Here is a 144,179-nt window from a genome sequence, read left to right as displayed (position 1 = left end):
GTTATGCCTAGGCATCCCATATGGCCACTGGTTCTAGCCCCGGCTGATCCTCTTCTAGTCCAGCTCTCTGTTGTGGCCCGGGAGGACAGTGGAAGATGGCCCAAGTGCTTGGGCCCCTGTACCCGCGTGGGAGACCAGGCACCCACGTGGGAAGCACCTGGCTCCTGGCTTCTGATCGGCGCAGTGCTGGCCATGGCGGCCATTTGGGGAGAGAACTGTTAATGCAGCTAGAAAAGCAGAGGAGGATGGATCAAATGCTTGGGCCCCTGCCACTCTCCTGGGAGAGACCTTCACTCAGCTGATTCCCTCCCTAGGTAGCCATAATGGGCAGAAGTGGGCCAGGTCAAAGCCAAAAGCCAAGAGCTTCATCTAGGCCTCCCAGGAGAGTGACAGGGGTCCAAGCATTTGGTACATCTTCCTCTGCTTTCCCAGCTGCATTAACAGGGTGTTGAAACAGAAGTAGAACTCCTGGGACTCAAACCAGTACTCATATGGGATGTTTGCTTTGCCTGCAGCAACTTAACCCACAGAACCACGACACCCACCCTGATGCACACATATACTGTTAAAACAAATGTAGTCTTACCAAAGTTGCAGAATGAATATATTCATCTTTACAAATTGAGATTTTTGCATATCTGTATGGTAAGAAAATCAAGAAATATTTTAATTTTAGTGAAGATTTATATATGAACAGATAAATTAAGTGCTACATACTTTAATAGCTTTTATACTAGGATAAGAATCTAGTGTTCAAACATTAAAGATCCAATGATTTAAGATGTAAGGACAATTTCTGTTATTTTATCTAAATTGTACACTTGAAAATTTGTAAAACTGTAGACAATTCACATTTTAATAATGAGTGAATTACCAGAATCTCTAGTGTGTCAACTGATTTTCATAATAGCTGGGGTCACAAAGAGCACATTTTTATTGTTGTAAGCAAACAAAGAAGTGCTAGAACATAGTGTTTGCTTTTCTCCAAGATCTCTAGCATCCCCAAAAGTGTTCACTATGGACTGGTTGTAGTAACCAGGTAAGGCTACATTTTATTCTTGTAAATGAATTGTTTTGGGGGGCATTCCTAAAGGAATTCAGTCTTGTACTGCATAACACATCCAAAGATGTGTGTTATTCCTACATAACAATACACACTGTCATGTCTAATTGCTTAATTATATTCTGACAAAACAGAATGTGGAGAAGGACAGGGCCTGCTCAGTACAACCCTGCTAATGTCAGTAATCTCATTTAGAAGTTAATATGCCCCTCAATACTGAAAGAGTGAAATGTGTTCCACTAAAAAGAATTAAAAAAATGTTATTTGCCCTTGGATATGTGTTGCTAATTTAGAGCATATTACTAATAGGAAATAAAAATTAGTTCCATATTTTAAGGAGAAAGGAGAAAATATTCTGCAAAAGTTGCAATTTTTTAAATGCAGATAAATTACATCATGTGTGAAAACTGAACTCAAGTTGCTTGAGAAATGATATGCAGAAATAAAAATTAATAAAATATATAACACTAAAACTAAAACAAATAGCTAGTTTAGAAGGTGAAAGTCAAATCATTTAAAGTACCTGCTAACGCTAACCGATGGAGTAAATAAAGGGGAGAGTGATCCAACATGGGAAGTGAGATACTCAGCAGACTCATAGAATGGCAGATGTCCTAAATAGCACTCTGGCCTCAGAATCAGCCCTAAAGGCATTCGGATCTGGCTGAAAAGCCCATGAAAGTATTTCAGGCATGGAAAGCCAAGACACTCTGGCAAAAGATCTCTGTGAGTGAGATCCCAGTGGAAAGAACAGGTCATCAAAGAAGGAGGTACCTTGCTCTGAAGGGAGGAGAGAACCTCCACTTTGACTATGACCTTGTCTAAACAAGATAAGAGTCGGAGAACTCAGAGGGCTTCCATAGCCTTGGAAACTCATGACTGGAGCATAGGGAGATTACTGATGCCATAGACAGGAGTGTCAATTGGTAAAGTCAACAACAGGAGTCACTGTGCACTTACTCCTCATGTAGGATCTCTATCCTTAATGTGCTGTACATTGAGATTTAATGCTATAACGAGTACTCAAACAATATATTTCACTTTGTGTTTCTATGGGGGTGCAAACTGTTGAAATCCTTACTTAATGCATACTAAACTGATCCTCTGTAAAAAAAAAAAAAAAAAAAAAAAAAGAAATTATCAATTCCCAACTTGACTCTCACTGGGATTAAACATGACAATAGGTCTGCTCTGATTTCATCATCATTTAAAAAAAATCATCTATTATTTTTCACTTTATGTTTCTGTGTGGGAGCAAACTGTTGAAATCCATACTTAATGTATACTAAGCTGATCTTCTGTATATTAAGATAATCGAAAATGAATCTTGATGTGAATGGAAGGGGAGAGGGAGTGGGAAAGGGGAGGGTTGTGGGTGGGAGGGACGGTATGTGGGGGAAGCCATTGTAACCCATGAGTCGTACTTTGAAATTTATATTCATTAAATAAAAGATAAAAAAAAAAAAGAAAAAAGAAAATGAATCTCGATGTGAATGGAAGGGGAGTGGGAGTGGGAAAGGGGAGGGTTGTGGGTGGGAAGGACGGTATGGGGGGGAAGCCATTGTAATCCATAAGTCGTACTTTGGAAATTTATATTCATTAAATAAAAGTTTAAAAAAAAATCCGAAAAAAAAATATTACATTTTAAAACAAGAGTCTTCATTTTTGTTGAATGTCAAATTGGCACAAATATTGGAAATACATTTTTATTCTCACTAAGATTTGAATATTTTTATCAGTTCTGAAATATATCATTTGTGGGTTGTTATATTTTCCTGACAATATCCAATGTTATTTGATGCTGACCTTTGCAATTTCAGTCAATTTCTATGTCTTTTAAGTTTCATTAAATATTGGTGTCAATAATAGCTTCAAAAAACAAATATATTTGTTTTGCTTCACTAAAAGCTTGCTTAAAGTAGGGGCAAGTGGTAGGCCTAGCAATCAAGATGCTACTTGACGTGCCTTCATTCCATAATGGGGTGCATGGTTTGAGTCCCAGCTTGGTTCTTGATTCCAGCTTCCTGTTAATATACACCCTGAAAGGCATCAGTGATGGCTCAAGCAATTTTCTCTGTGACTCATGTGCGAGAACCAGATTGAATCACTGTTTCTCCTCACTTTGACCTGGCCATACCTCAGCTATGGGCAGCATTTGAGGAGAGAGAGAGAGAGAAAGAAAGAAAGAAAGAAAGAAAGAAAGAAAGAAAGAAAGAAAGAAAGAGGGAGAGAGGGAGGGAGGGAAGGAGGGAGGGAAGGAAGGAGGAAGGGAGGGAGGGATGGAGGGAGGGAAGGAAGGAAGGAGAGAGAGAAAGAAAGAGAGAAAGAAAGAGAGAAAGAGAAAGAGAGAGAAAGAGAAAGAAGGAAGGAAGGAAGGAAGGAAGGAAGGAAGGAAGGAAAGAAAGAAAGAAAGAAAGAAAGAAAGAAAGAAAGAAAGAAAGAAAGAAAGAAAGAAAGAAAGAAAGAAAGGTTTTTTCTCTCTCTCTTCCTTTCTCATAAATAAAAATAAATAAATAGTAAAATAATTTGCCTGACTTTCTATGACTGACTTAAAAATGTCAAAACAGGTAAATATTTCTCCAGACTGAGACAGTCTCATCATTTAGCAGTTATGTTTTTGTGTTTATGTGGCTATCTTCTCTTCCCCTGGCCCCGAGGCTACCCCGAGCTACAAAAAAGGAAAAGCTACTTATAGCGTTACTAAAAGATGAACTAGCACTTTGCTAATGTTATTTATTCTCTGTACATCACTATAATGTAGGTGTTATTAGAGTTTCCATTGTACATATGCAGACACAGCTTTAAGCAGATTAAGCTAATTGCCCAAGGATGCATAGCTAGTAAATGAAAAAGCAAGTATAAAATCAAGATGTGACTGATTTCAAAATGCCTGATTTCAAAGTTCACTTTGAAATGCTTTAGTGTTTTCTCATTCGTCTTTATCTTCTAACATTCTGCTTCCCTTCTTGATAAGTTTATTATGGCCATGTCAGGTAGATATCATTTTAGGTAGGTACTCATTTCTCCTCAAGAGTCTCCCTTCTGAAGACCTTTCTCTCTGTATCTCTCGCTCTCTCACTGTCTAACTCTGCCTGTCCCAAAAAAAAAAAAAAAAGTCTTCCTGTCTTCCTTCTTGTGTTGTTCTTTCCACCTGAATTTCTCTTTGTCTGACATTCCAAATGACAAATGTCTTTCTAATGACCTATACATTTCTCTGTTGTCTTCAGTGTCACCTGTACAGAACACATTAGAAGAAAAAATTTTAAGAACACACACAAGAATATATGCATAAACTGTATATGTTCATGTTTTAATTATATTTATTTGTATATTTTATGCTTATGTGTATAGGTACAAATGCATGTATACATATTTATACATAGCACACAGAGCAGAGAGGCCTTGAGATTAAATACTTTGTAAATATGAAATCATTGTCAATAAGAAACATGTCCTGCATCCCTAAAGATACTTGATCTTTAATCTATGTTTATTCAAAGTATTATCTGTGTTAGAATTATCAGCTAAAATATTTAGCAGTTATTATTATTGTCACTAAAACTGTAATTAAGTAAATTTTTAATTACCTCCAAAGGTAATGTGAATTGGACAAAAATTTGCAAGACTCCCAAAAATCTCATTAAAATTTCTTGAATTCCAATTCCAAAACATGCTTCAGTTTATTTGAAAGTTAATATTTATCAATTAAATCAATGACATATGTTACACTTTGTAAAAGAATACATAAAGACTTCTTAGTCATAGGAAAATCCATTTAATGAGGTCCTATATATAATATTCCATTGATGTTTGGATTATAAATATACTTATAAATGTGGTGCTTGCATATTTGTCAATAAATGGAATTTTCTGGAAATGTTTAAAAATTAATTTTAAGGTTAGATATATTTTTGCCCCTTTTCCTTCACTTCTGAAGAAATTCACAAATAATATTTCCCAAAATTGAAAAGTTACAAAGTCTTGAGCCATTAACATGTTTCTTGGAAATTATGGTCAGTGTCATCTCACTTGGTCGAACTAGGACAAAGCTATTCCTACCAATCCTGTTGTTTCCATGATAGATTTAGCAGCTAATTTGGTAGAGTCAACCAACTGAAAGAAAACACATTCCACAATTTCTCAGCTTTCCAGAAACTGCTTGGAGCTACAAGGTTTATTGGCTCAAATCTTCTCTGGTATTTTAAAAAGAAATTTCATTTGAAACAAAAAGAAAAATTAAGAATTTGTACTCTTATACTTGTAAGTAATGTGATGAAAGTTTTCTACAAAATTATTGTAAAATGTTTAGAGGATTCATTAATAAGACTTGTTATCAGCAAAAGTAACAATATATTATTTATTATTGTTAAACTAATGAAATTGCAAAAAGTTTAAGTCACACTACACTTACACATTCCTTTTGAATTAGAATTATATCCAAATAGATCTGATTTATAACCAAATAGATCTGATTTTAATTCAATTAATAATTTAAAACTGACATACAGAATGGTAAGAAATGGCACTATGAGAAGTGTTCGATTCACGTAAGGACATTGACAAAGGAGGGTATACTAACGTATGTGAGCCATTCTAACCAGGGAGGGGTGAGACCTCATTGTGGTTTTGATTTGAATTTCCCTGATTGCTAGTGATCTTGAACATTTTTTCATGTGTCTGTTGGCTGTTGGGAATTCCTCTTTTGAAAAATGACTATTTAGGTCCTTGGCCCATCTCTTAAGTGGGTTGTTTGTTTTGTTGTTGTGGAGTTTCTTGATCACTTTGTAGATTCTAGTTATTAATCCTTTATTGGTTGCATAATTTGCAAATATTTTCTCTCATTCTGTCGGTTACCTCTTCACTTTCCTGACTGTTTATTTTGCAGTACAGAAACACTCAATTTGGTGTAATCCCAATAGTTAATTTTGGCTTTGACTGCCCATACCTCTGGGGTCTTTTCTAAGAAGTCTTTGCCTGTGCCTATATCATGCAGGGTTTTTCCAATGCTCTCTAATAATTTGATGGTGTCGGGTTATAGATTTAGATCTTTAATCCATGTTGAGTGGATTTTGTGTTAGGTGTAAGGTAGGGGTCTTGCTTCATGTTTCTGCATGTAGAAATCCAGTTTTCCCAGAATCATTTGTTGAATAGACTGTCCTTACTCCAGGAATTGGTTTTGGATCCTTGATCAAATATAAGTTGTCTGTAGATGTTTGGATTGATTTCTGGTGTTTCAATTCTGTTCCATTGGTCTGTCCTTCTGTTTCTGTACCAGTACCATGCTGTTTTGATTATAACTGTCCTGTAGTATGTTCTGAAATCTGGTATTGTTATGCCTCCAGCTCTGTTTTTGTTGTACAAGATAGCTTTAGCTATTCGAGGTCTCCTGTGCCTCCATATGAAGTTCCCAACTGAAAAGTGATCCCTGTTAAATATAAGAGTGGGAATAAGAGAGGGAAGAGATATACAGTTTGGCCCACGCTCCCTCAGACTTACCCCTAATGGTAAAGCTAGAAACGTTTTGTGGGACTCCAGTTCTCATTAAGTTGGCAGGTGCTAATGCTATCTTACTAGTTAAAGTGATCAGTTTAAGTTCATAATTGATCATAAAGATAGGATTAAGTGTCAAAGGGATCATATAAATAAGGTCAGTGTCTGCTAATAATAATTGATAGAATTAAAAAGGAGAGAACGATCCAACATGGGAAGCGGGATACACAGCAGACTCAAAGAATGGCAGATGCCCTAAACGGTACTCTGGCTTCAGAATCAGCCCTCAAGGCTTTCAGATCTGGCCAAAAAGCCCATGGGAGTATTTTAGGCATGGCAAGCCAAGACACTGTTGCAAAAAATGACCTAAATGAAAGATCTCTATGAGTGAGATCCCAGTGGAAAGAAGGGACCATCAAAGAAGGAGGTACCTTTCTCTGAAGGGTGGAAAGAACTTCCACTTTGTTTATGGCCTTGTTTACATAAGGTCAGAGTTTGTGAACTCAAGAGGCTTCCATGGCCTTGGCAGCTCATGACAAGAGCCTCGGGTGATTACTGACATCATAAATAAGAGTGACAATTGTTAAATCAACAACAGGAGTCACTGTGCACTAATTCCCTATATAGCATCTTTGTTCTTAATGTGTTGTGCTATGAGAATTAACAGTAAAACTAGTCTTCAAACAGTACTTTAAACTTTGTGTTTCTGTGTGGGTGCGAACTGTTAAAATCTTTACTTAGTATAAACTAGTTGATCTTCTTTAAAAATGAATCTTGATGAAGAATGGGATGAGAGAAGGAGTAGGAGAAGGGATGGTTTGTGGGTGGGAGGGTGGTTATGGGGGGAAAAACCACTATAATCCAAAAGTTTTACTTTTGAAATTTATATTTATTAAATAAAAGGTTTCTTAAAATAAATGAATGCACATCCAACAAGCTGTAGGTTTACCTACTGTGGATGAAGGTGTGTTGCCAATCCTCCAGGGTGTTCACAGCCACCAGGCTAAAGATGATAAGACAAATAAGTTAGGGGCACCAACAATGGCAAATGCCAACCATTGTGTAAGATACAAGCAAGGAATTTATCTTGAGAAAACACTACAGCTGGCAGAACAGGTTGCCCAGGCCTCTTAAACCGGACTCAGTGGAGCATACGTAGTGTTCACTGTTATTCAGAGTGAGATCTGCTGAAAATATCCCAGGACATCACAGAACACAAGTCCAGGCCCTGCCTACATTGCAGGTAAATGTTCTCTGGGTTCATTTCTGCATGAACTGGTATCATATCTACTCTCAGAAGGTTGAAAGGCATTTTTGTATGGAAAAAAATCAATCCCAGATATTTCATATGGGCATGTGCCATTGGTCCTTGAATAAACCTCAAAGTGTTAACACTGTAGTGAGAAAGTCCAGAAAAGGGCTCTTTGAGGCATGGAGCCCATGTAAGCAGGCTCTCTTGCCCAATCTAATGGAGGTAGTACATGGCAGTGGTAATTAGTCAGTTTCCTCAACTCACTGTCAAATATGACTGACACTAGTCCAAACTAAGTGGTTAGTCCAAATTTGGATGAGCTATAATTGCAACATGCCTAACCAGTTTTTATATAATGTTATAAAATATTTATTATATGTTGATATTGCCATATTTTGAGTATATGTGGATAAAAATATACTGGTAAAATTTTTTGTATCTCTTTATTTACCTTTGAATCTATGGCTATAAGAATATTTTAAATTGCTATTTGGCTTGCATTAATTGCTTGGAGTACAAAATTAATGGCTTGGTGGACCTTACTGCTCTAGAGAATGTTGCAGCAGCAATATGGGTAGAATCTGGATTTCTGCACAATATCGTGGAGCAAAACTCCCACAGTCAGATATGCCCCTTTTTCCTTTCTGCTGTTACTTGTTAGTGAAGTAAACTCCTATCTTCTTTGAGTACTATATTTTTGCAGCACTTCACACTACCAGTTTTGGCTATATACTAATATAGGGGTGAAATATGGTAAATACTTTTTAAAATAAATGCAGTAAATAAAAGAGAAGTTCAGTATTTATGAATAGAAAACAGATACATAAAAGGTATTAAAATATACTTTATTATCCATCTGAGAAAGGATTTTATTTTGGTTATTGTTATATTTAATACTTACAGGAGTTCTTATTTTTAATTTGCACTCAATAAATTTTGTTATGTGAGTAGATATGGACATAACAAATGGAGCTCCAATTATGGAACATATTAGAGTTACATGACATCACATGCAGATCTCTTAGAAGAGAAAAACATTCTCAAGGAAGTTCCTACAGGAAATGATCAAACAATAACAGGAACTATTTAACAGTAGACTGGATAAAGAAATTATGGGATATGTACTCTTTAGAATACTATACTGCAGTAAGAAACAATGAAATCCAGTCATTTGCAACAACATGGAGGAATCTGGAACACATCATGCTGAGTGAAATAAGCCAGTCCCAAAGGGACAAATACCATATGTTCTCCCTGATCAGTGACAACTGACTGAACACCAAAAAGGAAACCTGTTGAAGTGAAATGGACACTATGAGAAACGGTGACTTGATCAGCATAGCCCTGACTGTTAATGAACAACTTAATACATTATCCCTCTTAGTAGTTTTTTTGTCTGTTCTACTTAATATGACTGGTTTAATTCTGTAATTAATACACAGTTATTCTTAAGTGTTGAAGTTTAACTGAAATGTGATCCCTGTTAAACATAAGAGTAGGAATAAGAGAGGGAAGAGATGTACAATTTGGGACATGCTCAAGCTGACTTGCCCCAAATGGTAGAGTTAGACACACACCAGGGGACTCCAATTTAATCCCATCAAGGTGGCATGTACCAATGGCATCTCACCAGTCCAAGTGATCAATTTCAGTTCACAATTGATCATAATGAAAGGACTAAGAGTCAAAGGAAGCACATAAACAAGTCTAGTACCTGCTAATACTAACTGATAGAATAAATAAAGGGGAGAGTGATCCAACATGGGAAGCGAGATACTCAGCAGACCCATAGAATGGCGGATGTCCTAAACAGCACTCTGGCCTCAGAATCAGCCCTAAAGGCATTCGGATCTGGCTGAAAAGCCCATGAGAGTATTTCAGGCATGGAAAGCCAAGACACTCTGGCAAAAAAAAAAAAAAAAAAAAAAAAAAAAAAACAAAAAAAAAACAAACAACCCTAAATGAAAGATCTCTGTGAGATCCCAGTGGAAAGAACAGGTCTTCAAAGAAGGAGGTACCTTGCTCTGAAGGGAGGAGAGAACCTCCACTTTGAATATGACCTTGTCTAAACAAGATAAGAGTCGGTGAACTCAAAAGGCTTCCATAGCCTTGGAAACTCATGACTGGTGCATAGGGAGATTACTGATACCATAAACAGGAGTGTCAATTTGTAAAGTCAACAACAGGAGTCACTGTGCACTTACTCCTCATGTAGGATCTCTGTCCTTAATGTGCTGTACATTGAGACTTAATGCTATAATGAGTACTCAAACAGTATATTTCGCTTTGTGTTTCTATGGGGGTGCAAACTGTTGAAATCTTTACTTAATGTATACTAAACTGATCTTCTGTAAAAAAAAAAAAAAAAAAAAAAGAAGAAGAAATTATCAATTCCCAACTTGACTCTCACTGGGATTAAACATGACAATAGGTCTGCTCTGATTTCATCATCATTTAAAAAAATCATCTATTATTTTTCACTTTATGTTTCTGTGTGGGAGCAAACTGTTGAAATCTTTACTTAATGTATGCTAAACTGATCTTCTGTATATAAAGAGAATCGAAAATGAATCCTCATGTGAATGGAAGGGGAGAGGGAGTGGGAAAGGGGAGGGTTGCGGGTGGGAGGGACGTTATGGGGGGGAAGCCATTGTAATCCATAAGCCGTACTTTGGAAATTTATATTCATTAAATAAAAGTTAAAAAAAAAGAATTAGTGCAAATTTGAACACTTTTAATATACCAAGAAAATTATTTGCCCTAAAACAAAGGGCAAATATGAATATGTACTTAGGAAATGTAGCACAACATTGAGGTTTTATGAAAAGAATGATAATTGAAAATATGTTTAAAAGAGAAGTAATTGGTTTCAGTTCTTTTCAAAACATGAGACATTCATAATTTCCTTAAAATTCTTAAGTGATTTCTTTCTAGAATGTTTTGTTTCCATAAAAGAACATTTTTATATCTTCATTGATATAAATTTTTATTTTTGTTACCATGCTTCAGGTACATACTAATTCTACTTGGATCACTTTTATTTTTGATAAAAATAATTTGATTGTCTTTAATCCTACTGAAAAAAAAATTTCATTCAAGTTCTTTCTCCCCGGATGTCACTGTACCATTTTGTCTTCTTTTGTAGAAGACTGTGCTAGTCATCATGTGTACAAGTAAGAAACTGTTGAGTAGAAGTTCCATGGAAGAGTAATAACTGTGGATACCTAAAATGCTGTTGTAAATTTTCCTAATTCTAATTAGAAGATGCTCTTTTAATTTCACAAACTCTTGGGAAATTATTTTTATGGGAACTGTATATGAGCTTGTTACCTAAATCTGAATCAAAAACTCTTCCTAAAATCAAATGTCTATTCAGAAGCCAAAAATATTCACATACCAAGAAGAAAATAAATAAAAATTAAATCGAAGGTGACTTCAAAGTGACCCAAATGGCATAATGAACGTACAAAATGCTTAGTGAAATGCAGTCAAGCTTGTAGATTTGTTTATGAAAAAGTTATTCTCTGCTTTCATATTTATAATGATCTTTCACTGACAAAACTGCTATATACTGACATTCAGTGAACATCTTTAATTTACATAAACCTCATCATACAAAAACTAATACAAGAGTGAATTTCAAAAGCAGAGGTTTATTATGACAGTCTCAACAATTAGAAAAGAGAAAGATGTTATTGAGTGTAAAGGATATTTAATAAAGAATACTGTCAATAAGCATACTTCCTTAAGAGTTAATACTGTGGTGAGATTCATAAATGCCATATACTTTTGTTTGTTGAAAAATCAATGAACTCTATCTGCAGAGTAAAATTTCAATAACCTATGGAAGAGGCAAATCAGCACCACTTTAACTTATAAGTTGAAAAGGCGGGTTTAGTTTACTCATAAGGAGTTTGTTCTTAAGTGAGTTTTTACTTTTCAGACTGTTGGGCTAATGATTAACGTCACAAACACTGCATCGTAGTCTAGAAGCTGTGGTGTCTATTAAATGTAATTACCTTTCCCCATGGCTTTAAATTGACGGCAGATTCAAAATGAAGGTGGCTTCTATTAAATTTAATTACTTCCCCTGAAGCTTACTTGGCAAAACTGTGACTAGTAATGAAAGTGGATTCCAAAAAAAAAAAAAAAAAAAAAAAACCACAGCATGGTCAAGGTGGTGTGGCTATTAAATTAGCAGTATTGTTGATGAAAAGGAATATGAAAACATAATATTTGAAAAGTAGAATTTTCATGTCTATTCATTCATACCTATTTTTGCAATAATAAAATGATAATGTTAAGTTCTCAGGTTTTTACAAATTGGTTTCAATTTTCAAGCAATAGTTTATATGGTTTGATTATAATAATTAAGAGAGGATGCAATTTCCAAAAGGATTCGTTTAGTGTTTTCATGTACACAAAAGAGTGACCTTTCTTTTACTTAATTCAATTGACATTTTAAATCAGCATGATGTAATAAAGGAGGAAAAAGCAAATCTGTTCTTACTATCTAACAGTTAGCTCTTTCTTTTTCATGTGCTTACCTAATCTGAAAGGCAGATTGCACAATGTCTTATCTATTCAAGATAAATATTAAGAATATTTAAAAAGTACAACTTATTATTGCTTTGCTGGATCTTTGTTCACTTTTCATAAATCATTGCACAATTTATTGTGTGCTTACAATGTGCCAGTCATGTGTTACAGTTATAAAGATAATAGACCCCCAGGATCCTATTGTGAATTGGGAGAAATCAGTAAAGATAAAAGACAATAAAATTTTGCTAATATGGAGAAGAATTTGTAAAGACTCCAGAGCAGTTCTCTTGAACCATGGGAAGTATTCTCATCTCTTGCTTCCTTATTTTATAAGAATATACTTGAGCCTAGCATCCACATACTCATTCAACCATATTACAGGCCATGAAGGCCTGCTGAGGCATGAGTCAGCAGCCAGTTTGCACAGTGCCTCAGCTTCACCACATACATAGCAGGAGTGATTCCCTTAAAGAAAATTTTAAATTCTCTTGGGTTAGGATGATAGCAATCTCATCCTTCTCTCTGGGAGTAAGGTATGCTCTCAGCATCAGAAGATGTTAACAGGGGCCGGTGCTGTGGCGTAGCGGATGGAGCCACCGCCTGCAGTGCCAGCATCCCATACGGGTGCCGGTTTGAATCCTGGTTGCTCCACTTCCAATCCACTTCTCTGCTATGGCCTGGGGAAGTAATAGAGGTGGCCCAAGCACTTGAGCCCCTGCACCCACATGGGAGACCTGGAAAAAGCTCCTGGCTCCTGCCTTCGGATTGGCCCAGCTCTGGTCCTTGCAGCCAATTGGGGAGTGAACCAGCAGATGGAAGACCTCTCTTTCTCTCACTCTCTCTGCCTCTCTTCTCTCTGTGTAATTCCAACTTTCAAATAAATAAATAAATCTTTAAAAAATGATGTTAACTTCCTCAAGAAAATTCCATCATCTAATAATCATCTCTTTGCTCTCTCTGTTACGTAGCAATATTCTCTATCTGAATTAGTTATTAACTAATTTTCCCAATATACCTATGTACTTCCGAGTGTGACAAGTATATATATTATTATTAGATGTTAACAGTAGAGGAATCTCAGGATGTGACACGTGAAAACTCTTTGCACTATTTAACAATTTCTGTTTTGTACATTTAAAACTATTCTGTGGCAGTTTTTTAAAGGATTCATTTTTTTTATTTGAAAATCAGGGGCTGGCGCTGAGGCATAATGGGTAGAGTCACCACCTGCAGTGCCAAAATCTCATTTGGGCACTGGTTCTAGTCCCAGCTGCTCCTCTTCCCATCCTGCTCTCTGCTGTAGCCTGGGAAAGCAGTGGAAGATGGCCCAAGTCCTTGGGCTGCTGCACCCGCATATGAGACCTGGAGGAAGCTCCTGACTCCTGGCTTCAGATCGGTGAAGCTCCAGCTACTGTGGCCATCTGAGGAGTGAACCAGCAGATGGAACACTTCTCTCCCTCTCTGCCTCTGCCTCTCTGTACCTCTGCCTTTCAAATAAATCAATTAATTAATCTTATTTAAAAAAAAAGAAAATCAGAGTTATAGAGAGTGGAGGACAGACTCAGAGAGAGAGATCTTCTCTCTGCTGGTTTACTCCCCAGATGACTGCAACATGCCAGGAGCAAAGAGCTTCACCTGGGTCTTCTACATGGGTGGCAGGAGCCTTAGTATTTGGTCCATCATCTGCTTTTCTGAGGCCATTAGCAGGGAGCTTGATTGGAAGTGAAGCAGCAGCCGGGACTCGAACTGGTGGCTGTATGGGATACCAGCATTGCAGGTGGCAGCTTTATGTGGTATGCCACAGCACCAGTCCCTGTAATAGATTTTTTTTTAAGAACTCTATAAAATTTGTAGAAATGATGAAATCAAAGATGCATATTTGGACTTAAAATTCATACATAGTTTTCTATAATATACACTTCCCATTAAATTTTTGAAGATTCTGGGATACCTATTTGTGTCACCCAATTTTATTTGTACTGGTTTTCTAGAATAGATCACATAAGAATGTTCTGTTTTATCCTTACTTAATGTATACTAAGCTGATCTTCTGTATATTAAGATAATCGAAAATGAATCTTGATGTGAATGGAAGGGGAGAGGGAGTGGGAAAGGGGAGGGTTGTGGGTGGGAGGGACGGTATGGGGGGAAAGCCATAGAATCCATTATTCGTACTTTGGAAACGTATATTCATTAAATAAAAGTTAAAAAAAAAAAGAATGTTCTGTTTTAATACTATTTAAAAATATTATAGATGTGAGAATTGAAAACGTAAGGATAAACATGGAGAGATAACCTAAGCTAGTAAGAGGTAAAGTAAGCTAAAGCTGTTAGAAGAAGTTAAATCAGGGCCAGCACCGTGGTTTAGCAGGTAAAGGAACCCCCGGCAGTGCCGGCATTCCATGTAGGCGCTGGTTCAAGTCCCAGCTGCTCCACTTCCGATCCAGCTCTCTGCTATGGTCTGGGAAAGCAGTAGAAGATGGCCCAAGTTCTTGGGCCCCTGCACCCACGTGAGAGATCTGCAGGAGGCTCCTGGCTCCTGGCTTCAGATTGGCCCAGCTCCAGCCATTTCGGCTGTCTGGGGGAGTGAATCAGCGGATGGAAGACCTCTTTCTCTTTCTCTCCTTCTTTCACTGTGTAACTCTGACTTTCAAATAAATAGATAAATAAACCTTTTAAAAAAAGGAAGAAGAAGCTAAATCTAAGGAGAAATAAGAAGGAAGAATGCATAAACAGAGAAAGACAAATACTTCAGGTTCTCACTCATACATTGAAGCTAAAAAAATTTAAATTTTGAATACAAAATAGTGATTCCCCTTAGAGCCCAGGAGAAGTAGAAGGGTAGGAAGGAAAGGTTAGGTAACACAGGTACCAAAACAGAATTACATTGAAGGAACAAGTTCCTTCTGTTATACACTGCAATAGAGTGACTATACTTCACAATAACCTGTTATATATTTTCTAAGCAAATAGAAGAGAGGAGTTACAAGGCTGTAATCGCAAAGTGATGAAAAGCTCATTACCTTGATTGGAGCAGTATGCAGTGTATGTATGTACTGAAATACTGCATTGTACCCCATAAATATGAACAAAATCATTAATACAACTTTTAAAAGAATGAGTAAATGTTTTCCAGTGAAAAGCACAGGAAAGAGCATATTGAACAACAGGAAAAGGACTTAGAAAGAACTAGAGGCATAAACAAGCACTGTGTGTTTTGGGAATCTTGCTAGAATCTAGAATGAAATATAATGTGATGAAATATATGCAAATAAACCAATTTTGAAATTGAACTTCAGTGTGGCTGATTCCTTGCTCCTTTTAAAATGCATTTATTTGAAAGGCAAAGAGACAGAAGGACATAGAGAGATATCCCATCTGCTAATTCACTCTCAAAGTGCCCGCAACAGCAGGATCTGGGCCAGGTTGAAGCCAGGAGCCTGGAACTCAATCCAGTCTTTCATTTGTGTGACAGGACTCACCTAGTTGAGCCACCAGCTGCTGCCTTCTAAAGTGCACATTAATAGGAAGTTCAATCAGAAGCAGAGGGACCAGAATTCCAACCAGGCGCTCCAAAATGAGATGCAAGTATCCCCAACCATGAGTGAACATCTGCCAAAAGCCCACACTTGATATTTGTGTCTAACCATCCTCAGGTTTACTCCAGTAAATCTTCTGTATCAACAAAATTATTGAAAATTCAATGGCTTATTTTGCATTCACATTGAGCATTATTTTTAGTAAACTTGCTTTTAATAATAAAATTAATATGTTGGAAATCCTAGATTATATATCTTCTATTCATATAAAGATTATGTCTCCCTTATTAAACATTATACGTTTAATTTTCAGCAAACTGAATCTAATATCATATTAATTTTGTTCAATTTTTGCATGGTGCTGATGAAATATATATAATATTAAAATTATAAATTTCTTTCCAAACACTGACAAATACTTCTGCATTTTTTTTTTTGCTGCTGCACAACAAACTACCAAAAATACAATGGCTTAAAACAACATCAATTTAAATTTATTTTACAGTTCTGGGGGTCAATAGTCCATTCCAAGCATCACTGGCATAAAATGAAAGAGTGCACAGCGCTGCTTTTCTTTTTGGAGGCTCTGTGCCAAGTTTACTTTTTCTTGACTTGTATTTGTTGAATTTTTTATTTATTTGAAAGGCAGAGAGAGAGAGATAGATAGATAGAGAGAGAGAGAGAGAGAGAGAGAGATCTCACAGCCACTAGTTCACTCTCCCAGATGATTCACATCAGGACTGGGAAAGCCCAAGCCAGGAGCCAGGAACTCCATGCAGATATTCTATGTGGGTGGCAGGACTCAACCACATGAGGCATCACTTGCTCCTTCCAGGATGTGCATTAGCACAAAGGTGGAATCAGGAGGAGCGTAACTGGGACTCGAGCCCAGACACTCTGATATGGGATGCAGGTGTCCTAAGTGGCATCATAGCCACTGTGCCAAATGGCTGCCCACGTTTCCTTGCCCTTTGCAGCTTCCAGCAGCCACCTGCATTCCTTGGATTGTGGCCCCCTTAACTCTCTGTTCAAAGCCAACATTGCATGTCCATGACCACTCTTCTGTTATCATGATTACCTCTGATTCTCTTCTTTTGACAGCCTATTCCTCTTCTAAGGACACTGGTGTTTAAACACTCCCTGCCGGAAATTCAGCTGATCAGCATAATTAATCACATCTGTTACCTTAATACTTCTTTGCTATAGGCTCCAGGGAATAGGAATTGGATACTTTGAGGTGAGATCAGGAGATGTTATTCTGCTTACTTCAATAAAAATGCTAGAAACACTGGTTTGACCTGCAATCTGATATCAGAGTTCGTGATGAACTGTTCGCAGGGTTATGCTGCCAGACCAAAGAAATTTCAAAAATACGAGTCCATTTCATTCTAATGCTCCATCATTCTGTGATTCAGACAGAGCGGTTATTACCTCAGTGATTGCTTGTTGCTGTGGGAGAATAAAACAGTACGTGGGGTTAGGGATTTCTCACACCAGAAAATGATATCTGTGCCCCAGAAGTGACACATCCTATTTTAGCTCAAAATTTATACACCAAGCTATTCAAAAGTCTCCACCCATGGAAGAGGATGAGGAAACACAATCTGAAACAGGTGCCCAGGTTGTAGGCAGTCAAAAATATTGTATGTGTATTATTAATGATTAACATTCCTCTTTTGATTCCTTTAATTAGCAATTTGGTGGTACATTATTTTGGATATGTGATAAAATTGTAATGTTTACAGTTTATTCTCTATTTTTAAAATGTCTTATAAACCATATCTATCAATGAGTGGAGACAATTATTTTTATTAAGTAGTGAAATACCCTCATATACCACAAACTGAAGAGAACTAGGAAATAAAATTTAGATACTAGGGGCCAGCATCATTGGGCAGTGTGTTAAACCACCTCTTGTGATGCTGGCATGTAGTCTTAGCTGCTCCACTTCTGATCCAGCTCCCTGCTAACACCCCTGGGAAGGCAGCAGAAGATGGCCCAAGTACTTGGGCCTCTGCATCCACATGGGAGTCTCATATGGAGTTTCTGGATCCTGCCTTTGTCCTGACCTAGCCATGGCTGTTATGGGCATTTGGAAAATGAACCAGTGGATGGAAGATCTCTTTCTCTTTCTACCCTTCTCCACCCCCAACATTACCCCTGTGTCTCTCTCTCTGTCTCTTTGCCTGTCAAATACATAAAACATTTTTAAATGCTTCAGCTAACAGTAATAAATCAGCTTCAGAAATTATTTTGATGTAATCATTATAGCCTAAATTCAGTTATCTGTGCCTTTCATAAGGGTTTGACCATCTTGTTACATTGTATAAATGGAAAAACCTTTGTGTGTATAAAAAAATTGAAGTGTGTTGGGTCAATTTAATTAAGCAAATTGTGTCTCATTTAGCAATCTGATAATCTGCCAAGTTTGAATTATTATGAGGATGTCGAAAATGGTCCTTAAAAAAGGATTAAGTGATAAAACTTTAAGATGTGTTGATTGAGTTTAAAACTATAAATTTTTCTCTCTGTGTTGATATATTCGACTCAATTTGTATATTCTTCTTAGGAGTTTTAGTAGCCACATTCTTGGATTCATGGGCATTTAAAAATTGAGACTGAGACTATGAGTCAGAGAGAGCCCTCATCCATTGGTTCACTCCCCAGATTCCAGCAATGGTCAGGGCTGGAGTGGAATATCAGCAGGCAGAAACACAGTCCAGGTTTCCCACAAGGATGACAAGAACCCAACTACTGGAACCATCACTGCTATCACCCAGGTACTGCATTGGCAGGAAGCTGGAGTCAGGAGATAGGACCAATATCAAATCCTGGTACTCCGATGTAGGATGTGGTTGTCTCAACTAGAATTTCAAACGCTGAGTCAAATGCCCACCCCATGGATTTAGGTTGTGATATTTGGCCTGATAGACTGAATATCTAATGTAACTTTGCATATTGAAAAAAATCCTGAAGAACATTCAAAATTAATTAAGGTAGATAAAATTCATTGATACATTCACCAAAAAAAAAAAAAAAAGAAAAAAAGTGAAGACTTGTGCTGAAAGAAGGGAAGCCAAAAGAGAACCAAATCAACATTTTAGCATGAAGACTCACTGTGAGGGGATCTAATGAATGCATAGAGACCCGAGTCTCCTATTTTGAAGATTATTTTAAAGACTACAGAGAACAGCAAAAAAAAAAAAAATCCCCAAACCTATGGAAAATGTATTATGGGCAGGAGGCATCTGTGTTAAACTGGGTACATCAAAGGACTATGTTCTGTGAAAAATGATTGATGGGAGATAAAAGAAAAAACTGTTTTCTAAAAAGAATAACTAGAAATAGTATCATTTTAAAAATTAAAAAAAGGTGGAAATGAATGAATCTCTGGAAAATCTGGAAACTCCAAACCAGTATTTTTTTTAAGATTTATTTAATTATTAGAAAGGCAGAGTTACAGAGAGGCAGAGAGAGAGAGAGAGAGAGGTCTTCCGTCCATTGGTTCTCTCTCTAAATGGCTGCAATGGCTGGAGCTGAGCTTATCTGAAGTCAGGAGCTTAGAGCTTCTTTCTCATGGGTACTGTGCCCCATGGTCTTGGGCCCTCTTCCAGTGCTTTCCCAGGCACATCAGCAGAGTGCTGGATCAGAAGTGGAACAGCCAGGACTTGAGCCAGCACCCATATTGGATGTTGGCTTTTCAGGCTGTGGCTTTACCTTCTTTGCCACAGTGCTGTCCTCAACAAACTAGTCTTTATGGAGATTTGTTTTACAATATTATAGTAGTTCTAGAGTCTAAAACCATGGGAAATATGTAAAATGGAATTGGTATTGTGCAAATGCATATCCACTTTGAAGAATTTAATTTCACTGAAGAGCCATCAAAAGTAATATTTCCAGGGAAATAATGTTAATAGTAAAATCTTTGTAAGATGATAACAAACAAAGATGAGGTGGACATTTGAAATACTTGTTAAGATTTTTATTAAGATATTTGCATTCCTTATCAGAGTGACTGCATTTGATACCTTCTGGTTCCTGCTAATGCAAACCACAGGACCCAGCAACGATTCTTCAGGTAACTGTGTCTCTACTATCTATGTGGGAGATCTGGATTGGGTTTACTGTTCCCAGTTTCAGCCCTACTCAGGGGCCATTGCCAACATTTTGAGGAGTGAAACACTGTATGTGATTTCTCTTTCTCACTGACTCTCTTTGTCAAATTCATTAATTAATTTTAAAAATATTTGTAAAAAAAGAAAGGAAGATAAAATATAAGTCAATCTAAGTCAAAATCGTTTAAGCAAACCTATCTTGTTACAAGATTTATTACAGAATGACATTACGTGTGCATGTATATGTGTGTATGTGTATATATATATATAAACTTATATATGACTACTTCAAATATTCTTGAAAAATAGATTTATAGCAGTTTTATTTCAGTAGAAAATTATTGAAATACATTCAAAGCTTTTCTGTGACATTCAGTTTCCATGAAAAATTTGAAGTTCTCTTCTATGCATGGATTCCAACATTTTTAAATTTATTTTTTATTTATTCAAAAGGCAGAGTTACAGAGAGAGAGAGAGAGAGAGAGAGAGAAAGAGAGAGAGAGAACAGAGATATCTTCCATCTGCTGTTTCACTCTCTAAATGGGCACAATGGCCTGGACTGTGCCAGGCCATAGCCAGGAGCCAGGAGCCAGGAGATTCTTCCAGGTCTCCCACATGGCTGCAGTGTCCCAAGCTGTTGAGCCATCTTATTCTGCCCTTCCAGGTGCATTAAGCAGGAAGCTGGATTGGAAGGAAAGCAGCTGTTTCGAACAGGAACCCACATGGTATGCTGGCATCCACAGAAGGTGGCATCACCTGCTATGCTACAACTCTGGCCCCAGATTTAATTTTTTTTTGCACTGAAATAGATCTAACTTTTGATTCCATTTTCCATAAACTTTTTTTTAATTTCTTCATTTGTATACATGCATATATGTCAATTATATGTAACACACAAGCATTTGTTGAATTAAGTTAAAAGATTTGATAAATAAAAATTAAAAATCAAAATATTAAAAAAGGACAATTTTAAATAAATGAAGAATTTGGGTGGCGCCATGGTTCACTAGGCTAATCTTCTGCCTGCAGCACCAGTATCCAGGGTTCTAGTCCCGGTTGGGGTGCTGGTTCTGTCCCAGTTGCTCCTCTTCCAGTCCAGCTCTCTGCTGTGGCCCAGGAAGGCAGTGGAGGATGGCCCAAGTGCTTGGGCCCTGCACCCGCAAGGGAGACCAGGAGGAGGCACCTGGCTCCTGGCTTCGGATTGGCGCAGCACGCCGGCCGTAGAGGCCATTCGGGGGGTGAACCAACGACCAACGGTAGGAAGACCTTTCTCTCTGTCTCTCTCTCACACTGTCCACTCTGCCTGTCAAATAAAAAAAAAAAAAAAAAGATGCCATCTGGAACCTCTGCATCCCATATCAGAATGTCTATGTTTGATTCTCAGCTCTGCTTTATCCTAAAGTGCGCAGTGAGAAACAGCAGATGATGGCTCAAGTAGGTGAGTCCCTGAAACCCACATAGGATACCCAGATTGAATTCCTAGTGCCTGATTTTGGGATGGACCAGCCACAGCTATTACAAACATTTGAGGAATGAATTAGAACACCCAGGTCATCTTCCACTGTGTTAGCAAGGAGTTGGATCAGAAGCAGAACAGATGGAACACAAACCAGTGTTCTGACATGGGATGTTGGAGTCACAAAGAGCAGCTTGCCCATTGTACCACAATACCAGATCCCAGCTTAAGATTTCTTTTAATCTAACCTGATATCCTGAATCTACTCGAAGATTTCTATGAGTTGGGACTGATTGTTGCTGTTGGTCCATCATTAGTGTATCCTCGTTCCTAGAGCATGTCTGATCTCCTTCCCAGTCTTGAAAGGCAGTAAGAAACTCTGTTATGTCTTTCAGAAGATGCCTGGTTAGATATTTAGCATCCAGAATCACACAGCTTCACAATTTGACAAAATATTGATTGATAAATATGCCATGTTTCTAGGGCATTCAGTTACCAATTTTGTTGCTGTAACCCAAAGAAAACGCAAAACTCTACATTGATTTCCTGGTTCTTTAATGACAGGCTTCTATTAGAGACCAAGTCTAGGTTCTTATTCTCTATACTTGGAATCAGGAAGTGTCCCTCGGCAAGAGTTATTTTAATTCCTCAAAGTAAATACATCTGTCTTTAATGGCTTCTTTGTATAAGATACTTTTTTTTCTCCATCATTATCATTATTTTTAAAGCATCAATCTCTTAAGGACTTTGGTCTGCTTTTGCCAAGCATTTTACCCAGCATTTTTACTCTATGAAGAGTCTTAGAATAAAGAAATGTCTTAAGGATGAAAGGATCATACATGTATGACTCGCAGGTTCTCTAGGTTGTCACTGGAGCCCAGTGTGACTTAAAAAAATAAACCCAAATACACAAAACACCTGTTTTGATTTATCTTTCTCCCTCAGGCATCCTTCCAGAAAGCACATTTCCACCTGCTTATTGGGGATGTGCTACAGTACAATTGCAGACTTGCTGAGGGCTTGTTCCCTCAGGGAGGACATGGTAAAGAACGTCTTGGGATGACCAATGACCCTCCTGCCTGCTTCACATACAGGTTGACATGTTGGAATCATTTACAAGCTCCTCGCTGGAACAGTAACAACAAAACACACAAACAAGAAGGCGAACAAAAGAATGTAACTGGGAGTAGATATTGTGGTTCAGCAGTTAAGCTGATGCTAAGGATTCCAATATCCCGTACTGGAGTACTAGCTTCAAGCTCTGCCTCCACCCTTGATCCAGCTTCCTGATAATACACATCCAAAGAGCCAGCAGATGATGATTCTACTGCTACTCATGTCAGAACTCAGATGGAATTCTTGCCTCCTGACTCCTGGGTAACCGCCTGTCCCATCCTAGGCTACTTGCGGGCTTTTAGTGAGCAAACCAGAGGCTAGAGAATCTTTCTCCTTCTCTCTCTGTCACTCTAGCTTTCAAATAATTGAATACATGCATACATTATACTACACAAAAAAGAATCAAGGATTACGAGGTTTTATAATTTAGTGAGTCCGCCTTTGTTCCTAAAAATGGATAGAACTTAAGAGTAGAGACTTTCAGTCTTCCCATTTTCTTAGAGTTGAGTATGATTCACAAAGAGAGAAAGAAGGAAGTCTGCTGAGGTTTCAAACGTGTAGCAGTTTTGATTCAATACTTTCTTAGTTACAAGCTTCCCTGGAAGACAATTGCAATGAGATTGGAAAGAATTGAACCCAAAGATCTGCAACCCCACCGAGACTCTTAATCAAATTTAACAGTGAGTGAGGGTGAACATTATCCCTGAAAGAATTCATGTAATGTGTGCTACTATCTTAACCAAGAAAACAGAACCACAGCATTTGAATAGTAGCATCTGAAGTTTTATTTCCAATGCAGAATTATAACTTTCCAGATGCTGTACAAGGCAAATTACATGCACTCACAATTATAAAGAGTTAAATTTTTTAATTTATTTTTATTTTTTAAATTATGAACTCATCAAGCAATTTACGATTTTAATTCACAAATTGACATGGCAACCTTTCTCAGGTCTTACTTCATGCCAGTCATGGCATGTCTAATGAAAGACAAGTGAGAAGGGCAGAATTTCCACAACGTAGAAGAGCTGAAGAAACTATCCTCGCGGGTTAGGTGCAGTGAGAAATAGGCCATGCCCAGCTCCTTAATTAAATACACTTATGACTTAATCATCCAGTTGTAACTAAACTAACCTATACAAAATGGACAAGTAAGGTTAAACATGGTTTCTACAAAATGTGGGTTGACAGGCAGAAAACAAGATTATACTCAAAACAGAATTGAAAACTTACAGATCAAAATTTTCTTCATGTGCTTCATTTGAGGTCAAACATTTGTAAATACACTTAACTAGAATATTAGAATTTCTTCTAAGAATTGAAAATAATCAGAAATATTATTTGAAAAGTGGATTTATGCACACTGGCATTGATAGCTTTATCTCAGGTGTATAATTTTTCTACTAATAGTTCATAATATTAAGCAACTATTATTAAGAAGAGTTTATTAACTTATATATTTAATAATGCTTTACTAAATATGCAATATATTAGGATAGAAATTCATATGTATACTTTTTACACACAATATATTGAATATATGAAATCTAAAAGTGTAGAGACCAAGCCAGAATGTTTTTAGATTCAATCTAGAAAATCATTTCCAGGTAAACATTGCAGGATGCAACTGGATATTAAAATTGTTTATATAAGAAAGATTTATGGATGTTAATTCTCACAATACTTTCTGACAAAGTTACCAAAATGATTAAAACATGTAACAACATTATTTTGAAATTTAATTTATTTTCAAATTTTCTGCTGGACTATCCATGTTCATCTTTATGTAACATTTTACAGCAATGAAGAAAAGGCATACTATCGAATTCAAGATCACTTAGTTGTGAAACCTAATTCCTGTTGGCATACACAGCCATGACATTCCAAGATGCTATGTGCTCTAGGGTTGTAACACAGACTGGGTAAGGAGATCAGAGGCACACCTTGAAGTATTTTTCTTTGATGAGGGTGCTCTTGAATTCCAAACAGTTTAAACTAGGCCTCTTAAAATAATTGATATTGTTTCCAAAATTTCACTACCACCAACAATAACAACTAAAAGGTAGTGTTTGCAAAGAAATGCAAATACATGACATATATAGGATTTTACTCTAGAATTCTCTAGATTCTCTAGTTCTCAAGATTTTCAACAAATCCTGTACTGCTCAAACTATTCTGTCAGGACCCAAGCATTCTCAAGAAATCTTTCAAGCATGGTCATGAAAGTGAAATACAATAAATTCATTTTATCTAATATCATTTTGCTCTCTGGGCAGTTTTATAAGCACAATCCTCTTTGATGTTATCTTTTTTTGCATTACAAAAGTTGTAATCACGGGTTCTACCTGTTTCCAATAGTGTATGGTAACCAATTTTATATTCCTATAAATGCTGGGGATTATCTCAGAAAAATTAAATGAATGAATAAAAAAGTATTCATTAACCACAGATTTCTCAATATTTAGAAATAAATTGAAAAATTAGAGACATTGAAATGAAAGTGAATAATACATGAATATATAAAATTTTCTAAGCCACATAGAGATAATCTCAGAGATATTTCAATTGCTTGTTTTTATTATAAAATAGAACAGTTCTTACAAAATGATTAGGCAAATATACCCTACACTTTTTTATAAAGTCTTCTTGTAAAAATCTAATCACTACTCATAAAGATATGAATATTTGCTCTTTTGTTCTTTAGTTGACAGTTTTCTTTTTTAATTTGGCTGGACAACAAAGCTTTAAGAAATTGAGAAATATCTGAAAATATCCTCTAACACCATTCAATTTAGAAAAACATTAAAACTTGTTCCCACACAAATATTTTCATGCTGCAAGTGGATATTAAAGCTACTTATTTCAGAAATATTCAAAACAGAAGATACAAAAATACTGATGGTTTTCAAAGGCAAGAAATGGATGTAAATCTTTGAAGCATGTTCTTACAAAGTCATTAAAACTCACAAAACAGGTGACTGCATCATTTTGAATTTCGGTTCATTTGCAATTTCAATAAAATGTTTTGTTAAAAAAAATCTTTACGTTCTCTTTAAAATTAATATCAAAGAAACTCTCTGCTTTCACTATATTATCTTTCAAAATGAGAGACACAGAAAATCAGTAAATGAGGTTATATTACTAATTAGCGTACTGTCTCCATTACCTATAGTACACTACAAAAAAATGTGGCTTCCATTTTATCACATAGATGAAACAGTTATCTTTCAGGGTTTGAAATTTCTGTGATCTTTATGCTTAATAAGCTCAGTAAAAGGCATTCAAATTACATCACTTTTGTCTTGGAAGTTAAATTGGGAAATATTGCATTCTCGGAGATGATAAACTCTGCTGAAGATAAATTATCATGAGAAATAGTTTTAATTGATTTACCATAATAAAAGTTATGTGACTTTGAAGTGCAAATGACACATTAAAATGAATCTACAGTATGTTGATAATAAAGTGGCTTCTTTGTTAATGGAATTACTGACACTGCAGATGCTTTCAGGAGCTATGTCTTCTACGGTTAATCAAGAGACATCAATGTAAAGTGAATACGCCAATTGTTGAGATCCCAGCACAACTTTACACTTCTTGCTTCTAAGTAGATAAATTTTAAGGTCAGAATACAGGAGATTTGGGATGATAAAGAGTCAGTACGAAACTGTTGTGCTTCTGCTTTTTCCTGAACATCTTGCCTTCTTGCTCAAGTTCTGCCTGAGAATATAAATCAGAAAAACTGCCAGAGCGAAGTCAGCTGACAAAGTCCACACTGAAGTTCAAGTCCAGATGTTTATATACAAGTAGACAGTATATTTTTTAGAATGTATACTACTACCTGAAATTAAGTCAAAGGAAATCGGTTATTATTGTAGATGTTGGGATTTTTCTGTTTCATTTTTAAGAAGTAATGATTTCAAATTTACATGGAAGTTCAGTGCAATCATTTTTTGCTAATATAACCACATCTCATAATCTGTGACTCTTCTTTAATTATCTTCTACAAAAAAATCTAGTTGAGCCAAACCATGGAAATAATTTGAATATACATATTAGCATTAAGTTTATTTACAAATTACTATATTAATCCTATAACTTGTGAGTTTTCAGTATGCGATTATTCTTAGCAGCAGTGCGACCAAGAAAGATTTAGTGTTATTGATCCCTGTTATGTAACTCAAAAGTAAATTAAAATCTTTTTCCATTCTCGTATTTCAGGAAATGTGGAGCAGGGCTGACATTTGGCCTAGCAGTTAAAATACTGATTAAGTCCTTGTCTCACATTGGAGGGCCTGGGTTCAAAAGCTACCTCCTGCTCCTGACCCTGGCTTCGTGCTAATGCAGACCGTGGAAGGCAAGGGTGATGGCTCAGCAATGGGGTTTCTACTATGCACATCGGAGACCTGGACTGAGTTCCTGTCTCCTGCCTTGGGTCTTGTCCCATCCCAGGCCATAGCAGACATTAGAGAGTGCTCAGCAGATGGGAGCTCATTCTCTCTGTGTATTTCTCTGTCTCTTCTTCTCTTTTGCCTCAAATAAATACATGAAAATTAAAAAGAAAAAGAAATGCAACATGTTGTATGGGGAGGTATGGAATTTGAAGAGGAAAAAAACACAGAGCTACATTGTGGTTATTTCAGTGACAAGCTCAGTGGGTGTTACAGGGACAGCACAGAATGTCTAGCGTTAAATACCGGTGCCTTTGCTCCAGAATATTCTGAAGAATAATCACACAGAGATGCAAAGAAGGTTAACATCACCAGGAGCTATGAGTTAGGAAATCAAATACTATATATTTAATACATACTTCTTACTGATAGTAATGTGAACTCCTGTCTCATTTTAATTGAATTCTTTATACTAAATTTAATATGAAGTATTCACTCATTCTGTGTTACAAAAGTTAAAAATATATGTTTTAGTGTGATATATTTGTTACAATTAATAAACCACACCTAGCTTATCCTATTAACATCTTATATTAGTTTATTGGTCACGATTAATGAACCACCTGCAGCTCACTCTATTTTTGTAATCCAAACCTCCCAGTTCTAATATATGATATTCGCCATAGGGGGAGCTTGGGTGAGGCATATATGGGAAATTTGCGTTACCTCACAATTTTCGCAGAAATTTAAAACTAGTCTGAATAACAGTTCATCATGTGTCTTAAATTCCTCATTATAAACAGGAGAAACAATGCAAGTGTCATAAGAAATACTGCTGCCTTGGGAATGGAATTGTGGCACAGAGCGTTAAGACACTGTTTGCAACACCGGCATTCCGTATCAGAGCTCTGGTTGGATGCCAGGTTGATCTGCTTCCAATCCAGCTCCCTGCTTATGTGCCTGGGAAAGCAGTGAAGGATGGCCCAGCTACCCATGTGGGAGACCTGGATGGAGTTCCAGGCTCCTGGTTTTGATTGGTAACATCCCTTTGGGGTGAGAACTAGCAGATGGAAGATCTCTCTCTCTCTTTCTCTCTCTCTCTCTCTCTCTCTCTCTCCCTCTGTTTCTCTCCCTTCTCTGTCATTATGCTTTTCAAATAGTTAAATGAATAAATAAGCAAATCTGTAAAGAAAAGAAATACTACTTTCTCAGGTAATCATTTCATATACCATGCGGACAGATTCTTAGATAAATAACTCTAGATGAAAAGGAGAATGCTTATGTAGTAAAATATTCACAAGGGAAAAATATTTCCAAAATATATTATTTCAAAAATCTTCTGTGTGGAAAAGGTATTAACAATTTTAGAATCATTTTTAAGTGAATTAAGTTTTAGGAATATAAAATTTGGCTAAAACCCGACCAAACTTCACAACAGAAACATGTAAATATTTGATATTTTAATATAGAAGACATTATTTGTAAGGATATTAATGGTTGACTTTTTAAAATACTGTTAATCTAGTTTGCTGATGATTCTATCATCTTCTATGATTTATGCTTTGAAGATCTATTATTTAATCCCAGAAAACACTAAGCCATGGTTAAAATCTCAGAGGCAAACATGAGAAATTTTCTTGCGTGCATTCATTTACCAATTTGCACCACTCATGCATTCTTTATCCTTTCAACCTGGAAAGCTTCTATCTGATTTTTTTAGTGGCTGTTTAAACAAAAATAGATGTTTATCTCTTTAAAATTTTGCCAGGAAGCTGTCACTTTCCCATTTACTCAAGCTATGTTGTGACAGAATGTGTCAGCTTCTCACACAAATGAAAAGAGATATAGACCCGTATTTACTTTAGCTGAAAAATAAGTAGTCATCAATTCAGAGAAAAGTGTTTTCCCATCTGAAAAGATGAAGTAAATAGGAGTGGTTGAGAGGAGCAAGTATTTCCTAATACTTAAAAGGGAGATGTAAACCAAACATACAGCAATGATTGATTTTTGGTTATGATCCTGAAGTGGATAATCTCCTATGTAGACGTTGCTACTTTACTCTATGCCTATTGTGGTGTGAGATTTTGTTTTAAAAATGATAAGTGGTTATGCAGTTAATCTCACATTTTCTCCTACGCAAGCTTCAAGCATCTGAAATTTACATGGAGGTAAAAATGCTCCTTTACGCATAGTTTTTGCCATTGTGTTTAACTCAAAACAAATATAATTGATAAGGATTGACTCAAAATTTTATAATTTCTGAAGCATTTGAATTAATAGTAATGATTTCAACACAAGTTTAGTATGGAATACACATTTCATTATTATTTTTCCTTAAAATGTCTCATTTTCCATACAATTTCCTAGGAAAATATTTTATTAAAATATTACTGAATGTACTGAAATTAACCATATGGACACTGAAATAAAGAAGATATTTAATGATAGAATTTGTTCAAAATGCGTTATGCAGTTAGATTGAAACCAGCCATCCTCAGTACACCAGCAGGACAACCTAGCTTAAGTGAGGAGATTTTGAAGCCTAGCACTTGCCTGTAACTATCTGTCTGATGACTTCAGTACAAGATGCATTCTTTTTTTCCTCATGTGATAAAGGGTCAAGATTAAATCTACATAATAGGACTGGTGTGAGAATTCGATAAGTCTAAAAGGTTTTTTTTTCTTTTTAAGTCTTTCAAATGTATTTTTTATTTCAATTGACATTGCAGTGAGACATAGAGCCTCAATATCTTAATTTGTCTTTCTACAAAAGAAAGAAAGAAAAGGAAGCAAGGGAGGAAGAGGGGGAAGCAAAGTGAGGTGAAGGGGAAGAAAGGCAAGGGAAGCTGGACGGAGGAAGGCAAGGAGGCAAGTCTTATTTTCTGTTCTTTATTCGTTTTTGTTTATTGAAAAGGCAGTGCAACAAAGATAGAGATGGTGAGAAGTCTTCCACTTACTGGTTTACTTTCCAAGTGCGTTACCTGCAAGACTTGAGCCAGGCTGAAGCCCAGAAACAAGAACTTCATTTGGGTCTCCCACATGGGGAGCAGGGATCCAAGTACTTTAGCCATCATTTGCTGCCTCCCAAAGGCATTAATAGCAAGCTAAATCAGAAGGAAAGGCAGGACTCAATCCCAGGCAATCTGATGGGGGTGTAGGTGTCCCAAGCAGCAGCTTAACCCGCTGTGCCTTAATATCCACTTCAGTTATTTTGTTGTGTTTTGTTTTGCCTTTCTTTGTTCTTAACTCAGTGCATTTCTGATCTGTACACAGCTTAGGCAACAGGAAGATAAAGCTCCTCTGAGATACAAAAATACAGAAATTAAGAAAGGCAGAGAAACAAGAAACTTACAAGTCATTCCATAGAAACAAAGAGAGGGCAAACTGCAAAATCTAAGCAATTTGGATGATCACCAAAACTACGTAGCAGGCAGCAGGCACAGAGCATAAATACAGTTGACTGAAACAGGCAGCAGACAAAACATGAGTGGAGGTATCAACTAATATGCACTGTGAAGGAAAACAGGTCAATAGTTTGAGTCCATGAAGTCAAACACCTACCATAACAAGAAACTAAATCTTCAGTAAAGGGTAACAGAATCTAGCGCCAGTACTAAATCTTATCCACAACTCCTAGTTTTTAACGAGTATTATATAGGTGTTCAAAAAAATGTTTTTGATGTGTACTCAGAGTAAAAGCAAATCTACAAAACCTGATTTTAAGTGGTCCCAGACACTGGATGTAGCAGGCCAAAACATAACGGAGCTTTTAGAATAACATCCAACCATACCACTGCTGTGGTACAGTGGGATACACTGCTGCTTGGGATGCAGCATTGTGGCATAGTGAGTAAAGCTGCTGTAGGTGTTTCTGACATCCCATATGGACTGTGATTTCAGCTGCTCCACTTCCAATCCAGCTCTCTGTTAATGTGCCTGGGAAAGCAGTGGAAGATGGCCTAAATGTTTGGGCCCTTTCTGCCCACATAGGAGGTCTGCATAAAGCTTCTGGCCGCTGGCTTCTGCCTGCCCCAGACCTGGATGATGTGTCCATTTTGGAAGTGAACCAGCAGATGGAAGATCTCTGTCTTTTCTTCTCTCTCTCTAGCTCTTTCAAATAACTAAACAGATCTTTAAAAAAAAAAAGTTCATAGAAAATGTAGATTATGAAAAAATTACATAGGTGTCAAAAATTTTTGAATCAAAATAAACGTATCATTTAATTCTATTTCCACAGGCTTTTTTTGTAGAACTCTTATATCGGATAATAAAACTTAAATACACCGGCGCCGCGGCTCACTAGGCTAATCCTCCGCCTTGCGGCACCGACACACGGGGTTCTAGTCCCCGTCGGGGTGCCGGATTCTGTCCCGGTTGCCCCTCTTCCAGGCCAGCTCTCTGCTGTGGCCAGGGAGTGCAGTGGAGGATGGCCCAAGTGCTTGGGCCCTGCACCCCATGGGAGACCAGGAGAAGCCCCTGGCTCCTGCGTTCGGATCAGCACGGTGCGCCGGCCGCAGCGCGCCAGCCGTGGCGGCCATTGGAGGGTGAACCAACGGCAAAAGGAAGACCTTTCTCTCTGTCTCTCTCTCTCACTGTCCACTCTGCCTGTCAAAAACAAACAAACAAACAAACAAACTTAAATATAAGAGTGTTAGTAGATTTAATAATCCAGGATCACTAAATCATAATAGAATGTTCATATATCCTAAAGATAAAAATTGTAAATATATCTTATAACTGACTTTTCAAATATGTGAAATAAAAAGAGATGGAAATAAGGCATATATATATATCTATATAATCATAGTTATCAATTTAATATATTTGTTTCAGTAATTAATAAAAAAAGAACTCAGACAAAAAATCAACAAGAATATACAATCCACCTTCACTTAATCACCACATAAATTGCATGATATACATTATTTTTACTTGCACATGAATATTCACCAAGTTAGACCATATGTTGATCCATAAATAAGCTTCAATATATTTGAAAGATTAGAAGTCATACAGATTTTGTTCCTGAACAAAACAGAATTAATTTCAAAACCAACAAAAAGTTTCTAAAACCCTAACTACTTGGAAATTAACCATAACATTTCTAAATGATTCATGCATAATAGAAAAAAAAATCACATAGAAAATAGACATCTGACAGATAATAAAACCACAGAATCTGTTAAAATGTGTGATATGTAGCTGAGAACAATTTCTTTTCTTTTTGACAGGCAGAGTTAGACAGTGAGAGAGAAAGAGACAGAGAGAAAAGTCTTCCTTCCTTTGGTTCACCCCCCAAAATGGCCGCTAAGATTGGCGCAGAGGGCAAAGGATTAACCAAGTGAGCCACGGCGCCGGCCCCAGCTGAGAACAATTCTTAGAGGCTAAGTTTTAGATTTAAATGTCTTTGTTTGCAAAAGAAAGTTTCCATTTTAGTAGGAAATAGTAGAGAAGTAATTTAAACCAAAGTAAGTATGAGGAACACAAAACAAAGAACAAAATCAGTTAAACATGAATGGGATGAATAATACAGCAAATCAATAAAACCTACAACTATTTTAAAATGTCCATAAAACCAATATACTGCTGCCTTTATGAACCAAGAAATGAGGAACAGAAAAAAAAGTGAAAAAGAAACTGCTAATATCCAGATTGGAGAAGGGGCTAATGTTGGAGACACTCCCAGAGACGCTGAGGGAAATGGAGGTTCAGTGGATGACATATTATAGAATTCCATTCACTTAATATCCAATAAAATGCAAAAAAAAATCTATAGTCCTGAAAGCAAATCAGCACTGGACTGGAACTTGGAGCAGGGTTGGGAGCAGATTCCATACCTGTTCAAGGTGTCTGGCGCATAACAAATCTTCCCAGGGAGACGAATCAATTAATTCACAAGTTTTTATTGGGATTCCGCTCCCAGGCGAGGTTCCCAAAGCTACCAATCTGGACAGTGTTATGGGTGTTACAGGCATTTCAATTTGTCAAAATCATCAAACAATACATTTAAAATGCGGTTTACAATAAAGAAGTAGACAGAGAAAGTAGTTTATAATCCATTATCTGTTATGGGCTCTATCATGCCACACAAAAACTTCACGTGTTGAAGTTCTAACTCCCAGCATCTCAGAGAATGACTGTATTCAGAAACAGGGTCTTTGCAGAAGTAATTACGTGAGAATAGACCTTACTAAAGTATCACTAAAATCCTTATAAAAAAGGAAATATGGACACAGATAACTACAGAAAAAGAGAGTAATAAGACATAACAAGAGAAAGGCCATCTACAAACCAGGACAAGAGACTTGGAGCAGGTCTTTTCCTCATGGCTCTTGAAAGGAGCCAAATCTGTTGACACTTTGGTAGAAGATTCTGGCCTACAGAACTGTTAGAAAATACATTTCTATTGGTCAAACATTTCCATCTGTATTATTTCTTTATGTCAGGCCTTGTAAACCAATATCTTATAATATATACAATTACAATAAATAGCAATTTAATTTAACAATGAAAATTCATATTTATTAATTTTGATTGCCAAATATGAAAAACAATGAAGTAGAATGATGCATCCTAACCAGTTTTAGGATTGACCCTAGAGGGTTGATCACATTTTCATTACAGTCACAAAAACTCTCCGCTTAGTTTCGGCCAGCTGTTTAATGAGGACAGCTATAAACTTCAGACTACATAAATGTGGTGCATTAGTCTTCTTCAGTATATTCGTATATTCATATCCTCCATAAATCTTCTATTCCAAGCTGTTCAAATTACCTTCGAAAAAGAAAATATGAGTTGCCCAACTTAAAATAGTTCATAGATAATGATGACTCTTGTAAAATGAGTGTTTGAAAGTGTCTTGAAAGTATAACAGAGATTTTAAGAAACAAAATGCAAAACAAAGCAGTGGAGAATAAAAGTTCCTAATGATATCCCAGTGTCATGTTGAAAACAAACTCAGTTTTGGAAATGATGGTAACTGAATCTTTTTTTTTTTTTTTTCTGCTTTGTTTCAGCAAATTTCCTCAGGAGTTCTGAACTGACACCAGTCAATGTCCTGAAAATTTCTCAGTTTGGGGACTGAAGAAAACAAGGGGAAGTCAAACAGAGGAGCCCTAGAACACCAAAGAGCTGCAGACACTGGAAACCTGTTTTTTAATCTATTTATATGCTTTATATATGGTTCATTATAGAATTACATCTCAGTATGGATTCTGGGTTATTTACACTTGTTCTCATATTAATGTCTACCAATTTGTCTACAATACATAATCTTATTATATGCTAGTTTTGTTTATACTTTCTACAAAAAAACATGATTACTGGACTTTTCTTGATATATTTCAAGTTTTTACATCTTTAAAGTTTGATATAGTATAAAACAGGGCTTTCAAAGATGGCTTTATAAACTCTTTTTGTCTGGCATTTTATTATTCAAACTTATGCCCTATTGAGTAGTCTTCTTAATTTAAATACTTCACTATAATTTAAAAATTTCTATTTATTTGAATTTAATGAATATATTTATAATACCTTATATGATTGAAGAATAGATATATTGATTAATTTCAAACCAGGCAGCCAAAAGAGAGAAATAATCATATGCAAATATGAAAATAAATATATGCAAATGAAGAAATTGTAAGTTATTTTAGCAAGATGTGGCGATAAAAATGTTTGAGAGGTAGAATGTTCACATCCATTACTTACAAATTTTAAATTGTCCTGCGTTACTCTTAGAATGTTTGTGTTAAGGATACCTAAAGCATGAGTTTGAAATTTGTACAAAAATCTGCAATCTTAAATTACCAAGAACATTAGAAAGACCAAACTTCACATATTTTTTTTTTTTTGACAGGCAGAGTTAGACAGTGAGAGAGAGAGACAGAGAGAAAGGTCTTCCTTTTTCCGTTGGTTCACCCCCCAAGTGGCTGCTATGGCCGGCGTGTTGCGCTGATCCGAAGCCAGGAGCCAGGTGCTTCCTCTGGTCTCCCATGCGGCTGCAGGGCCCAAGGACCTGGGCCATCCTCCACTGCACATGGACACTGACCTTATTTTGAGTGTGATATTTTAATGTTTTATTTTTTCCCTATATATTTACATATATACATTCATGATAACTTGATGCTAACTTATCTAAGTAAAATCATTATCAATGTTTATCATAATGCTATTTTCCACTGCATTAAAATTTTTCAGAAAGCCATTGAATAATCAATATGGTTATTACACTTTCAAACAATAGGAAAAGAGGTCTAATACACTAAATTATTTTTTAAAAAGCAAATGTTTAAGTAAATAGGAAAAATGTTGCATTGGTATTTTGTTTACTAACTAAGACTAGGATTATAAGATCAAGCTAGTTCAAAGATCTAAATGGCTATGTCATATTAATGGTTTGTACTGTGTCAAGGCCACAGGATTTAAGATACAGTTCATTCTTTCTACCACAAATAGACATGCTCTTAATCCACCAACCTATCCATTATACTCTTTCCTTTTAAGCAAAACCACTTCAGCAGTGTACTTAGTATAAACAGATCTTGGTTAGAAAGAACCGATGACCTGGCCTCACAATTCACAGGGCTCAGGATAATTTATAAATCTAAGCCCTTGAAAGAGGGTGTATTTCAGATTAGGAGTAATATACTAAAGATAGACAGATTATCTACTTGTTTAAGAATACATGTGGTTGTTCACTATACTCATAAAGGTTCCAATTTGCTCTGTAGGTCACCCCAAAGAAATTCTCCCTATGGGATTTTGCCTTTGGAGAAACAAAGTGAATTGATTCTGTTGAAATATTCATTAAATTAAAAGGCTTCATTTACTATTCTAAAAGCAATTAATCAGTTTTTCCCACTCTGCATGGTACAGTACTAGCCACCACTTCACAAAAGGGCATTGCTGCTCTAGGGAGAAGGGAATGTATTGCAACAAAATTGATAGGATCTGTTAAGGAAATTAGTTACAGACGCTAAGAAAGTTAAATTTTTATTAGAATATAGAAAACTTTGAAACAGCCAATTTAAGAAAATTGCTTACAGATAGCAACTGAAATTTAAAAACAATAAAGAAAAAGAGAAAAGCATCTCATGAATCCTTTTGAAGGACTTAACATTTTCCCATATAATTTGAGTAAGGATGAAGTTTTTATGGAAATAGTAATGTTGAGTTTTAGTTTCATTAATAAAGTCCTCCAAAATATTTATTATAACAATGATATTAGCAAGTACTTCTGATCATGAGGAAAATGCCAATATCTGCAAAAGCTCTGCAAGCTCACATATTCTTGATTAATTATTCTAGTAGCAATGTGTATAGCACATCAATCCTGGGTCGCTACTGAACATAGCCAGGTCAATAGTTACAGGATGTTGTAAACCAAAGACATATTCCTCTGACAGTAATTCAGTGCAATATGTAAATCAGTGTATGGTTTCAACATGTTGAAAAATTGAGAATTTTTGCTAGTTTAAGCAGATATTCTAATTAAATATAAATTGTCCTTAAAATATTTTTAGTAAAGAAAATATCTACAGAAGTTTGACTGCATTTATATCAATAAAAGTTAGTAAAAGGAAAATCAGGATGATTCAAAATTTTAAAAGTTAAAATTAGTTGTCTTAAATGTGAGGCATCTAAAACAATCAATTATTTTTGATAGCATAATAATGAAAGGCCAGCCTGAAACCAGGAGTTAGAAACTTAATTCAGGGTTCTCGTTGGGTGGCAGGAACCCAACGAGCTGAGTCATTGATTGTTGCTTTACAGAGTGTTCATTTGCAGAAGCTGGAGTTGGAAGAGACTTAGAATTTGAACCAAGTCATTCTGATTTGGAATATCAGAATCCCAAGCAGGGTCCTTCCTAAACATAATGCTAAAAGCCCACATATAATTTAAAACAAACAAACAAATAAACAAACAAAAACAAAACCCTGAAGATCCTGATTTTAATCTAAGCTGGCCTTGCCCTGGATATTTTTGACATTTAGGGAGTGAACCAGTGAATAGGAGATCTCTGTCTCTCTGTCTTTCTCTTTTCTTTCTCTCTCTCTGTTTCTCAACTAAATAAACTTTACGAAATATATCATATGAGATACTAAAATGAAAATAAGCTACAAGATAGCTTTATGATATTGTCTGTGTAGACAAAAATATATAGACCATGGTGAGAAATTCATTTAGAACAAAAGAAACAAACTGTTCTCTAACACAAAGATTTTGTTCTTAGTTCTCAGTTATGGTAGCCAAACAGACAAACAAACAAAAAATCATGCAAACAGTGAACAAATGGATTACCATTAATGAGATACTGGCCTATCTCTAATAAACTGGGAAGCATAATATTTATTATTCTACTAGATCTTTACAACAACCAGTGATATAGGCATTATGGCTTTCACATTACAGAAAACTGAAACTCAAAGAGCTTAAATGATTTGTCAAAGACCATAAATTTAGAAATAGCAAACCTAGAATTTATATAGAAATTTCTTTTATCTACTACATCACAATAATTCCAACTATTCTCCAAGGGAATGGGTGTTGCCAGTACAGAGGCAATCTTTTGAAGCATGTGATCATAAATTCTTTATAAAAAACACTGCAAACTCCATATTCTCTTTTGCTTCTCAGTTTTTGAACATGCACTTTTCAGTGTCTGAAGTGCTAGTGTACTCCTCAGAACTAAGACTGGATTAATGCCACTTAGGAATGTCCAAAAAAGTAACAAAGTTAGTGTTTTAATAAAATAATTTAAAAATTGAATTAAATGTCAAAATCCATGGTGAAGATCATATCAAAATTTTAAATAGGGATAGGATTAGATGGGCATTTAGGAGCCCAAAGCAAAAGCAAAAAAATCAGTAACACTATATAACTTCTGTGCTTTCAGAATTGTCTCCAGGTGAATACTATCAAAGAGACGCCTTGGCAGACTGTTTTAAGAGTTGAACTTTCAGGGCCGGCGCCGCGGCTCACTAGGCTAATCCTCCGCCTTGCGGCGCCGGCACACCGGGTTCTAGTCCCGGTTGGGGCGCCGGATTCTGTCCCGGTTGCCCCTCTTCCAAGCCAGCTCTCTGCTGTGGCCAGGGAGTGCAGTGGAGGATGGCCCAGGTGCTTGGGCCCTGCACCCCATGGGGAGACCAGGAAAAGCACCTGGCTCCTGGCTCCTGCCATCGGATCAGCGCGGTGCGCCGGCCGCAGCGCGCCGGCCGCGGCGGCCATTGGAGGGTGAAACAACGGCAAAGGAAGACCTTTCTCTCTGTCTCTCTCTCTCTCTCTCTCTGTCCACTCTGCCTGTCAAAAAAAAAAAAAAAAAAACATATACATAAAACAAAAAAGAGTTGAACTTTCAGCCGGCGCCGCGGCTCACTATCTAATCCTCCGCCTTGCGGCACCGGCACAACGGGTTCTAGTCCCGGTCGGGGCGCCGGATTCTGTCCCGGTTGCCCCTCTTTCAGGCCAGCTCTCTGCTGTGGTCAGGGAGTGCAGTGGAGGATGGCCCAGGTGCTTGGGCCCTGCACCCCATGGGAGACCAGGAGAAGCACCTGGCTCCTGCCATCGGATCAGCACGGTGCGCTGGCCACAGCGTACCTGCCACGGTGGCCATTGGAGGGTGAACCAACGGCAAAGGAAGACCTTTCTCTCTCTCTCTCACTGTCCACTCTGCCTGTCAAAAAAAAAAAAAAAAAAAGAGTTGAACTTTCAGGCTCACATTGTGTCTTATGCTTACCTCTCAAATAAGAAATAGCCATTTGACAGTAGTGTATTTACTATTTATCACTATATAACAAAAACATAAATATTTTTGGTATAAAACAGCAAAAATTTATTAACTCATGGTTTCTATGTATCAAGCCTTCTAGAATGCTTTAGGTGAGTTTGTGCTGTGAGATCCTTAGAAAGTTTCAGCAATAAGCCATCTAGGGCTGTAGATATCTGAAACATTGCCTGAGGTTGAGAATCTGCTTCAAGATACAACAGATTATTGGCAGAAGGCATCCATCCTTGCTACATTAGCTTCTTCACAGAGTTGTGTCTGGGTTCTCTTGCTATGGTTGTTCGTTTGTCCAGGGTGAGTGATTCCAGAAAGGAAGAAGGAAGCTGCTGGATCTTTTATCACTTACTCTGCAGAGGCGTAGCATTATTTTTACTTTATTCTGTTCTTTAGAGATAATTGCTAAGTGTAGCCATGCTCACGGAAGAACCTAGGATCACTACATCTTCAAGAGAGGAGTATCAAATAATTCTTGAAAATAATTTATAAAAGTATCACAAAGAGTTACCTGCTACTTGGCTATCTCTGCTTGAACACTCTAATCTCTTAAAAGAGCAGATGCCATCACTGAACTGATTGCCATTTACACTCTTAGTCCCTAGGATTGTGCCTGATACTGCAGAAAAGATGCAACAAGAGGCCCCATCTCTGAAGGAGAGAGCAAGCTTTTATCAGACAGAGAATCTATTGGCACCTTGACCTGTTACTTCCCAGAATCAAGAACTTAGGGATGTTCCTTTTACTTTTCTATTTTTTTAAAAAAAAGATTTATTTATTTATTTGGAAGGTAGAGTTACAGAGAGGAAGAGAGAGACAGACAGACAGAGACAGACAGAGAGAGAGATATCTTCCATACTTCCATATGCTGGTTCATTCCCTAAATGGCCCCAAAGGCCAAGGATGGGTCAGGTGAAACCAAGAGCCAGGAACATCTTCTTGATCTCCCACATGAGTGCAAGGGCCCGAGTATCTGGACCATCATCTGCTGTTTTCCCAGGAACATTAGCAGGGAGTTGGACCAGAAGTGGAGCAACCAGGACTCGAACCAGAGCCCATAGGGGATGCCAGCCCTGCAGGCAGCAGCTTAACCCTCTGTGCCATGACACCACCCCCAAGATTATTTCTTTTATTTAAAAATTAATCAGTACAAGCTATTTTGTTATTGCAGCCCATACTGTCTCAGACACTGTAACATCAGATTATTTAAGTTTAGAATACACTTTATTGCAAATTAAAATTACTTCCATTGTTTCTGCTCACTCACCCAAATTATCTCTGTTAAGTCTTGACCTGTTTTATATTACCCTGACAAAATACCTATGACTGGTTATGTATAAAGAATAGAGTTTCATTTAGGTCCACGGTTCTGGAGATTGGGAAGTCCAAGAACCTGGTGGTGTCAGCAGCTTCCTGTGGACAGCCTCTTATTGCTCAGTTAAAGGCAGAAAAGCACCTGGCAGGCAGATACCTTCAGAAGAGAGAAAATGGGACCAGACTCCAGTGATAACACATTCTCAAGCAAAATGGTGTTGTAAGTAAAAGAGGTACATAGAGAAACAAGCTCCCACTAATTTTAGATATTGACAGGCCAGATCAGTTCATATTATTTCTTCTCCGTAGTAAGGTTCTCCATTCCCTTGTAATTTGTTCATATTATGGCTCTTTTATCAAATCACTGTGCCTGCTATCACATGGGATAGAATGTCCCCATGAATTCCATTCATGACTTAAACACTGTTTATTGAGTTATTGAGAGAGTGAACCCTCACCAGACATGGTATCTGCTGACACTTTAATTTTGGACTCCCAACATCCAGAACTACAAGCAATGAATTTCTGTTGTTTGTAGATTCTCTAATATATGGCATTTTGTTATTAAAAAATTTGTTATATATGAATTGACTAAGACATTTTTCCCTTTTTCTCTTAAGTTTTTTATCAATAATTTTTGCATATTCAGAATTTGCAACATTGTGGACATTTTTAGAATGATTTTAATGCTTGGTCATTTTATTATTTTGATTTATACACTATATTTTCACAACCTAGATGATTAAAAAATTGCAAAGGAAATTGTTGATTCATACATACTTCATATTTGAAAATCTTAATATGCAAGCAATATGAATTTTAAGTAATACTTATATAACAACTCAATCTGTGCTCACAAGGAAATGCTTTAGAATTAATAGATAGGCTGGCGCCATGGCTCAATAGGCTAATCCTCCGCCTGTGGTGCCAGCACACTGGGTTCTAGTCCTGGTCGGGGCGCCGGCTTCTGTCCCGGTTGCCCCTCTTCCAGTCCAGCTCTCCACTGTGGCCAGGGAGTACCGTGGAGGATGGCCCAAGTCCTTGGGCCCTACACCAGCATGGGAGACCAGGAGGAAGCACCTGGCTCATGCCTTCGGATCAGCGCGGTGTGCCGGCCGCAGGGCGCTGGCCACAGCGGCCATTGGAGGGTGAACCAACTGTGAAGGAAGACCTTTCTCTCTGTCTCTCTCTCTCATTATCCACTCTGCCTGTCAAAAAAAAAAAAATAGAATTAATAGACAAACATTTCTCAAAATATGATCTGTGGCCTTTGCTATGCTTGAGGATGGGGACTTTAGGTCGTAAATACTTTTACACTGATATTATGATATTGTATTTTATTTCACTGCATTGATATTTGCACAGTTGCTGCAAAGACAATGGTGGATAAAACTTGTGGCTCCTTAGTATGAATCAAGACAGTGGCACCAAATTAATAGTTGTCACTGTACAAACTCATAGGGAAAATCAGTTTCACTGAAAAATTCCTAAATGAAGTAGTAGATGTTATTAATCTGATCAAATCTTCTTGAATCAAAAAATTTTAATATTGTGTACAATCATTATATTCTTAGAATTGTATGTATGAACTACATTGAATCTGTTCTTTTGGTTTTAATATCACATCAACATGAAAAATTGTAAAAAATATTGTATGAAAGTAAGAATTTCACTTAATGTGCTTTTGCTTCATAATGGAATATAAAGATCATTATAAGGGAAAGCACCTCTTAATTATCTGAGATATAAGCTGAACATTTTTACTTGGAAAAGCAACAGAGAAAAATACTATAGCTTCTCAATCTTGGGCATTTGGAAAATAGTTTTTCAAAAGTAGACAAAGGAAATTTATTATTTAAGGCAAACAAATAATGGTATTTGTTACTAATGATAAAATTCATTTTTCAGGTAAACATAGAATGTGCTATGGGAAGTTGAGAAAGCTGTATCTCATTTTCTGAGCTAAATAGATAATGAACAGTGACGAGGTTACTGCTGCTATTACTGAATATTATTTTTCTGTATTGTGTCATAAAACTTTTCTACTTTTAGAATATTCCCGTATCTTTAAAAATCAATGTTTTATAAGACACCACAGCATTGTTGATAATTGACGCTTGCCTTAAAAATCCATGCAAAATGCAAAATACACTGAGAGATTTCCATGTAAGTACAAGGACTTAATATTGTTTCAGATTCTTCATTATAACCAATCTCCAATAAATTAACTTTGGTTTGGTTTGGTGTGGAATCAAATAAGAATATCCAAAACTGCCTGAAAAGGCAATTAAAATTAAATCTTCAATCTCCAAATGCTCATATACCTAAGAGGCTAAATTTTCTTCATATACTTTGGCCAAAAAATTAGATCCCAATAGATTGAATGCAAAAGGAGGTATATAAATCCAGCTGTCTCCTATTAAACCAGAATTTATATTGATTTGCCAAAGAACATTATCTTTAATGCTAGCTTTTGAAATTTTTCAACAGAATATACTACTTATATTAGTATTTATGAAATTTATTTTTAAAAATAATAAATATGTAAATTATATAATTTTTCTATATTGAAAAATTAATAAATATAAACTATATATAGCAGAGCTTCTCATAATTCCTAAGACATTTTAAGTGTGTGAACAGGTATCTAAGATTAAAAGTTTAAGAGCTGCTGCTGGAGATTATTTTAAATAAGTACCAATCAATTTTAGAAAAGGAATAGAACCGCAGGAGAAAAATATTTTGCAAAGGCTTTGATTAATTAACTTTATAATGATACTGTTAGCTTTGGTAAACGGGTTTGAGCCACAAATTCAAGCAAAATTAAGAATCTGTGTAGAGTCAAGGTCAGTGTACGTGAAGTAATTTGAGAATAAACACTTGGGGTTTAATGGAATTTATACACTGACCCTGAAATGTCAGCTTAACATAGATACTAATGTTACATGCCTCTTCCAGTGTCCCATGTTATATAAGACTATATTTAGGATGCTCTAAGTGCACAAAAAATTATGCCTATGCTATTTTAGGTAGATCTAATAAATTGGTTTAAAGAAAAAAGAATTCTATATTTCAGAATGAAGTTCATCTTAATGATTCACATTGGCATCAAGGATGTGGTACATGCCATTGAATCTGATTATTGCATAGTTTTGAGCCTGATTATCCAAAATCTTAAATTGCTTCCTTTATGCCCTGGAGCACTGACCTAATAAAAATGTGATCACTGTATAGGTAAAAATTAGTACTTTACCAGTGACTCTTTATGTGAACACAGAGCACAGGAGAAACTAATTTGTGTATTAGGAAGAGAAATTAATTAACATAGAACAAAGACTAAATGAAATTTACTATTAGCAGTTAAATATTACAACATTTAGGTTTGTCAGTCTGAGAGAATGGGATTGATAGTGTACTGCAAATAAACCCTGAATCTTTAGATGGCTTTAATTACATCAGATTCCACTTAGAAGTAACTTTTATAAATTCTATACTTGCAGGGAAGACAATGTTGGAAACAAATATACATTGATCATTTTGAATAATTCTCTCTCACTTTCTCTCTTTCTCCCTCTCTGTGTCTCTACCTCTATCTCCCTCTTTGTCTTTCTTGTTCCAGTAGACAGCAATTACCTGGAAGAGTGACAAGAAAGTACCTCTCAACAAAAACGTGCCAATCCCATGGGATTTCTGAAAAAATACATGAATGTCTGCTAAAATATACACCAGATTAGATTAAAATTTTGAACCAAATTATTATTAGACTATCTAATCTTGTGTCTAAAATTTTAAAATAATCAAAGTAAAGGCCCAGACATCACGTGTCTTAAATGTATTTTATGTTGGGTATTTAACTTAGAAATAAATCTTTAGCTGATTTATCCTGATTCTGATACCACAAATGCTCCATATAAACTCTTCAGTATATTATGAAATGTAGAGTCTAGGAATGCTTAGCATTTCAATATCTTATTTTAGATTTTATAAAAGTAGCTTTATTATTCCAATTTTTTAAATTTTCTCAAAGTTTCATTTGCGTATTATAAATAATGTGATATATCCATTCTAGGAATTATTTTTGTTTATTTTCTTAACTTTCAACAAGTATCCTACTCTTCATGCTTGGATATGGTTTTTGTACCTAATTATATTTACCTGGAAAGGGAAAGACATAGTGCGTGTTCTCCTATAAGGACAATTTCAAGGTTCTGATTGCAAGCACAACCATCAATCAGTATTTCTTTCTTTCTTTCTTTATTTCTTTCTTTCTTTCAAGGCATAGAGGGTAGAAAGAAAGAGACAATGATAGGGGTTGGGGATTGGGAACTGTTCCATCCACTGGCTAACCATCCAAAGCAGGGCATCAGGAACATAAGCCAGGTATCCCACTTCAGTGACAGAAACCCAACCATTTGAACCATCACCTCTGTTTCCTATGGTGTGTATTAGGAATAAGCTGGAGTCAGGAGTCAGAACTGGGTATCAAACTAAAGGCACTGTGATGTGGGATGCTAATGTCTTTACCAAAAGGCTATACATCTGCTTCTGATAAATCAGATATTCATGACAGAGTTTTATAGTCCCTTATTCTAGCATATAGACACATAGAAATTCTGTTCCCGCCACTTGTTTCTGGTGATGTATCAGTCTGCCTCCAACCATAGCCACAATGAATACACAAAGTTTTTAGCAAATTCTATTATTAAAATCAAGGTCATGTTTATATTCCTATGTTCCTATTCATTCTGTCACCAATCTGAGATGATGTTGTTTGATGCTATTTTATTCTCAAACTCCTGGTTTCTACCTAGGTCATATCATTTTTTATTTTAATTTTGCATGCATAATTACACGTAACTATATATAATCTCTCTTTAGAGTCTGTTAATAGTTTCTTGTGAACTAGTAAATAATAAAGTCTGAGCACCTTGTGTTGGCCTTATTAGATTACCACAATTACTACTACTTTTCATGAACTCAGACTCAAACCTGTTTATCAGGGCTTTCAATTTGTTCCTCTAAATATCACACTTGTTCTTGCTTCATTCTTTTGTTCCTGTATTCTTTTCCTCTAATGAGGGACTGTTCCCTTCTTCCATTTTCCATCTCAGGCTGTGATTCTTATGGAAATGTTTCCACAATAACTTCTAAGTGAAACAATTATTATTTTCTTCCTCACACTTTATAATTCTTTTTGTTTTAGTTGTCTATACAGATGTTTTCTGTGTTAAGAATACTTGAATTCCTGAAGCTAAGATACAAAATCTTTTTTTTAACTTTTATTTAATAAATATAAATTTCCAAAGTACAACTTTTGAATTATAGCAACTTTTCCCCCCAAAACCTCCCTCCTACCCGCAACCATGCCATCTCTCACTCCCTCTCCCATCCCATTCTGCATTGAGATTCATTTTCAATTATCTTCATATATAGAAGATCAATTTAATATATTAAATAAAGATTTCAACAGTTTGAACCCACACAGAAACACAAAGTATAAAGTACTGTTTGAAGACTAGTTATACTGTTAATTGATATAGTACAGCACATTAAAGACAGAGATCTTACATGAGGAGCAGGTGCACAGTGACCCCTGTTGTTGATTTAACAATTAACATTTTGTTTATGACGTCAGTAATCACCCTAGGCTCTTGTCATGAGCTGCCAAGGCTATGGAAGCCTCTTGAGTTCGCCACCTCCAAACTTATTTAGACAAGGCCATAGTCAAAGGGGAAGTTCTCTCCTCCCTTCAGAGAAAGGTACCACCTTCTTTGATGCCCCGTTCTTTCTACTGGGATCTCACTCAAGATCTTTCGTTTAGGTCATTTTTTTTTTTTTTTTTTTTTGCCATGATGTCTTGGCTTTCCATGCCTGAATTACTCTCATGGGCTTTTTAGCCTGATCAGAATGCCTTAAGAGCTGATTCTGAGGCCATAGTGCTGTTTAGGACATCTGCCATTCTTTGAGTCTGCCGTGAATCCCACTTCCCATGTTGGATCGTTCTCTCCTTTTTAATTCTATCAATTATTATTAGCAGACACTGACCTTATTTATGTGATCCTTTTGACACTTAATCCTATTATTATGATCAATTATGAACTGAAACTTATCATTTTGACTAGTGATATGACATTGGTACATGCCACCTTGATGGGATTGAATTGGAATCCCCTGGCATGTTTCTAACTCTACCATTAGGGTTAAGTCTGATTGACCATGTACCGTACTGTACATTTCCTCCCTCTCTTATTCCTACTCATATTTAATGGTGATCACTTTTCAGTTAAATTTAAACACCTAAGAATTATTGTGTTAATTAAAGAGTTCAACCAATGATATTAAGTAGAAAAAATCTTTTTTTTTCAATGATGCTTTTGGTATATTTATAGTATTAACCCATTAAATTTTAACTTGTGAATTCTTCAAATATTTTAAGAATGTATTATTTCATTAAAAGTTCCTGTAACTTGTACAGGTATTACCCAATTTAACTCTTTGTAGGTGTCCTTTATATGGGATGATGACACATAAATTTATGTCCCAAGTTGCACATATCTATCTGCCTCCAAGCAATTCAACAGTGCCTTCCACATTGTCTCTGGGTTTGTGATATGTTTTGACCTATGGAATGGTAGCCTGAGCATAATGGTCTGTTGCTACCTCCATGACAACATGATCATCTAGCTTGTTGTAACAGCGACAGAAAAGAGCCATGTAACTCTAACCTATAATGAGGCTCATCCCCAGATATATCAGCTTCCAACTAGCAGCCAGTATACCCCCGGACATGTGAGTGAGCCCTGCTACATTCCACCTTAAATTATTGATTTGTTCTCTTGTGAGTGAAATAAATGTTTATTGTTTTGAGAGACTGAGTGATGAAATGGTTTGTTTAAAGAATTATCATACCATTATAAAACATATATTGTCTCTGGACCCAAACACAACAGACTTACAATATTTGCAATGTACAAAGCTTAATCAGGATTGCATAAGTATATACCAAAATAAGCTTAAAGATGGCTCCAAAATAAACTTATTTGAAGCAGGAAGCAAAGGGAACTGACATATTTGAGCATCTATATTATGTCAAGTATAAGGTGTGCAATAAACATACTTGATCACTTTTATTCCCTGGACCAAATATATGAAGTAGTGTTTAATATATCCATGGTGCAGATATTGAAAGTAAGGCTTAGAGAGGTATTGTATATCATCTAGGTGGTACATAAAGTTTAAATGAACAATAAATGATAACATATCAATATGGTAGAAAACTTTAGGTGTGTCATGTCAGAATTATAACTAAAGCCCTTACAAAGAAGGTATACTGAGTTATGGAGTAGCTGGTAAAGCTGCTACCTGCAACACCAGCATCCTATATGTGTGCCAGTTCCAGTCCTGGCTACTCCACTTCCCATCCAGCTCCCTGCTAATTGCCTAGGAAAACAACAAAAGACAGTCCAAATGCTTGGGTCCCTGCACCCATATGTGGTACCCAGAAGAAGCTCCTGGCTCCTGGCTTCAGGCTGCTCCAGCTCCTGCCCTTGCAGTCATTTGGGGCATGAACCAGTAGGCAGAATCTCTCTCTCTCTCTCTCTCTCTCCTCTACCCCCTTCCTTCTCCCTCTTGCCTCCTCTCTGTGACTCTGACTTTCAAATAAATAAATAAATCTTTAAAAGAATGGAACAGAATTTCACATTTGAAAACAATAAAAAATAAATTTTAAATTAAAAATTAAAATTCTGAGGAGCTGGCTCATGGCACAGTACGTTAAGCTGCAGCTTGTGACTCAGCATCCCATATCTTAGTGTGTAGCCTAGTGCGGCTTCAGATTCCAGCCATTTTTCTTCTTTTGATCCAGCTCCCTGCAAGGGGGAAAGCAGCTGAAAATGGCAGAAATACTAAGGTCCCTGCTACCCATATCAGAGATCCCAATGGAGTTTCTAGCTCCTGGCTTCTGTCTATTGCAGTCATTTGGGGAGTGTACCAGCAGGTACAAGAGTTTTTTTTTTTTTTTCAACTTTTATTTAATAAACATAGATTTCCAAAGTACAACTTTTGAATTATAGTGGCTTTTCCCCCCATAACCTCCCTCCCACTTGCAACCATCCAACTCCCACTCCCTCTTCCATCCCATTCATCAGATTCATTTTTTTTTTTTTTTTTTGACAGGCAGAGCGGACAGTGAGAGAGAGAGACAGAGAGAAAGGTCTTCCTTTTGCCATTGATTCACCCTCCAATAGCTGCCACGGCTGGTGTGCTGCGGCCGGCACATCGCGCTGATCCGAAGCCAGGAGCCAGGTGCTTCTCCTGCTCTCCCATGCAGGTGCAGGACCCAAGCACTCGGGCCATCCTCCACTGCACTCCCGGGCCATAGCAGAGAGCTGGCCTGGAAGAGGGGCAACCGGGACAGAATCCAGTGCCCTGACCGGGACTAGAACCCGGTGTGCCAGCGCCGCAAGGCGGAGGATTAGCCTATTGAGCCACGGCGCCGGCCGATTCATTTTCAATTATCTTTATATACAGAAGATCAACTTAGTATATACTAAGTAAAGATTTCAACAGACTGCACCCACAAAGATACACAAAGTATAAAGTACTTTTGGGGTAATAGTTTTACCGTTAATTCGCATAGTACAACACATTAAGGACAGCGGTCCTACATGGGGAGCAGGTGCACCGTGACTCCCGCTGTTGATTTAACAATTGACACTCTTATTTATGGCATCAGTAATCACCCGAGGCTCTTGTCTTTTTCTCTATCTGTCCTTCACTCTCCACCACCTTAACTTTTAAGTAAATAAGATAAATCATTGAAAAAAATTAGACACAATATATTGGAAACTTTATGACAATTCTATTCTCTTTGGGGTCAAATACAAGGAAAGTTAAGTCTACTTGTAAAGGTTTTGATATGTCATAAGCTGTTTTATCTTGCCTTTCATATCTTTTCTCAATTTTTCCATTTTTCCATATTTTTCCATATTTTACACAATATCCAGTACTGTACTAGGTTAGATATATAGTAGCGGACAAAATAGATAAAGTTCCAAAAAGACTTATAAACCAATAGTTTACACGTCTTCAGTGATTTTGACTATCCAAAATCCACCATGTCAAATATTTCTGTCATTGAAATTGGGAAATGCTACCAAATTTTTCTTTCCTTCTCCCTGTTGGTTGGTAAATAATCATCAGAATATTTTAATATCCTTTGACCCCTAGAAGAAGAGGAGAATTTGTTTATATTGTATTAAAAATGACCACAAACAATGAACATGAAAAATGAAATTAATACAGTTAAATGTAAAAGATTTCAGATGACAAAAAAGTGAATAACAATCCAGTAATATTTACAAACAGACAAATATTTAAGGATATTCCTATAATAAAAGTACATAGAATATTCATTGAGAGATGTAAAAATATATCACACTCAAGTAGACACCCAAGCAAATAATAAACTAAAATCTGTTAAATCATAAAGTGACATCAGAAATGCTATCACTTCCAATGGATAAAAGGAGGAATTGGCTATGTAAATAAAATATTTCTGAAATTCTGTTGTAGGCCCTGGGTTTTAGCGGGTTAGTCTGATATTTGGGATGCCCACATTGCATATCATAGAGCCAGACTGCCAGTTCAAGATTTATTTACTCTGCTTCTGTTCCAGCTCCCTGCTAATGCACCTTGGAAAGCAGCAGATAATGGCTCAAGTACTGGAGTTCCTGACACTCTTGTAGGAGACATGGATGGAGGTTGTGGCTCCTGTTTCATTCAACCTGACCCAGTCCCAACTTTTATGGATGTTTGGATGAACCAGCAGGTAAAAGATCTCTCTCTCTCTCTCTCTCTCTCTCTCTACTTCCCTCCCTCTACCTTTCAAATAAATAAATCTTCAAAACTAGGGGCCAACACCTTGGCTCACTTGGTTAATCCTCTGCCTGTGGTGCCGGCATCCCATATGGGCGCTGGATTCTAGTCCTGGTTGCTCCTCTTCCAGTCCAGCTCTCTGCTGTGGCTCGGAAAAGCAGTGGAGGATGGCCCAAGTGCTTGGGCCCCTGTGCCCGTATGGGAGACCGGGAGGAAGCACCTGGCTCCTGGCTTCGGATTGGCACAGTGTCGGCCATAGTGGCCATTTGGAGAGTGAACCAATGGAAGACCTTTCTCTCTGTCTTTCTCTCTCACTATCTGTCAAATAAATAAATAAATAAATAAACTAAATAAAACTAAATAATGTTGAAATACTATGCACTTAATAATAAACTCATAAAATGAAAAGGAAAAACAATACTTACAAAAGTTATTAAGGGAAAATTTAAGCCAATATTATGATATATGATTTTAATAAATAGTTTTCATTTAGTAAAATATAAATGAGACTAAAAATTTATTAATTTTTAAAAACAAACACATTCATGAGATATTTAAAATCCATTTAAAAACAGAAAATATACTTTATTCAAACTCAGATAAAATATTTACAAAAATAAGTAAACACTGGACTGAAGAAAAGAGAAATTTCTCAAATAAATAGTGTGAATACTGAAACATATCATAATTAGATATATATAATTCCTTAAATGAACATGGCCAAACACTTTCTATAAATAAGTTTTTACAATTACACAAACTGGAGAGAATTGTAACTTAACTAATTTACCTAATAAAATTTTCAAATGTTGAGATTAATCATCACATTTAGGAGAGAGTTGCTTCCAGAAAAGAAAGAAGAAATGTGACTGACATTTCCTGATAAACATTTGAATGAAAGATCTCCTGGCAAACACATAAATGATATTAGCTCATAGAGCAAGAAATACTGTCCCCTGACTGTCTATGTTGTCTTAAGTACAAGCAATTTGGAATCTGTGGCCTTGGTGGCCATAGATCCCTAGTTACTATAACTATTAAAGTTTAAAATGGAAATGTTTCATAAAGAATATTACTCTCATTTGTAAGTAAGTAATGTAACTATAACTGACTATAAGTGTCCTCATAGAACAATCCTGACCAGAGTATATCTTACATATATGTAGCTTATTTTACTTGGGCTCGGCAATTATTGATGCCTTTAAAATTATTTATAAAACTTGATGCCTGGTCAGATCTATTACTGTGTGAGTCCAATTTGATACTCTGATCTTTTGTGTTCACTCGTATTGAAATTTGACAAATGAGTGTTACAGATCAGTAGGAAAATAATGACCTAATCAATAATAGTTAGTTATCCACGTGGACTAAATAAATTTGGAGCCTTGTTCAAAGCCGCAGGCAAAAGTATATTCCACGTGGATTACAAGACCTAAGAACAACATTAACCTTTAAAACTTTTGTGCAAAGAACAGGAGAATATGTTGATGACCTCAGGATGGAGAAATTATTTTAAAAGATATAAAAGTATCAACCATTAAAAAATTATAAATCTGACTACTTTGAAATTAAAAATATCTTAGTGATAAAAGTCATATGAAAATGAAGTAAAAAAGATCAAGGACAAGTGTAATGCATAAGAGGTCAGCCTCTGAATTTATTAACAACACATAGATGATTTAAATACTTCAGATATCCAAATGGAAAAAGTGGGTAAAGAACATAAATTGGCAATGCAAAGGAGATGGACTCTGAAAGGCTAATAAATAAGCAAACAAACAAACAATCCCAAATGATCAGACTCAAAGAGGAAAACACGAGTTAAAATCACAATGAAGATTCTATTTCAGATTTATCAAATTGCTAATATTTGAAGTCTGGCAATAGCATATTGAAAAATATGTGAAATGACAGAAAACCTGTTGGCTTGCTGGTTTAAGTTGATTTAAGATATAACTTTGTAAAGTAATTTATAAATCGCTAGTAAAGTTTGAAATTATTAGTTATAAATATCAAAGGCATTCCTGTATACAAAGAATGTTTGTAAGACATGATTTTGGATCATTGTGTTTACATGAAAATGTGAAAAAAAACTTAAATATTCATAAACTGAAAAAATTGATAAACTGTGGAGTATTTAAACAATGAGACAGAATATTGCAAATAAAGTGAATGTCTAATGCTGTGTTTACTAATATGATTTAATCTAACAACTACTTTTTCTTTCAAATAAAACTTCCAGGCTGGCACCGCAACTCACTTGGCCAATCCCCTGCCTGCGGCGCAGGCACCCCCGGTTCTAGTCCCGGTCGGGGCACCGGATTCTGTCCCAGTTGTTCCTCTTCAGTCCAACTCTCTGCTGTGGCCTGGGAAGGCAGTGGAGGATGGCCCAAGTGCTTGGACCCTGTACCCGCATGGGAGACCAGGAGGAAGCACCTGGCTCCTGGCTTCGGATGGGCGCGGCGCAGCATGCCAGCCATAGCGGCCATTTGGGGGATGAACCAATGGAAAAAGGAAGACCTTTCTCTCTCTCTCTCTCTCTCTCTCTCTCTCTCACTGTCTAACTCTGCCTGTCAAAAAAAAAAAAAAAAAAAAGAGAGAGAAAAAAGAAAGAAAAAAAAAAAAGAAAAATGTGCACCTATGTTTTTAAGTATAAAAATATCCGTGGAATTTACATTAGTCAATTTCAGGATCAGATTCATATCAGAGGAGAAGAGAAAGTGGATCGATTTGAAGAGAGTTTTATAGAAAAATCCCATTATGTTTATAACATTTTGAGTTTAATCTATGTGGGTGATATTTGAGAGAATTATTGTCTTCTTTTGTATACTTTTTGTATAAAGTAATAATCATAAGTGAAATAAAGAAGACATCAAATGCTCACATTCACACTGTAGCTGTTGTGTGTGTAGACAGAGGCTCCAATGAGGTACTCTAGAGCTTTTGTTATTAAAGGAGTGGCGTTCTTGACCCTAAAACGTCAGTCTCAGGAAGAAAGAATGAATGTATTCAAAAATCTTGCCTATCTAATAAGAGTTAACTAGGCACTTTTTTCTTTTATGAACTGGATTAAAAAAATAAAACTAAGTCCTGCATTTTAGGAAAATTTAGCATTTGGAATTGTAAATTTGCGAGTACTTTCCCAAGAAACAGTGACGACAGTCCTGTTAGCATTTGGAATGCATAGGTCCCATAGAGGACATGAAACTGCTCTGGAATGGCATCCAGATCAGTACAACTTCCAAAATATGAAACAATTGAGAAAATAAGCAGTCTCCACTGAGAGTCAATGAAAAAAACATTCATTCAGATGTTTCAAAAGTAATTTCCTAGAAATAATGGTGACAGCATGTAAGAAACTATCCATAATCTGGAATAACAATGTAAGTTATAAAAAACACAGAAAATAGATAATAAGAACCAAAATATGTTACATTTAATGTATATCTTTACTGTATTCCTAGGAATTACAATGCCAGCCCTAAAGTTAGATTTCAATAAATACTGAAGATTCAAAAAGCGGAATGAAAAAATCAGCTCATAGTATTTATTTCAAAAGAAGTTTCAGGGTGGAAATAGAAATATAGGCTTTGTTGGATCATAAGCATTTGTTGTCAGAGAATTAATGAAGAAAGTGAAAGGAAAAACAAAATGAGGAGTTAGGAAGAAAATTAAAGAGTGCTGCTCCTTCTAGACAACAACAATGACAAATTCTATGCAAAAATACTTTTTCCAAGAACCACCCATTTCACCTTCCCTACTTGCCCCATAAACATGCATGTTCCTTGTAGGATGAGTTATTTTGAGTTTTTTTTTTTTTTTGTCATAACTGATAATGTGACAAGTCTTGCTCTTCTCATTTTTATATTATACAACTGAGCCTCCAGTCCTCTGATTACACAAGGGAGGAAAGTGATGCTATCCCTAGCTATCCCCAGAGCTACACAGGCAGAATAGGACTGAAAACGTATTACATTTTTCATATCTCAGCCCTTAACCTCACCATTGGAAGTTCTAGTTCTTTCCTAATCATATCATTTAAAGCAGTGAGCATCAGTTGCTTAGGTATTCATATGATCTAGAATAAGGAACTGATTACAGTGAGTCCCACCAGAGTGTGATGGGCGCTAGCAATCTTGCCTTCATAAGTTATCCCTGGTGACTGCTGTTCCATATGTCAGGAGTGAGAGCCATCTGAATATTTGCTTTTGTTTTCACAGCAGGAGAGTCACACATTTTACCAACCTAGTAGAAATTTTGAAGGAAAACTACAAGAGAGGGCATAGAGTGTCTGTATTTTTGTATGAATTATCCTGCTCAAGTGAACTTTCTTTTCGAAGTTCACAAGTATTGAAAGGGTTAAAATCAAACTACATCTTTCCCTCCCCCTAACCACACATCCCTCCTCTTCCTGTCTTCCTCTCTACTTGTCTCCCTCAGCCCCTTGTCTCTGTATTCCTCTGGCCTTCTCTCCCGCATAAACACACGACGTACATACACAACACCAGCCATCAAATGTCACTGAGCATGGACTCTGTGCATAGCATGCTTCCAAGACACAGACAATTTATTTATGGGATAGAGATGAGAATATAATAGTGATTTATATGTATGCCATGCCCTCAAGTAGCTTAAAATGTATTACAAAATATTTTAGTGTATATAAGTAATTCTAGTTAGAATATAAATAATTTAGAATGTTCTGTGATATACTTATACACTACTAATATTTACCATGTGTTTATTATTTGTCGGACACTAGTTCTAAGTACTTTAAACTATATTGTTTCATTTAATCTGTGCTTTGTTTTTGCAAGGTAGATTGACATTATTATAGTCTACGATATGTTTTTGTAGTAGCCCAAACTGATGTAAGACAACTCGTAACCAGATAGAAATATCAACATTGGTTTTATTAAGCTGTCCATTCTTTAAAGTAAGAAATTGAATTTAGAATTCAAATGTGAAGAAAATGAATACCAGTCCCAATTAAGCATGAGGAATATTAGGGACCACGTGGATTTTTCAGAGCTATTGCAGGAGAGTAGAAAATAACGTGGTCAAGATGAGATGGAAATTTTTTTTCTGGTATGCATCCAAATTAGAGTGCAAAAGCAAAAGAGAGAGCTAACAGATTAACTGAAGAAACTCCCAGTAAGGTGAAGAATGCCTTTGTTTCAAAGTATTCATAAATCTTGGTCATTTAAAGTTAATTATGCTCTCAGACAGGATACTAGGACATGAAAACATGGAACAGAACTAAACGTGTCAAAGTTCACAGTTGAGTAGAATGGACAAGCGTTAAAACTGCCATTCCAATGACAGAGGAACTGTAGAAAGAAAAGAAAAAGCTGTAAGAATGGAGTACAGTCTTTCCACCTGGGAGTAATAGGGAGCCTCATGAGAAGAAGTAAATGTCCATGCTCAGGCTTCAAGTGGATGAAAAGCTATAGAAAACGGAAGTAATGGCATGGACGACTGAAATGATAGAACTGCAACAATGATGGGACATTTGAAGAAGATTTTGCAGTGGCAGTGATTGTAAATTGGACAAGGAGACTGAAGAGTTAAAATGAGGCATATTTTCGTTGCCTCAATTTTTATATTCAATAATTTGAAGCTTGACAATGGGGACTTGCTTCCATGATTGTCTTGCAAGGATTGTTGGCTATCTCTCCTCATCCATGCTCTTCTCCTTCCTCTACCAAATGTACTCCTTATATTTGGCTTCCCAGGGTAAATAACTACATTTCCTAATCTTCTTGCATCTAGGTGCCATTCCTATGGACAATTTTCCCCAAAAACACAAAGGCATCCATTGTTTTTGCAAATTTCAGAAAGTGTTCTCAATGAAAGGGGCCATAATCTTATTTATTTTTCCTTTTACTTGTAGACTGTAATATGAAAGAGAAAGCTGTATCTGGACTATCCATAGGGAACCATGAGCCAAAGACTGTACAGCAAGGCTGACAAACTAGTGACCTGGAAGTGGTCTGGATCCCAGAGAACTTTATGGAATGGAAAGGATAATCATCTGCTTCTTCAGCTTCCTCTGTATTACCTCTAACAATGACATGAATTGCAGAAATAATAAATGCAGAGCCAAATGCATCCTTAATAAAGAGTAGCTATCATCATTATCTGTGCTTCATTAAGAGAGAAAGTAAACCAAAGTAGTTAGTGTGTATGTGTGTGTGTGTGTGTATGGTTCCTAATTCATTCTAAAGATTTTGAGGTATATAGTAAGCTACATCTAAAGATTTCTTTACATTGTTGAGTTCTCCCAAATGTCTGGTTTACGATTATGAACTCACAGAGAAGAGACATGTAATTATTTAAAATCTTTTCCACTCAGCCTGGACACAGGCATACACACACACAGTCCTCCACATATGCCAAGGAAAGATGTCAGCTTGCTGCTCACCACTCTCCAATAACATCTATCACTCTATGTAAGATACTTTATTTATTCGTATAACTATTTTCTATACTAAAATAGGATACTGTAAATTCTAAGAAATATAGAAATCCTAAAAAAATATGGTCAGGGGCCTAATTCTGCCCCCCGTTGGGTCTAACCTTGAATCAGGACTGGAAATTACTGTTACATGGTTATAAAGGACTCTACATCTTCTCAGAATAGTTGTTTTCTTCAGTTATGGCTAAAATTGATATAGGGAACATCACAGCAACAACAAAATTACATGCACATATCTGGATTTCTCTAGAGGTTTATGAGTCTCTACACTGCTATGTTCCAAAAATGTTGTCTTACTTTACACTGACAACACTAAAAGCAATTTCTGTAGTCCTGCTGTCACTTCGGAAAGAGCTCTAACTGTGCTTCAATAGGGCTTATAGGCAATCATTGAAATCCATTTTATCCTGCATCAATATGCATGAAATTCTATCATTCCAAGTTCTATGCTTCAAGAATTTTCCTCAAGAGGAGTAAAAATTCCCATCTCTTTCTAGTGAGAAAGGGAATATTCATGCATGAGTTTATCTACTGCTGGCAAGCTACCCATGCAATTAATCTGCCATGCTAGACAACTTCTGTGTGTGTGTGTATGTGTGTGTATGCCTGCACATGTGTATGTGCACTAATGTTTGTGCATGTGTATGTTGGTGCAAACGTTTCTCCACAAATAATGTCTACAGCCAGGACCACAACATAGACAAGCACAATGAGCTAACAGCTGTGCAGGTACTTTCATGACCTTTCCATCACAAAACAGATTTCCCTTTAGTGACAATTGCATTCTGGCAGCAGTTAAATTGAGTCTCAGTGATGCAACAAAGCGCAGTTTGGCGGTCACTTAGGAATTTTACATATAAATTCATATATGATGTTTCCAAAAGAAGAGTAAAAGGAAGTGGAAATTTTGACAAGCTACTGTTTCAGTATCTGTCTAGAAGGGTCTACTGAAAAAGTTTTCATTTGTCATCTCTAGCTCACCATTTCCTTTTATATCAAATAGCCTTCGTGTTTGAACGTCAGCCATTTCTTGCAACCATTTCATTCTAGCTTACTTCTGATTGATTCAAAACTGAATGTAGATAAGTTATAACATTTCTTTACATATAACATTTTTTAAAATTGAGTCAATATTTAAGTAAAGACAACTTAAGAAAATACAAGGCGTTTTGGAGAAGCAAAAATAAAATTAATTCCTCAGAAACAGGTAACCAAATAAAATACAAGATATCCAATTAAGTTGGAATTTCAGATAAAAAAACAGATTAAAATTCTTAGTATAAAGATGTACCAAATATTATGTGGAGGACACTAATAAAATTATTTTTATCATAAATACAACTTTAACTGGGTACCATGTGTTTTCATTTGTGAAATTGACAGTTGTAGTCAACAAAGGCAAATTTGAGTAATATATCTCAAAACCTAATGCCAGTATATTTAAATATATGAAATTACTTCTCTGTTTTTCTCCAGCTCCATTACATAAAATATTTACAACAAATAAAAGAAGATGCTTCACTCAGCAGGCAGTCACCTTGTGAAATTCACTGTCACCATAGGTCACTGGGCTGGATAATTTTATGACCAATAATAACATTTGTCTGAATGCATGCTGAGAAAAGGTAATCAAATCTCACACTTTAGGGAATAAGTTACTCAATGCAGAAATTGGGAGCGAATGACTTCCTGCACAATTGGCTAGGAGTATTATAAGGGTTACGATCATTGTCAGCCTCCATGGCTCTGTACAGAAGCTGACAGATCAATGTATGTGGTCCCGAAAATGCATGCAAAAGTCACCAAGAGTAATGAAGATAAAATAATGAAAAAATAATGATTTACATAGAAAGGTAATTCAAATATCTATTGGGGAAAATAGTGACTTTGAGATTATTTTACATGATATAACCTAAAGAGAGGTATTCATTTATGAAGTCTGTTTTCCCTTTTGGGGAAAGATTACATGAAAGGGAGAAATAAGAGAAACTGCTCACTGGATCCCCCTCTTTTGTGCAAACTGCTGCCTTTGTTTATAATCCATTTTATATCCACAACACCTGTTTCACAACATAAAGGTAGGACAGTATTATTATCCAATATGAAGTTATATACAGGAGGTAGTTTTATAAAATTATGAAACAAAGTCTGCCTACTCTTTTCAGCTATCGGCTCCTTGTCTTCTTTTTAAGATACTAGACTAGCCAGGCTTTCTTGTTTTTTTATTTATTTGTATTTATTTATTATTTTGTCCACACAAAATTTTATTCTAAAGTAAAATCAACTCCATTGAATGCAGAATTCCTATGAGCAAGCAAAGATTTACCCAGAGTAAATAATATCTAATGGTGGACTTTTCAAAGCTGCAGGAAAAAATTCCTTTGTTTTTCAAGTCACTGTTTTATTTACATGACATTATTACATTTTGTGTCTTTCAATTTCCTGTATCTAGGATTTCTTTCATTCAATGTTACTTAAATCTGAGAAGAGAAAATCAAGAAAAAGCATGGAAGTGTGAATGTGAAGATGTTCTACTCACCACTCAGTTTCTAAGGCCCCATGGAGAAAGCAAACTAAGACAAAATAACTCCTGACTTTGTAATTCAATTCTTGTTGCCAATTAACATTTACCATTGCATTGTAATCCAATATCAATGTATCATTCAAACCACAGGGTAATTCTCAAAAAGACCATTACTAAATGCAACAGAAAAAAAATATCTCTAGGAAAAATAACAATAAGTAGACAATATATACTTTTTCCAAATTCCTGGAATTTGTATAATACACAAAATATTTGTATAATACAGAAAAATAACTTGAAAGACAGGAAAAGCATGCATTTGAATGAATGGAGTGATCACTTCCAGGCTCAAGTCATTTTTGACTCCATAAAAATAATTGAATTAATATATGCTTTTTGCTCTAAAATATTTCTAATTATATGTGTAGTAACTACTCTAGTTATTGAAAATCTAAAATGGAAATGTATTTCTTTTATCTGAGATCCAAAATGAATTAGAAAGTCAAGGAAAGTCAAGGAAGGAGTTAATTCAAAGAACCAATTGTTTCCTTTTTCTTAAATGTAACTTGATGCTTAAATATTGAATACATTAATATAAAATTTGTCATAATTTATAAGATAAGTTGAAACCATGCTTGAATATCTCAGGGAGTAATTTAACAATATTTATTGTAGAGACCAACAGAAATATTCGATTAAAAAAAAGTTTGTTATCAAATTTTTTGTGTAACCAAATCAAGTAATAAGAAGTTTGATAATGGTAATATTATTAGCAAATGTGACCAACTATTTTTTTCTTCATGTTTCATTGTTGCATGTGTAATAGCTAAATTCAATATGTCCACTAATTTTTCTACTTAGTTTCCCTCTTAGACCTTAATTGTCTATATATATATATATAAAATTTTTCAATACTTTAAATGTGAAGGACAAATTTTATATTAATGTATTTATCTAGCAGTAACTGTCTCCTTTATATGGTGGAGCTGTTTCTTCTCTTTCTCCTTTTAGAAATATAATTTTGCAATAACAAAAATGTTTAGAATCATTAAATACAAATGCACAAATTGAGTTTCTTTTTAAGGAATAAAAAGTTTTTTATTGGAATTCACTGTTTGTATGGTAATAATCAATGTTGAGTGGAATGCTTAATCCAATGTTGAATTGGACAGAAGTGAATGTAATATTCCAGTAGTTTTTACTAAACCTTTTTGTTATCAGGTTACAGAAGATGAATTCCTTTTAATATATGATTATCCACTTAAAAGTTGCTATATATTGACTAAACAAATACATGGACTCTAGAAATGACTTTAAATATGTGTCAAATTATGTCAAATATCTTTAATTTAAAAACTTTTTCTCAGTTTTCTTTCTTTCCCCCCTCAGGTTATACTTAACAAAACCTTTTCTTTCATCATGCTGAAAAACTGGAGGCAACTTGGGTTTGGCCTTCAAAGGCTGTATAATTTTTCACTGAGGTAAACAAGACTAATTTTAGAAGCATATATTGTGGTAATTAAAGTGCTCCATATGTGGCTATATTATAAAATACTGGAGAGAGTGGATTTTGTTTAGTGTCTACAAGTACTTCGTTTTATAGATATTTCCCAACCAACACATACAAACATACTTCAACCTTATGGCTGGTACCAATATATTGCCATCTGTGTGTTTGTATTTTAGGCAGAACATACTATGAAACACAGTAAAATTATACAACAGAAAGAAAAATTGAAGTTTTGAGTAAACTAAATCTTGGCTGACAGGATTTAGTGTGCCAAGCATGATTATTTGTGCTTTTTAGAAATAATGTTGGTAAAGAAATATATAGATGAATACTCTGCTATTAGGAAGAGCAAACATGGTAAAATTAATAAAATGACTCAAACAAATCATTTACGTGGGAAAAGGCTATTTTTAAAAATATAGTCATATATAGCACCCAATATTTTCTTCTTTGTTGTAAATTGTCATAATTACAGCCTGTGCTTGAGTTTAACAACAAAAGTCCTTAATAAGTGTATGTACTTTGTGGTTGTGTTCACTACTTATTTTCAGATTTCTCACCACTATTATTTTTTCCTACATCACACTAAGAATGAAAATATTTAATAAGTAATTCAATTGGTATCAGATGTTTTATATGATCTGGAGTATTTTGTCAATGGCTACTAAATTTATGTATACAAGTGGAAATAGTCAATTATATACACCTTTATCCTTTAATAAGTTTAGGTCATTGGAAAAATCACAAAATTCAAAGTTTCTACTTTTTCTAGATGTTTAGTACATTATAATTCAAAGTTCATGTTTTCTGATACATTTGAGAAATTTATTTTTTAAGATTTCCAACTTATTTATTTGATATATATTTTAATGCTTGATCCTAATTTATTGATCTATATTTACATTGATTCATTCATTGGTAAAGCAGCCACCAAAAGATACAAACAATACCAACAGTGTTATATTTGCAATTTTTTAAAAGGTACTAAATTTATAACATGTATGAAAGAACAACTAATGGCACACAAGTCAAATAAAATAAAACCCACATTATCCTGCTTTCAAATATGTCAAAACAAAGAAACAAACAAAAATAAGTAAATTTAAAACCAGATTTAGAAGACAGAGAAACTGGAATTAACTTCCTGCTTGAAACAACAACAAAAATGGAAAAAAATACACAAAAATGATTTTGAATATGCAATAAACAATGTTCCCTAGGGATAGGAAACTAACTCTTGCAAATTGCACAAGATAGTGTTTTGTGAGAATCTCCATTCTGATTTGCAAAGAAGAGAAACTAGGCGGATCAATGGATTGTCTGAATTGAGAAAACATTTAGGATGTGGGGAGAACCAGGTGTCTGGAGTGGACAACAGAGAGGAGGAGGGAGAAGAATAAGACACAAAGAAATTTGACTTCAGAGTTAGCCTTTTGTGTGGAACTAAGTGCTATGTAGTCCACGTGCATAATTCCAGTGGCCAAGCCTAAGAAACAATCATCTGAATGGATGGATTAGAGGAGCAGTTCTCCGCAAGCAGACAATCCTAGGAATAGTGTCTCCTTCAACCAGTTGGCTGTGAAGAATTACTCAAAAAACATGGAGGACAATATTCCAGAGCATTCTGTATTGGTAGTGGGGTTCTTTACACCAAGCACTGCTGCATATCTACCTAACACATTTTAAAAGCAAAATGACCAACCTGTTTCTAAGTGACTTCAGTGTGACCTGGAACAATGATAAAAATTATTAACAGGAACATAAGAATATCTATCATGCAAAAGTGTCCATGGTCTAACAAGGTTAAGTTTATAAAACATGGCTTCCAATCGAATATTGCCAGGCAAGTAAAGAAGCAGGAAAACACAAATCATAATGGAAAGATAAGTCAGTTATAAGTAACTTATATCTAACATAGATGGTTAGAATTAACAGACTTGGGCATGAAAATTATCATTATGAATACCACATGTTCACAAATCCAATTTATAGAAAGGAAAGCTAATGTCTGAATTGAAAATATGTTCGATAAGATTGGCAAAATATTGTAAATGGCAAAATAAATAAGTAGTAAAGTTAAAGATGTATCAACACAATTCAAACTAAAACACAGAAATGATTAAAATAAAAAGAATTCAAAAATAGTCATGAGCTGTGAGATAACTTTAAATAGTATAATTGGAATAGTAAATGTATAAAGCTACAGAAATATTTTTAAAGTTATTTTCTTTCTTTTCGTTTATTTAAATTGTGCAAGTTTTATATATTTCATTTAAATAGATTTAGGAACATAGTGAGACTTGCCCCTCTACCCTCCCTCCTGCCCACATTCTGACCCTTCCACCTCCTCCTTCTCAGATTTCCATTCTTAATTTTTGAAATGATCTATTTTCAGTATAATTAATGATCATGTATAGTTAACCCTACACTAAGTAAAAAAGTTCAACAAATAGTATGAAGAGAAAGGGAACAAAACAAAACAAAACATTGTTTCTCAATGGATGAGACTATGGGTATAAACAATCATCTATTCTCAAAATGTCTATTTTACTCTAATACATTACATTTCAGGTGTTCTATTAGCTACATTGGATCAGGGAAAACACGATATATGTCTTTTTGGGACTGGCTTGTTTCACTAAGTATAATGGTTTCCAGTTGTGAACATCTTGCTGCAAAAGAGACTATTTCATTTATTTTATTTTTTTTAACTTTTATTTAATGAATATAAATTTCCAAAGTATGATTTATGGATTACAATGGCTTCCCCCCCATAACGTCCCTCCCACCCACAACCCTCCCCTTTCCCACTCCCTCTCCCCTTCCATTCACATCAAGATTCATTTTCGATTATCTTAATATACAGAAGATCAGCTTAGTATACATTAAGTAAGGATTTCAACAGTTTGCTCCCACACAGAAACATAAAGTGAAAAATAATAGATGATTTTTTTAAATGATGATGAAATCAGAGCAGACCTATTGTCATGTTTAATCCCAGTGAGAGTCAAGTTGGGAGTTGATAATTTCTTTTTTTTTTTTTTTTTTTTTTTTTACAGAGGATCAGTTTAGTATGCATTAAGTAAAGATTTCAACAGTTTGCACCCCCATAGAAACACAAAGTGAAATATATTGTTTGAGTACTCGTTATAGCATTAAATCTCAATGCACAGCACATTAAGGACAGAGATCCTACATGAGGAGTAAGTGCACAGTGACTCCTGTTGTTGACTTTACCAATTGACACTCCTGTCTATGGCATCAGTAATCTCCCTATGCACCAGTCATGAGTTTCCAAGGCTATGGAAGCACTCTGAGTTCTCCAATTCTTATCTTGTTTAGACAAGGTCATAGTCAAAGTGGAGGTTCTCTCCTCCCTTCAGAGAAAGGTACCTCCTTCTTTGAAGACCTGTTCTTTCCACTGGGATCTCACTCACAGAGATCTTTTGCCAGAGTGTCTTGGCTTTCCATGCCTGAAATACTCTCATGGGCTTTTCAGCCAGATCCGAATGCCTTTAGGGCTGATTCTGAGGCCAGAGTGCTATTTAGGACATCTGCCATTCTATGAGTCTGCTGAGTATCTCACTTCCCATGTTGGATCACTCTCCCCTTTATTTATTCCATCGGTTAGTGTTAGCAGGTACTAGACTTGTTTATGTGCTCCCTTTGACTCTTAGTCCTTTCATTATGATCAATTGTGAACTGAAATTGATCACTTGGAATAGTGAGATGGCATTGGTACATGCCACCTCGATGGGATTGAATTGGAATCCCCTGGTATGTTTTTAACTCTATCATTTGGGGTAAGTCAGCTTGAGCATGTCCCAAATTATACATCTCTTCCCTCTCTTATTCCCACTCTTATGTTTAACAGGGATCACATTTCAGTTAATTTTTAACACTTAAGAATAACTGTGTATTAATTACAGAATCAAACCAGTCATATTAAGTAGAACAGACAAAAAAACTACTAAGAGGGATAATGTATTAAGTTGTTCATTAACAGTCAGGGCTATGCTGATCAAGTCACCGTTTCCCATAGTGTCCATTTCACTTCAGGAGGTTTCCTTTTTGGTGTTCAGTCAGTTGTCACCGATCAGGGAGAACATATGGTAGTACTCCATGGTGTATATATACCAAAAATAATGTACACAAGCCAGAATCTAAATAGATTCTGACCTAACCCCATTTGTAAACTTAGCAGCTAAATAATGGCTTTCTGTGTCTCTGTCTCTCTCTTTCCCAATATTTAGATTTATATACACACAAATATATATATATATATGCCTCTCTTTTTATCTATAACTGTATCTATATATGTGTGTGTGTGTGTCTCAAATTATGAAATGTACGAACAAAAAAGCAAAATTAATTTGAAATAGGAAAGAAAAATAGAGCCCAGAACAAATATCAAAACAGAAAAACAGGTCAATATGATGGTGTAATGGATCAAACTGCTGCCTGCAGAACTGGCATCCCTTATGGCCACAATTTGCAACCCATCTGCTCCACTTCCAAGTCACCTCCCTGTTCCTGTGCCTGGGAAAGCAGTGGAAGGAGACTTAAGTGTTTGGGCCCCTGCCACCCACAAGGGAGACCTAGATGAAGCTCCTGGCTCCTTGCTTTGGCCTTGCTCAGCCCCAGTTGTTGAGGTCATTTGAGAAATGAAACAGCACATGGAAGATCTTTCTCTCTCTATGAATAACTCTGCCTTTCAAATAACTAAAATAAATCTTTTTTTAAAAAAAGATAAAACATAAAAAAAGGAAATCAAAGTTGGTTTTGGGAGATCAATTAAATTAACAAACCTTGAGGTAAATTGATCGTCAGTTGAAAAGAGGAAACAAAATTGTCAATATAAGAACCGAGTAGCTCAGCTATAAATGGGAAATAAAGAAACTATTGACAATATTCCTTTCTTTAAAAGATTTGTTTATTTATTTGAACAACTGAGAGAGAGAGAGAGAGAGAGAGAGAGAGAGAGAAATTGAGAGATCTTGCATCCACTGATTCATTTAGCAAATGCCCACACTAAAAGGCTAAGACTAAGATTTAGACTAAGCCTGGCAGGCCGGCACTGTGGCTCACTAGGCTTATCCTCTGCCTTGCGGCGCCGGCACACTGGGTTCTAATCCCGGTCGGGGTACTGGATTCTGTCCCGGTTGCCCCTCTTTCAGGCCAGCTCTCTGCTATGGCCAGGGAGTGCAGTGGAGGATGGCCATTGGAGGGTGAACCCTTGACAAAAGGAAGACTTTTCTCTCTGTCTCTCTCTCTCTCACTGTCCACTCTGCCTGTCAAAAAAAAAAAAAAAAAAGACAAGACTAAGCCTGGAGCCAAGAACTCCATCCTGATCTCACACATGAATGGAGAAGTCCCTGGGCCATCTTCTGCTGCCTTCCTAGTCACATCAGTAGGAAATGAAGTTGAACAGCTAGTTCTTGAACTGTGATATAGGATATGGTGGGGCTTAACCCACTGTGTCACAATGCATGTCTGAAGCAAAAATTTTTTGAACTTTTTTGAAATAACAAATCTTTAATATATAGGAACTACAAAAATTCACTCAAGAGGAAATATATTGCATGGATAGTCTGTTATCTATTAAAAAATGTGAATGTAAAGTTATAAACTTTCCACAAAGGAAATCCTGTGCCTTGAAGATTCACTTTAAATTCCACCAGATGTTTAACAAATAAATATCTATTCTCACCAAAGTACTTTCATGTGATGCTGATAGAAATATGAAATTAGGAGATCACTTTGACTAGTTCCTTGAGAGAGATCATATAGCACAGCCATTTAAATCCCTAACATCCTACTCCATTCTCTAAGATAAGTTTCTAGGAAATGAAGACAAATGTTTATACAAAGACTGATAAACAAATGTTCATAGTAACTTTATTTTCAGTGTCCCCAAACTGGAAACAACTAACTCTCCATCAATAGGTAAATGGATAAGTTATGTTATATTTCATAGTGTTGTGTAATTTAGTAACAAAATGAACTATTGATATGCCAGGGTACTTGAATGAATCTCAACATAATCATGCAAAATTGGTCATATAAAATGGTATATATTTTATCATTCCATTTATATAAAATTCTATAAAATTCAAGCTAAGTTATTTTGATAGAGATCTGTCTATGGCTGAATGTTCAAGGAATAGAAATGTGGTAGAAATGGGGATGGATTGGGGAGGGATTGCAAAGGGTCATTAGAAATTTGGGAAGGATTATGGATATGTTTATTAATTTTGATTGTTATGGTGGCTTCACACCTGCATGCTTATATCAAAACATCTGATTGTACATTTTAATATAAACATATTTTTGTATGTCAATCACATTTGTTAAAAATACACAACTGTTGATAAAAGAAAAATCAGATATACATGAAACGAGCTAGTGAACATCTTGATACTTCCACTTTTAAGTCAGAACATCAGGCTTATAGCCAGTACAACAGCAGCACTTACTTAACTTATTACTGGGGTGAGGATTTTGTATAGAGTTTAGGAAGCCCACATCCCATATAAGAGTGCCTGGGTGGTGACTCAACTAATTGGGTAATTTGGATGGAGTTCCTGGTTCCTAACTTTAGCCTGGTCCAGCCCTGTCTATGATAGGCAGTTGAGGAGTAAACAAGTGAATTCTTCCCTCCTTCTCCCTCTCCCTCTCTCCCACTCTCCTTTTCTCTCTCTCATCCTCTCTCTTCCTCTTATATAAATAAAATTGTTTAAAATAAAGTAAGTAAACACAGTAATCTCTTTTGATGTTTTTCATGATTGATTGCCATAAGCTCTTTTAAGGTTCTTATAACTAGGTAGGGTGGCAGAACATAGAAGAGAGTAAGTTGATGACAACAGATTAAGATTTGTAAAAATCTTAATGCATGAGTCTGACTGTACTAGATACTGGAACACAGCACAGTAACATCCATCCATCATAATGGAGGTAAATCATGAGAAGAGCCTCTATTCTTCCATAGCACTTAGTTTGGGCTTAAGAAATGAGTAATCATTTAATATTATTTTCTCATTTAATGCTCAAAATCACTAGTTTACTGAGATTAAACATACTTAAGTTCAAGTACCTCCAAGTAACAGAGAAGATTTGAACTCACTTCATTCGGAATCTAAAGTCATCTTTTAACCACTCCACTGTACTGCCTTTTAGAATAAATGCAGTGTGGCTGTCTTGTGTATTCACTTTCAATAAATACACAAAACAGAATATTTACAGAATCAATTACTTTTCTTTTAAGAAACATAAAAATAATGACTCAAAACTATTGCTGTTTGTCAATGTTTCTGAAAATAAAATGAGATCATTATTATCATATACAGATGGAATAAAGGCGGATGAAAAACAAGAGTTCATCCATAATGATTTCATTAGGACAAATCTGTGGAGAGATGAAAGGAGCAGATCACTAACAGATTGCTAGTGAAATAGAGAGTGTGTTGAAGTCATTGAATGTGATAACACTTCCAGAAATGAAAGTTGAAATGCTTTAGAGGACCAAAAAAAAAAAAAAAAAAAAGCGAAAGCAATATTTTCTGTCTTAGCACATCAGGAATAGAGAAAAATGCATATTGCATATTTTGTCAATTCAGCCAAGTCATTGATCTCTTTGAATGCTGAGTCTAATGAGGCAAGTAGGAGCAATGCATAATGATGGCTGCTACACATGCGCATTGCTGGCTTCAGATTACTGTGCAAAAGTAAATTATACTTCACAGAAGAAGAGTTATTTAAATAGGTCTACTCTTCACTACCACAAAATATAAAATGTAACAAATTAAAAAAAGGACTTTAAAAAAAAATAGTTAACTTTATGTCTCTCTTTAAGTTTTACTCCAGGTTATTACAGTTAAACAAATAACAGAAAGAGACAACAAACAAAAAAAATCCACATCCATTCTGCTTTCTGTAATACCAATCTCTTTACATTTGAGAATAGTTCTCAGCAGTTCCATAGCAATAAGACTTCTGCAAATGAAAGGTCATTCTTTTAAAAAGGATGGGAGGGGTCAGCGCTGTGGCACAGCAGGTTAAAGCCCTGGCCTGAAACGCCCACAACCCATTTGGGTGCTGGTTCTAGTCCTGGCTGCTCCTCTTATGAACCAGCTCTCTGCTATGGCCTGGGATAGCAGTAGATGATGGCCCAAGTCCTTTGGCCCCGGAAGAACCTCCTGGCTTCGGCTCGGCGCAGCTCCGGCCGTTGTGGCCATCTGGGAGGTGAACCAGCGAATGGAAGACCTCTCTCTCTGTCTCGACCTCTCTCTGTAACTCTGTCTTTCAAATAAATAAAATAAATCTTTAAAAAAAAAAAAAAAAGGATGGGACTGGGGCTGGTGCTGTGGCATAGCAGGTAAAGCCGCCACCTGCCGCGCCAGCATCCCATATGGGTGCTGGTTCGAGACCTGGCTTCTTCACTTCTGATCCAGCTCTCTGCTATGGCTTGGGAAAGCTGTAGAACATGGCCTAAGTGTTAGAGCCCCTGCACCTGCTCCTGGCTTCAGATCGGCCCACCTCTGGCCATTGCAGCCTTTGGGGTATTATAGCCATTTGGGGAGTGAACCACTGGATGAAAGATCTCTCTCTGCCTCTGCCTCTGCCTCTCTGTAACATTGCCTTTCAAATAGATAAATAAATCTTAAAAAAAAAAAAAAAGGATGGGACTATATCATGCTTTTAATATAATTCAAGTCAATTAAAACAGAAAACATGATACAAACACATACACACAAAAATACTAACAAGGTATATAGTCATACCTAAAGATAGCTTTTAATATAATATTTAATAATGGTACATTTTCCTACCAAGTATAATTAACTTGCTTCCATTATTGTAACTAAATTTCCTGGCACATTGCCATTTAGTCAGCAGTCAATAAAAACACTGGATTTGTAAATATAAGACACCAAAAAAAAAAATGGAAAAGTTAGAAATTTGTTACCCATCACAAACTACTGTCATTCAGCCAGAACCTATCTATTATATTAGTGCATTTATTCCATTTTTTCATGATTTATTTAGAAGCATATTCTTTATAATCAAGTAGAATTGGAAGCATTTTCATTTTCCTTAAATATTCTTTGGAACCAAGATTAATGGAGATAATTGTTGTTAAAGCCAAATTACCTATTATTAATACTACATCACTACATGTACTTTTTTTTTATCATTCAATTCAAAACTTTTTTTGGCTAGGGTTGACAATTTTAATTTCCTGGAATTCTTGAGACATATTTCTCAATGATGATAAAATAATGTTATAATCTTTATATTCTCCTAAGAATTGTCCTTTTTATTATAAAATTTTATTAACTTAAAAAAGTCCCCAAATCTTCCTTCTACACACGAAGAAGCTGACACGTAGAGAAGTTAAATAACTTGTGTCGGGCCATATGCATCCACCTCATTGGATTAATAAGAGGAACAGATGACTTACTTGGAGTCCCTTGTGAAGATCTTAGGAAAATACTTCACTGACATGGGTTACTAGGAAGGCTTTGTTATGTCAATAAAATATTAAAGTGAAAAAAAAATCCCTAAATCTCCATGAATACAAATCTTTCTAAATTACTTTAAATCAAAATTGTAACAAAACTAAAACATCTAAGAAACTCTCCCTTTTTATACCATCAATGACCTTTTTCCAATTCTTTCATTGTGGTAAAATATATGTAACATAAAGTTTACCATTAAATACATTCATATCATTGGGCAACTATCTGCACCATCTATCTCTGTCACTCATTTAACTTTGTAAAGCAAAATTTATGCCAATTGAACGACTCCCCACTTCCCTTTCCCCTCACCTCCTGGAAGCCAACGTTCTATTTTTGATTCCTATCATTTGACTTATTAAATAGTTCATATAAATAAAATTATAGAGTATCTGTCTCACTGTTGCTTTTTTTTTTTTTGACAGGCAGAGTGGACAGTGAGAGAGAGAGAGAGACAGAGAGAAAGGTTTTCCTTTGCCGTTGGTTCACCCTCCAATGGCCGCTGCGGCCGGCACGCTGCGGCCGGCGCACCGTGCTGATCCGATGGCAGGAGCCAGGTGCTTCTCCTGGTCTCCCATGGGGTGCAGGGCCCAAGCACCTGGGCCATCCTCCACTGTACTCCCTGGCCACAGCAGAGAGCTGGCCTGGAAGAGAGGCAACCGGGACAGAATCCGGTGGCCCGACCGGGACTAGAACCCGGTGTGCCGGCGCCGCAAGGCAGAGGATAAGCCTATGAGCCGTGGCACCGGCCCTCACTGTTGCTTTTTATTTCAGTTAGCATAAGATCCTCAGAGTTCATCCACACCGTAGTATGTGTCAGAATGCCCTGCCTTTTTGAGGCTGAATAGCACTGCATTACAGGTATATAGCACATTCTGCTTATCTAATCATCTATTGCTGCACATTCAAGTTGCACCATGTAGTAGCTATTGTGGTAATGTTCTAAACATAGCTACACAAATATGTCACTGAGACATTGCATTCAGTCCTGTGGGATCTATACCCAGAAGAAAAATTTTGAATCATATGTTGAATTGTTTTGAGCAACTGCCACACTATTTTACACCACAGTTCTGCTATTTTGCATTCCCAGTTGTGTACAAGGTCTCTAGTTTTTCCACAGCCTTACCAATACTTGTTATTTTCTGTTTGATTCTCCTGTTCTAACAGCTGTGAGATAGACTCTCATTTAGCTTTTACTTGATGATAACCTCTTTTCATATAATTTATTGGCCATCAATATATCTTCTTGGGGGAAATATATATTCAAGCCTTTTATCAATTTTTAAATATTGTTGTTGTTGAGTTTTAAGACTTTGCTCTATATTCTGTTAAACTCTTATTAGGTACACAAATCACAAGTGTTTTCTTCCATTTGTTATATCTTTTTACTTGGTTGAATTATTTTGAAGATTCCCAGGGTCTGCATTGCTGGGAGGCTGGTGTCATGAGCCAGAGCTGGTGTTGAATCCAGTAACTGTGAAGTAGGTTGTGGGGATCTTAACCACAAAGCCAATGTTATTCTTCCAGCGTATCACTGAATAGGAGCAGTGAGAAAGGTCATGCTTACCTGAATCTTGATAATGGGGAAAACGTTTAGACATTCTCCATTAGGTATGTTATCTGTAAATCTTTTTTTTTTTTTTTTTTTTGACAGGCAGAGTGGACAGTGAGAGAGAGAGACAGAGAGAGAAAGGTCTTCCTTTGCCGTTGGTTCACCCTCCAATGGCCACCGCGGCCGGCGCACTGCGGCCGGCGCACCACGCTGATCCGATGGCAGGAGCCAGGAGCCAGGTGCTTTTCCTGGTCTCCCATGGGGTGCAGGGCCCAAGCACCTGGGCCATCCTCCACTGCACTCCCTGAACACAGCAGAGAGCTGGCCTGGAAGAGAGGCAACCGGGACAGAATCCGGCGCCCCAACCGGGACTAGAACCCGGTGTGCCGGCGCCGCAAGGCGGAGGATTAGCCTAGTGAGCCACGGCGCCGGCCTGTAAACCTTTTAAATACCAATTTTTTTTTAAAAAAATCAAGTATAGAAAAGTTATTTCTGTTCCTAATTAGCCTGATAATTCTATTATGAATGACTATTGGATTTTGTCAAATGCTTTTTTTTCTCTCAATTTATATGATCATTTGAATTTCTTTCTTTTTTTTAAGATTTATTTTATTTATTTGACAGAGTTACAGAGAGTTTGAGACAGAGAGAGAGAGGTCTTCCATCCGCTGGTTCACTCACCAGATGGCTGCAACGACTGGAGCTGTGCCGATCCGAAGCCAGGAACCAGGAGCTTCTTTCAGGTCTCCCACGTGGGTGCGTGGGCCCAAGGACCTGGGCCATTCTCCCTGCTATTCCAGGCCATAGCAGAGAGCTGAATCAGAAGAGGAGCAGCTGGGACTAAAACCAGCATGCATATGGGATGCTGGTGCTTCAGGCCAGGGCTTTAACCTGCTGTGCCACAGTGCTGGCCCCTGGTTTTCTTTCTAAAGCTTGATGTAATGTATGAGAGTTTTGACTATAGATCCATCCTTGCATCCTTAGAATAAACCAGTTTTTGTGGAGTGTAACAGAAAAGGATTTATTTATTCATTTGAAAGGCAGTGTGTGTGTGGTGGGGGAGGGTAGGGTGGAGGATATATGGAGAAAGAGAAAGGTAGAGAGAGAAAGAGATATCTTCCATCTGCTGGTTTATTCCCCAAATGTCCAAAATGGCCAGGGATGGGCCATACTGAACCAGGAGTCTGGAACTGCATCCAGCTCTTCCACGTGGGTAGCAGCAACCCAAGCACCTGCTCCATCTTCTGCTTTCTCAGGCACAATAGGAGGGAACCGGATCAGAAGTGGAGCCTCTGGTGCTCCTTAACCAGTGTTAAAGGGGGAAGCTTAACTCACTGAACACATCACAAGCCTCTGGTTTATACTGTTTTTTGACATAATTTTAAAAAAATTTTCATGAAATCTAATTTGTCTTTTTTTTTTTGTCTTTTGTTGCTTGTGACTATTTTTGCATCTAAGAAAATTTTCTAATTCCAGTGTCATGTTCCTTTTGCTCCATATTTGATGAGTTTTATGGTTATATGTATTATGTTTAGGTTGTTTATCTATTTTGAGATTATTTTTGCTTATTATGCTTGGTAAGGGCCCAACTTCACATTTTTGACTGAAGATTTCTAGTTGTAACAGTACTACTTGCTGAAAAGAATGTCTTTTCCTCATTGAGTGAGTTTGGTACTCTTTGAAAATTAAATATTTATCTATTTATTTGAAAGGCAGAGAGATAGAATAAGATAGACACACAGAGGCTGCACGTCCACTGCTTCACTCTTCATTTTTTAGATTTTTTTATTTATTTATTTGACAGGTAGAGTTATAGACAGTGAGAGAGAGAGAGAGAGACAGAGAGAAAGATCTTCCTTCCGTTCGTTCACTCTCCAAATGGCAGCAACAGCCAGAGCTATCCCGATCCAAAGCCAGGAGCCAGGAGTTTCTTCCTAGTCTCCCATGCGGGTGCAGAGGCCCAAGTACTTGGGCCATCTTCGACTGGTCTCCCAGGCCACAGCAGAGAGCTGGATTGGCAGAGGAGCAACCAGCACTAGAACCGGGGCCATATGGGATGCTGGTGCCGCAGGCAGAGGATTAACCTAGTGTGCCACGGCACCAGCCCCAAATTCATTTTTTTTTTATTTTTTTTTTTAGATTTTTTTATTTTTCACTCTTCAAATGACCACAACACCCAGTGCTGAGCCAGGCTAACTCTGGGAGTTGAGAGTTCCACCAGGTCCCACGTGCATCCACTTTAATCATCACCTGCTGCCACCTAGAGTCTGTATTAGCTGAAAGCCAGGGTTAAGAGTGAAGCTGGGCCTTGAACCCAGGCATTCTAATATGTAATCTGGGGATCCCAGACAGGTGTATTAACTCCTAGACTATGTCTTTTTTTGTATTTTTGCTACTTCAGTGTCCAACATCTGCACTTTTATGCTTTTTTCTGTCAATCATATCCATACCAAAGTGTGTTTGTGATATTCTTTACAGAATTACTTTTTTAAAGAAGCTTTTTAAAAATAATAAAGCTTAACTCTTTCATCTTGTGTATACCAAAACCTCTCTCCTTGCCGTGAATAGCAGTCCTCATAAAATTCATAAGATGCGTTTCATCTAAGTTAGCAATGCCAGAAATATATTGGTTTATGCTTAGCTATTAAGTTGATCTGAGATTCCTAAAGGCAAGGTCAAGATTTTATTTATGATTTTATTCTCAGCATCTAATACAGAGCTGAAACCTAATATGAACTTTTCTCTATCTTTTTGAGTGAATAACCTTTAAGTTTGTGACTTATGCATGTAGTCTATAATTAGTTATAGCTTGTCTTTACAGATTGCAAAAGTCTCAAATACTTCTTAAATTACATCTAAAAGCATATAATGAAGAGTTGAAAACATAATTGCTTATATAAATTGACAGCATATTCTCAAAAACTACACAGTTGAATTTTTATCCTTTGTATAATCAACAGTTACTCAGTGTTTTTACAAAATAGCATGCCCTAGAATGAAAGCATCTAGCATTTTCACACCATGAAAACATGACTTCAGATCACAAAAAATGCAAAAATTTTGTAATAAAAGAAAATAGCATACGTATTTTTCTAAGTTATTTTTTTTCTGGATTCTTTACCTATTCTATCTCTTTGGGCTGAAAATGCTTCCCTTACCTCTTTTTTGATTTGAAGTCAAATTATATAGAGAGAGGGAGACACAGTGAGAGAGCTCCTCCATGTGCTGCTTCACTGGACAGATGACTGCAATGGCCAATGCTAGGCCAGGCGGAAGCAAAGAGCCAAGACCTTCATCAGGTCTAACACACGGGTGGCAGGGGCCAAAACACTTGGGCCATCTCCTGCTGTTTTTCCCAGGCCATTAGCAGGGAGCTGGGTATGAAATGGAGCAACTGGGTCTTGAAACCGCACCCATATGGCATGCCAGTATCTTAGGCAGCAGCAGTTTTACCTACTACGTTGCAATGCCAGCCCCATATTTTTCTGTATAATAAAGAAAAAATAAGAAATCAATTTTCCAATCAATAAATTGTCATAATAAAAATAAAATTCCATTTTATAGATTGCTTCTTTATATAGATATGTTTCAGAATTATTTTATCTAGATTGATACCATATAGGCTTTTCCTATTTGCCTGGTAGCATAAATAGCAGTTTTCAGAGCAATTCGCCTTCCAGAAGGACATGTATTATTTTCTACAAATAAAGTTTCAGCCTCACTTTTAGCACTGAGTTTAAGGATAATACAGCTCATCCCTACTCATGTGGAGCTACTGTTGCCTGTCCCAGCAAGAGCTCCTTCTCCAGTAAGCCCAGAATGACCAAGGCAAAATGAACCATCCCAGCAGAGGACACTACACACTGCCATGTGAGAAACTGTCTGTCTTCCCCAATCTTTAGATCTCTTTGCTGTCAAACTTAATGTTTATTTAAAATTCCCTTCCCAGGACCCACCTTGAACTATTAGTTACACTGCCAGGAAGCCTGCCGAAGTTCTTCCTAATGCTTGCTTGCAGACAGAACACAAGTGGCATGAATATTCATGACAAGAAATATTCCTTTTATGCAGTTTACGGTCTGTCAGTAATTTGTTCTCAGTATTTCAGTAGAATGTTGCTTGTTCTGTGTTAATTCTATTTCTCCTGTTGCAGACGGCTGATTTCCTTAGACATTTTCTGTTTGTTTCTTCGCTTTTTGAGTTTGTTAGTCATTTAAGAAAGCCAGAGCTCAGTGACGTCGGTGGCCCTGGATTTTACTGTATCTATGCAGACTTGATTTTCTGAGCATGTAATCTTCTTGAGGAAATATGGCTCCTAAAGCAACAATGAATTTATTCCAGTAGATTTCTGTTTTTACTGGTTTAATTGTTCTCTAGCAGTTCCTAGTCTCTCTTCATCCTTTTTTCTGGTTCTTGAAATATTTTAAATGAAAAGACATATGGATAATATAGATCTAGAAATGAGAAGAGTTTATTGATTGCTGTGTTTAATATTAAAGGACATAACTAAGATAATGGATTTCAAAGCACTGTACTTATTATCTTTTCCCAGAACAAAAGAATACGTATGAACTAGAATTCTTCTTAATAAAACACATTGAATTATTTTTGAGCTAACAATGTTACATTATTATATTACTTTTCTTTTTCTATTAGTTCATAGGAATGATAGTACACGAAATTTTAAAACATTAGCAATGTATCGTGAATGCTATTACATTCTTGTAAAATTAAGTTGAATAAATTAAAAACATGTTGGAGATATTTTATTATTACCTACTTAATAGGTTTGCATCTAATTGCATTAATGGTTCTTTTCCATATCCTTTTACACAATTTTTCTTATCTATAGTTTTTAAAGGCAAATCAAAATTGTAACATTGCCATGTCATTAACAAGGTCAAATACATAATTAACATTTGTATAGTATACATCACTATGTAATGAAGTTGTGTTAACACCATTTAAAAAAGATATAGACTGGAGGGACTTGAAGTTAACAGATGGGAGTACAGAATTTAAAATCTTATAGTCAGAAAATGAGAGGTTTTGCAAAATGCCATTCTAATATTCAGTTCAATAATATAGTAGCAAATAATGCAATTAAGTGCATATGTAATAAATTAATTTTTCTAAATCCTCAACAGTCAAACAGTACAAATGGCATGTTGAAGATAAATAGGCATACTTTCCATTTTCTATTTTGATATGAATTCTCAATTTTGGACTTCTTGATCCTTACCAAGCATGGGTACTTTTTAAAAATTAATAGAAATAATTAGTAACAAGCTTCCTTTTATAAGGATAACAACAGAGAGAATAATAATTTTTAATCTTTTGAGTCCATGAATCATTGAGCAGACTAAATTTAGAAGCAAAATAAAATCTATGTTAAATTAAGGTGGGAAAACTGAAAGGAGAAATTAATATTTTGCCCAAAAAACATGACACAAATGTTTTGTCTAAAACATGTGCTTGAAATGTGTCCAACTATTTCTTTTTCCATGGTCCTTATCCCAGTTAATGGGATAATATTTTACTTAGTGATGTGTGATTTATCTTTGATTATTTTTTCTACCTAATCTCTCCCTATGTGTACACTGTACCACCAAACCGTCCAATTCTTCTTGCTCTTTCTCTTGCCTTTTTATTTAGGTTACAATCTGTTACAGCGACCCTCCTAAGGTTTTCACTGTTTCAAATCTGCATTGGCAAGGAAGCTAAAATTATCTTCCTAGTCAAAAAATTCTTCTAAACTTACCATTTAACCTGCTAGAAATATCCAAAAGAATTTCCTGTCTTGTGCACAAATTTGTTGGTTGCACTTTGAAGCAACCCTAGCCCATCCCGTTCAGATTCCACTTCCCCTCGAGGCCCTCTCGGGTCCCTGTAGATCACACTCCATGGATGGCAGAGGTCATTTTCAAAGCTACCCCCAGAGTTGCTTCAAAATAAGAACATCCCCTTGCTTCTTCAGAGCCCTGTGATTTAAGGATATTTGACTGATTCCTGGGCGTTCAAAAGAAATCTATCAAGACTTCGAAAATTTCTGTACTCTACCTAATATGTATGAAACTAAACAAAGAAATACAGAAGATAAAAATATTTCTGAAGCAGTAGGCATTACAGCACAGCTGGTTAAGTCATTGTTTGGGACACTTGCATCAAATATCGTGTGTTGGTTACAGTCCTAGCTGCTCTGCTTCTGATCCGGTTTCCTGCTGATGTACCCAGAAAGCAGCACAAATGGTGCAAGTACTTGAGATCCCCCATTCATGTGGGAGACCTGGATAGAGTTCCGTGCCCCTAATTACAGCCTGGCCCAAATCAGGTTGTTGTGGCCAATTGGGAAGTAAACCACCAGAAATGTGTGTGTGTGTGTGTGTGTATGTGTGTGTGTATGGTGCTCTGCCTTTCAAATAAAGAAAAGTAAGCAGTGAAAGAATTCTTCGGAAGTAGCATCTACTTAGTACTTACATTCTGGTAAGCCTAGGTTTACAGCAGTGTTGCTTTACCTCCTGTATTTGAATAGCTTTTGTTAGTCTCCTTATACAGGTAAACAAACTGAATGTTAGCAACTTGAAAAGATTTTATGTTACTCAGTTAAAAAGGACTAAACCATTTGAAAACCCAAGCTCTGAACCACTGCTGAAGATGAATTCAGACTATGCACATCTTTTGGTTTGTTGTCTGGCTGTTGAGGTTGCTGCTCAAAAGAGGTTTGTGGAATGAATAAGATAATGCAAACTATGATGTGTTTGCCTTATAGCTCTAGATTTCATGGAGCTTTCAATCTAATGAGATAGAAAAAACACAGGAGAAGGGTAACGTGCTATTCAATAAATATTACTAAATGTCCACTATGTTTGACACTATTTGGAACACTGGCAATAAAGATGGAAATAAAGATGGATGGATTATGTAGATAGAAGATAGATAATAGACAGATGGATAGATCAATAAAACTTCTTGATTGTGTGGAGTTTATAATCTAGTGAAAATGGAACAGTAAATGTATTATATAAAATATTAAAAAATGATGTTTCAAACAAAATTAAATTATTTAAAAGGAGGAACTGTGTAATAAAGCTGCATCAATTAAGATGTTTTAAGTGGAATAATTAAAAATAAACTTCATTTTTCTGGTTTAAATATTTAGAAAATCCTAGAAATATGAATAAATTTTCTAAATAACCTAAAAACTGTATTGTTTAACTTAAAGATAGAAAATAATCCAGTTATAATCATTGAATTTTTTTGTAACCCAAGAATGAACAATTCATGATTCACTGACATTTCATATTGAGCACATATTCAAACAGTTTTAGAATCAGAGTGATTTTTACAGGTAAGTTAGATTTTACTCCAATTCCTTCCAAAAAGAAACTTATGCATAAAAAAAATTTAGAAGTTGTATCTGCAAATTTTCAAGCTAATGAAAAAGAAGAATACAAAAATCCACTTTCAGATATTTATTGTCTTTTACACAGTTTGGCATCTCACGTATTTAGAGGCTAGATGAAAGAAAATATGACCTTAAAGTACATGGAACATTTGGAACTTATGATTTCAGGGGATGAACACATCCAAAATTCTATCTCCTTGAAATTTGTTTCCAGAATGTTAACTGCAAAGCAAGTTATATATAGCAGTAAATGCATGCTTAATTTGTGCAGAAATCATGGTGTGATGAATACAATTAAGAGCCTCAGAGGGAATAATTATATTACTGCATAAAGCTGGTGGTTCTCAAATTGCTTGGTGCCTGGACTTTAAATTGGCCTGATTTCCTGTTGTGAAAGTCATCCATTGCAGCAACACAACTGCAGCAGGAATGGCGTAGTTTCAAAGTCACACAGAAAGCATATTCTTTCTGATCAATTGCCATGTATTCTTGTTTAAAGGCAAAAAGAAAAATTGGCAACATGCATACCAAACTTGATTAAACTGATAAATTAAAATGCATTAGATCAAATGTATTGTTGTTTCTATTAATCACAAGAGATATTTTAAACAAGATTGTATAAACTGCTTATAAAAGTAGCCTTTAAAGTACCTACACAACAGCTTATAAAAAATTTAACTGAATTGTGTAAAGTTAATAACATTTTCATTTCATGATACTTGGACCACTAGTGCCTTGAAATAAATAGTCACAGATTAGGGTATCCTTTTCAGGAAGTGAATCATTTATGGTAAACCCAAATATAACTGTGTAGTCCTATATGAAAACTCCATGTTACAGTGGAAGTACCAATTGTTAAATGCTATTCTATAGTTTTCTTCCTTTGTCTAACTGAAGAAGCATTATCTGAGCTTGAATAATTTTCACTTCTAAATGAATAGTTATACAATGAATCATTTTATAATACTAAAATTTTAACAAATGATCTTCATGGGTTTATTTATATTTATGACTTTAAACAGAAGTTTCTCATCTGTGATAGTTAAATAAGAAAAAGATAACAATGTGGAACACAACCATTTTATTAGTAATGAGACTAGTGCTACTGTCTTGAAACTTAAGTGAAACTAGTAAGTAATGAGTATTGACAAGAGAAGGTAAAGAGGTAAGGGAATGGGCATTCATTGTGGCATAGGGGTTAAGCTGCACCAGAGATGCTGGTTTAAAACTCAAAAATTCCACTTCCGATCCACTCCCTGCTAACATGCCTAGGAAAGGAGAAGACGGCCAATTGCTTGGGCTCCTGCACCCATGTGGGAAACCCAGAAGAAGCTTCTGTCTCCTGGCTTCATCCTGGCCCAGCCTCTGCTGATATGGCCTTTTGAAAAGTGAACCAGTGGATTGAAGATTCTTTCTTTCTCTCTCTCTCTCTCTCTTTCTCTCTCTCTCTGTAACTCTGCCCTAAAAAAAATAGAAGAGGTAAGGGACGCATTTTCATCCCAGAGAGACAGAATAAAGGATGGAGTAATAAAATAAAAAATAACCCAGAACAGTTGTAGCTCAAGTATGCCAGCATCCCACAGGTTCAAGGCAGCCATTACTAACCATTTACATTACACTTGGCAGTTCATTGCAAACGGAGGGGAACTAGAAATCACACATGGATTTAGAAAGCAATTATTAATCTACTGGAGCTTGCAGTCACCCTGCTCCTAGTTGCAGTTCATGACTTAACAGGACTGATGAGGAAACTGAAGCTTGGCGAAGTTGCATGATTTACGAAATACAGTCAACTGTTCAAAAAAGGCAGCACTGTAGCTGGAGACCCACATCTTCATGCTATCCTGGTGCTAATTCTCTTTCCACAGCTCTGATATCTTAGTGAGGTTGTTCATCCTCCAAGCATTGTTCTGCCATTTTTTCAGTCATCCCTTCATCTCTATTGATCACTTAATAGAATTCAAATTCCACTTATTCTATTTTATCTCTTTTATCATTCATTAAGCCCTCTGTTCAACAAAAATTGTTTCTGAATGCCGATACACATGGTTAGATAACAAGGGAATTATGTAAGTAAACTGTGTTCACTACTTTGAACATATTGAGAAAAAAGCATGATAATAGATGCTATTTGTGTTAAACCTCTAATAAATTTGGCTCATATGCAAAGTGCAGAGGTTATATGGCTGGAGACCTGGGGGAAAATCTTGTACGATATAAAGCAGGAAGCTGAGTATATGGGTAGCAGCAAGACTATTGACTCAAGTAATCTAATTTGGGCTCTCTTCAGCGATTTTGAAAACCTTGGAGAGTTTGCTAGTAGAACTGTTGATTTAACAGAAAACAAACTATTCAGGGAATGTTCTACATTTGAAATAATGCTGTCTTCTTTTTCCAATGTATTTAAATTCTACCTTATTTTTATCTACTATATAAACACATGCAAATGAACATGAGCACACACAAAAATTTACAATCCTAAAGTAAAGATACTGATGACTATGACATCCTTGGAGGGGAGATTTGAAGGAGAAAAAGTGATTTATTTTAAATTCTAATAATTTTGAGATCACTCTATCTTATGAAGTATATCTTATAACCAATGTATATTTCTAAAACTACCTTCTAAATTTAGCAGTGCCTCTGTTGATCAAGAAATAAACTGTCCAGTTTTTATGGGAATTTAGGTACCACACCTCTTGTCATTCATACCATTTCTCTATTCAGATGAATATATTTGTTTGCCATCTCAGAGATAACATCTAGTTCTCTTTATATTGAAAATTAAAGACTGCATATAATAAAAGAGGAGGACCAATAAAAGTAAGTACATATTTCATTTTATAAATAGAAAAATAACAGTGAAATTCTGTATAAAGAAGTGTCTGTTTTACTTTAATATTGTTATGTTATCAATACAAAGCATTATTATGATTTTTTTATTATCTGGATACTGGTAAACTGAAAAAAGCAGGAAAAATTTGATTTAGTAGACACACACGAAACTTGCTACTCAACAGATAATCTAAAAGAAGTAAGAATTTGGCTGATTTCTAAAATGGAACTAAGAAGAACTATGTGTTTTCAAGTATCATGCTTTTTCTTTTGTAAGTTAGCACATAGCTAGACTGTTAATTAAAAAGATTGAAAAATATAAATGGAGTATGTCTGTAATAGTGTTATTAGTAAACTTCTAGATTGAAAAAAATACATATTTAGTGTTTTCTTTGGTTATAACAGTTTCTCAATGCCTTGAACCTATAGGCCATCAACTAAATTCTACCAGATAATATTTTAATACATATCCTTCTGACCTTTAACTACAAAATATCAGGTACATGTTCTTAGGGAATTGAATCCAATGCTTTCACTAATAGACACTGAATAATATTTTAAAAATAAGTTGACGGTCAGGTGTTTGACCTAGCAAGTAAACTGCCAGTGAACAAGCTCACATCATGTATTCTCCTGATTCCTGCTTCCTGCTCGTGCAGATTCTAGGTGGCAGCAGTAGGGGCTCAGGTACCTGGGGCTTTGCTACCTGTGTTGGGGTAGTGAATTGAGTTCCGAGCTTTGGCCTGATGGAGCCCTGACTGTTGTGGGCATTTGGACAGTGAAGTAACTAACAGGATTCTCTCTCTCTCTCTCTCTCTCTCTCTCTCTCCCTCCTACCACCCCCCTCTCCCCCCGCCTCACCTTCTCTCTCTAAGAGACAAATACAATTTAAACTATTTTCATGTATACTCTATCCTTGTCTGAGCAGTAATACTTTTCTAACATAATTAAGTTTATAAAATATTTTCAGATAACCAAGAGCATTCTTAATCTGGTGTCAATATTAACTCATGCCTTGCCTAGTTAGCCTCTTGCTTATTTTGTATTTCCAATGGGTGTATGTTCTTCCCTATGGAGTCTGTTTACGTCAAGGTGAACATTACAATTCAAAAATCTGCAGGTTTTACCTTTTTCTATAAACATTGAAGAGCAAAGTGACTGGGCTCCCACTTGAGATCTCTTTATCACTGAAACATTTACTAGACACATGACCTTCTATAATCTTTAGTTTAACACAAGACACAAGCATAAACTATACAGTCCAGCCTGTATAATAGTTGTCTTCATGGATGTTGTCATTGGCCCAAAGGAATACTGAGTACCAGGTCAAGTTTTATTTAAAATTTTTTAATTAATAAAAAATTAACCGATATTGCTTTTGTAGTATATGTAACGTTTAGCTAACGGTACTGATTTAGCCTCTGCAAAACTCTGTGTGCCCTTGTTCTTTCTGGATTGCATTTATAAGACCCAGATGCTGAGCCGAGAAAATTTTCTTTCCAGCAATAGCATCTGGCTCCTTGGCAGCTTCTGTTTGCCCTTGTGTTGGCTACATCACAGTTGTCTTCAGGCTGTGAAATGGTTAGGATGCTGATGTGATATCTTATTCACTTGAATGCTATTTCTTTTCGCTTTCTTATGTTATCCACATGTGAGACATTTTTCTCCCTTATAATCTTTTAGAAATAAAATTTATTAGGAAAAAGTTGATATGTGATGTGACATTCAGTATTAAAGTATTAAAATTACCTTGGTTAACATTAATACATAGCATTCAGATAATGAAATAAATTAACATTTTTCTTCTGTAATTTAAGAAAAAAATCTTATTTACTTTATCTTTTATCCCTTTCGTTGTACAAAAAAATATCAAATTCTGTCACTTTTTAGTTTTCTCTTCTTAAATTGTAATGGAACAGGTGTTTGGCCTAATGGTTAAGATATTGATTAAGATGCCATGTTCCACATTGGAATTCCTGGGTTTGATTTCTGACTCCATCTTCTGCCTCCAGTTTCCTGCTAATGCAGACCCTGGGAGGCAGCTGTGATGGCTTAAGTAACTGGAGTCATTCCATTCACTTAGGAGTTGTGGATTGAGCTTGTCATTTGGAGAGTGAATCAGCAGACTGGAGTCTCTTTCTCTGTCTCTCAAGTAAATAAATTCATCAATAGTTTTTTTTGAAAAGAAAATGCTATCATTTATGGAAGAATATCTCTAATAAGATTGGGACTATATTAAATTATTGTATTCAGTTTCAACTAATCCTCACTCCATTCTACTATGGGTGTCATAGTCTTTGCCTAAAAAATGGAAACAATTTAACAATTAGTAGTATATAATCAATAGACTGTTGAGGAAGAAAGATAGTCATTAGCAAATGGAATATTATAGGAATATGCCCTAAGGCTGGATCTTTAATTTTTGTTTAACATTCCAATTACACTGGTCACAGTTTGAGACCAAATTACCTTTCTCACCTTGCTGCCAGCCGGCCCCTGTCCTTAAGCTTCAGTCTCAGAGGAATGATCAAGCTCAGGCTTTTCAGCGTCCATTCCACTACTTGGTGTGCTTCTCTCTCTCTCTCTCTCTCTCTCTCTCTGCATCCCTCTAGAGACAAACTCAGTTCTGAACTTCAAATGAACCAGAAAGATTGCTGCATAAGTGGAAGTGTAGGAAATGGGTCTGTTTCTGCATGTTTAAAATGGAAGATTAACAGTAGTGACATGAACAGTCACTGTGCATTTATTGCATGTCAAGCATTCTTATGAGAACTTTACACATAGTAATTCATTCCATCTTTGCAAAACTCTATAGGATGGAGGTCATTATGAAGCCTCTTTTATAAATGGTTTACCCAAGGTGCTACGGTTTGAATGCCCCCACAACAACTCATGTTGAAATTTCATTCCCTCTGGTGAGGTGGGACCCTTAAAAGGTGAGGTCATGAGAGCTGTGCCCTCATCAATGAATCACTCCATTCCTGGGTTAGTGGGTTAGTGAACTAACTCTACAGTGGGCTGATTATAAAGCCTATTGGCTCTGTATCTTGGAGCCCCATTACCCGCTGTGACATGATGCCCTATGCCACCTTCAAATTCTGAAGAGTCTTCATCACCAAGATCTCACCAGGAATGAGCTCTCAACCTCCTAGCCTCCAGAACCATGAGCTGAACAAACATTTATTCTTTGTAGATCACCCAGTCAGTGATATTCAGTTGTAGCAATGGAAGTCAGACTAAGATGACATAGAATTGCCATGTCACTGCCAATGAGACATACCTAGTAAACAATGGAGACAGGCAAAAACCAAGTTGTTAGGCATTGAGAGGCCACCCTCTTCACAACTGTACCACATAACTTCATTAAAGCCCCGGGAGAAATACCTGAAACCTTCACTGTAGATAATCAAACAATTTTTAATCTTAACTTCTCTGATACTCCCCGGTTCAGAGAAACTTTGTGGGTTTTACTCTAAACACTCTATATTTTTAAATATCAGTTTCCCTAGAAAATAGAAGTGACATTATTTTCAACTTACTTGCTCTCTCTATGCATATAGACACACATATATATCTATGTATATATGTATATATGTGTATGTACATACTGCATGTATACACACAATATGCTCCATAGGTATGTCCATTGTTTTATTTATATGCATCTCTATCCATAGATAAGTGGATAGATACCTACACAGACAGACACACAGAAAAGGGGACATCAAAAGACACATAGCTAAAAAATGGGGAGGAAAATATATGTTTGTATATTGTAAGTGAATATTTTGTCACAAAAGCTGTTGAATATTGTATGTGTTGTTACATTTAATACATTTTATATGTTAGCAACATCTATTCATATTTCCTGAATTGATTTAAGTGGCATTCCATATGCAGCAAATGAGTATAAGAATTTTGTTAAAATAGGGAGTGAAATTAAAATCAAAACCTTTATGTCACTAATAAACATGACTTAAAAAAAGAAAACATTAAGTGAATTCCTATGGAAACTAGAAGGAGTCCAGAAAAAAGGTGTGAACATGGAAGTAACATAGGTTATAAATATTTGTAAGAAACCAATATTTATATTAAATATGAGGAATTCAAAACCTTTACATAATGATCAGAAAAAGAGACCATACAATTGATTTTTTTTCTCAAGACACTCTTTTTATAAGTATGTGGTAGCAATGAGGAGAGTTGCAGACGATCAAGCAGATGTTTCAAGGTTGGTATGGGGTGGGGTTGGGGAGTGTACAGTCAGAAGAGGAATCCATTTCCATTTGGTACATTTCTGAATGACTTGTTTGTCAATAGAACCATCACTATTATTTTCTTCTTTTTTTTAGATTATTTATTTATTTGACAGATAGAGTATACAGATAGTGAAAGGGAGAGACAGGAAGGTCTTCCTTCCATTGGTTCACTCTCCAAGTGGCCGCAATGGCCGGAGCTGCACCGAAGCCAGGAGCCAGGTACTTCTTCATGGTCTTCCATGTGGGTGCAGGGGCCCAAGCACTTGGGCCATCCTCCACTGCTATCCCGGGTCACAGCAGAGGGCTGGACTGGAAGAGGAGCAACCGGGACTAGAATCTGGTGCCCCATCACTATTATTTCTAAATATTTAGTTTTCAAAGTACAATTTTCTTTCATCTTAAATTATGCTAATTAATGACCTTGTGGTATAAAGGAGACACAACACATTTCCATGTTACCAGAAATAATAATTTTCAAGAAGTGACCTCCAAATGAGGAGAAGAAAATAATACTGTGACACCTACAAAATATCTGAATTATATATGAACTATGTTGTAGATGCTATTAAATATTATTTATGCTATTGCACTCCAGATAAAAGATTGTTTTACTCTGCCAGTTATTTCATTTTCTTAAAAATAAGCTAAATTAACACTTCCCTTTGAAATATTAAAGTAATTGAACATTTTTCTTGGATAGACTGTGCTGAATAATTGCCTCAGATATCCACTTAATTTTGAATAGCTTTCATAGCCTTACTTTCAAGAGTTGTCTTAAATCTCAAAGAAGTGAATACCGATGACAACTAGCAAAAAATATTTACAACACTTGACACCAAGCTAATACATTCAGTTTGCAAAGATATACAAATTTAAAAGGAAAGAATGAACTGACAAGAAAAAAATCATCCAAGAATGAGAACATGCAGCACATACAGAAAAAGATAAATAGGCCATAAATATATGACAAATTACATATATGCATATGTCACATGTGTGTGTGTTTAATTTGTAAATACATGTGTTCTATGCATTACACTTATCGAGAATAGCAAAGTAAATAAGGAAATATCTAATGTTTCTATGAAGAGATATGCAGAATCTTTGTCAAATAGGTTATGTTCTAAAATGTAATACACTGAAAATTTTAGAAACAGTTAAGAAATAAGGATAAGCCCCCAAAAAGATTTAAGCAAAAAAAAATATATATATATATAAATAGTTAAGTAGTATATTTATTGTGTTCACTTTGCATCTAGGAATATCTTTGGTGATAACAAAAACCCAAGTGAATATAGACAGACTGCAGTGTGGAAGTATTTTTATCTAGAATAAACGAGACTTGATTTTTAACACAAATTGAGATGCCATGATAACATGATTTTACTGAAAATAACACAAAAGGATCAGATATATTGAAAAAAATAGTCTTGAAATCACTTGTTTTCTTTTGTCTTCCAATGTTTTTCCCTTATAAGACTTCCTTGTTTAACATTACAATTTATCTAAAATTAATAAAGTGGTTTAATATTTTAAAAATGATTAATAAACATATAAAATTAAACCCATATGAATAAATCAGCAACAAATGCATTAACCAAAAAGGAAATATCAATTATTGTCACTAAACATAATTTTGTTCTAAGATTTCTGGTGTACAAGTCAAAAAGAATGACAAGGTAAATGGGATTTAATATCTGCTTGGAAAAAGCATATCACCTGGTTTAATATCATGATGACTCATAGATAACCAAGAGTTCTTGTTTTATTTCCCTACTACTTCTATAATCATGGGTGATCAACTTGAAACCCAAAGTTTATACAGCAGTCTAACAGATCCTACATGATCTGATGCTGCAGTAATTCTGTGAACTGATCTGTTACTGCCTTTCTCATGTTTGATTCTAATCATAGTAGTTTCTTTTTTTTTTCTTTTTTTTTTTTGACAGGCAGAGTGGACAGTGAGAGAGAGAGAGAGACAGAGAGGAAGGTCTTCCTTTTTGCCATTTGTTCACTCTCCAATGGCTGCTGCCGCCAGCGCGCTGCAGTCGGCGCACCACGCTGATCCGAAGCCAGGAGCCAGGTGCTTCTCCTGGTCTCCCATGCAGGTGCAGGGCCCAAGCACTTGGGCCATCCTCCACTGCACTCCTGGGCCACAGCAGAGAGCTGGCCTGGAAGAGGGGCAACCGGGACAGAATCCGGCACCCCTACCGGGACTAGAACCCAGTGTGCCAGCGCCGCAAGGTGGAGGATTAGCCTAGTGAGCCGTGGTGCCGGCCCTAATCATAGTAGTTTCATTGCTGGTCCTTGAACATGCCACATATATTCGAGGCTTAGCTTTTGCAACTTCCTCTGTCTGTCCCATCCTTACCCCATACATTTTCATGATTAGTTCCATCACTTTGTGCAGCTCTTTGATCTAAGGTAACTTTCTCAGTAAGCCTTTCCGTGGCCCTTTCTCTCTGCGTTATTCTTTTTTACGTTTACCAAAGCCTTTCACAAGCATCTTGCATGAATTTATAGTCATTCATTTATTTTATTGCCCTCTTTCCTAGGATATAAATTCCATGAGGCATGAGTTTGTCTGCTTTGCTTATAGCATAAACTCCAGATCCCAAAGCAATGCTTGGTACAAAATATACAATAAGTTGCTCCATGTAGGAATTTAATTGGTAACTTTTTTGCACTACCATTATACCTAAAAATAGGCGAGATATACAGCATTGAGTAAATTCTCAAACACAAATTATTTTAATGTAATAAATCTGTACATATTAAAGCTTTATCTGTTACTCATTAAAGAAGGATTGAATTCAATAATCTCTAAAGTTTCTTTCAGTTTAAAAGTTCAAAATAGTATGAATTTAAGGTCTAGTAGGATTATAGATCCTCCTTAATCTGCCTCTGTTCCAGTGTTCTAATTTATCTCTCTCTAAAGCCTTTTCTCAAGAAACAACTTTTATTCCACAAGTATACCCTCCAAATGAAAGACTCTGAACTTGTGCAAGAAGTTCTCCTTGAACTAAATTTTTTCTCTTTGCCTACCTCTGCCAATCTGACTATTTATTTATTTATTTTTTAAAGCGAAGTTTTATTGAAGTGAACAGAGACAGCTGTTGCAGCTATGTGGCTTAGCAAGAGGGAGCTTTTAAAACTGAAAGGCCTTAGTGAGAAGAACAGAGAAAAGACTTCTGGGAAGCTGCAAGTGTTTTTTCTCAAGAAACAAACAAATAAACAAACAGGCTATTGAAAGAAAGTGATCTGGTGGTTCTATGCCCTCTGGAAAATTTCTGTAAGGTCCTTTAAGGGAGTGAGCTCATTCTGCCTTCTTATCTGCCATTCATCAGTCTGTGGTCCCAGGTGCTGTCTGTGGTTTAGCCAATCTCCCCTACCTTGCTCTTCATGGCCTTGTGCGCCTTAGTTTACAATCACAGGTTTTTCTCTTATTCTGTTAATTTGTAGTCTCCAGACTTTGGCTTCGTAAGTTCCCTATTTACTTTTTACAACGCATATCTCTTAGGGGCATTTTTTTTCTCTCCCTTTTTTTTTTTTTTAGAAAAAATTTATTTAATAAATATAAATGTTGAAAGTACAACTTTTGGATTATGGTGGTTTTCCCCCCATAACCTCCCTCCCACCCGCAAACCATCCCATCTCCTAATCCCTCTCCCATCCCATTCACATCAAGATTCATTTTCAATTATCTTTATACACAGAAGATCAACTTAGTATATACTAAGTAAAGATTTCAACAGTTCGCACCCACACAGACACACAAAGTATAGAGTACTATTTGTGTGGTAGTTTTACCGTTAATTCGCATATACAACACATTAAGGAAAGAGGTCCTACATGGGGAGCAGGTGCACAGTGACTCCCGCTGTTGAATTAACAAATTGACACTCTTATTTATGACGTCAGTAATCACCGGGGGCTCTTGTCATGGGCTGCCAAGGCTATGGAAACCTCTTGAGTTCACAAACTCTGACCTTATTTAGATAAGGCCACAATCAAAGTGGAAATTCTCTCCTCCCTTCAGAGAAAGGTATCTCCTTCTCTGATGGTCCTTTCTTTCCATCAGGATCTCACTCACAGAGATCTTTCATTTAGGTCATTTTTGCCACAGTCTGACTCCTATTTATTTTGTTGGCTGAGCCAAATCCCTCTTATCTGTGAGACTTTACTTTTCTAAACCAACTCAGGGTAATCATAATGCACAATTTACTGATTGCTTATTGAAACGTATTTACAGTTTTAAAAAAAGTTACTGTGAGTGGTCTTGAAAATTTGCATGGAAATGCATATTCTGAAAAAAATAAGTTTTCAAAATAATTTTACAGCAAAATGCACTTATTTTTAATTCTATTTTACATAAACTTTTTGAAGTATCCTTGACAAATGACACCTGGAGACATTGTTTCTTATTCAAAGCCATGTGCTAGTTGATGACAAAGTTTACTGTGTCTCAACCTGGAGATCTTCTGCCTGGACCTGTATATAGGTCACGTATTTCTTTGTACTGTTAAGACTCTTTTAATTTTTTAAAAAAGATTTATTTATTTTAAAGGCAGAGTTACAAAGAGGCAGAGGCAGAGAGAGAGCGAGAGAAAGAGAGATGTCTTCCATCCGCTGGTTCACTCCATAGATGGCCACAATGGCCGGAGCTGCACCAATGCGAAGCCCCTGGCTTCCTCCAGGTCTCTCACATGGGTGCAGGAGGCCAAGAAGATGTCCCAATCTTCTACTGCTTTCCCATGCCATAGCAGAGAGCTGGATTAGGAAGTGGAGCAGTGGGGACTTGAACTAGCGCCCATATGGGATCCCAGCACTGCTAGTGGTGGCTTTCCTAATATGCCACAGTGCCGACCCCTCTTTTAATTTTTAAGAGTTTTTTTTAAAATCACTTTAAGTTAACTTATTTCAATTGCATAATGTTACAAGTTTCTCGATGTGTTTTTAGTGAGTTTCATGTCACAATTAAATGGAGATCTTTTGTACATCATCATGATTCTAGAAGCCCCTACTCGTCACAAAGGAATTCATGCATGGACTTCGGCAATGTCTCAGTTGATGTCAGGGCACATGACCAGTTTTGCAACCACTTTCTCATGTATATTCAGGTATATGAAGAGTGTGAGCAGCAAACTCAGTTAAATTTTATTAAAATCAGAAGTAGATTTTAGACAATAGTCTTAGGGAAAAATGTTTTCCCACTAAAATCTAATGAGTTCTCTATGATTATGTACTTGATGCAAAGATCAGCCGGACTTCTCTGCAGTCATCAGTGCTGCTGTCAGTTTATATTTAAGGGTTTCTCCTGGGATACTAACATACCGTTCTGCCTTTCTGGTGACCAAAAGAATAAAAGCCGTTATGTAGCAGGAATAAATACATCAAACAAATAAACTAATGGTAATGTGATGACAATAGCATTTTAGAAATATGAGTTTCTTAAAGAGTCACTTATAATGGCTAGATTTTGTCTTCACCTGCTGTCTCATCTGTCATGAAAGAGACATTTCTATTTCTGATTCCACAGAGAATGATTGGGATCCTATCAATCATTCTCTAAAAGAATCTTAGATTTAGGCTTGGGCCCATACATGGCTTAAATCCTTGCATTCCATTCCCTCAAAATCAAGAACTGCTTCAGAGAAGCATAATGAATCTCTTGGATACAATATTAAGATTTTGAATTCTATTAAATTATTTAAAATTTATAAAATATGAAAAGTAATCAAATGTTGATCTTCTGGGAAGAAAAACAAAGAGAATTTAAAAATAATCTCTAGATTTTAAATCAACAAAATTTATGTATTTTCCTAGAGGCTCTATAGTTTTCATAGCCAGTTTAGAAATCACACAAAGTACTTAGTTAGAAGAAATGATTATTGTATCATCATAAGGATATTAAACACAGAAACAGCAAATTATACCAATCTCTATAATTATACGTATGGTTCCTATTAAAAATTTACATGTTTGGTCTGATTATGCTCATAATAAGAACTCTTTTCATGTTACTAAAGGAAGTGCATTCCAAGTTAAAACTGATCTTACCAAATTAAACAGAAATACTTAAAATATTGCATGACCTACAAGTTATATTCCATATGTAACATGCTTCAGCATTTAAATGCGTGATAAGAGAAACTATTCAGCTGCTACAACAGAAGCAGATGGTGAAAGGTACCTGCTGACCAAACAGGAGCAGCAGGGTGGAATCGGGGTGGGTCAGCTCATCTGGAATGGTTGCTCGCAATTGTCATTACACACATCAATTGTTTCTGATACCACTGTATGTCATGCAGTGCCCAGGGGCCGAATGGCTTTCCTTGAAATGTTTAATGTAACACTGCTGAAATATAATTTTGTCCTCACATTCCAAAGTAAGTTGCTAAATCCCCACAATAAGAAATTAATATTGCCAGCATTATATTATTTTAATTAAGCACCTTTCCCTCCTGTTAATATACAGCAGCATTGTTTCATGTATTTCCAATTTGTCTGCTAATTTATAAAATAAAATGATACTGTATTATTGTTATAAAGTTAATCAAGACTTTAATGGGACAATTATGTTAGTTTCAAGGATTTTTTTATTATTTTCCTTACTATAATGTATGTGTTCAATGAGCTGATTATGCATTGTGACAATGATTTCTCTAATTACAAAGTTATTACTGTTTCTCTAATGGGAAGAAACTCCAGCTCCCTATATTGCAGATTTAAGCATGGAGATCTAATTCCCAGGGAAAATTAGTAAGCAAAATATATTTTGAAACCCATTAAAATATACATTTATATTATGTATTTATATCAATATATTAATCTCTTTTGTTTTATAAATATAATAAATTCAAGTAATTTGTAAAACTGTAAAAAAGTAGTTTCTTAGAAAGCATAACAACCGGAATTGGAATACACAAAATATTTAAGATATAAAATGGAAAATGTGTTGTGTCTGCTTCAGAGAAAAAAATATAAATTAGAAATTTCTATTAAAACAGAATATGTTGATAAGCATCATATTTTTCTTTTGAATTTAATTTTCCAAGTATTTTAGATTTCAGAAGCTGGTTAAAATCCATTAATGAATATTTAATAAATAAAATTCAATTAAAATAGAAACACAACAGGAACTATTCCATGTTAATTTAAAGGAAAAGCATAGAAATTCAGTTTCTATTTAGCTTTAACAGCTATTATTTTTCACTCCCCATCACTATACTTAGCATATGATTTCCAAAAGTGTGGAGTATCTGTCTTTCACTTACAGTCTGCTATAACTAATAACTAATAACTAATAACATATTTTGAATGATAATTCTTATTTCAAGCATCATTTTATGTTGATACAATCACTCTTATAATGTGATCTTAAAGGTCTCCAATCAAAAATAACATCGTTCCAAGTTGTCAGTCTATTACTTTAAAATTCCAATTCATTTATTAGTAAGCCAGAAATAAAATAAAATAGAATAAAAAATACACAAGCATTCAAGTATTCTTTATTGTGAACTTACTACTAAATGTGCCATTAATAAACTATTGAATAGTGAAATGTATAGAGATGAATCTGTACTATATTTGTAGTGTTACTCTGGACCTATTGCAATGAAAGTTTCTCAGTCTATGTTACAATTACAACCAATTTCTGATCTATATAATGTAATCGTCTTCTAAGTCTGTATTATACAGTCATTTTCTGTCTGTTAGTGTAACTCTCCCAAAAATGATCTCTAGAATTACCATGGAATCTTTTTTAAGCAAAACATTGGCCACATCATTTCATCTTTGTTTGACAAAAATACAATACATAATATGTTATCTAATATTAGGTATCAATTATTATAATTCAGCATGGCATTACTCTTATATAGTTATATGTAAGACAAATAATTAAGTAACACAAGTAAGTAAGAATTCTACAAACAATAATACTTTTGATGAATTATCATCACTAATTTCACATATATACAGATTTTCTCACCAATATTTATTGTAATCTATTCTGGATTCATGATCTTACATGTGAAGAAAGATATCTATGAGGGGACTTCAAAAATTCACTAAAAATGCAATTAAAAGTATGAGAAAAAGCTTTTTTCTCATCATAGGTGAAAAGTGTACACTATGAAAAGCTGTGCATGCATTTCAAAAAGGTTTTGTACCAAAATAAACTTATACTTTTGATTCAATTTTCCACAAACTCTTTGAAACAGTATTATACTAATACTGTCCTATTTTTGTCCACTTATTTTGTTTTTATTTTCATAATTGTATATTTTATACTTCTATTTGTCCAAACATAATTAAGTCAGTTTTAATCATAATTAAGGATTAGATTTTTTTAAAAAAAGCATATTTCTTGTTGCTTATTTTCTAATTCTTTTTAGTTTTAATTTATTTATGGCCCCAATACAAATTTTAATCAGTTCTTAAGTTAGATAACAAATCATACAAAAAATAAGAAATCATAATGAATATTAGAAGCAAATTAAACTCCTGAAACTCAGAAAATAAACAAAAAATAACTTGAGAGGACTCTCACATGAAGATAAAAAGTATCAAAATCTGAATAAAAGGATATTTGGCAAATAGCAATAATAAAATCATTTTATATGAATTCACTATATATAAATAAAATATTGCATAGGAGAAAGATTCATATTAATTTATTAGAAGTACAAAAAGGTTTGATAACAACTGTCTAGTTTCTCGAAACTTTGATCTCTATCTTATTTCCAATGTCCACTTTAAGTTACAGCTTATGAAATATATTTAAAGTAAATACTGGATATAGTGACATTTTGGTAATTTTTTTACAATGTGTCAAATGCACTTCATTGTCATATTTATAAAAATTTTATCATAACAATATAAAATATTCACTAGTATTCAATGCACATAAATCTTGCACACCAGTAATGGTTTTATATACAATCATGTGAACAGAAATTATAGCTTTTTAAAAATTGAAATTTTCCAAGTTTAACTTTAAAACAATTACTTCCTTGATTCCATATGCATACATGCTTATAGTCAATTTTTCTTAATCACTTAAAATTTTGAGCTCTATTAATACTTTAAAAACGTTCAAAAATAAAGTCTTGTAGTCCTAATAAACACTAATTGCAAATGTTATCTAACGTGACTATGGCATAATGCTGAATGTAGAAATTAAAACACATAACAATGTTATTAGCTCTCAACAAATATAATTTCAGAAAATTACATTAATATTGACCAAGATGGGAGTGCTAAGGGGGAATGATCCTAGAGACAAAAGTCTGGTGTGACTTTAATTTTTATGGCTTCCCAAGTTATTATGATTCTATCCTTCAATGAGTATGAATAGGTTGCTAAATAAAAGTATTAGCAGCTTCCAGTGAAACAAAATCAATGAAAATAAATCAAAGAGATTTATTAGATGGAATTGGTTGATATGATTATGGAAGTTAGCAAGTCCAAAATCTGCAGGTGGCCAGCAAGCAGGAAGCTCAGAAGAGTGAATATTCCTGTTCAAGCCTGGAGGCAGTCCAGGAACTGGCAGCATTGTAGATGCTAGAGAATTTTTCTTGCTTGTAGGAGACCTGTCTTTTGGTGCTATTCAGGCCCTCAACTGATTAAATGAGGCTCACCATGTCTTAAAACTATATCTGCTTTTCTTAAGGTTGACTGATGTAAATCTCACCAAAACTACCTCACAGAAATGTTCAGAACAACTTTTGAGCAAGTATATGGGCACCATATGGTCCAGACAAGTTGGCTTTAAAATTAATCATCACAGGGACAACACAACCTGAAAAGGAAAACACTCATCCATCACTTCAATAATAATGGGTGAGCAATGAGGCTTCCTTGGGATGGCCACCATGTGTAAGATGGGGTTGAGAATAAAGAGTGATCTGTGGGAGTATGTAAAGACAAAATCAAAGGAAGGAAGGCAATTCATGGTGTGGAAAATAGGGGATGTGCTTAAATGTAGTTTGAGAAATGGAATGTTAGTATAAACATTTGCTAAAATCCTGAACTATGACCATGAAAGGTGTGTTTTTATGGATTAGAAAATGATACACGGCCATAGGTACCTACATGAGTTATTCCAGAAGGCTCAATACATTGAGTGATATAAATTCAGGAAGAATGCAGACACTGAAGGACCAGAGGCTTTGAGGCAGGCAAGAGTGAATCCAACAGTGTGAGCGCTTGCCTTGAACCTAAGATTTGGAAAAGCCGGGGGATGCTGAATTTGAAATTACCAGGTCATACGGGAGGACTGCCACCACACATTCATGTACAGTATCTTCTGTATTATTGCTCTGAAGAATGATGAAGGTAACTCAGTCATAAATCAGTAAGATGTGATCTGTTTCCTTTTCTTTAACTGTGACTAAATTCAATGACAACAGCTTTTTGATCTGAGATAGTTATTTTCCTCTTACCCATTTCTCATTTTTTTTCTTTTAGAAGTTTTGATTTTCCACAGTTACTGAGAGTATCACAAGTGCCATTTCCTTCGTTCTGTTTTTTCTCACTCTCATAGATAACACTGACATTGAGCAATTTTCCCTAAGATGTTATTTTAATGGACATTACGCTGGTGATTTGGCAACAACAACACAAACAACAGAGTTGGGAGAAATGTGGCTGTTTCTATTGCATCTTTTGGCAGAGATACAGACCTTAGATTTACTATCCCCAGATGCCTCATCTGACTCATTTTTATTATTTTTACAACATAGAAAGATGTTTCGGTGTCCATAGGCCAAACTTTAACTTGCCATAACCCCTATCCCAAAGGTCTCAGTGCTTGAGCTCATCCTGATCCTTGATACTACTGCAAACACTTCAATAAAATCATAATAAAAAAGGCTTCATAACACAAGTCATTCACTGCAAATATTTCCCTTTCCTTGCTCCAGCTCCAATCTGTGCTTTGGGGATGTTTTCTGTGCCAAATCCGGTGCCTTTGGAGTGGGTCCCCAAAGATTTCTGAGCTTTCTATTCTAGCTCTTTGAATAAATGAGACAGTTAGAATTGGCAGGACTTAGTCCTCATCTTCGAAGCCTCAGGGAATGAGGGAACCAGTCTCTTCCTGGTGTCAGCTTTTGAAGTCTTTCTTTTTTTGTCTTTTGTTTTTTGTTTAAATATTGAAGCCCTGGATCAGAAGATGTGACTTTGATTCCTTATACTAAAATTTACTCCCTCTATAATTTTAGAAAAATCAGTGAGACTTCTTAAATGTGTTTTTCCTCACATAAAAGGTGAAAATATTCCTTTCCTGGTTGTTTGATGACTAGCATATTGTATTTGAAATATTTAGAAAATAACAAAGAAAAACATAGATGTTAAATGTTAAGTACTACTGCCATCAACTCCATGATGTTCATAAGAAAGTGAAATATAAATATGAGCTTGTTTTTCCTGAATTAAGAGTAATCATCACAGATTTCTGATTACTTACTCTAACAGTCATCTACTTTTACTTTATCCATTTTATATAATATTTAAAAACAAATCCAAAGGAAATATGAGGGTATTTCAAAAGTTTATACAAAAGTTGAGTTAAAATATGTTTATTTGACTGCAAATATGTTAGAGCTAATGTATATTTTTTTAAAAAATATGCATTGTGCACAATTTTTAAAGCCCTTCTATATGAATGGATTTCAACTTTTTGGTACCAAAATGAACTTTATTTTTAATTACATTTTTCACAAACTTTGAAAGTATTCTCATGCAGTCATTAAAGAACCCTGATTTGTACGGTTTAATTCAAAGGATTTTATTGAGAATATTGTATATACCTGTAGTTGAAAAGAGTAAACCATAGTCATTCATGGATGATTGTATTTCCTAATAGAGAAGAGTTGTTCACTAACTTATATGAGTGTTTTTAACGTACCCCTAGAAAGATGACAAAAAAAGCTTTGTGTTAGCATTTTTGTTATTTTTGTGCATATTAAAAGTGAAAATGCACATCTGTGTGTATACATGTGTAGGCATAGATAGAAATTGATTGGTTGAATGACTGAATATTGAAATTGGTTCATGCAGTTACAGATGCCAGGAAGTTACACAATCTGCTCTCACCAAACTGGACAACAAGGGAAGCCTGTGTACAATTCATTAGGAGCCTAATCCCAAACAGCCAGTAGCACAAATGGAAGATAAATGTCCCAGCCCAAATAAAGACTGATTCCACACTTATTTTGCATTTGTGCTCAATTAAGGTCTCCCATTAATAGAAAAATGCCTGCTTACATTAGTTAGGGGTACCTTTTTAACTCAGTCTATTAATTTAAATGCTAATCTCTATCACAAATACTCTCAGAGACACAGCCCAAAATCATGTTGCATCAGATATCTGATACACTGACAAATAAAATTAACCATGACACAGATGAATGAATGTATTTCTGAAATTAAATTCAAACACAGCCAAATCTCAGGGACCCAACCATATTTTCAGCTAAAACAAACTTATTGAAAACATTCATAAAATTTAAAATGCTTCAACATCATGTAAAAGTATACTATATATGAAATATTTACCATAATATTCAGTTTTTATTTTTGCAATGCAATGGAAAATCAAAATGAATTACAATAACAAAAATAAGCATCATAACAAAAAAAACAAATGATTCAACAAAAATGATCACAGTCAGATAAAATTAAAATGTTTATTTATTTATTTTAATAAGCCTCAGTACTTATGTGTTGTTGGGCAGAATTTTATTGAGGATTTTTGCATCTATGTTCATCAGGGATATTGGTCTGTAATTCTCTTTCAATGCTGCATCTTTCATCCACCCAGACCAAGTGGGATTTATCCCTGGTATGCAGGGAGGGTTCAATGTTCACAAAACAATCAATGTGATACACCACATTAACAGACTGCAGAAGAAAAACCATATGATTATCTCAATAGACGCCAAGAAAGCATTTGATAAAATACAACACACTTTCATGATGAAAACTCTAAGCAAACTGGGTATAGAAGGAACATTCCTCAATACAATCAAAGCAATTTATGAAAAACCCACGGCCAACATCCTGTTGAATGGGGAAAAGTTGGAAGCATTTCCACTGTGATCTGGTACCAGACAGGGATGCCCACTCTCACCACTGCTATTCAATATAGTTCTGGAAGTTTTAGCCAGAGCTGTTAGGCAAGAAAAAGAAATTAAAGGGATACAAATTGGGAAGGAAGAACTCAAACTGTCCCTCTTTGCAGATGATGTGATTATTTATTTAGGGGACCCAAAGAACTCTACTAAGAGACTACTGGAACTCATAGAAGAGTTTGGCAAAGTAGCAGGATATAAAATCACTGCACAAAAATCAACAGCCTTTGTATACACAGGCAATGCCACGGCTGAGGAAGAACTCCTAAGATCAATCCCATTCACAATAGCTACAAAAACAATCAAATACCTTGGAATAAACTTAACCAAGGATGTTAAAGATTTCTACGATGAGAATTACAAAACCTTAAAAAAGAAATAGAAGAGGATACCAAAAAATGGAAAAATCTTCCATGTTCATGGATTGCAAGAATCAACATCATCAAAATGTCCATTCTCCCAAAAGCAATTTATAGATTCAATGCAATACCAATCAAGATACCGAAGACCTTCTTCTCAGATCTGGAAAAAATGATGCTGAAATTCATATGGAGACACAGGAGACCTCGAATAACTAAAGCAATTTTGTACAACAAAAACAAAGCCAGAGGCATCACAATACCAGATTTCAGGACATACTACAGGGCAGTTGTTATCAAAACAGCATGGTACTGGTATAGAAACAGATGGATAGGCTAATGGAACAGAATTGAAACACCAGAAATCAAGCCAAACATCTACAGCCAACTTATATTTGATCAAGGATCCAAAACCAATCACTGGAGTAAGGACAGTCTATTCAATAAATGGTGCTGGGAAAATTGGATTTCCACGTGCAGAATCATGAAGCAAGACCCCTACCTTTCACCTTACACAAAAATTCACTCAACATGGATTAAAGACTTAAATCTATGACCTGACACCATCAAATTATTAGAGAGCATTGGAGAAACCCTGCAAGGTACAGGTACTGGCAGAGACTTCTTGGAAAAGACCCCAGAAGCACAGGCAGTCAAAGCCAAAATTAATATTTGGCATCAAATTGAGAAGTTTCTGTGCTGCAAAAGATACAGTCAGGAAAGTGAAGAGGCAACTGACAGAATGGGAAAAATATTTGCAAACTATGAAACAGATAAATGGTTGATAACCAGAATCTACAAAGAAATCAAGAAACTCCACAAGATCAAAACAAACAACCCAAATTGAGGGCCAAGGACCTCAATAGACATTTTTCAAAAGAGGAAATCCAAATGGCCAACAGACACATAAAAAAATGTTCAAGATCACTAGCAATCAGGGAAATGCAAATCAAAACCACAATGAGGTTTCACCTCACCCCGGTTAGAATGGCTCACATTCAGAAATCTACCAACAATAGATGCTGGAGAGCATGTGAGGAAAAAAGGACACTAACCCACTGTTGGTGGGAATGCAAACTGGTTAAGCCACTATGGAAGTCAGTCTGGAGATTCCTCAGAAACCTGAATATAACCCTACCATACAACCCAGCCATCCCACTCCTTGGAATTTACCCAAAGGAAATGAAATTGGCAAACAAACAAGCTGTCTTCACCTTAATGTTTATTACAGCTCAATTCACAATAGCTAAGACCTGGAACCAACCCAAATGCTCATCAACAGCAGACTGGATAAAGAAATTATGGGACATGTACTCTATAGAATACTATACAGCAGTCAAAGACAATGAAACCCAGTCATTTGCAACAAGATGGAGGAATCTGGAAAACATTATGTTGAGTGAATTAAGCCAGTCCCAAAGGGACAAATATCATATGTTCTCCCTGATTTGCAACAGCTAACGGAGCACCAAAGGGGAAACCTGTTGAAGTGAAATGGACACTATGAAAAACAATGACTTGATCAGCTCTTGTCCTGACTGTTTATGTACAATGTAATACTTTATCCATTTTAGTATTTTCTCTTTGTTTTGTTCTAGTACTATTGGTTGAACTCTGTGATTAACACACATTTATTCTTAGGTGTTTAAATTTTAACTGAAAAGTGATCCCTGTTAAATATAAGAGTGGGAATAAGAGAGGGAGGAGATGTACAATTTGGGACATGCTCAATTGGACTTGCCCCAAATGGTGGAGTTAGAAATGTGCCAGGGGATTCCAATACAATCCCATCAAGGTGGCATGTACCAATGCCATCTCACTAGTACAAGTGATCTACTTAGTTCACAATTGATCACACTGATAGGTCTAAGAGTCAAAGGGATCACACAAAGAAGACTAGTGTCTGCTAATACTAACTGATAAAATAAAAAAGGGAGAGAATGATCCAACATGGGAAGCGGGATACACAGCAGACTCATAGAATGGCAGATGTCCTAAATAGCACTCTGGCCTCAGAATCAGCCCTTAAGGCATTCAGATATGGCTGAAGAGCCCATGAGAGTATTTTAGGCATGGAAAGCCAAGACATTCTGGGGGAAGAAAAAAAAAAAAAAAAAAGAAGACCTAAATGAAAGATCTCCACGAGTGAGATCCCAGTGGAAAGAACGGGTCATCAAAGAAGGAGGTATCTTTCTCTGAAGGGAGGAGAGAACTTCCACTTTGACTATGACCCTGTCGGAATAAGATTGAAGTCGGCAAACTCAAAAGGCTTCCATAGCCTTGGCAACTCATGACTAGAGCCTAGGGAGATTACTGACGCCCTAAACAAGAGTGTCAAATTGTTAAGTCAACAATAGGAGTCACTGTGTACTTACTTCTCATGTGGGATCTGTCCTTAATGTGTTGTCCAATGTGAATTAATGCTATAACTAGTACTGAAACAGTATTTTTACACTTTTTGTTTCTGTGTGGGTGCAAACTGATGAAATCTTTAATATATACTGAATCGATCTTCTGTATATAAAGATAATTGAAAATGAATCTTGATGTGAATGGAATGGGAGAGGGAACGGGAGATGAGAGGGTTGCAAGTGGGAGGGAAATTATGGGGGAGGGGAAGCCAATGTAATCCATAAACTGTACTTTGGAAATTTATATTTACTAAATAAAAAAATAAGCCTCAGTACTCTAACTTACAGTCATTGAAATACATAGACATTAAAAATACTAGAACTTTAGTACAAAATTATGTGCATTTCAGTCACATCTCTGGATTTTTCAATGTATTTCTGTTAGGTATTTAAAAAATCTCATGAAAGCCAAGACACTCTGGAAAAAAAAAAAAAACCTAAATGAAAGATCTCCACGAGTGAGATCCCAGTGGAAAGAATGGGTCATCAAAGAAGGAGGTACCTTTCTCTGAAGGGAGGAGAGAACTTCCACTTTGACCATGGCCTTGTCTAAATATGATCAGAGTCAGTGAACTCAGGGGGCTTCCATAGCCTTGGCAACTCATGACAAGAGCCTAGGGTGATTACTGATGCCATAAACAAGAGTGTCAATTTGTTAATTCAACAACAGGAGTCACTGTGCACTTACTCCTCATGTAGGATCTTTGTCCTTAGTGTGCTGTACATTGAGATTTAATGCTATAACTAGTACTCAAGCAGTATTTTTCACTTTATGTTTCTGTGTGGGAGCAAACTGTTGAAGTCTTTACTTAATGTATGCTAAACTGATCTTCTGTATATAAAGAGCATCGAAAATGAATCTTGATGTGAATGGAAGGGGAGAGGGAGTGGATAAGGGGAGGGTTGCGGGTTGGAGGGACGTTATGGGGGGGAAGCCATTGTAATCCATATTCTGTACTTTGGAAATTTATATTCATTAAATAAAAGTTAAAAAAAATAAAAAATAAAAAATCTGTAAGTTAGAAATTGTGAAAAGTCTGTAAGATGAAACAGGCTGTGGAATTCAACATGACTGCATAGAGAAGTCCATTGTTTGCCTCTTCTTCCAATGAGAAACTCCAATGCAGCTACCTCGACAGGTGGGCACCTTGGAAAGAGAACCGGAGCAGTAGGAGAGAAGTAAAGCAAAGTGGGACATCTACAACAGGCATAGCAGCTTAGAGAGCGGAGCAAAAAAGAACAAAGAGGTGTCTGAGGCCCTAGGGCCAGGGGATTCCCTGCTGCAGAGGAGAGGGTCATCAGGACAGCAGGGGCAGTGGGTTTCATCTCAGACCTCTGTCCTGGGTGAACGTGCTTGGAGAGGAATCCTGCTGTCGCAAACCAGCAACTCAGTTGGAGTGCTTCCTTGAAAACTCAGGGCTCCCTGACTTCAGATGGGGAATATCCACGTTTCCCTGAAGAGCAGGGATTGTGGCGGGAAGGCTCCATCGTGAGGGAAACTGCTCACAAGAAGTTCTTGTCTATTTTCTTTCCATGAGCCCCAGAGACATTCTAGCATTCTAGCATGGCAGAATCAGCCCCAAGGGTGCAGCTAGGCCCAGCAGGGCAGCAGTAGTCCCAGAGCCCAGATCCACAGGGCACTCTGCACTGAGACAAACAGTAAGGCAGGACAATTGGAGTAGCACCAGATATCCTGGAAATAAAGATGCAAACCCCATCATGGTTGAAAGCGATCTTCTTTCTCACTGCCTCCACTCTGCTGATCAGTTGAAAAATTGCAGTTGACTAGGATCCTGTTTACTCAGATAGTCTGATTTTAGAGACTAAGAGCTCTCTGGACTCTGGGAACAGATCTCACAGTAGGGTTGGAAGATACACATGGAGTAAGTTGGTATCCTGGATGGTTCACACACTTGAGTGGCTGAGTGTCCTGCACTGTCAGCTCACTCTACACTGTGAATCAGCTAATTCAGCCTGGCATATTGAAAATCTGGGACTTTGAACACACCAATCAACTCCAATACTACTTCCCTCCACTGACTGTAACCAGAGGCACTCTATCACGCTCAACTTGAGAAGTGAAGTATAATCCTTATGTGCTCAGCTGAGTTCCAAAGGCATATCTACTGGAAAACAGACTTTAATCAAGAAAATTATCTCCACAGGTAACAGAAGCAAGAGATCCTTATATGTGCAAAACATCAATGTACGAAAACAAGACACACAAGCAATGAATATGATTCTACAAAAGAAACACAGTATGTGTACATATTGAATTGTGAAGGGAGATTGATGAAATGCCTGAAAAAGAATTGAAGAAGCCGGCGCCGTGGCTCAATAGGCTAATCCTCCACCTTGCGGCGCCGGCACACCGGGTTCTAGTCCCGGTCGGGGCGCCGGATTCTGTCCCGGTTGCCCCTCTTCCAGGCCAGCTCTCTGCTATGGCCAGGGAGTGCAGTGGAGGATGGCCCAGGTGCTTGGGCCCTGCACCCCATGGGAGACCAGGAAAAGCACCTGGCTCCTGGCTCCTGCCATCGGATCAGCGCGGTGCACCGGCTGCAGCGGCGGCCATTGGAGGGTGAACCAACGGCAAAGGAAGACCTTTCTCTTTGTCTCTCTCTCTCACTGTCCACTCTGCCTGTCAAAAAAAAAAAAAAAAAGAATTGAAGAATTAAAAAGAATGACTGTAAGTTTACTCAATGTGCAAAGAAACAATTAAATTAAATAAGGAAATCAGTAGATGACAAGGAGGAGAAATTCAACAAAGAGATAAAGATATTGAAAGAGTGAAATAGAAATATTGGAAATGAAGTACTCAATAAGTCAAATAAAAACACAGTGACAATCCTTAAAAACACACTTGATCATTTGATGAGGTGGAAGAAAGCATATCTGATGTAGAAGACAGGTCACTTTTTGACAAAGAAAAAGAAGAGGGAGGAAAAGAACAAAATATATGAGTCTTAGGAATTCCTGAAGGAATGGCAAATAAAGAATGGCTTAGAAAACATATTCATTAAATGATAGCAGAAAAATTTTCCCAATTTGGAGAAAGATACGTGCATTCAAATACAGGCGGCACATAGAACCCCAAATAGGCATGATCAGAAAAAAGTCCCCACCACAACACATTATAGTCAAACTTCCAAAAGTAAAACATGAAGAAAATATCCAAAAATTTGCAATAGAGAAGTGTCAGAACAACTTTAAAGGAACTCCAATCATATTGATAGATTTGACAGAAATCCTAAGGCTAGGAGAAATTGAGAAACGTAGCCCAAGATCTTAAAGAAAAGAAAAAAATAAAACCTTCAAACCCACAGTACTTTATCCAGTAAAATATTTATGAAGCTGAAATAAGTGAAGTTCAAGTAAAGATCTTTCAAATCAAGGAAAAATTGAAAGAATTTGTCTCTACCTGGCCATCCTTACAAATAATATTTAAGATTGTAGTATATATAGACAAAATGAGAAAGATAATCAGCATCATGAAAGAATGTGAAGACAGAAAACCTCCTAGTAAAATAACAAAGAATTTCAATGCAAACAATAGAAATATTTGTGGGAAAAAAATCACCTGACCAAGTCATTACTTACAAATAATAATGTTGAATGTAATTGGACTGAATTCCCCAATTAAAATATACAAAACTGATGAATGGATAAAAAAATATATATTCCATCTAAAAAGATACACACAGACTGATAGTGAAAGGATGGAAAAAGATGTTCTTTTTTTCAAGATTTATTCATGTATTTAAAAGGCAGAGTGACAGAGAGAAGGAGAAACAGAGAAAAAGAGAGAGAGAACTTCCACCCACTGATTCACTCCGCCAAAGAACCACAGTAATTGGGACTGGGCCAGGGTGAAACCACGAGCCTTGAGCTTCTCCCAGGTATCTCCACAGGTGCAGGAGCTCAAGCACTTGGACTGTCTTTCACTGTTCCCCAGTTGTATTAGCATAGCGCTGAATTGGAAGGGGAACAACTAGGTCTTGAACCAGTGCCTACATGAGCTGCTGGCATTGTAGGTGATGACTTTACCTACTATGCCACTATGTCACCTTTTATTTCCCATAAAATAAATGTTAATGGATCTAAAGGGAGAGATAAACTTCAATACAATAATAATGGGGTACTTCAACATACTATTTTCTTCAATGCACGTTCAACCAGAAAAAAGTCAACAAAGGAAGAACAGAGCCAATCTACACTGTAAACCAATTGAATCTAGTAAATACCTACAGGATATTTCATCCCATGGCTACAGAATACACATTCTTTTCATAAATGCATGGAACATTCTCTATGGTAGATAATATGCAATACCATAAAACCTGTCTCAACAAATTCAAAAAAGTTGAAGTTTTGTCATATATCTTTCTGACCACAATGAAATGAAACTAGAAATTAACAACTTGAGAAACTTTTGAAAATATAAACAAATGGATACTGAACAATATGTTCTTGAATGAATAAGGACCTTAGAGGGAATCAAAAGGGAAATTAAAATATTCCTTTAATAGAATGAAAATGAACGTGCATATCAAAGCTTATGGGATACAGCAAATGCAGTATCCACAGGAAAGCTGATAGCACTAAGTGCCTCCACCAAAAAGTTGAGAAGGTATCAAATAAATAGTCTAACAATGCATCTCAAGTCCATAGAAAAATAAGAACGATAGAAACCCAAAACTTTAGAAGGAAAAAAGTAAAAATTAGAGAAGAAATAAAAAAATAGAAACCAAAATCTCTAAAAAATATCAGAGAAGTGATGAATATCAGAGAAAGAAGAAATATCAGAGAAGCTAGCTCTTTTGAAAAATTTTTAAAAATTCATTAACTATTGGTGCAACTAACCAAAAATAAAGAGAAAACTCAAATTAATAAAATCAGAGATGAAAAAAGGAGATGCTACATCTGATAGCTAGGGTATACAAAAACATCATTAGGAATTATTGCAAACGGTTATATGCTAACAAATTGAAAAAAAAATTAAGAAAAAAAAAGATATTTTTGAATACACGTATTTTATCAAAATTGAGGCACACATACATAGAAAACCAGAATAGCTCACTAAATTAGACTGAAATTGTATCAGTATTTAAGAGCCTCCTAAGAAAGAAAAGACAGGGAACAGATGGATTCATTGTTGAATTCTACCAAACTGTTAAGTAATTCTCCTTAACTATTCAAAACAATTAAAAGAGAATCCTTCCAAACTAATTCTATGAGACCAATGTTACCTGAATTCCAAAACCACACAGATACAACAAAAAAGAACTACAGACTAATATCTTTGGTGAACCCAGATGCAAAAATCTTCAATAAAATGCTACTAAATGAAATCCAACATTTTAAAACATACCATCCACCCTGATCAAGTGGGATTTGTCCCAGAGATTCAGGGATGGTTTGACATAGGCAAATCAATAAACATGATATATCACATCAACAAAATGAAGTATAAAACCACTTGATGATCTCAATAGATTCAGCGAAAATGTTTGATAAATTAGAACATCATTTCATGACAACAACCCTTTGAGAAATTGGGTACAAAAAGAACATATATCAAAATAATAAAGGCAGTTTATAACATATCACTATTTTGAACATGGAAAAGCAGGAAGCATTTCCACTGAGATCCACTACCTGACCAGGATGCCACTCTCACCGCTATTATTCAATGCAATTCTGAATGACTTAGCCAGACTATTAGGCAAGAAAAAGAAACCAATGAGATGAAAGTTAGAAAGGAGGATATCAAATTATCTACGAAACCAACATTGCTTTGATATCAAAACCAAAGACAGGACACAAATAGAAAACTACAGACCTATATCTTTAATGAACATAAATGCAAAGATTCTCAACCAAACTCTTGGAAATCAAATCCTCCCCCAAAAAATCAAGAAGATCATACATCACGATCAAGTGAGATTTAACCCAAAAACACAAGGGTGGTTCAACATTTGCAAATCAATAAACATCATAAATCACATCATCAGAATGAAAAACAAAAAACATGGTCATCTAAATAGATTTAAAAAAAAAAACCCTCCACAAATTAGGTATAAAAGGAATATTCCTCAAAATTTTAAAGGCTATAGCACACACACACACATACACACACCAAAAACAGCCAGTGTCATACCAACAGCCATTATCAGAATCTGGAACAAGGATGACAAGGATGACTACTTTTAACACTTTTACTCAATATAGTACTGGATGTTTTAACAAGAGTAATTAGAGAGGAGAAAGAAATAATGGGCATCAAAATTGGAAAAGAAAATGTCAAATTATCCATGTTTGCAGATGGCATGATGTAGTACATGGAAAAACCTAAAATGCCACCAAAAAGCTGTAAGAAATGATAAACCAATTCAGTGAAGACACAGGTTACAAGATAATCTTACAAAAAAAAGAGGTTTTTTGTATGCTAATGATGAACTCACAGAAAAAGAAATCCCATTCATCATAGCCACAAAAAATCAAATATTTAGAAACAAATTTAACTAAGTGAAAGATTCCTGCAAAGAAAATTATCAAACATTGATGAAAGAAATCATCAAGGATACAGAAAAAAATGGAAAGATATTTCTTTATCGTGGATCAGAAGAATGTATCATCAAAATGTCTATAATATCTATAGTAATCTTTTCAACAAATGATGCTGACCAAATATGATGTATATATGTAGAAGAATGAAATTAGATGCGTACCTCTCACCACATACAAAAACAACTCAAGATGTACCAAAGACTTAAATTTAAGACCTGAGACAATTTAAGACCTGAGAAAATTTGACAGGAGCACTCCAAGACATTGATGTAGGGGACAATTACTTGAACAAGTCCACCAAAGCACAGGTAACAAAAGCAAAAATAAACAAATGGGACTATATCAAATTCAGAAACTTTTATATAGCAAAGGAAATAATCAATAGAGTGAAGTCAACAGAATGGGGAAAATATTTACAAACCACCAACATAAAGTGAAAAATACTGTTGAGTACTAGTTATAGCATTAAATCTCAATGTACAGCACACTAAGGACAAAGATCCTACACGAGGAGTAAGTGCACAGTGACTCCTGTTGTTGAATTAACAAATTGACACTCTTGTTTATGGCATCAGTAATCACCCTAGGCTCTTGTCATGAGCTGCCAAGGCTATAGAAGCCCCCTGAGTTCACCGACTCTGATCATACGTAGACAAGACCATGGTCAAAGTGGACGTTCTCTCTTCCCTTCAGAAAAAGGTGATGACCCATTCTTTCCACTGGGATCTCACTCGTGGAGATCTTTCATTTAGGTTTTTTTTTTTTTCTTTTTTTTTCCCCAGAGTGTCTTGGCTTTCCATGCCTGAAATACTCTCATGGGCTTTTCAGCCGGATCTGCATGCCTTAAGGGCTGATTCTGAGGCCAGAGTGCTGTTTAGGACATCTGCCATTATTAACTTTTTAAAATGTATTTATTTGACAAGTATAGGGACAGAGAAAACAGAAAGCTCCCATCCTCTGTTTCATACCATAAATGTGTGTTACAGCTGGATCTGGGCCAGGCCAAATGCGGACAGGAACAAATTCTAGACTTCTCACATGGGTGGAAGGAACCCAATTACTCGAGCCATCACTGCTGCCCCCAGTGTATGTATTAACAGAAAGCTGGAGCCAAGAGATAGAGCAGTTATCAAACGCAAGCATTCCCATAAGGAATATGGGACTCTTAGCTGGAGTCAATAGCTAGACTAAATGCCCACCTTTATACTCCTTTTTGTTTGGTCAGTTTTTTCTTGGAGCACTCTAGCGACTCAGGGTAGAAATCACAGTGAGAACATATTATAAAACTGTATAAAACTATGCCTGCACTGTGGCATAGAAGGTTAAGCTTCTGTCTGCAATGCTGGCATCACATAAGGGTGCTGGTTCGAGTCCAGGCTGCTCCACTTCAATCCAGCTCCCTGCTGATGCACCTGGGAAAGCAGCAGAAGGTAGCCCAAGTCCTTGAGTCCCTAGTACCCATATGGTATACTTGGATGAAGCTCCTGTCTCCTGACTTCGGCTTGGCCCAACCACGGACATTGCGGCCAGTTGGGAAGTGAATCAACTGATGGAAGGTCTCTCTCTCTCTCTCTCTCTCTCTCTTTCTCTCTCTTTCTTCTCCTTCTCTCTCCATATCTCTGCCTTTCAAATAAATAAATAAATAAATAAATCTTTAAAAATTGAATATAATTCTGATTTATTTGGTATATGTGCCAGAAAATGACACATATAAACTGAGTGTGCGAATAAAGATACAGTGATTGAAAGAACTGAACATGTGATTCAAACACAGCAAATAATAAAGTGAATCTGGGAAAGGATTGATTGCATGTACAGTAGAAAGGAGAATGGAGATGGAATTTGATTATATAAAGGAGAACAAGGAAGTGAGAAAGAAAGAAAAGGTATAATTAGAAATTGAGTCATTAGAATTTGAAAATTCAAGCATGGAAAAATGTTGGATATTAAAAAGGTCAAAGTTGTTTACATGGAAATCATTATCTCAAGTGTAATGATTGTAAAGTGTATTTAACCTGAAAAAGATGAATATATCATAGTTAGGATGTTGATAAGTTATCCAAAATATTTGAATTTGCTAATGTGAAGGGAAAACTTTTACAGCAGGTGAATATGAGCGAAGGCTCCAAAGTTTCATTTTTATAGTAAAGTTGATCTTGAGGTTGATAATTTAATGACAAAAAATTCTATAGATAGGGATGTAAATGGATCATCTGTGAGTCAAAAGAAAAAAAGTATTTTGAAGGAAAGTGGAAGGACCAGGATTTGAGACAAAAAATAAACTAAGGGACTTTGTATCATTTATCTTCTAACATCCTATGTTGGGTATTCCTATAATTTTTTTAAAGATTTATTTATTTGTTTGAAAGTTAGAGTTACAGAGAGAGAGGAGAGGTAGAGAGAGCGAGAGGTCTTCATCCACCGGTTCACTCCCCAGATGGCCGCAACAGCCGGAGCTGCACTGATCTGAAGCCAGGACCCAGGAGCTTCTTCCAGGTTTTCCATGTGGGTGCAGTCGCCCAAGGAACTGGGCCATCTTCCACTGCTTTCCCAGGCCATAGCAGAGAGCTGGATCGGAAGTGAAGCAGCCCATCTGGGATGCTGGCTCTGCAGGCAGCGGCCTTACCTACTGTGCCACAGTGCCAGCCTCAAGTATATTCTTCTGATTTTATCATTCAAACCAGGACAGTCTGAAGGATAATTTTATGTATTTTATGTGTGTAACATAATTGTGAGGAGTGAATTTAATTCATTTGACACAATTTTCACAAATTTGGGAAAGCTCTATCTGAAGGAGTAGGTGTGTTTAGATGTGTGTGTGTGTGTGTGAGTGTACATGGGTATGTGTGTGCACATATATATGTGGTGATAATAAGGTAACTCATTTTAGAGTTCAAAAATGTTTGTTAATGATAACATTATGACACTATTAGGTAGACAACTATCATAAACCAAATCAGGAAATCTTTGATAGTTTGATTTAACTCTGAGTTTAATAAAATTTATTTGTTCTAAATATGTTGCTATCTGATTAATTTGTCATATTTAAATCAGGTTAGAATATCATTCTTTTTTACAACAAACATAAGTGACAATCTATTACAACAGTGAAAATATCCTTTAATCATACCTGAGTTGACCCAGGTCTTATCTACCCTCATATGTGTCTGTCAACATGGAATGTAATTTGTCCCCGTGGATATTTCAAATATGTTTGTCATTTCTGTTTCAGACTGAACTATAAATCACATAGGATTCAGAATCAAACAGTTATCTTTAAAGATGTACAGTAGAATGGACAACAATTGCAGGTATCTCTTAATTCTTTCCACTTCTTGTTGGTAGAATGAGGATATTTTCTATTTATATATCAAATAATGCATGAATAGGTGAATTGATTTCATGGATGAAAAATTTTATTATGAAGTTCATGATCCTGGAATAAACTGTAAATTAATAATAAGCCATTGCATTCAGGGTACTTTGGTTTTAATGTGTCTCCAAAACATAATGGCTGGTCCGCTGGTATTAAGACGTAGAGCCCTTAAGAGATGATTAGAGCATAAGGAACCTCTCTCATTAATGGCATCAAGACCCTCATAAAAGATGATTGGTGTAACATTTCGATTAGTTTATCCTTCTACCTTCCACTGCATAAAAACAGAATTCTTCCCTTTTAGAGGAACCATGTTGGAAGCAGAGGGCTACCCTCACCAGGCAGCTAAACTTGCAAGCCCCGGGATCTTGGATTTCCCAACCTCCAGAGCTGTGAAAATATAAATTTCTTTGTTTTTAAAATGCTTAGCCTGTAGGTTTTTTGTTATAGCAGCATAAAGTAAATGAGACTAAGGATTTGGTTAAGTCAGAAGATGGTTTTGCTATAGATAATTTGTTGGTTTTAAAAAAAAAACAAACAATAGAAATCAAGAGATACCTTATGACACAAAATAATAGGAAAACAAATTTCAGGGACAATAATATTCCAAATGTTTCCCCATCGTGTTTCCATCTCATAATATTTTGCCAAGATATGTGAGTTGGTTTTTGTAGTTTCTGGTAAGGTAGAATTTGCATACAGAGGAATTCTTGAAGTTGGACATATGGATCCATTATTTGTATATATTCATATTCATTTTCATGGCTTGGAATAGTGAAAATAGAGGTCATTGTATATGCATTTTTGTTTTCTTTTTAGTATTATTTTCTGCTCTAACTCTGTGTCTAATTACGTTGAAATTGAGAAGGAGGAAATCGAGAAGAAATTGAAGTTAAGAAGGAAATTACAAGGATATTAAGAAGGTTATAATTTTTTTGAATTTTTTCCTTTTTTTTAACTTTTATTTAGTAAATGTAAATTTCCAAAGTACAGTTTATGGATTACAATGGCTTTTTTCCCCCCCATAACTTCCCTCCCACCCACAACCCTCCCATCTCCCGCTCCCTCTCCCATTCAATTCACATCAAGATTCATTTTCACACACACAAAAAAGATTCATTTTCAATTATCTTTATATACAGAAGATCGATTCAGTATATATTAAGTAAAGATTTCATCAGTTTGCACCCACACAGAAACATAAAGTGTAAAATACTGTTTGAGTACTAGTAATAGCATTAATTCACATTGGACAACACAATAAGGACAGAGATCCTACATGAGGAGTAAGTGCATGGTGACTCCTGTTGTTGACTTAACAATTTAAAACTCTTGTTTATGGCGTCAGTAATCTCCCTAGGCTCTAGTCATGAGTTGCCAAGGCTATGGAAGCCTTTTTAGTTTGCCGACTTCGATCTTATTCCGACAAGGTCATAGTCAAAGTGGAAGTTCTCTCCTCCCTTGAGAGAAAGGTAAGAAAGTTATAATTTTAAATAAAATTCTGTCTTTTGTAGATGGAAACAGTATAAATACTTTTAAAAACACCAAAATAACACCAAGAGCTAATTTAAATTTAACTTTTGAATAGATTTATAAAAAAAGGGTAATCCAGGAATCTGAGTTGAGATGTTTTCTTACTTATTTTTGTTTTATATAAATATATTATTGAATATTTAATAATATCTATTATTATTAAATGCCACTTTATATTAATACTAGAATTCCTTTTTAAAAAATGAAAAAAAAAGGTTGACTGAATGGCATCATATAATCTGAATAATCAATCGGTAGACATTGGAGATGCTGTTTTATTAAAACACATACATAAATTTCTATGCTTAAAAACCACATTTTCATATTTCTTTAATATTTGCCTTTCAATATGTAGTGCTAATCCTTCCTTAATTTTTCAATAGCTACGTTTTCATTAAGTCATGTTCAAGTAATACTGTGGTCTTGATGAATAGTTCCTATTATACCAGTTTAGTGCTGATCAGAAAGTCTTAAAGTCCGCAATTTGACTTAAGATGTGCTTGATAGTGAAGCAAAACTCCTATTCTTTGTGACTTGTTCTTATAACTGCATATCTTATCACAACCATATATATATGGATATTGATGCAACCCTGTCCAATAAATGCATTAAAGCAGTTAGGAGGGTGTAATAGGTCTTTATCGGATGGTGTGAAGAGATCAGAATGGCAGAATGCAGAGCAGCGAAATGTCAAATGGCTAAAGTCCATGAACAATCAGGAGATTAGTAGATGGGGCCAATGTTGACACTTCAGTTCTTAATTATCCTAATTAGAGACCATCAGAACAGCAAAATAATGTTTATTGAGCCTGGCAAAGTGAAACATTTTCATTGTGCTTATTGCTTATTTTGGCAGCCATGTTATGTTGTTGACTCTCATGCTGCGTAGTTAACAAAATCTCATAAGCCGTTTTATATGAACTGTGGTTACACTCGGCCCCTCTCATCCTGTGCTTGCAAAATTGCTATTTTGAACCCAAGTATAATTATTTACATTTTCCATCTACTCTTACTAATTTTGGCTTTTTTAAATAGCACATGAGCATGTCATTCTCTTAGGGAATGATGGATATCCCCAGTCAATATAATTATAAATAGTATTTCTCATTAAAAACAATGTAGAATATATTTCTTATCTTCATAGTCTAGAGAGAGAAAGTAATACTCACATTATCATAACATCATGTGTTATATAGCTTACAATGAATTCTCACATACAGATTTCTATGTGAGAAGGTGATTCTTGTTTTTACTGCTTTTCTTTTTTAATTGCCCAAAATTTTGAATGTATTTATGGTGTACAACATGATACTTTGAAATATGTATGCATGGTGGAATGGCTAAATCAAGCTAATTAACACTTGTGCTACCTCACTACTTATTTATCTGTGGCAAAAACACTTAAAATCTACTCTCTTAGCAGTTTTTAAGGATACAATACATTGTTATTAACTGCAGTAATTATGTTGTACTATAGATCTCAGAGTTATTCTTCCCATCAAACTGAAGTTTTGAATCAGTTGAGTCATCCCAATTCTGTGTCCCTGCTCCCTCTCACCAAGTCCCTGGTAAATCACCATTCTGTTCTGCTTCCAAGTGTTTGGCTTTTTTATATTATGCATGTAAATGAGGCAATGTGGTATTGTCTTTCTTTGCCTGACTAATTTCATCTAGTATAACATGAAGGTAATAGTTGAATTGAGTCTTATTGGATAAGAAAAAATATGTATATATAAAAAAGGAAAAGGGAGAAGAATCATTTGAGGCTGAGAGCCTGAAGACACACTCTGTGTAAAATATTCGTGGGCAAAAGAAGGTGTTCTGAAGTTTATTGATTGTTTTTGTTATTTTCCCCTTTCTTAATTGCCAATCCAGCTAAATTATTTTATTGGACATCCTGTACTAGAATTATGGGTTATTCAACTTTTTCTATAATCAATATTTTCATTAGGAAAAAATACTAAAAATAACACACGCATTATTATAACATCAGAAAGATAAATTAAACAGTGAATTACTTTTTCTTTTCCATTAAGTGGTTAAATAGATAAGCTTTAGAGAAAGACAAGTATGTAGTTGCTGTATTATTTTGGATGAAAACTCTATGACAGGAAAACTCAAAATTCAGTGGCTGAACAACAAAAAATTGTATTTCTTTATCTTTCAATATCAGAAATACAGCACAGGGAACAGCTCTGTGGCACAGCAGGATAAACCACTACCTGCAGCACCAGTAACCCATTTGGGCACATGTTCGAATCCAGGCTGCTCAACTTCCAATCCAGCTCCCTGCTAGTGCACCTGGGAAGGCAGCAGAGGATGGTCCCAGTCTTTGTGCACTTGCACCCCTGTGGGAGACCCAGATGAAGCTCCTGGCTCCTGGCTTCAGTTAGGTCCTACCCTGGCCATTGAGGCCATTTTGGGAGTGAATCAGCAGATGGAAGATTCCCTGTCTCTCTGTCTCTCTCTCTCTCCTTCTCTCTGCAACTCTGACTTTCAAATATATAAAATAAATCTCAAAAAATACAGCATTATGTATGTAACATTTATTTGTATTTATTTTGTGTTCTTTATTAAATTTGCCTGGCACTAGTTTTGCCCTTTTAAGCTAACAAAGATGAATTCTTAATGTTGGGGAAAGGTTTCTTCTTTGCTGCACTGATGTCAATTTTCTGGGTTTTTGAGGTATTTCTGCTTCTCAGAGTTGATTAGGGACCCAGGTTCCTTTTAAATACATAACTGAGCACTGAATGTTCCTGAAAGTAGAAATCAAAGAAGGATATCAGCATAGTCATCAAGGCACACCTAAATATCTTAGGACACAGATCCACAACATGTCATATCAGTTTGTATCACAAAGCTAAGAATTTTTTTTTTATATGACAGAGTTAGACAGTGAGAGAGAAAGAGAAAAAGAGAGAAAGGTCTTCCTTCTATTGGTTCACCCCACAAATGGCCGCCACAGCCAGAGCTTTGCTGATCTGAAGGCAGGAGCCAGGTGCTTCTTCCTGGTCTCCCACACGGGTGCAGGGGCCCAAGCACTTGGGCCATCCTCCACTGCTCTCCCGGGCCACAGCAGAGAGCTGGACTGGAAGAGGAGTAACCAGGAGTAGAACCTGGCACCCCTATAGGATGCCGGTGCCGCAGGTGGAGGATTAACCAAGCGAGCCACTGCGCTGGCCCTTCGAAGATAAGAATTTGATCACATGGCCTCAACTAGCCACAGTAGTGGGTAACCGTTACAAGAGGTCAATCAAAGACCCAGATACAACCCTCGTATAGAGCTACAAAATAAGCCACCAGTCTCTGTGGCAAATAGGGACTTTGTCTGCTGCATTCTTCCCCTCACAGATGCTTCAAGAGTACTCCAGGATCCCAGTTGTTGCCATTTTAAATCTGTGAACATTGTAACATGTGTTTTAGATTTTACTTTTAAAGAAATGGTAGTTTGATCATCACTCATGGTAGGCAATCTATTTTCTCTGTAATCATACTTTGGAATTTTTCCCTTATTACTAAAATCTATGGACTTCTTTATTATAGCAAGGAATTCTTTGTGCACATTTAATCTGAAAAAAAATTTAGAAAAGCATTCTTTATTTTGATTATGTTGCCTTCTATCTGCTTTTCTTTCCCAGTGAATGTCTCTTAATTTGTAAGATTTCTCTGTATCTGTCTTTTGTATATCTTTTATTGTTATTCCTAAAACTTTGTTTTTGATTATCAGTCATTCAACTAGGATTAGGTATACAACAATGAATTTAAAAAAAATCCCTACTACAAAAAAAGAATGTGCTTCTTAGAGATTATGTTACAACAGAATACTATAGACAACAGACAAGAAATACATTTGATGTCAGATAATAAGTTCTTTGGAGAAATACAAGATAGGGGAAGGGAAAAGGAAGTCTAGTATAGTCAAGGAAGGCCTGAGGACTTTTGATCAGAGGCCTGAATTAGATGTGCTATGGTTTAAATAAGGGTTAAGTGTGTTGGAAGCTCGGTCCTCAGTGTGGCAATGTGAACATTGGTTGAACCTTTAAGAGTGAAGTCTGGGGCTGGCGCTGTGGCTTACCTGGTTAATCCTCCACCTGTGGCGCCGGAATCCCATATGGGCCCTGGGTTCTAGTCCCGGTTGCTCCTTTTTCAGTCCAGCTCTCTGCTGTGGCCCGGGAGGGCAGTGGAGGATGGCCCAAATGCTTGGGCCCCTGCACCTGCATGGGAGACCAGGAGGAAGCACCTGGCTCCTGGCTTCTGATTGGCATAGCTCTGGCCATAGTGGCCATTGGGGGAGGGGGATAAACCAACAGAAGGAAGACCTTTCTCTCTCTCTCTCTCTTTCTCTCTCTCTCTTTCTCTCACTGTCTATCTGTCAAAAAAAAAAGTGGAGTCTGGTGGGAGATCATTGTGGGTTTGACCCTCAGAGAGGGTTAATGTTAGTTACATGGGATTAACTTTTGTGTGAATGAGTTGCTGTAGAAGAGAACCCTGGATTCCCCACTCTTTATCTTCCTGTCTTGCCATGCACTCTCTCCCTCTGGCATGTGTCTTGCTGTGATGCCACTTGCCATCATGGCAGATAGCTCAGGGGATACACATACAAATCCATTTGGTTACTCCAACTTGAACTCAGTCTCAAGTATTTTTAGTAGCAATAGAAAAAGGACTAATATTTGTGGGAGACAAAATGTTGTGAATCTCTGAACGAGCAAGTAGAAGAAACATTAACTGTCTTGAGACAGAAGCGTGGCCAGCAGGTTTGAGGACCAGAATGATCAAAGAACAAGGGTAGAAGGGCGATCATTACATAAAGAACAGGAATTTATCTTGGAGGAGAGCCTTATAGGACCCTGTAAGAATTTAGAATTTACTTTGTGTGGGGTAAAATGGTATTGAAGAAATTTGACCGGGGCAGTGATGTCATTTACCTGATTTTTAATTTATTTTTTAATTTATTTGTTTGAGAGGAAGAAAGACACAGAGAAAAAGATACACACACACTTGCATGCACACACATGAAGAAAGAGAGACAGAGAGAGAGAGAGAGAGAGAGAGAGAGAAAGTTCTTGTCTACTGGTTCACTCCACAAATGCCCACACTTGTAGAGAGCTAAAAACTTTATCCAGGTCTCCTATATAAATGGCAAGAACCCCATATTTATGTGTAGGGTCTGTGGAACTTACATATTTTTCATAATTTTTCTGTAACTGTAATTCTACTCTAAAACAAAATATTAATTTTTATAAAGTTAAGAGAATGTGTAATGAATAAGAATCATGTTTTAGTATCATAAATATAGGCATCAGCATTATTTTCACATTTACTTCTTGAACATTTCTGAATAGTAACCAATCAAAATTTTCTGAGTATTTAAAAATTTAGAGCTTCAGATAAAATTCTATAATCAATAAAAGTTAAACAATACTCAATTGGCTTAGAGATGTCAAATTCTACATTGCATTTGTGTCTAACTCAAGTGTCATATTTTTTTCAACAAATACACTTTATTTTCTAGAGCTGTTTTAGATTCACTAAAATGACTCTTAAATATAATTTTGCAACTGAAAAGAGCCAATAACAGTTTCTTGCTTGGTTGATTACATGATAAATATTTTGTTGCCTACTATGTAACACTTACCAATAAATGCCAATAATAATTGCAACAAAATCTTTTGCTTTTAAAGCTGTGTAAAAGGCAGAAATAATCATGTAATCATCTTGTAATTATATGGTACTTACTATGCAATTACATAGTAAATACATTGTAAATTCAAAATAATTACATGGTTATTTGCATTATGCAGAGTATCTAATCCAATTTTGACAAATAAAACAGTGGTAGCATCCAAAGGAATGCCCAAATTTCTCCCACCTACATTGTAGATTCAGAAATAATGGGATTAATTAAAGTAAGTCCTTGAACAAATGCATGATAACAAATGATTAGAAACTAACCATTCATATTTATGACATAGGTAGAATTATAAATTAGTGCAGAATGGGATTAGCAATTAAGTACAAATTATCAATTAAAATTTATGCTAACTTTGATGTGGGTGTTGGTGATATGAATGGTGTTTTCTTAAGAAAAATTAAATCAATACTTTATTTAGATGAGAAAAAGTTGCCAAAGTGATGTTGTATGTGATTATTATTACAAAGATTGCCACTTTGCATTTTAATCATTAATATTTCTTTTAATGGAAACATTTTAATCTATACAGTGATATTTATAAAAGTCTATAATATTTTTGAGTCCCCAAAGTGTTGTTGGGACAAATGAATTTTTTTGCATTTTGACAATAGAAACAAATATTTATCTTTAAAATAAATTTGTTATGAGACTGACATCTAGAATGGCAGAAAAAGGAAGATAGGTTTTTCCACCAAAAAAGAACAGAAAATTATTTTTAATATATCATTTTATGTTTCTAGACATTGTGCTAAGGACATTGAGTAAACTGGAAAAAATCTTCCTTCAGCAAAATCTGCTATATTTCGCTAAGAATTGTGAATGTGCGGGGGCTAGAGCTGTGGCGCAATAGGTTAATGCTCTGCCTGTGTCGCCAGCATCCCATATGGGCACCGGTTCTAGGTTCTAGTCCCCGCTACTCCACATCCAGTCCAGCTCTCTGCTATGGCCTGGGAAAACAGTAGAAGATGCCTACGTCCTTGGGCCCCTGAACCCACGTGGGAGACCAAGAAGAAGCACCTGGATCCTGGCTTTGGATAGGTGCAGCTCCGGCAGTTGCAGCCAATTGGAGAGTGAACCAATGGAAGGAAGACCTTTCTCTTTGACTCTCTCTCACTGTCTGTAACTCTACATCTCAAATAAATAAATAAATAAATCTAAAAAAAAAAAGAATTGTGAATGTCTGTAGTATTTTATCCACAATCCATTTCTTCCTAGCACTTCCAAGATTCAAGAGGACACTCTCTCCTCTAGTTCCCAGTCTCAACCCTTCTCTTATTTCTCCCAAGCCTCATGTTGCTGAAACTCAGTTTGAAGAAGGCAAGGGCTCCCTTTAAACACCCAGTTTCCACTCAGACAACAAAAGCTCTACTGAAGATGTCATAGGACAAGAATACTGAGGCCTTGTCAGTCACATCCAATCTTGCTTTCTCTTTGGAGATTCTACATAGCAATCCAATAAAACTGGGGAACATGTCCCAGAATCTACATAAATCCTTTTCACAGAACAAAAATGAAATTCTTGGAGAACTGACTCACTGTCCCTGCTCCCAGCCCTTGTACAGCTGTGTAGAAGTTATGTCCATCAGGAGAAATGTGTTGTAATGACAAAAAGTTTCAGGAATGACTGAATTTGGATCAGAGAATAACGAATTCCTTACATATAGGAAAAAGGGGCATTGCAAAAAACAATGGAGATACTGGTAAAGAAAAGTGCCTGGGGACAGCATTGTGACATAGTAGGCTAAGCACTGCCTGCCGCATCCCATATGGGTGATGGTTCCTGTGGTTCCTGTCCCAGTTGCTCCTCATCTGATCCAGCTCTCTGCTAATAGCCTGGGAAAGCAGTAGAAGACGGCCCAAGTGCTCAGTCCCCTGCACCCATGTGAAAGAAAGGCTCCTGGCTTCAGATTCCCCCAGCTCTGGCCATTGCCAGCCTTTTGGGGAGTGAACCAGCAGATGAAACACCTTTCTCCCTGTTTTTCCATCTCTCTGTCTGTAACTCTACTTCTCGAATAAATAATTTTTTAAAAAATAAAAAAGTGCCCACAGTTATCTTACACTACAGGTAGTAATGTCATAAGTTTAACTGAGGGATGTGGGCAGGGTGGGAGTGGACAGGGGAAAATGTATCAAAATGAACTATTACTGGAATTGCATTTACCTTTGTGGTACAAGAAGACTGTGAGTAACACTAGGTTAAAACACCTGAGGAGCAGTTAGAGCAGGACAGGATATAGAACTGAAAACAGTTCCCAAGTTATGCACAGATCAAAATAGTGGGCAAAAGTTTCACTGAAAACCAGGGAGTTAACAGCAATCTTGAATGAAATACAGCAGAACAATAAGAATTTCTGACCAAGAAACAATGAGTAATAAGCCAAGTTTAAAAATTAAAAAAAAAAAAAAACAGATGCATTCTTAGCAGTCAAAAAACACGTGCACATACCCAAGGATGCATCCTCTTAAAAGGATGTGTTCAGATAAATACCATGCTACTATTAAGGACTATTTGGAAACATAAAATTGTAAACTCTGTGACCTGTGATAGTTGCTTCCAACCATACATATATTGAGTAGTGAAGAATATGAGGACATCTGGGACTGAAGATGAAATTTTGACCATTGTTTTAATCTGACCCAGGGAAATCCTGAGGTGGTTAGTAAAAAAGGTAAAAAGAAAAACAACTTGAAGAAAGTCATGAGAAATTTCACATTGTAACAGAAATAGGTGTCATATAATATTTTAGCCAATGCATTAAGCAAATAATGTTATTTAAACAAAGAATGTCTGTTAATGATTTAACAAACACAACACCATCACTAACTTCAAAGAGGTCAAAGTTAATAATCCTGAGTTGTTATAGTACCTAAAATTTCAATTTTTTCAAGAATATGTTACAAAACTTGAGAAAAGACTATGAGTGACATATATATCAAAAATAAAAAATTTTAAAAAGACTGTAAAAACTGCTTCTAAAGCTGTCCAGATTATTAGTGCTAACAGTCAAAGTATTCAATATAAATATGTTTAAAAATCTGAAGACAGCCATGTTTTAAAAGTTAAATGATGGCTGGATGACAATGTTTCACTAAATTGAGACTCTCACATAGAAAATATTAACAAATATATGAACTTTTTTTAACAAGAACCAAGAGGAAATACTAGAGTTGAAAAGCACATACACAAAATGAAGAATCCACTAGAAGTTGCAACATTAGATTTGAACTGGTAGAAGAAAATTCAGCATAATTAAAAATAGGCAAATATAGAGTATCTATCAGAAGACCACACAGAAAAGAAAATCAACAAAATCATAAAAATGTGCAGCAAAAATAAGCACATTAACACTTACTTCTGGGAATAGAAGAAAGAGAGAAGACAAAGGTGCAGGAAAACTTTTTGAAGAAATAATTATTGAAACCTGCCATATTTGACTTAAAAAACAATAACATAGACATCAAACATCTCAACCAGCTCCAATTAAAATAATTGCAAAGAGAGCCAATGTCTAACATAGTACTTAAAATATTGAAAAGAAGAAATCTTGAAAATATTTTTCAAAAGCAATTAATTACATACAAGAAATCTTCAATAACATTAATACTTTGGCTTTTTTTCATAACACAATGGACAAAATTCAACAAAGAGAGAGATCAACCAGGAATCTAATAACTTTTAAAACTTTCTTTCAAAAATAAAGGCAAAATAATGACACTTTAAATTAAACTGAAGCTGAATTGTTGCTAAAAAATGCCTTAGAAGAAATGCTAGAGTATGTTCTTCAAGCTGAAAACAAGTGATTACAGTAACCTAAGCTCACAAACACCCATAAAAATGAGTATAGATAAAGGTTATCATGTAGGTAATTATGTTGAAAAAAGTATTATCACATATTAATTCCCTCTTTTTAATAGATTGGATTACTCACAGAAAGAAAACTATAAAATGATGATGACAGATGAGAGATACTTAGATATGTAGAAAGACAGACAGAAATGTTGGGTTTAAATTGTACCCTCCTCCCAAGGGTATGTTGACATCCTCACCCAACTGATACTCACATATGTGACCTTATTTGGAAACAGCATCTTTGTAAAGGTAACTCAGTTAAGATGATGTCTTTCCTAATCTAGTATTCCTGTAAGAGGAAAGAGCCTGAGGAAAGGAAGTCATTTAATGATACATAGACTCACAGAGATGCAATGTGATCACAGAGGCAGAGAATGTTATACTGCAGCTGCAAACCAAAGAACACTAAGAATTAAGATCATCTCCAGAAACTAGGAATGTGCAAGAAGTATTCTAATCAGAGTCTAACAGAGGATATAACACTGATACCCTGACTTCTGACTCATAGCCTCCTAAACTGAAAAAGAATAAACATCTGTTATGTTAAACCAATTATCTGTATGGATAGAGATAGTTCTAGATACCATACTGTCTTTAATAATTATACATCTAGTTACCTTTATCACATTCAGTCTTTCACATGGATTCCAAATACAGATATGGACACAGATATATAGATATAATAAGTATTGGACTTAACATTTCATCAACATTCTATTAATTTGCTAGTGCTGTCAGATAAAAGCTCTACAGTCTAGTAGTTTAAAATTTCAATTATATTTTCTCACATTTCTGGAGCCTAAAATTTTTTTTAAAGATTTATTTATTTTATTTGAAAGTCAGAGATACACAGAGCAAGAAGGAGAGACAGAGAGGGAGAGGTCTTCCATCCACTGGTTCACTCCTCAATTGGCTGCAATGGCGAGAACCAGGAGCTTCTTCCTGGTCTCTCAAATGGATGCAGGGACCAAGGACTTGGGCCATCTTCCACTGTTTCCTAGGCCATAGCAAAGAGCTCTATGGGAAGTGGAGCAGCCAGGACTTGAACTGGCACCCATATGGGATGCCAGCACTGTAGACAGTGGCTTTTATCTGCTACGTCACAGCGCTGGCCCCCTAAAATTTAGATATCAAACTGTGAGCAAGGTTGATATCCTTGAAAGTCTATCTCTTTCGCTTATGTGGTTATCTTCCCCTTCCATCTTCACAGAAGTCATTCCTCTGTGAATGTCTGTGTGAAAATTTACTCTTTTTATACAATTTAAGGGACATATTTATGTATTTGGAAGGCAGAGTGACAGAGACAGAGGGATCTTCTTTCTGGTGGTTTACTTCTCAGATGCCTGTAATAACCAGGATTAGGCCAGGCTGACACTATGGGTCAAAAGCTCCAGGAACATGGATAGCAGATTTCCAAGTGTATGAATTATATCTGCTGGTCCTCTGGTGCATAAGTAGAAATGTTGGACTGCAAGTGGAGTAGATGAGACTCAAACCAGGCAGTCCGATTTGGGATGTAAGCATTGCAAGTGACAACTTAACCTACTACACCAAAAGACCCACTCAAATTTACTCTTTAGATTAAAGGTATCATTCCTATTGGATCAAGATCTACTCTGAAGTCTCATTTTAACTTAATTACACCTTAAAGACCTTACCTCCAAATAGAGTCGTTCTGAGCTACTGGAGTGTTGTCACATAGATGTACAGCTGATGGTGCAGCCCAAACTGGATATGTAATCTGTTTGAAAATAACAACATAAAATAGGTATGTGGTAAAGGGAAGTTATTTTGGACCATCCAGTTTTGCCCAAGCTAATCATTTGAATCCTCAAGAAAATAGAGCAAGTGGAGGAAAAAGAGAGAATCAAAATATTGTTACTTCAAATGAACTCCATTTATTGCTACTGGTTTTCAGGATGCAAATCTAGGAATGCAAGTGTTACCTAGAAGATGGAAAAAGCAAAGAAACAGATTGTCTCATAGAGCCTCCAGAAACAGTTGTTCCTCAGACAACCCCTTGACTTTTACCAGAGCTCAATCTCTGACCAACAGAACTGTAAAATAATTCATTTGAATTGTTTGCTCACTAAATTTCTAGTGACTTGTTACTAACATATAAAGTCACAATTGTGACAATTTAGTATTATAGTTTTAATATACAAAGATGTAATTTGTACATCAGTTTCCTGGGACTACTGTTACAAAGCATCACAAACGGAGTGGCTTAAATAAACAGAACCTAATTATCTTAAATTTCTGGAGCCAGAAGTCTGAAGTAAAGGTGTTCCCAGGAATATATTCTCCCTGCAATACTAAGGGCAGAATCCATTCTGTATCTCCTCATTTCTGGTGGAGATGACAGATCATTATTGGGCCTAGGATAGCTATTACATAACTCCAATCTCTGCCTCTGTTGCCACATGGCATTCCTTTTGCATGTCTGTGTGTACACATGTGTTTCTTTAAAGGGCACAATCACATTGGACTAAGGCCTTACTCTACTGCACCATGACCATGTCTTAGCTTAACTCATTACATTTGCAATGACTGTATTTCCAAAGAAGTTCATATTTTGTGGATATCAACATGTACTTTCTTGAGGGACACATTTCCACTCATATGAATTTCTATAAAACAAAGCACAAAAATGGAAAATGGAATGGGATTAAACAGCAATAAAGATGTTGGTTGTATGTAGTTAGTAAATGTGAAGTAGATTTTTAAAAGCTGAGAACTGCATTTTATGACCTAAAAAAAAGTTAAAATAATTTTTAAAAATTACAAAATTGCTAATGGAATTAAATTGTAGAACTTGATAGTATTCATTTACCTTTTTTTTTTTTTTTTTTTTTTTGGACAGGCAGAGTGGACAGTGAGAGAGAAAGAGAAAAAGGTCTTCCTTTTCCATTGGTTCACCTTCCAATGGCAGATACGGCCGGCGCATCGCGGCCGGTGCACCATGCTGATCCGAAGCCAGGAGCCAGGTGCTTTTCCTGGTCTCCCATGCAGGTGCAGGACCCAAGCACTTGGGCCATCCTCCACTGCACTCCCGGGCCACAGCAGAGAGCTGGACTGGAAGAGGGGCAACTGGGACAGAATCCGGTGCCCCAGCTGGGACCAGAACCCGGAGTGCCTATGCCGCAGGCGGAGGATTAACCTATTGAGCCATGGCGCCTGCAGATAATATTCATTTAATATTTAGATATGTAGGTAGATTATAGATGATAGATAAAGAGATACAATTTAAAAGCAGATATATATCTAACCACAGCAGTAGTAACTGAAATGTACATGAATTACCAATTCATCAAAATGTATTAATTGATTGGATTTATATTAAAAAATAAAAGAATAAAAGAATGAGTTATTTACTATCTATAAAAACTTTATTTTAGATTCAGAGATATAAATATGTTTAAATTAAAAGGACTGAAAATCTGTGTTATAAAAACAGCAATAAAAAAGAAATACAGTATGGCTCTACTAATATCAGCAAAAATGGTTGGAAATGAAAGTTTTTACTAAAGATAATGGAAGATAACCTTGAAAACCAAGAATTTATTTACTTGTAAAATTTTTATTTCCCTATTTCAAAACTCACTGCAAGCCAGAGTAATTATCAGAATAATGGTATAGATGATGATAAAATAGATACAGGTATGGACATATACATTTAGATATCAACAGATTCCTAGTAAATCAAGTAAAGGCTATGGTAGACTGATATTTTAGATTTAGGTCAGTGGATTTTGGCAAGGTTACTAAGACAATTAAATGAGGTCTTTTCAACTAGTGAGAGGGAGGTGATATTCACATGTGAAATAATGAGTTTGGATTCCTACCTCACACTGTATGCAAACATTCACTCAAAATGGGCCAGAGACATAAATGTAAAAGCTTGACATTATAAAATTTCTAGAACAACATGTAGAAATAAATTCTTATGTAATTGGTATCTGGTTGATAATAACTTCTTAAATTGATACCAAGAACAAATGTTAAAATACAAATACATAAATTGGACTACACCAAAATTAAAAACAGCTTGAGCAAATGACAACATAAAGAAAGATAAAAGACAGCCCAACAAATTGGAGAATGCAAAGTACTGAGTGTGAGTAACTATAGAAAAGAGGAAATATGAATTGTTATCTTATATTCTAATTTATTTTAGGCAATAGTAACAAATCTATTTTAAGACTATTAGATGTATACTCAAATTGCAGGTTTTGGTTTAATGGATCTTAATTTTTTCTCACAGTTTCTGGGTACATTTTCGAGTAACATGAGAACCATTGCCTCAAATTTTCAAATGCCTTGTTATACTTAATTCTAATGAGCAATGTAATGTACCATCAGCTTTTACTTGGATTTTGCTACTACCTTAAAAATACATCTTGCATAATGTATTATAATATGGATTAAATCAAAAGGCATAACGTTAACAGTCAACTATGTTGTTCATTCAAGTCAATGTACTTATATATACAAATCTGATATTTACTTCTTAAAATATTTAGCAGGCATAAGTGCCCATAAATCAGTTATGACAATCATTGTTAAAGCAATCAATAGTAAGGAATATGCATTAATTCAAATAATATCGATAGGCTCATGAACCTGCATCAGTCTTCTGTGAAGTAAGAAAAATGAGGCATCTTCTCCCCCAAATCAATATTTTTCTTTTTATGTCCTTCACTTGAAGATTATCAATAATACATTAATTTTTTACCTTATGTGTCAATGGTGTAATTTTTAAATACAAACATCTTTAGATTTTAATGTAAAATCCTTGATCCGCAAGGAAAGGAGATATGTTTTTTGGAAACCTTTTTCTGAAGTTTAATTATTGTTTATAGATATTTACACACACTTAACACTGTATCTGCACAGGCACTTCTGTGTATTTGTGTGCAACAGCATGAGAACATTCGTCGTTTAAAAAGCACCCTTCGACCCATGGAAAATGCTCATTTGTTTCATTCTGAAGGTAAATTGCATGAAGAAAATAACGGAAATCTCGGCACACATCTTTTTTAGCCCTTGTGAACTGAAATGTTATACTTGTATGTACTTGGGTAAAAGTACAAAATGTGAAATTACAACACCCATTCATCAAAAAAGAAACATTTTAATTGGTTATAGGTGGAAAATATCTACTTGACAGTCAGTTTCTCACTTTCACGTAAGTGCTTTGCTGCTTGGATGCCTAATCTTGTTTAGTGTAGGGAAAGTAATTTGACATGAAAGTACCTAGATGGCTGCCGAAAATTAATTGCCAATTAAAAAAGAAAAATGTTTGTGCTACTCTATAAACAAGCCAATGTATAAACCTTTCAGTCTTGTTGCTTTATTTATGTCTGTATAGATCTGGTTTCAAGCTATTTGCATACAATTTACAAATTCATATTATAATTCTCCAGTATATTTATGATTTTATAGTTGTATATATTTTACCTCCATGAGAAATATTTATTTCTGTATGCTTCTCTTGCTTATTATTTAACAAAAACATCACATTGCATTTGATGGTTTATGTGTCTTCTTTAGAATAAGACATTTTTATTTGGAAAAGGGAAAGAAAATACTTTACCAACACCAAGAGGCACAGATTGAAAACACACACACACACACACACACACATACACACACACTTTTTTCATAGAAACTCTGCCCTCACAATTTAGAAAATGTTCCATACCTTTTTTCTCTATGTTTGTCTCAAAAGTATTGAGGTTAATGGATTCTCAGAGGTAAAAGAAGATCCTTCCCGTATGAAGAAAACTCCTGGAGAAATTAAAGGATTCTGAGACTTTTAATTTGTGTAAACTGTTCTTCATTTGGGAATCTGAACTGGCAAAAATCAGAACCATTCAATTTTTCAGCTCTCTCCTTTAAAATGGTAAATTTGAATGAAAGAGAAGATCTAAAATCATAGACTAGAATAAAATCAAGTGGTGAGGGGAAAGTACCAATGTTCTATAATGTTAGGAGATAAATCAGCAATTGCATACATGGGAAAGGTGGTGAATAATTGAGAAAATAAATGATATTTGAGCCTAAGTGTGATATAAAAGATAAACTGAATATTCCTAGCAAAAAATATGAAATAATGTAACAAAAAAGACAAGACACGTGGCAGGGAGCTATGTAATGCCTGTATGAAGGTAAAGGGTATGTATATCATGACAGTCCCTCTAACGTTTTTTAAAAGCAGAATTTTAAATTCTCACCATGTAAGTATGGGAATTATATTATTTTATTTTATTTTTGTGTACTAGTTTCCTAAGATCATGTTTAAAATTAACACTTCTACTTAATATTGGCCACATTTCCTTATTTCCCATTTAGAAACTTTGGCAGTTCTTTTCTGTTGTGTAAAAATGCCGGTGAGAAGAAAGTTGGTCATTTATTCTAGAAAAACCACTCACCAGAGCTATCATACTTTACCTAAGGGGAGCAAAAGTCTTTAAAAATTATAGTAGGGACTTCAGCATTTTACTTAGTTAAGAACAAAACATGTTTCTTATTAAGAGTTCAGTAAACCAGCATATCTTTCACTTGTAACAGTAGACCAGACCCAACTGACACTCATCGTCATTCCCATTGTCATACTGTTTCTCAACCCTGAGATTATCGTTTCTTTGTCCCTGTACTGAATTAGAATATAAATGTATGTCAAAGTATTCAGCACTATATTAACACATGGTAGGCTTTCATTACATATTTGCTGGTTGAATGGAATTCTGTAGGTAATAAATTTGTTACATCCCTGGCATCTATCCTGCCTTTTCTTCCCCCAATATCCCTGTCTTTTATGGGTCTGTCTCTCAACACTTCTAACCTGAAGTGTTGCAAAAACTGCCAAGAAATATATTTTAATATTTATTGATTTCCTACTGTATGTCCTGTACTCTGAGAGCTGCCATTATGTGAATTGTCTTCCTGGTCTTTTTGCAATGCAGGTATTAATAGCCCTTATATTGTAAAAAGGACTGCAATAAAGTCTCTCTGAGTACTTTTGTCTGCATTTGCATTCACGGATCTACAGTACAGTTTCTTGGTCTGCATGTCCCAGTCTTAATCCTGTTCTTTACAAAATATGTTCTAAAATAAGATTGCAGATGCAATCAGTGCTTACCATTTCTCAAAATTGTCTTAGTACAAGATATACTCCAAAAATAATTTTAGTTGAAAATTTGTGGGCCGGTGCCGTGGCTCAATAGGCTAATCCTCCACCTTGCGGCACTGGCACACCGGGTTCTAGTGCCGGTCGGAGCGCCGGATTCTGTCCCCGTTGCCCCTCTTCCAGGCCAGCTCTCTGCCATGGCCTGGGAGTGCAGTGGAGGATGGCCCAAGTACTTGGGCCCTGCACCCATGGGAAGCCAGGAGAAGTACCTGGCTCCTGCCATCGGATCAGCGCGGTGCGCCGGCCGCAGCGCGCCAGCCGCGGCGGCCATTGGAGGGTGAACCAACAGCAAAGGAAGACCTTTCTCTCTGTCTCTCTCTCTCTCTCTGTCCACTTTGCCTGTCAAAAAAAAAAAAAAGAAAATTTGTGTATGAAATCTGTGTATTTTTATATTATAGCCATATATTAATTCATTGTTATATGGTTTAAAACATGTTTATATATTTATTATATATTATTTTATTATATATACACTATATTTTATAATATTATATAAGATTACATATGTACTTTCCATCTTGAATTTCCATCTTAAATTGGCATTTTACATGTTAGCTGAAAATGTGCTGTGATGTGGTTGATTGTTTAAAGGCCTCTGCTTCCAGGTAGAGTAGACTGTGTATTCCACTTGCAGACAATATGGAGTATAGATTATTTAACTTAATCCATGCAATTGCATCTACATAGGACTGAGAACAGTTTTGCATTCATGAATGCAACATAAATATTAGTAGAATGAACAATTGATAAAAGATTATTTGATTAATACAGCTTTCCTTACTAGATTGTAAGCTTTGTAAATATAAGAAGAGTATTTGTTATAAAACTGTTTTATTGCATTTCCAAGATCTAGATTGGAAGGAGGCACATTGGGCACCATATATGGTGAAGTGAAAAATGTTTGCTCAGGTACATGCTCACAAAGAAACACCTAACTCTACATTTCATTTTGTTTGTTTTTGCCTTTAGACATTTCCCTGAGAATATCTGTAAAAAGGTTGCATATTACTTTACCACATTTGTAAAACTAGCATCCAAGGTGGAAGCCCATTGTACACATGTTTTGATCTCATCATGCTCTAAAAAATAGGTAAGTCATGATTGCTGGTTGAGTTTAGACAAAGTAGGTACATAGTCAGTTCCAAGTCATCCGTAATAATTTTCATATTTTGCATTTAATGAAATTAGAAAAAACCTTAAGTTTTGATTAAGTATGTTTTTATCTTTCTCAAGAGCAAGTATAATAGAAAGAAATCTGGGATTAGAATTTAAAATCTTTGGTCTATTTACCAGATTTGCAACTGTAGACTGTATGAAATCACTTAAATTTTTTCATGTCATTTTTATTTTTGAACTTATTGAATACAATATTTGAGCTATTAATCTCTCTTAGTGGTTGCAAAAACAAATGGGATAATTTGTAGCAAAATGCTTTGTAAAATATAAAGACTGAGACTTGAATCCAGGCATTTGAATAGGAGATACAGGTGTCCCAAAGAATTTATTTGGAGATAGAGATAGAGATAGAGATAGAGATAGAGATAGAGATAGAGATAGAGATAGAGATAGAAATAGAGATAGATAGAGATAGAGATAGAGATAATAGAGAGAGATAGCTAGAAAGGAAGAGAGGGTGAGAGATCTTATCTGCTGATCTGCTGCACATAATGACTGGGCCTGCACTAGACCAAAGCTGGGAGTCTGGAACTCAATCCAGGTCTTCATGTTGCTGGCAGGAATGCACTTATTTGAGCTGCCTTCCAGAGTCTGCTGCCTTCCAGGCTCAGCGTTAGCAGGACGCTGGAATCAGGAGCCAGAACACACTATCAAACATAGGCACTCCAATAGGAATTCTAGTTAGAATTCTAACTAGTATCTTAACCACCATGCTAAATACCAAATCTTAAAGATACAAAAGTTTTAAAACAAAAAGATTTCACTCTTGTGACAATGGTAGATATTTTCAAGCTGTTTTTTTGCTTTGTTCATGTGAGCACCAGTATTCTAGGGAATCTTAATTGTCTGAAAATTAGGAGCAGCAGAACTATATAAGTCCTACTTCCAAAAACAGCTTTGAGATTGTATTGAGTTTTCTACATTTTTTCTGTTCCACAATTGATTCTGATTGCTTGGTGTCAGCTATGGAGTTGGTGTTTATAATGTGAGAAAAACAATCACAAAGCACATTAGGGGTAGATGTTTGCTCCAAAGGCTAAAACACTGCTTGAAACGCCAGCATCCCATATGAAGTGCCAGTGTTTAAGTCTGGACTCCATTTCCAATTCCAGAATCTCATGGTTGCATACCCAGAGGAGCAGTAAGTAATGGCTAAAGTGGCTGGATCCTAGCCACCCACTTGGGAGACTCAGGTTTGGTTCCCAGCTCCTTGCTTCCACCTAGCTCAACCCCAGCAACCGTGAGCATTTTGGGAGTGATCCCACAGATAGAAGCATTCTCTCTCTCTCAACCTCTTTCAATCTCTCTCTCATTGCCTCTCAAATAATTTTTAAAATTTTTAATTTTAAAAAGAAAGAACATATTGTCTCAATAACTATTATTTGCAAAACTACTTTTTAAAAGTTTTGTCTCTAGATATTGAGTCTTTAAAATACAATATAAGAAAAAGAGTAAAGTTCTAAAAATTCAGAGTATTCATGAAAAATAGATGAAATGTGACTTTTAAAACTTACACATTGAAACTAAAACAAGTTTCACTTCATGAAATGATAGTTACTTTATATGTATGACTATGTCATCTAAGCTACCATATGCCTTTGACAAGCAGTTTGGAGTGATAGAGGCAAATTTTAAAATATTTCAAACAGTATTGTATTTCTCAGATAACAATCATTAATGGTGGCTGAATATTTTACATATGCTATTTTAACTATCTTAAAGTAGATAGTAAAATTTAATTTAGAACATTAAAACCATCTTTCCCTACTAAATAAACCATAGGTGGGCCCTACATTTCTGACACTAATGTAATTATTATTAGCTTGCAATTCATATCTGAGACAGTTATATAGATAAAGTAAGCCCCAAGTAACATTAAATTGGCCAGTTTGACATTCTTCTCAGTAATGACCTTGACATGGCTGTTTTCCTGCAGAATCGGGTATGATTAAGTAATAGCAGGTGGGTCTTTACTGACATTAGTTATTTGCAAGTCACTTTTTCTTTCTTTATCCAAGCTCTTTCAGTCATAGACAATGTATATATATATTAAGTCTTTTTGGATATTCTAAAGAATTTCATATAGATGCAGATAAACATATATAGGTCCCAAATAGCCTCTAGTTTATCTATTATTATATTTTATGATAATATTTCATATAACTGAAGTTTTACATAATCACAAATACACACATCTGTTGTACTCAAAGACTTTTTCTGTAGATTGTCATTTTTAAGGGTAGAATTTTATCCACCGATAGAATAGTTTTTTAAAAAATTATTTTTTTATTATCCAAAGAGCATTTACAACACTCACATAGAAAAAATGTAATGTTTTACTTTTCTTAGGGGGCATATAATAAAACTTTATATAATTTTTATCACTCCTTGTATAGCAGAAAGATAAATATTAATGATCTCTCCTTGATTATTTTATAATATTATGACAAACATTTAAAAAAGAAGAAAAAGTCATATGAAACATCTTTGGAAACAAGTTGTTTCTCCTAGCAATTGGACAATTTGAAGAAATTTCCTGGAATTGGATTAGCAAATAAAAAAGCTTCACTTTACTAAATACTGTTAGTAAATTCTCTAACATGGATGTCTTGAGGTTGTAAAGAGGTTTCACATATTGTGTGTGATTGTCAAATGAAAGGGATTATCACACAATAAATTCCAGGAAATAATTGGACACAAGCACTGAAAACCACACCCAGAAACATCTGAGAAATTCCTATCTAGAGCAATAGCTGAGATAATTTACAGTAATATTTAGACGTCTGTACCTAAGTCAGATTGCTAGGTGTGTAGTGGTCAGAGCCATACCCAATAATCCCCCTGTATTAATCAGTTTTAAAAAAAAAAATAGTGCATAACATACAGTTTCCAAGTCTCAGTGGCTCACAACATAGTTAATTTATGTCTTGTACATAAATCTGCAATATGTGCAGGTCTGTGTTTCAGAATGCAGACTATGTCAGAGTTAGCTCTCTGTATCTTTCGTTTTAGGACCAAAGCCAAAAAAGCCATCACTACTTTGAGAATTTTTATTTTTCATATTGCAGAGAAAGATAGTTAGAGTGCACACCAAGCCAGGAAAGTCCACAAAAGAACATGTAAAGGCAATTCACCTTGCACTGGACAAAGGAAACTGCATGACCAAATGCAAAGTCAATGCTCTTTATATTAATCCCTTTTATCCTGAATATGCTGGCAATTATATCACTACTATAAGCGACAGGAAGGGTAGAGGTAAAAGAGATTTCTAAACAAATGATATAATCTGCTAAACCCCCAAAAGTGAAAGACAAGTTAATGCATTTGTAGAATACTTACCAGAAAGAAAAAATCAAAATACTCAGGGTGAGCATTTTAAGTTCAAAGGCAACCTGAGATGCATTTGACAAGGCTTTAAGACATTTAGTGAGTAATCTGAAAACTGTCATCTTTCCGTTGCATCATATTTGGGAGACAATTCTCCAAGGGTCCATACATCGTGCAAAAAACTACTGACTGCCCTTTGTCCAGGATTTTCTTTAAAGGATTTTTGCATGGCAAAAAGCCTTAGAAGATAGACAGAGTGTCTCAATGTGGAGCAAAGGGCAACCAGGCTTCAATCTCAGTATCGATATATGTACTTGGAAAACATAGTAATTATTACTTTTCAGAATAATATATATGGTTTTCATGTAATTATTACTTTCAGAAACATGTATGTTTATATGTAGATAAATCAGGCTTGTCAACTATGTTGTCTAATTATCAATAAACTCTAGAATTTTCTTCTGCTGGATTTGTCAATTATTGTTAGAAATACATTCAAATCATCCATGTTAATGTTACAGTTGTCTATTTCTCTTTGTAGTTATATCTCTTTTTGTACTATCTGGTTGAGGACTATGCCATTAAGTACATAAAATTTTAGAACTATATTTTCTTTCTGTTGAAACAAATGCTTTTCCTATTATTTAGTGACTCTCCTTATCTATAATAATGTTCTTTATATTAGTACCTTTTTTTTCTGTTAACACTGCCCATGAATTTCTGCAACATCTGCTCATAAATTTACTTCCCTGCTACTGAATTTCCTATTGTTGGAAAGTAATATAAGCACATGCCGCAGATGACTCACAGAACACCAGGCTCTTATTTCAATGGTGACAATATATTCCATAAACCTGAACTTGTGAGGATGATCTCTCGATTTCTCACCTTTCAGAAGTGGTAGAGCCTACAGTGCCTATGGGAGGTCAATTATGAGACATTGCTGCAGCAGTTATTACTGGACTTTATACTCTATCACCTAAATATTGGAAACACCTCATTCTTTCTCTTAAATGTTTTGCTTGTTGAATTATATAGATTAGATCCTGTCTATAACAGAAAGTGACATAATATGGTGACATCACTCTACTGATGGGAATCTGAAATTGACTCCTGGTCCATGTCTACAGAGGTGGTAAGTTGATTACCAAATGCAATTACAGGAATTACTACATGCAAATTACAAACAAGTTGCATGAATTATCACCCCAGGTCTCCCTTTAGCAGCCCAAGTGGATGCTACCCTACCACTATTCTGTGTGGAAGAGGACTACAAAATCATAAGAAAGAATGACTATTTCACACACTGGAGGATACAAAGTGGCAATAATATGGTAGGATTTAAGTTTTAAATTCTTGAATAAAAAATAGTATAAAGAAGAAAAATTGCTATGACTTCCCTAAAGAAAACCAGAACCAGATGCTCCTAGTTGAGAAATTACAGTGTACCTTAAATTGAGAGAGTCTTCTGGTATCTCATGTGCTAATTGGAGCATTCATCAGTAAAGAGATGAAGACTGATATTGAGAATGATGATATTTGAAAAGATTAGTTTAATTTGTTCTCAAATTCCCATTCCTGCTAAGCCTCACTTGCCAAGAGAATCAAGCCTTCCTTACAGACCCTGGGGGACACTGCCTCACATTCACCTCCACAACTTGTTAGGGCTTAAGGGACCTTTACCAAAGGCAGATCCAAGCCTCTATGTCTCAGAGTACCGGAGCACTTAGATACCAGAAGAAATTCGAGACTACATTAATGTTTATCGGGGAAAAGGAAAAACTCAAAATAGTGGGTAGGAGTAATTTCTGGGGATGCTAGACAAAAAATAAATAAATAAATAAAATAAAAGGATGAGGTTTTACCTTGATTGGATTTATTGATATGAATATATATTGATGTATACTGATATGAATAAATGAATATATCAGACATAAATTCTCTCCGAAAGAAATGCAAAATTACATGCAATTTTAATTTTCTGTTAGTCATAAAGAAAAATAGGTAAAATTACTTTTTTAAAAGATTTATTTATTTGAAAGTTAGAGAGTTATAGAGAGGAGAGAGAGAGAGAGAGAGAGAGAGAGTTAGAAAGAGGTCTTCCATCTGCTCACTCCCCAATTATCATGATGGCCAGAGCTCGCTGATCCGAAGCCAGGAGCCAGGAGCTTCTTCGGGGCCTCCCATGAGGGTCAGAGGCACAGGAAGCTGGAACATCTTCTGCTACTTTCCCAGGTGCATTAGCAAGGAGCTGGATTGGAAGTGGAGCAGCCAAGAATAGAACTGACCACCCATATAGGATGCCAGAACCACAGGCGGTGGCTTTACCTTTTACATCACAGCCCTGGCCTCTGAAATTATTTTTAAGAATATTTATATAATATATTCAAGATATTGTTATATCAAAATAAAACTGATATACACTATTAGTGTTATATTTCACTTTTTTTTTACAGATGTTCAAAAATCCTGTATGATATTAAATTTGCAGTATATCTCAATTCACTTACCACATTCTCTTTATAAACACTTGACCTGTTTAAATGTAACAAAACTTATAAAAGAGAAAATAGATTCACACTTGCCAAATTTTCCAAACATATTTAAAAGCTTTCCAGTAGCACACTCACCTACCAAAATAAATTTTCCATAAGTATATATATCCACATGATAAAACTACTAACATCATCAAAAATTTGAGATACTTCAAGAAAACAGAACATTCTACCATATATTTTATAACAAAGAAAGAAGGAAGAAAAGAGGAAAAGAAGGCAATGAATGCAGAAGGGAAGAAAAGTGCATGGGTAAGAAAGAAGACATAAATAATGAAAGAAAAGAATAATTATTTTTAAAAAGTTTTCCTAGAAATTAATGCTATTTACAAGGTGTCTGGCATGTAACAAATCTTCCCAGTCAGATGAATCTATTAATCCACAAGCTTTTATTGGAATTCTGCTCCCATGCGAGGTTCTCTGGTCCCAAAAGAGCAGGGCCAGGGAGGTCACATGTCAGAGGTTGGGAGGGCTCCTTTTATAGATACAGGGCGTCGGGGTTAAAGGCTAAGGCAGGTCTGAACCTCATTGGTTGACCTTTAGACACCCGCAGGGACCTTGACAAGGACTTTTTATTCCCGGAAGTGTGGGTCTTAGTTATGCCAGGGTGCCCAACTCCCTTACTCGGAACAGACTTATTGTCTTCCCTAAGAGCCTCTTTAAGTTTAAATTCTCTGACACCTAAGACATTCATTATGATGCTGGCAACTACTGAAGCAAGTCCTAGTCTAGATAATATCCCTGCTGAAATAAAGGAAAGAATGGATCCCCAAGTCTGGGATCAAGGAATTCCTGGGCGGGCCATAAAGGCCACACCTGTCAAAGTTCTCTTAAAGGATAAGAATGCATTTTCTCATCAATGCCAGTACCCAATGAATTCAGAAGCTAGAAAGGGACTCCAGCCCTTAATTTAAAAATTTCTCAAACATGGACATTTGGTGCCTTGTCAATCCCCTTGTCACACCACCATCCTGCCAGTCTTGAAGCCCAATGGAAAATATAGGATGGTTCAAGACCTCAGAGAGATTAATGAGGCAGTTATTCCAATCCATCCCATTCTGCCAAATCCTTATACAATATTGACACAAATACCTGAGGGAACCTCTTGGTATACAGTATTGGACCTAAAAGATGCTTTCTTTTGTATTTCATTAAGCTCAGAATCCCACTTTTTATTTACCTTTGAATGGACTGACCCAGCCTCTGGGATAACTCAGCAGTATACATGGACTGTCCTCCCCCAAGGGTACCGGGACAGCCCTCATCTGTTTGGTAACGCACTTGCAAAAGAACACAGGGAAGTGCAACTAAAGAATGGGGCAATCTTACAATATGTGGATGATATTCTCATCTGTAGCTCCTCTAAAGAGAACTCGGATGAAAACACCATCCAGGTTTTAAACTTCCTAGTTAAATGAGGGTACAAAGTTTCTCCAGCGAAGGCCCAAATTTTCAAACAAGAGGTAAATTACCTGGGGTACATCCTAGCTCCAGAGAAATGGACCCTCTCAGTCAAAAGAAAAGAAGCTATTTTATGTATAGGGCCACCACAGCCAAAGAAGCAACTCAGAGCATTTTTGGGGATGGCAGGATTCTGTAGGCTATGGATCCCAGGATTCAGGTTGATAGCCAAACCCTTGTATGAGGCCTTAAAGGGCCCTGATACAGACCCACTTTACTGGACAGGAGAGCTACAGAAATCATTCCAAAGAATTAAAGAGCTTTTAACAGAAGCCTCAGCACTAGGGATTCCTAATCTGGACAAGCCATTTACCCTGTTCATAGCAAAAACTAAGGAGTGGCTTTAGGAGTACTGACCCAAAAATTGGGTCTGCTCCCATGAACAGTAGCCTACTTTTTGAAACAGTTAGATTCAGTAGTGACTGGGTGGCCTGCATGTTTAAGGGCAGTCACTGCTACTGCACTATTGGTGGAGGAAGCCACCAAACTAACCTTAGGTCAGCCTCTTGAATTTCAAACTCCACACCAAGTGCAAGGAGTCTTAGAAATTAAAGGACACCAATGGCTGACAGGAGGGTGCCTCACTAGATACCAAGCCCTATTGTTAGACTCACCTGAAATAACCCTTAAGGTGTATCAGCTCCTCAACCCAGCGACTTTGTTGCCAGCTGACAACACTGGAGAACTGACCAATTCCTGCTTAGAAACTATAGAGCAGGTGTACTCTAGCAAGCTAGACCTACAAGATGAGCCCTTGGAAAATCCAGATGCTGAATGGTTACTGATGGCAGCAGCTATATATAGGAAGGAGTCAGAAAGGCAGGCTATGCCGTCGTGGATCTTACTCAGACAATAGAAGCCCAAGCACTACCACACAATACTTTAGCCCAAAAGGCGGAGCTTATTGCATTGACTAGGGCTTTACAACTGGGAAAAGGCCAGCGAGTTAATATATATACGGATTCCAGATATGCTTTCCTTGTGTTACATGCACATGCAGCAATCTGGAAAGAGAGGGGCTTACTGACTGCAAAGAATTCCCCTGTTAAATATGGAAAAGAGATACTGGCTCTACTTCAGGCAGTACTGGAGACTTTAGAAGTGGCCGTCATCCACTGCAAGGGACATTAGAAGGGAGATAATTATGTTAACCAGGGAAATGTGTTAGCAGATAGAGCAGCAAAAAGAGCAGCTACACAGGAAAGTTTGGAAATGGCCCTTATACCTCAATCTGTGGAAGTGGCTAAGAAACCACACTATATGGAGCCTGAGAATGAATGGGCCCAACAGCGAGGTTATACTAAAAATGCAAATGGGTGGTGGATGCTAAATCATAGAATTATGCTACCAATGGCCACTCAATGGAAAATTATTAAGGAGATACACAACTCTACTCACTTGGGAAGAGATGCCTTAGTACAACTGGTCTCCTGAGCTTTTAGAGGAAAGGGACTAAATACCATCATAAAGGAATGACTCGCTCTTGGCCACTATGTTTACAGAATAACCCTGGCCACGTAAGGTCACCTCCCCTGTTGACGCCTGTGCAGAGGAGGGAAACATACCCAGGTGAAGATTGGCAGGTTGATTTCACCAATATGCCCCCACTAAGCAACTATAGGTACCTTCTAGTCTTTATTGATACTTTTACAGGATGGATAGAGGCCTTTCTGACTCAACCGGAGAAAGCACACAAGGTCTCTAAAGCCTTATTGAAAGACATCGTGCCACACTTTGGACTCCAACAGTCACTCCAGAGTAACAATAGACCTTCATTTATATCTAAAATAACCCAGCAGGTAGCCACCGTTCTAGGAATTTCTTACCACCTCCATACCTCTTGGAGGCCTCAGTTATCAGTCTCCATAGGTGGATCCAACAGATACATCAGCTTATTCCTGTGAGCCAATGGAAGATCTAAAATACCTCTTCAAAAGGCAGAAAGATAAGTAGAACTCTCGTCCTAGCCACATCGAAATGCTGCAAGTCAGTGCCCAGCTGATGTACATACCTCTCTTGATCCTTTCTGAGTGCTATTATTGGCAGAAAGACCCCTGAGTGGGCTCCTCAGTGGTAAAGAATGACAGCCCAGAAGGTTTTTATGAAACTGACTTTAAGAACCCGACCTTAGCAATGGGTAATCTGGCCTGCACTTCAGGACGGCTTCTACAGCAGGCTCTGATTTCAGTAGACTCCCTGTCCAGGGTAGTTATGGACAATAGACAGGCCCTAGAGTTCATGTTAATCGAACAAGGGGGCATGTGTGCAGTGCTCAACGGAATCTGTCACCTTTACTCAGATAATAGTATATTCACAGAAAGGGACATCAAAACCCTCTATGCTCAAGCTAAATGGTTTTATGGTTTGCATAGGGGTAATCTCCCACCACCTACTGTCTGGGAGATGGCTAGACATGTTTTTTCTATTTTAAGGGGCACACCAGTTGCACTTGGGGCTATTCCAATCTTGCTCATGGTGATTGACAAACTTATGTTTCAGAACCCAGCAGCTTCTGAGAATAATGATGACCATGCAGAAGACATGGAGGATGGCGGTGACTGAAAGAGCTCCAGCATGTGAAACGAGCTCATTAGATGAGTTAGGCAGAGACTTCCGGACCAAGAACAGGCAGGGTCTGCACCCCTAATAAGTAGAAAGCAGCTACAGAAGATGGTGACTCGGCGCCCATCAACATCCCCTTAAGATTAAGGTCTGGAGTCTCTGACGGGGGAATGAAGTAGGCAGGCATACAGGCTCAAGTTGATTAGGTTTGTGAGCTGGAAGACCACGCCTTCGCCATGCCCCTGTGTGACCTCACACCCTACCTGATACCCCCACCACACCACCATGTGACATCAGGCTCTACCTGACTATACCTGAGCGCCCACCTGCCTACAAGCCACTCCCCTGTGGAAAATATACAAAAAGGCAATGAGTGTCCCAAAACGCTCTCTGCCTCTGCTTTGCTGCCGGTGATAAGCGGTGGATAGCAGCTCAAGGTGCTTGCTGCACATGGCTTGTGGCCTGCTCTCTGAGTGGTATGGACGCTACCCTAGTTTCCAGACTTTACCCTCTCTCCAACCTGAACTAAAGCCCTCACTTTCCTAGATACCTCTCGCACTAAATAAAATCCTAATACGTACCATGCTGCCTCGTTTATCTGTGCCGGTATTTAGAATTCTTCTCTAAATATTAGACAAGAACCATCTTGGGCTTATTAATATTGTGGATTTATTAATAAGCACATGGTGAAATCGTATGGCACCCCAAATTCTGGTAGCATATGTGGCATCCCAGATGGCGTTTCTGGTGAACTTTAAAGGGGCCACATTTTTGGATAAATTTTAGGGGGTCATGTCCGATTTCATTTAGAATCAAGAAAAATAGAAGGAAAGTTATAAACACAAATACATTCTTCCAATGAGGGAAGGAAACCAGACTGACAGCCGACGGTCCCCCCAACACTGGATCCCACAAGACACTGGAGCTATTATCTTGAATTTTTTGAAAGCAATAAGAGAAAAAAAGAATTGAACTTGGAATTCTAAATTAAGATAAAATATTATTGAAGTATAAAGCAAAAAAGGCCTTTTCAGTCTTAAACTAATGAAAATGCTTGTAACCATTATCTTATATTACATTCAATACTCTGAAAAATTATCTACAAAGAAGGAAACATGGAAATAGGAATATGAGAAAAAAGATGAAAAAACATTTTAAAAAGTGGCAGAAAAAAAGGTTATCTTTAGCAAGAACAAAATGTCTGCCCTCCTTCCTTAGGAATCTCCAAATTTACCATGAAAATAGCAAGGGAGTGGTGATTTCCATCTTCCTGAGCCTGTGAAAACAAGTTAGGTATCCCACCCTTCTGGTGGTTTTTCATTTTATCAGGAGCAAGCCAGATAGGGTAAAGGATTGTAAATCAGGTCCTTTGGTTTTTGTCCCAGCCTGGCAACTGAATGCCAATCTGATTGTCAAGCTTCTTTTTCCTTGGAAATTGTACATAAAAACTCCAGTGCTACCAGGTTCTTTGGGTTCTTCCTTCTCCTGGAAGCCCACCTCCATGCAGCTCTGGTTGGAGGACTTTGACTCTAATAAATATTTTAAAATATCAAAAAAAGAAAAAGAAGGAAAATAAGTGAGAATGCATTTTTGCAATTGGTTGTCAAAGAATTTTAGAAAATTGCACCTAAACACAATTTTGGAGATATAGGAATTTATTTCTTCTTCAGTAAGTCCAAATAAAATACACAGATTTGAAGTGGATAGTATTTATTCCAACATAATGTATTCAAAGCCAATTAAAAAATAGAAAATGTTCCTACTATTCCAAGCACAGAACAAAAGTTGAAAATTATAAAATAATAATATATGAAAAGCAAAACAGTGAAAAAAGAGAGGAACTTATGTAAGTTTCATGGTTGGGGATCATCTGAGCAGTGGGTCATTTAAGGCCTACAAAAATCATTTGGTCTGGCCCTGCCAGGGCAACCACAGGCAGGGTTGAAATTCAATAAATATATAACAGGCTAATTTTTAATATAATAATGTTGTAAGGTCAGCAACTGATGTTACAATTATCTAATTGTCCCTTGCAGAAAGTTTCCCCAATTGAAGGTACGTCAAAAGTGAATGTCAGTGTTGAAGATTTTTTTTTAAATTCTAAAACCATTATTTAAAATGTTCTCATCACATGCTTACAAAGTTATTTCACTTTATACTTAGATTATTTTTGCCCAAGTTTCTGTTTGAATGAAAGAAAATTCATGTTGTTCCTGTCCTGGCTTTTGTGATTCATCTACCAAGAATACTTTCTACTATGCTTTAAATGTTTTCTTTTTTTTATCTTTTGTTTTATTTCTCCTAGAGAGAGAGAGAAAAAAAAAAAATAAGGAAACATGCACATCTGAAGTAACAGGAAAATACCTTCATGTGCAATGTAATAAGAAATGTAAAAGATTTACATGGAGGAAAAACTCCTAAGGAAAACATTTCTCCTTGTCCCTGGGCCTTATCATACAAGCTTTCAATTGATAATTTCGAATTGGAGAACTGGTCTGGTTGCTTAGAAACATGTTAGCATCAGGGAGGAGGAGCTTTTAAACAGGACCCTCTACTTCTGTCGTGGATGGTGGAACTTCCGCCCTCACAGAAAGATGGGCAACAGGCTCCGCCCCAAGATGGCAGCCCCTATGTCCCACCACATGCTACATGCCTGATTAATAGAGCGATATATGCATTAAGCTCTACAATAGGCATAATAGCTCTGAGATGTCAGATTATTGGTTAAGGTAGATAATCAGAGATATAACTGGGCCTAAAGCTTAGCCCTATTTACCTCCTGCCTCCCCAGGTTGCAAGGTGATTTAACTGTGGGTAGTTCTACATCTGCTCCTTTGGAGACTCCCTGAAAGATCTACACTTAATAACTGGGAGACCCTTCAACTAGATGGGATTAAGGAATTATAACTAATACAATGTATCCATGTAAAATGCTCGTGAAGAGCTGTGTCTGTTTTTATTT

The sequence above is a fragment of the Oryctolagus cuniculus genome, chromosome 9, assembly GCF_051225735.1.
Source record: "Oryctolagus cuniculus isolate XC-2025 breed Fujian yellow rabbit chromosome 9, ASM5122573v1, whole genome shotgun sequence".
In the NCBI taxonomy this organism is placed as follows: domain Eukaryota; kingdom Metazoa; phylum Chordata; class Mammalia; order Lagomorpha; family Leporidae; genus Oryctolagus; species Oryctolagus cuniculus.
Note: the sequence above shows the minus strand (reverse complement) of the source record.